The sequence below is a fragment of the Cyclopterus lumpus genome, chromosome 24 (assembly GCF_009769545.1).
Source record: "Cyclopterus lumpus isolate fCycLum1 chromosome 24, fCycLum1.pri, whole genome shotgun sequence".
Taxonomy (NCBI): domain Eukaryota; kingdom Metazoa; phylum Chordata; class Actinopteri; order Perciformes; family Cyclopteridae; genus Cyclopterus; species Cyclopterus lumpus.
In genome coordinates this window covers 13670319-13791885 of record NC_046989.1, presented here as the reverse complement: position 1 = coordinate 13791885, position 121567 = coordinate 13670319, and the positions used below count along the sequence as shown (strand labels likewise).

At 40.2% G+C, this 121567-nt stretch overlaps 2 protein-coding genes across 2 annotated transcripts; one reads left to right on the top strand and one right to left on the bottom strand.

Moving 5' to 3' along the window:
• Positions 1 to 1659: 1659 nt before the first annotated feature.
• On the bottom strand, positions 1660 to 6138 carry hsdl1 (hydroxysteroid dehydrogenase like 1). The gene is made up of 5 exons (XM_034528392.1): positions 5682 to 6138; positions 4582 to 5024; positions 3446 to 3529; positions 3151 to 3300; positions 1660 to 3042 (listed from the first exon to the last, which is right to left on the bottom strand). Exons 1-5 carry the CDS (start codon positions 5899 to 5901, stop codon positions 2977 to 2979), a joined length of 963 nt encoding a protein of 320 aa, XP_034384283.1. The 5' UTR covers positions 5902 to 6138; the 3' UTR covers positions 1660 to 2976.
• Positions 6139 to 6787: 649 nt separating this feature from the next.
• Positions 6788 to 73461, top strand: tbc1d32 (TBC1 domain family, member 32). Its single transcript, XM_034528045.1, is given in 36 exon segments — positions 6788 to 6886; positions 8183 to 8352; positions 8479 to 8643; positions 9103 to 9265; positions 9516 to 9587; positions 10090 to 10209; positions 10608 to 10686; positions 11649 to 11752; positions 11857 to 11918; positions 12109 to 12259; positions 12429 to 12488; positions 13841 to 13940; positions 15898 to 16035; positions 17846 to 17935; positions 19114 to 19256; positions 20043 to 20170; positions 20888 to 21089; positions 22905 to 22984; positions 23572 to 23710; positions 25799 to 25886; positions 26935 to 27053; positions 28421 to 28540; positions 28782 to 28870; positions 36515 to 36637; positions 38619 to 38727; positions 41671 to 41764; positions 41861 to 41986; positions 46315 to 46392; positions 54708 to 54777; positions 56365 to 56441; positions 56444 to 56479; positions 59778 to 59878; positions 59880 to 59936; positions 60799 to 60939; positions 66586 to 66774; positions 73033 to 73461. Coding segments are annotated over 35 exon segments (3888 nt in total). The 5' UTR covers positions 6788 to 6886; positions 8183 to 8197; the 3' UTR covers positions 73153 to 73461.
• The last annotated feature ends 48106 nt before the right edge of the window (positions 73462 to 121567 follow it).

Genomic DNA, 121567 nt, shown 5'->3' with positions numbered 1-121567 from the left:
TAGTTTTTCCTTTTTGACAACGTAACATCAGAGAGAATAGATTTGTAAAAAAAAAAGAAAAAGAAAGAAGAATCAACTTACCAGTTGAGCAAACCGACGGAGGAAAAAGGTGAATGAAGAGAGCGAGTTCTCGGGAGGACGACGGAGACAGAAAGTGTGGAAGAACCAGTTCTTTCATGTTTCCTCTGCACCTTATCTGGAAGGACACCATCCTAACCACAACAACAATCCTCCAGTCCTAACACTAAAACCTTGTTTTGTCCCCTTGCTTGTATGGCGGGCAATTCGGCTTCACACCTGAATAAATAAGTGGGGAAACAAATGCAGACGTTTCGATGTTTGAAGAGTATGAAAGTGTCGTGATTCAGTTTGTGGGCCCTTTACAGCCCCTGGATCTCGACCCTAACGTGGGGAAGAATGGCACTTTTTGTCCACTCAGCAGACTTTTCCATGGACTTGGAGAAGCAGCACTGAAGCTGTTCTGGCAGCAAAAATGAACAAGAGGCTTTCCACACAGTAAAAAAACGTCTTGCTGTGGGACGCTCCTGTAGCTCAGGGGGTTAAAACGTCCCCGCAAAACGGATTGCTATAAAAAAAACGTCTGTTTGATAACGCAAGGTCACTTTAAAAGCCGTTTAATATTGTAAGACATGATCTACCTCATCAGATGAAGTTTGCCATGTTGTCATGGAACTGTAGATGCTAACCCCCCTCCCCCCTGTGCATTCTCGTCCATGATGACCTCAAAGTTGACCTTGATCGTGGAAATGCTCATTACCACAAGGTCGGTTCTTTCTGTTCATTTAAACATGTTCTGCAAGTGTGCGTACGCTTAAGTCGTTCACCTCACTAAGACCCTTTTCCTTTCTGTCTGTATAAGTAAGCAATTATATGCTAATAACTGTTATCCCCAAATTGCGGAATACCATTTGCAAGGAATCTCAATCTTATAACGTTCTGTTTCTCGTAAACTTAGCTTTAAGTCTTTACATTTTAATTCGATTCAATTTATTTCTGTATCTCTACCACTAGTTAGAATATCATTTTATTGCCATTTTTGATGGTATTTTATACTTATTAGTTATTTTACACTGCTACTTTTTAGTTTACAGCAGGTGTTACTTTATTTGTTGATTCTAATAATCTTTATAGCACTTAAGGCGACATTGTTTGTATGAAAAAGAGCCATATAAAAGTTTATTATGTTGTCATATTTCCTTTATTTCATATGTTTTTCAGCATTTTCTGACCGAAAAACAAAATAAGCCTTCTCAAACGCCTCAGGAAAAAGATTCTAGTTTTGTTTTTAAACCCTCCCAAAATAGCTCCAGGTTTGCTGTGCACCACGAGGGTTTACGGGCACACTGCACCTCATGTGTGTTTGTGTGTGTGTGTGTGTGTGTGTGTGTGTGTGTGAGTGACCTGGCAGATCTGAAGGGTGGCAGGATAAACTCTGGCAGTCGACATGGTGTCTGTTCACGTCAATGATTTACACCACGCTGATGTTTTTTGAGGGAAAAACTAAGCGTTTGTGGCCTTGAGCATACAGGTCAACATGTCATATAGATGAAACACCTACCAGACAGATAACGCGACTAACCCTCAAAGACAAGACACATTGGCACACTTTGATTCAGTGAAACAAAAGACAGGGCTGTATGGGAATGGAGAAAAGAGTTTTATTGGTCTAATTAAGTGCAATGACACGTATCATATTTAATTCAACATTGTATACGTTGTATTGTATGTGTTAGCAACCACTCTACACGATATCTGAATCCGTTCACACATCTTTAATATACTTATTTTGAAACAATATCTACATCCAGTAAAATAGCTCAAATATAGTTTCTCAACAAAACATGACAGTCTCACTCTTCATGGCGTTTCAAATTCACTCCTCTGAGCAGTCACCTGTAAAGCTATCATTCCCACTCAACACACACACACTCATTCCCATTCAACACACACACACACACTCATTCCCACTTAACACACACTCATTCCCACTCAACACACACTCATTCCCACTCACCACCGCACACACACTCATTCCCACTCAATACACACACATTCCCACTCACCACTGCACACACACACACACACACACCAACACTTGCATGTGTCAAACACTACCGGCCAATCCTGGTTTGATCTAAACTCAGTCTTTGATCCGACCAGGAAGCCAAGTAAGATGAGGGCATATTCACTTTTGAGTTTAAAATGTGTCCTCTCACCTTTAGTTAACACGTTTCTTACATTTAGATTAGGTTATATTAATCAGAATAACACTTTGGTTAGTGTTGCGTAATGCAGCTTTTCTTTCTCACTAAAAGTACATTTTGTCAACTTATTCCACATTATGATATAAATCTGTTTCTTTAAATAAATAATGAGTATGATGTTCCCCTAAAACTAATGTATAGACTCCTAGAAAAAATAATCCCCCTCACTCTTCACTTATGACCCACTTGTGTTGTTTAAATACATAGAAAAATAAAATAGTTTCATATTTACCTCGCCTTTATGGTCCATGTTGGTTTGAAATATTTCGTTATCCAAAAAATAAAGTGTTGAAACTACATGGAGGCTGATGTTTAAGTCCAAGCACCAAACCAAATGAAGTCAGATTATGTTGATTATCTTGTTGTTTACAATCCAAACTCAATGTCAAACCCGGTTTCCAGCCTCATGTCTGGCCATGACTTAGACATGTAGAGGCAATTTAAGATGCCACAGATTGGTCAGACCATACAGTAATGCAGGATTAATATATAAATATTGATTCACTATTTAAGGCAAACTCCAAATACCAAATAAATAGAAGAAAATACCCTAACCACGACCTCCACAAAGCCTGAAAGTAGATCACATTTAACCCGAATGGCTAAAGAAACTAAAACTCTACATGACTCCAGTAACAAGACGTTTCAGTAACTGGGTTAAGTCTTTAGTGAGGGGAGGAGAGCTGAGCTCTTAACTGATGAGCACCCGTGAGCCGAGAACCCAAATCCACTCTGGAATAAGTGTCATCAGTCCATACTGGGAAGAAAGAAAAAAGAGAAACGGATCAGCATCCACAAATGTGTTCGATCCATGTCCTCACAAAGGCTACAAATGACAAACAATCGTGACTTATTTAGTGCCCACCTGCAGTGTGTGAGGCCAGTAGCCGGTGGTCCTATTACAGACCCCCAGGGTGGAGACGGCGTGGCGGGCATACACCTCTGGCTTTGGTACGAACCAGCCCGGCATTGATGACGCTGTTGATGAGAACGGTTGTTGCGCACTGGAGGTGATCTGGTCACACGTACACACATGAGGTTTATCACTCAGGGGTAAACCAATGATATAATAACAGACATATTTTGGTTGGCAGTGATCATTTATATGTGGGTTCAGTACACAGCCACACTGGCTAGTGGTCACATGACGCATCTTCTACCTGGAAAGGAGTCAGACTTTGGACAAAGATCCCGTTGCCGCTGTACTCGAGGTGAAGAGCCCTTGAGAAATGATCCATGTAGCCCTGAAATGGGAGGATGAGAACGGGAAAGAGGATCATTGTCAGGACAAAAAAATGTGTGATAATAATAATAATAAGTATAATTACTCCATGGGCAGAAGACGAATGAATAACAGCCAGGAGGGCAGTTTGCTTTGCTTGTGGGTATGTCAGCCACAGTACTGTTGAGTTGTAGTGGATTTTATATACACTTGCACATGTAGATAAGAGAGGTTGTGTTTTAAATTAATACATAAAGAAAGTTATGATAATTAATTTGAGGAATATTCTGAGGAATGTATTATGAAGCATAAGAGAGGATCACTGTTTTATTATTCCGTTTGTTAATGACAAATGTAATGATTAACTGTATGATGCATGAGAATTAATGGATGTTTTATTGTTTAGACAATAGTTAAAGGGATGCCGATTGAAACCTGAGATGTTGCTTTTATTCTGAAGGCAGGATAATAGGGTTTTATTCTGAAGGGGAACTTCCTGTCCTTGACCGGAAGTGTGAGCTTTGACCCCGCTAGCTTATCGATTTGAGGCATTCTTTGAAGTGGCCAATGGAACTAACCCTCAGGTGTGAACCTTATGTCTTATTCGCTGGTCAGCGTAGCATGCTGTGTCTCTGAAAGGTATTTGCATGAATACCTCCACTAACCAATGGGAGCTTAGCTCAGCGAATGGACTGCGAATAAAACTAATTGTAAGACGCGATTTTGGTCTCTTACGCGGTGACGCCAGACAGAAACTGTTGGCTACGTCAGGAGACTGTGGAAGCGAAGCCATGTGAGCGCGTCCGGGCCGGGACTGCATGTATGTACTTGATGACTCTTGTTTGTTATGATTAAATACTTTTGATTATATATCTCTGGCTTCGGAGCTTCTTCTTCCAAGCACTAGGTAGCTCGAGATTCTCTGAACTTTTACAGTACCCTCAAAGTTTAGCTGGACTTAACTTTAAGAAAAATAGTTTACTCTGCTTAGAAATAGCAGCATCAATAGGCATTTGGGGAAAAAGATCTCTACTGGATCTGCAAGAGGCAGATCTCCTCAGTGTTTGGTCTCACAGTGGAGGCAGTGAGGGTCACTCTTCCAGGCAGGGGTCTGGAGCAAGCGCCCGATGATATGTTGACCACAGCGCCTCTGCTGCGCTCCAGCATGCCCGGCAGCACCAACCGGGTCATCAGAGTGGCGACCGCGACGTTCCTATTCACCAAATCCAACAGGCTCTGCTCAGGCATTTCGATCAGGCTCTGAGGGGACGCCCCAGACTCCACACAGTTCACCAGGAAGCCAATATCTTTGCCCCTCATGGCTTCTTTGATGGGGTTGCTGGCTGCCTGGTCCAGAGAGAAGTCAGCTGGTATGACGACAGTTTCCACTCCGTAGCTTTGGGAGAGGGCTGCAGCGGTGTCTCTGACAGAGGCGAGGTCCTGAGAGACAAAGATAATGCTGACTCCATGCCTGGCCAGCTCCTCTACATAGGCTTTGGCTACCGGCTCTGCTGCACCTGACAGGACAGAGGACAATATGTATCAATGAAGGTCATGGAAAGAATAAGGATATAGAAAAGAGAACTACTGCACAGAATAACAGCACTAGGACCTCAAAACCTGAGATGAAGTTGACTTTGTTACCAAAACAATAAGCTGACTAATCGATTGCCAATACATTAAACAAAAACAATGTTGTATTCATCAGGGAAAACTGAAAAATACAGCTTCTCAAATGTAAAATAAATTTCCTGTTTTTCTCTACATCATAATTGTAAACTGAATATCTTAACAAAATTACTGAGTTATATATATAATTAACCAATCATTATTTGTGGACCTCGTTGACGGTCTTAGAAACATCAGTGTGATAGCCAGATCTCTTTGTAGGGTGTTTTATTTAGTTTAACAATCTGCCAATTATGGTCTTGCTTTATTGATGAATCATTTTATCTAGGAAGTGTCAGTAAACAGTAAAATGTAGTGTTTCAAAACTCAGGATGACATGTTTTGAGAGACAAATACACAAAAGATAATAATAAGAAAATCAGGTTTTTAGGTGAGGCTGAATATGTGGCCTCCTTTGCTTGATAAATGAATTAATATAAACAGCCAACACCTACGACACCATGCACTGTCGTTGCTCGTGCCGAGATCACTTGCTGCGTCCTTACCATAAACCACAGCCCAGTCTCCAAATCTTTGGGTGAGCTTCTTACTCGGGATAATTCTTGGCAGGAAATGCACCCTGACCAATTTGCAGCAGTCGCTCAGCAGGATTACTGCCCTCCTGGCCGCGTAGAAAGCACCGACCAAGGCCAGGGTTTCAATGTAAGGATTGCACGATCGAGAAATTTCTCCATACAGAAACTGAAAACTGTCTACGGCCGCCATCGTCGACTCTAGTGATGCTGATGCGAGCTTGCTGGCTTCAAAGCGTATTCCGTCGATTTAACGGTGTGATTTCTAAACGTGACGTTATCTGGTAACTCGGGCGTGTGAACAAAACGTGTCGCCGTTCCTACACAGCCAATGTCGGATAAAAGTAAGGGTAGCAGATCCGACCAAACGTTTCAGCACGCAGAGACGTCGCTTGTGCGGCACCGGATAGACGAAGCAAAACATTGAGTCACGTGACCGCGTGTTTCTCTGGTGCTGCATTCGAGACCTCGCGAAAAACCCCGACTCTGAAGGATTCACACCGGTCGTGGTTGGATTTTTTTTTTGCGACAGTTTCATGATAACAGACACTAATATTGAACATTTCCTTGAAAATACTTCATACGGTTTACACGGTTGCAGAATTTCTTTAAAAAGATTAAGTGAACCCTCCGAATTTTGACATTTCTGTGTTTTTATGTGGATAATTTACACCTATCTATTTCTGATATTATTAATATGATCATCGTTCTTCTGGGTAACCTTTTATTTTTATAACGCATTATTTTAAATTATTATTCTCATCACCTTAACAAATTGACTCTAGTAAATAGTGAGAAAGATTTGTGGGGAAGTATATCGTTTCTTATTATTATTTGATGTATGCCCCATCTTGTTGAAGTCCTGCTCCTCTGCGTTATATTTCTGTTCTTATATGTGCCTGTTTAATTATATATTTATTGTATGAATTGGATATGTATGTATTTTCTGCTAGATCTTGAATGTTCTATAATGTGTCAAAAGAAAAATTCTAATCATGTATATCTTACTCGTGAAACACATATTTCCGATGCTCCAAAAGGCAACGTACAGTTTATTTGGACATCCCACAATGCACCGCAGTTAACACAACTGGACGTTTCCATAGAGACCCAGAACCTGGTTGCAAGTGCTCCCACAATGCTACCTGGATAACACCTTTTACAAGTCCGACACAGAGGTGACTGGTTTAAAATATACCGCACGCGACGTCTTTCTGTTGGGACGGTTGTCCTGTGCAGCGGGGTAGTCTTTGGTTTCAGTTAGCACCGGGCTAGCTAGTGTTACAGTTAACGTCAAGCTAACCAGATAGAAACAATTCACTGCTTTAGGCTCTACATTAAAAACAGTAAAACATAAAATAGTCAGGTTGGGTGTAACACATGGACCAATAATTTTGTTCCTGTTTTATTTGAACATTTGAGAGGAAACGACTGTGTAAACCGTTAGTCTTGAGATGTGTTCCTGTCACTATGGTATAAGGTGAATTAGCTGATTATCACACCTGTTTGATGAGCTAAAGCGTCAACACGTCTGAGCGTTTCAGTCCCCTGCGCTGAGCAATACAACCGGTGGTGGAGGAGGTATTGAGGTCTTATACTTAAGTAAACAATGCCAATACGAGAGTGTAGAAATACTTTGTTACAAGAAGGTCCATGCACATGGAAATTAATGAATAACAATTAGGCATTAAATTAAAGGGGACACAAAAGATATAAACCGAAAGGTGCAGACTGGAGTTTAAGCTTTTTAATCCTTCCATTTTTATTTGGCATATTCTAATGGGCACGCTTTCACTACTAGCTTTATGTTATACCAAAAACAAAACCAATATGTTACACACAATAATAATCACACCTCAGTTTTATGTTTTTACTACATTATTTTGCATTCTTATTTGCAGAATAAACTACACGTTCATAATTCATTGTCAGACACATTCCATAAATTCGCCCGTTTGACAGATATACATCTATTATTTATATTTGTCCTTACCTTTGTTGTTTAAAAAAACAAACTATTGCTTGCGCTCTCCAATTTCAAACAACCTCTGGATACAAGTATGTCGTTAATAAACAGAGTGGGGGTTGGTTTGTAATAATCTGATACGTTTATTTCTCTATCATGACAACTTGCAGATGGTGAAGGATAAAAGATGATAGAGATAAATTGCATTCAAAGAGTTATTCATGATAAACATGTATGTTTATTTATATTTGACATATTTCATTTAAATTGATCAGATATGAAGATACTTGTACATCTTGCTGTAACTTGACTGGTTTTGCATCCCAGATCTTTTAAAAAAAATCTTTGGTTAAGCATGGAGTTTTATTTTCTACCTATAAAACAAATGAACCATTTACATTTATTTAAATTTTTTTCACAGTAGTTTGTTTATGGCTGCCCCTCAGTACCACACACTTGTACGTTTCTTATCCGAGATAACCAATCGCTCTATTCTGTCCCATGTTAGGCACCAGCAGTCGAGATGTCTCAGTTGTCAGCTGAAGATGAAGCTGAGTTGCAATCCCTGCTCAAGCAGCTTCTGAGAAGCATCAACGACAGGATCGCTGGCGCCCCGTCAACCGAATGTGCTGAAGAGATCCTCCTTCACCTGGAGGAGACTGACAAGAACTTCCACAAGTAAGGCCACCCGACTCGGATAGTATAACATTTACTTTAATGCTCTTGTTTAAACGTTGTTTCTGTTTAAATTGAATGGACAGTACATAGCCAGTAGGTCTGACTCCGTCATTGCTCTCCTTTCAGTTACGAGTTTGTCAAGTATCTCCGTCAGTATGTGGAGAGTTCATTGGGGACTGTGGTGGAGGAGGAGACCAAGAACTTGACCAGAGGAGATGGACAACATGCTGTAGGCTCAGGTCACGACACCCTGATCCATGCCGTCACACAGAGTACCAGGGACTCAGCTGAGTGAGTGTAGCTTTGTCTCCTCGGTGGTCTCCAGACGTTTAGGATTAATTTATTGTGGAGATGGTATTATTTGATTAGAAGCTGATGTTTTCCAGTGCCATTGACATGGTCTCAGCTATGGTCCGGGTGGAAAAAAAACCCAATCTTGTTGGTATCTACAATATGTCAGTATGTTTCTTGCTTTTTTCCCCAAATTGGAATACTGAAATGACGCTATGTTAAAATTACAAACTTGCAATATTAGGTATCACACTTTCAACTATAAATGGAACACAGTTGCCTATCTATGTTTGGAGGGCATAACAAAACATTTCCTGAAATCTGAATCATACATCATGAATCATAACTATTGCGTAGCAGGTAAAATAGAACCGCTTTTATGGAATGAGTTTAGTGAAACAATTATTCAGAAAATAAGTGCTACTAATCATACACTGATTTACACACACTTTATGCTAGGTACCAGCAGATGATGCAGACCTTGAAAACCACCATGATCATGGTGGTGGAGTCTTTAATCAACAAATTTGAGGAAGACCAGATGAGAAAGGAGGAGATGCACAGTCAGTCCAACAGCCAGTACACTGACAACTGCTCTGACAGCGACTCCTCCTTTAATCAGGTGAGCGATGCAGCATCTAGGCACCCTGGTGGCAATAAATAGTTGAATTTGATTAATTTATTGCCTTTTTCTATATTTCTGTTGATGACTTGCATACATTGTCAAGATGGTATCTCAATCTCTGGATAGCATTCGTCGCAATTGGTGTCCTCTGGGTGTTTGTTCCTTTCCATTGCAGACTGTCGACTGAGAGCATTTGGTTTACGATGGATCATAATACTTTGTGTTTCATCTCCATTGTCCTTTGAAGAGTTATGCGTTCATCAGACAAGAGCAGCTGCAAGCTTTGGCTGAAAAACTTGACTCCAGCAGGCCCAAAGAGGTAGAAGTCTCACTTATACTGTACATACACCATGATGTAGGCTTCTAAAAATGTCATTTCTAAATATATCACTCTTGGGTTGAACATGTTTATTTTCAGTAGACAGAGTAATAATCAGGCAGATTTTGCCATTTTGTTTCAGCCTTTTGCTTTTGGGAAGGCATCAGTAGTGAAGTATCCGTTTGCCAAAGTCATTCTCCATTCACAGATCAATGAGATATGTTGTGAAGTAATGAAATAGCGGTTATTTCTGTAAGTCGACTTGTAAGTAATATGACTAGGTAGCCAGCTAGCTCTGAAAGAAGACAACGTCACCATTCTTACCCCTGCCTGCCTACAAAGTTGGTTGATCGTGTCGCTGACCGTTGTAAATGGCCCTCAATGGGCAAACCAGCCCTGTCTGCTCAAAGGGCTCACGATTCACAAAGTCTGTAAATCACTGCTTTTTAATGTGAATACAAATAGCAGTGTAGTGCAGGTGAAGTGACGTAACTCTGTGTAGGTGCGTTGGGAGGCTCTTCAGGCTCTCTGCTGTGCCAATCCGTCTGATGTGCTGAGCTGTGAGAGCTGGAGCAGCCTGCGCAGAAATCTCTCTGCAGCTCTGACTGACCCCGACCTCAGCGTGAGTCCTGAGCTACCTAATCTACAAATTGACAATGAATAATTCACAAATTAATCAATATTAATCATGTCGTTTTTTCATGAACAATTTTAGGCTTTATGGATAACATAAATGATAACACAATGATAACAAACAAAGAGAAACAGAATGTTCATCGTCCCGCGTGCTATCTTGCCAAACCAGAGAAAACAAGATAACACCATTTTCCCTAATGATTGAGAGATAATTGCATATTTGCAGGCCACTCTCTCAGAAGAGGCCGTAAATCCTGTCTGTACTAATCTTGTTTAATTTCCTCTCATTGTATTTTCTTATAATTTAACATTCAGATGTGTGTGTGTGTGTGTGTGTGTGTGTGTGTGTGTGTATACTGATGACAGATGTTGTTTCTCCATCAGGATGATGTACTGCAGTTCTTTGCTAAAAGCTTCTCCTCCTCTCCGCTGAATCTGACACGAGAGATTTACACCAGCTTGGGTAGGCCATTATTCTGAATGGGCCGAGTGCACGAGCCACACCTTCATGTTTAAGATGACCAATAGAAAATCATTCACAATCATTGTCCAGTTAAAAATAAATTACATTTCTATATTTATGAAGAAAACATATTTCCTGACATACCTCTAGTGGTACTGAGCCGTGCAGATAGTTATTTTAGTTTTGCAGACAAAGATTTTGAAATATTAATTTTTACACTGAATTAATAATTCACAGGCCTCAATGTGGGCAGTTTTCATCATGACTATCTACTATTTTACTATTTTCCTGTGTACCGGTATTTTTGTCAACGTGTATAATGGGGACAACAATAAAACAAATTGGTCCAGTATTGAGGGATTGTATTTGACTTTTCACTTGATAGTTATTGTGTCAAACCAAGTCTTGCACGGAGAGTTCTCGTTCTGTAATCTTGCGTTGCATCCATATTGTTGAAATCGGCTACATTTTCAGCCATGGCATTGACAATCTTGTAGATAACACCGATTATCGCTTTATGTACTCCAACACAACACACTCTCTCCTCTCTCCAGCTCTCCACCGTCAACAAGTCACATGACACAAAAACAAACAGACTGGTTCAAGAGAAAGGGAAAGAAAAAAACATTTCATTTAGGTTTCTAGTATGTTGACGGTGAGGAGTTGCCCCGAGCGATGACGTTGCTGCTTGTTAGCGGCTGCAGACTCCAGCGCACTCGCTCAATATTGGACCAATCTCAAGAATATATGTAGCCATCAGTCACTTAGACAGAAACACATGGGAAAGGGATGCAGGTTGAAAAATACCAAAGTTATCCTTTAATGACTTTGTATTGTTAAATTAAGAAAATGTTCACTTTAAATTGATCATGTATATGCTGCATTATGTACATAAACACCACTATTATCTTAGCGCATAATACACAATATGTAATAAGTATATTTTGCCTTTTGATGTGCAGCTAAATGTGTGGAGTCAAGTTTTGTGTCTCAAAAGCTAAGCTTTCCAACTGGCTCAGCCACCATCGACATCAACAGACCTGAGATCAGTCGTCTCCTTAAACAGGTACCGCTTGTTTTGTCTTCCAGTATTTAAAGTGTATCAGCATACAAATACATTAAATCTTTCTCTCTCTCTCTCTCTCTCTCTGTCTGTCTGTCTTGCCTCAGATTCGATTGATGAATGACTTCCAAAAGGAGGTGACAACGTTTTGGATCCGCCATCCTGAGAAGTGAGTTTTTACCCCAATAATATTCAATTTTAATGAACATTTTTAACACCAGTGAGATATATGTTCAGTATGATGCAACGGCTCCCCACATGATTTAGCCACGTCCAAATGTACCTCACTTTCTTTTATTATGTCGAGAATTATGGCATACATTCAGTACATTTGTTGTTGTATTTCTACCCGACTTTAGATATATGGAGGAAGTTATAGAGAGCACCCTCTACCTGCTGTCCTTCCATCACGAACATGGTTCAGCCTCAGCTGGGACGGAGAAAGCCCTGGAACCCATTCATCTGCTGGCCTTACTGGATATTAAAGCAACCTGGTTTAAAAAGTGGATGGTGTGTATTGCAAATGAACAGGCGTTTTTGATCTGCGCACAGTGCATTTTTGTATATAGATTTGAGTTTTTTATGTGTTGCTCAAAAGTGTCTTCATCTCGTTCTTTCTTTGTTCATGTCTCATATATATTCTATTTCATCCTGATCTGTGTCCCTCCCCCTCTCTCAGCATGGATGCTACAGTAGGACTGTGGTTCTCAGACTGCTGGAGAGAAAACACAAGTCTCTGGTGAGTGATTCAGTCCTTCATCAATATCTCTCACTAACTCCTTTGTACTTCTGAAACGTTTAGCACTGTCGGGAAACAACCAACCGAACGAGAATTTAATTTCTTTCTTTCCTGAGGGCATTCAAACTCACTCCCTCATTTAGGCCCCAAAAATGATTGCACTGTAGTAGATTGCATTGAAGAAAGACAAAACTGCATGAATTAGTAAATGGAAGGAATCTGTAACAAATGCAAGCATACAAATTGACTTACTCTTTGAGGTGGATGATAAGCCATTTCCAGCTGGAAATGTTTTTCCTTTCTCTATTTTCCTCTTTATTTCTTGGGATTCAGAAAAAAAGCTGAACGTGCACTCCTAGTTGTGACCTTTACTGCAGCGTTATATTGGCTGTATTCAGAATAATGAGTAAGTAATGTTAAGTACTAGTATGTCATTTTTTCACGTTACAGCAGGAAAAGACGGAGTTTGATGACATCGTTAAGTAGCATTGGATCATGGGAGTTGTTTTCTTTACCACCAATGCACTCAGCTTCTCCCGGTTAGGATTCTTTATGATCGTTAAGGAGGTTTTTACCGGGAGCTGGTTTATCTGTAGAGATTTTCTTCTCGACAGATAATAAAAACAAACAGACAAGGTGATTCAAATTGGTAGAAAAAACGTAATAATAAAAGAATTAATAGAATGAAAAAGTTTCTCTAACGACATAGGAGCTGCCGCTAATGTTTGCTCAGATAACTTAAAAGGGGTAAAGGGGATATGACGCTATTGACAAGCGACCAAATTAAATTGACTGGTAACTTAAAATGTCTCTGGGTTTGAACATTTTGGGAGATATTTGGCATAATTTAAGTACACTCAACAAAACATAGGTCTTGCCAATTTGAGACATTATTATTATTATTATTATTATTATTATACTATTCATCCCCATGTATGTAGGCATGTGTGTGTGTATGTGACCGAGTCTTTGAGATAAGGGGTGTCACTTCAACATTTAAAAATTCATTGTTTAATCCTGAACCTCCCTCTCAACTCTAACTCTGACTTTAGAGAGGATTAACACGGAATCACCCCTGAATTTATTTTTCTCTAAAGTAAATGTCAATAACTCTTCCACTCACTGTAAGCCGATACTACTCTTGCATTGCAGTGCATTAAAATTCCCTTCAATGCTACAGGATTTAGATTAAACCAAAGCGCTCTCGTCTTAAAAGTCTTGATTAAGAGGATCGATAAAAGGAGGTTGCATTGACATTCTGTATGAATTCTACAGGTAAGCCTGTGGTTTGTTTGCCTGTTTGCAGAAACCACAATAACACGCATTGTTTTCTTCATTGTTTTCTTTTTCAGATGGTTGCAGCCCTTCAGCAGTGTATCCATTACAGTGAATCCTGTGAACGTTCCTCAAATGAGACAACTGATCCCCAGTCAGCAGAGCAGCAGAGCCCTGGTAAGTCAAACGGACCATAAAGTCATGATTTCTTCATCAGGTTTATGTACTTTCTCAGGCATATCTGAATACCAATTTCCACTCTCACTCTCTCTGTGGTAAACATCAGCACATTTGCAGTAATGCTGATTTAATGTGTCCTGCGAAACAAACCAAAAACAATGCGCCGAACCACTGCGAGAGCCTAATGAGAAAGTAATGCTTCATTTGAAGCCTGTGGGTGTTAAATATATTTGTACGTAGACTCGGCATTCATTATTTAATCCATTTCCTTCATGCACACATGCTGTCCCTGCCGTCATTAAAGTATAGGGATGCAGAAAAAAAACTGTCAAAACAATAAATGAGAATGAAAAAAAAGAGAAACAAAAGATAAAGCAGACAGAGAAAAAGTTGAGTATTAGATTGGATAGATTTATTTCAAACATATTGAATAATAACCAATAAAAGGAACAGTAAACATATAAAGCACATTCCAAATAAACAAAATAAATACATAGGCAGAAGTAAACCGTTATAAGAACCTACCCCTTTCTATAATTTATATACTGAAATTAATTTTGTATTACATATCCACATACATTATCATCTTAATAAATACAACAAAAACAAAAAAACAAGTTAATTACAGAGAAATGGAACGATAGAAGGTTGAAAAGTATACACCCAATGAAAGTCTCTATTCAAACCGTATTATTGTTTCCCTCCTGGCTGTTTCTATTAGCACAAAACAATATAGAAAGCATGTGAAGAGCAGACTTCTCATGTTATCATCTCACTAGTCTCCATGTTCTCCAGCCTTTGGAGCAAGCATGTGAACAATGAAGTGTTCAACTCAGTTGGCTACAGCTGTTGTCTCATTTCTATCTTCTGCTGCTTATCTCATAGCAGGTTGTGGACATTGATTAGACTGTTTATGCCTCCTCAGCTAACCATAGGTTCTAGACAATATCCAGTCTTCTTTGCGTTTTAGTTATTTATAACTCAAGTTACTTGCACCCTGTTGAGTATGTGCTGTCCATGCATATACAAGCGTTGTCTAGCAGATTTCCGCTGCCTGTTTCATGCTATTCCTCTGGTCAACAGCTGGTGGCCGTAACGCACAAAGAAGTTTTTGCAACACAAAAGGCAATGGAGAAGAATGAAGCTAGCGAACAGAGATGTGAGATGTGCTCCAAAGGGCACATTTTAAATGTAATTTGGTAATGATTTCAAATCATTGGATTTAAATAGATTATTTGATGTTGAATTTGGATTTGATAAAATGCTACGGAATAGTACATTTGGTGAAAAAGAGCATGATGTCATTGACAGTGCTATAGCTTGGCTGTAAAATGAGCCAAAAAAATGTCTAACTGCACATTGGGAACATTTCCTAAACGAGAGCGACGATAACGGGAAATGGGAATGCCTGCGTCGGTGTTTAATCTCCTGTAAGCCAGCTGGGTGCTCGAGACCAAACATATTGACCTTGTCTTGGATGAGTGCAGATACTCCGAGACGCTGTCAATAATACACTCCTCATAACAGGAATGTGTGCTTCTTTAGGGATGTTCTGCACCCAGAGGCACTGCAGTCTTTTTTTTTCTCCATTTGTCAATCTTATTTTATTACAGAAGCTTTCAATATGAAAGGTATTTTAACTGTCGGTCCGACACAGCATCACAACCAGGACAGTCTTCACTGTTTTATGAATAGTAGTTAGCAAATTAGAATATTACAAATATTATATTGAACTGAAACCACAAATTAGACGGACATCTTTTCAAATACAGTGAAATACAAGCTGATTCCACCACTTCACAAGCTCTCTTCTTTTTAATCTATGTTGTTCCACCACCAGTAAAAGTGTTGTACAGTGATTTAGCCATTGGATAGAAACATACATAATTTTACCTTTGGACCTTGTTTTTAATTTTTTTATTTGTAACTTCCTCATTTTCTCTCCATGATTCAGATTCAGTCCAGAGGAGTGTTTACACAGGACAAGAGCTTGAATATGCCTTCTTTGTCCACTCGCTGTGCATCCTGGGTAAACTCCTCATCTACACCAATGGCAGAAAGCTCTTTCCAATCAGAGTGAGGAAGCGCAAAGGTACAATACGAGGTTTTAAACATCTGTCACAAGCATGTGGGGTATACTATCTATTATCCGTCATAAACATTTCACACCATTTTTGACTGTAGTGAAATCAATAGTTTGACTTTTTGTGAATTATGCGTAATAACTGTCTGGCAGGTTATTAGATACATGTCCATTAAATATGAATCTACAATCTGCAGCGAGTTTGTTTAACACAAAAACTGGTAATGGGAACTGGGAAATAGCTAGTGTGCCTCTATCCAAAGGTTCCGCTCTGAAGATCACAAATTAATGTGCTAAATCTTTATTGTTTACTCTGTTTTTTTGTGATTAAACCAACTAAATATAATGCATTAGTTGTGGCTGTTGTTTGATCTATTTAACCTTATTTACAGTTTCTGTGCTAACTTGCTGCTGACTGTACATGTATGTTTATATTTACCATACGAGTGGTATTGATCTCCTCTTACAACTCAACGATTAAGCATAATTCCTTAAAAATGTCAAAATACGTAATTCACAAAATTAACATTTTTACATCAATTACTGCACCTTTAACTACCTTACATTCTTGAAGCGGTAACACTGTGTGAGTAATTGATATACAAATGTTAATTGTGTGGGTGAAGTAGTCCTTCAATGTCTAAACCTCGTAAAGAGCTGACTTTGTTTATTGTCCATTGTTTGCAGGGATTGACTCATGAGTGACGTGAAGTTAAAGGGAAAGATACGTGTTGATTGTCATGTAGAAATCATCACCTGTGTTCTAAGTAATCTTTTAACAAAGTTATCTCTCACAGTCTTTACAACAGATAATCTCATGGAGGAATGTATCTGTTTAGTTCAAACACAAAGCCACTCCCTCCTTTTCAGTCACTTTGTGCGCTCCACCCATCTTAATCACTGAAGTTATGTAATGGTGGGTGATTCCTCGGTAGGCCATTAAAACAGACTCAACATCTGCTGACTCGTATTCAAAGGAAGTCTGGAGGCAATCAAATCAACGTCAGAGTAGTTTATATTGATCATAAGGCCCACTATTTGTGTCATCATAGTTTCCATTGAAGTTGGATTTAGATTTTTTTATTGAAATGTCATCAGTACTGTCAGACAGTTTGAAGTCCACTATCCTACCTGTGGATATGAGTTTTCCTTAACAGGGTTTTCATTAAAATATGGGAAATGTGTCTTATGCTGCAAGAGGAATATTTAGTTAATGACTAAATTCATCTGTCCTGAGCAACATGTATTACACAATGTAAGTGTCACATTTACATTATAAATATAATTGACTTTTCTGATTAATCAATTGATCATTAAGGCTCTAAAATGTCCAGAAATAGTGAAAACTACTCACATTGTGTTCAAATTGTTTCTTTTCACAGCAAATTAAATGTATTAAAAATTAAAAAAATGCTCATCTATACATAAGAGAACCTGAAACCAGCAAAATGTTGGACACTTGATAAACAGTTTAGCGTTCATCAACATTTGGTTAATTGACTGATGGTTTTCGCTGTTATAAGTCAATGTATGTGTTATATGATATAATATATGAATCCCCTTTAGACATACTTGTGATAATACTATACTATATTTGACGTGTTATAATTACATTCAAGTAAATTACAACACACATGATGTGATTCATTTATTTTTATATCAGGTCATTTTTTTTAAAACACCAGTTACTCATCCCAGACACACAAGTTGGAGCCAACTGTGCAGCAAGATGATCCTCGTTGTCAAGGTCACCAAAACTAGACATGCCCTGTTTACTGGTGACGAGACTGATTTATGTATTGATCTTTTCCCGTTTCAGATCCCGTCAGCCTGACAGACCTGGTTGTCATCCTGATTAAAATCATGTACCAACAATCCAAACCTCCGCACAGTGACACATCACACACAGGTGGGGCCCCGCACACTCACACACTGATATGAACTAACAGTTTACGCTCCCTCCCTGTTTTCTGTGCAGACTTTGAGTCTGGAATCAGGGGACTGAAGGAACACAGTGACCCGTCCCTATGAGGCGTAACACCATTCCTCAGACCATATCTTTTATCTCTTAACCTTGTACTGAGTCATGCAGCACTGTGGTTGTCTCCTGGAAGACCTTGCTTTATTGCCCCATTCATTCTCTTGAATTACACTGCAGCACTTTCCCTGCCAGTGATCAATAGTGTCCCCTCCCTTGACTTTGTCAGATGAGGATCATCTCGTTCGGCCGCCGCAGAGAGTCATGCTGAGCGAATCATCGATTTATTTGAATATTTACCGGCACAACGTTGAAGATCACCTACACCAGTTGTGAGAGGATATTCTAAATAGTAACATCATGCTACTCAATTTAATTCATTTAAGTCTCTAGGAGGCAACATTGAAGTAAAATACATTCATGTCGCAAGAAGAATGAAACCTTGAACACGTCTTTATTATTGTTCCCAAAAGGTGACTTAAATTATTTCTTTCTGTTTGGTTTTAACTCATAGACTTATGAGTTATAAAGAATTATGAGTGTGTTAGTGGAGGGAGAACTATCGTATACTTAACTTAATACTTGTTCAAAAGTATCAAAAGTAAAATAACTCGTATGCAGAATAACTTTTTTCATATTGTGAAATGATCATGTATACTATACTATACTGTATATGTACTATGTATAATATTGTTTTATAGTTATCGGTGCCTTAACATGCAAGCAGCATTTTATTATTGGAGCTGGTTGGGATCGAGCCAACTTGAAGTACTTTACATCCTACAGAGTAGTTAACAGTCGAGCTGTGTTACAGTACTTGAGTAAATGTACATCGTTATTATCCATCATTGGAGTGTGAAGTATTGTCAGTAATTGCTTCAGAACCTGTGTCCAGTGTGGTCAGATTGATACAAACAAAATACACCAGTCCAAGTGAAAACACATGCACTCACAATGTATAAATGAAAAACTGACAAAACAACTGTCTAGACAACATGTGATTCCCAGGATATCAACAACGGGGGCACAAGCAGGACAAAGTGTTAAGGGAAAACAATTGCATGATATATAGACATGCAGGTACTTCATTTAAATATGTGTGTGTTCAGACTGCCTGTCGCCCAGCTGTTTGGTGATGGAGGTGCTGTGGATGCTGTGTGAGAGGACCGAGTGTGCTGCAGAGTGTCTCTACCAGGCCCCTGTAATAGAGACACTGCTGGCTCCTGTTATAGCTCTGCTTCATGGACAGCAGGTGAAACACACACACTATTTGTTTCAATAAAGATGTGAGGGGAATATACTACATATAGGTTTGCAGAGACATACCACAAACATATTCATAGATTCATTAAAAAACAAATGGACACATACAGAACATTTGATATTGAGAGTTTCTAGTGTCAATAAGCAGGTTTAACTACATCACAATAGCATTCCATGTTAAGAATAACAAAAAAGTCCATTCATAAATTGTAATGAGCATACAATGCTCCTTGACAAGCATGTCATGTTGCCGTGGACCCATTTTATATCATAAATATGTTGGACTGTAGCTCTCTAGTAATCACAATTCCATATCAGGGACTCTTACAACCTGCTACGATTAACATTCTGAGGAAGATAATCAATACTTTCTTTTAAATTTGTACCTTCCCTGTTAAGTGTTCAGTTTTATAGATGATTGGGCAACTTCAGTCATAATAAATTCTTTGGCCTTTTGCCCTTATTTCCTTCTAACCATTAACTTGATGTATTCCCTAAACAGTAACTCTTACTCAACATTAAATGCGTAATGTTTGTCCCAATCTCGACTATAAATAAGCGTCTTTGTGTGTTTTGAAAAGCGCTATATAAATTCAATGTATTATTATTATTATTATTATTATAAATGAAAGGTCTGGTACCAGAATGTTATCCTAACCTCAACCTTTACCCCAAATGTTGTCAAGCTTGATTCCAACTCAATTGCAGTATTACCTGTGATTCTACCTCCAAAGCCGTTGGATGAATGTATCTGTTTATTCTCTACGGTTTACAGGCCAAATTAAAATCTCCAGCAGCAGCACTGACTCTCATCGCTGACGTTCTGGCTCGCATCGCAAACACTGACAGAGGATTATCTCTCTTCTTATATGAGACAAATCTAGTTGTAGCCAACACTGAGAGGTGAGATGGTGTGATTGAGTTATGATTAAAAACACTGGGTCTTTTTGTATCTTTCATTTTAATGAATAAATTACATTTGTTCTGACTTGGCAAGAAGGCTTCAATACCGAGTTACGTTTGCATAACAAATCCTCTGCACAGTGAGTAGATTAGACCCGAGGATGCTGGTGTGTCAGTCACTGCAGTTATATCTTTGATCTACTCGAGTCCCATTAGAGCAAAAACAAAAAAGTGTGATTTATTAAAGATAATCAGGGTCAGTCAGTGGCCCCGCGTTAGTTTTTGTATTTAGTTATAATTGGCTGAGCCTGAGCAGCCTGTCCAACCCGAAGCAGCAGTTTGTTGTTGTGAATTAGCAATAATACATTCACCGAGGCGGATATCACTGAGTACAAACTGTTTTGACGAATGTGCTTTTGTCTGCCATTAATTCTTTTATGTACCTCCTCTGAGAAATGTGTTTATTTAGCATATAAAAGTTAAATGAAATTAGAGATCTAGTCCAGACAGGGAAAGCAAAAGCAATACAAATGTGTTGCTTGCTATATACAGAAATACTACTAGCAAAAAAAAAATATTTGACATGTCAAAAGTAACACAGAAAACATAGGAAGGGAAGGTACTTAAAACATGCCACTTATATTACACACACAAAATGCTTGTGCAGTTTCTCCCGTCAACATATTTCTCTCCGTCCGTTTCCCCTCTCCTCTGCAGAACCTTTCCTGCTCATGTCATTGTACAGTTCACTCTCAGGCTGCTGGAGAAGGAGCTGTCCTCCATACGTGAATCCGACGGATCCCAAACATCATGTGGAGCCTTTATCTTCGTCTGTAGGCAGATGTACAACACCTGTGAGGGTTTGCAGGTCCTCCGACCCTACGGCCTGCACAAGGCTGTGGCTGCTGCATGGAAAAAGGTACCTGCACTTAATTTCTCAAGATAACATTGTTCAAACTTTCAGATTCTAAATAGTCAGTGACTTAGATTTCCCCTCAGATTTTGTGTGGTTAAATAATAGCCTGATAAAAAGACCTAAGTGGTTTTGGGGAGACAGTATCGGATAAAAAAAGAAATAACACTGATTAAAATGTGGTCTTATGTCAAAACAATGAACGTAATAAACATATTAGAAAACAGTTAAACATTAAAAAAAATTATTTAGCATCATAATATTGGTGTTGCTGATTTTTCTGTGAATGCCAGAAATGAGACCCTTTGTTGGAGAGCGTGGCTTGACTAACGCCCCCCCACCCTAAACAGCACTGTAAAAGATGGTAGATAAAGATTGTATCTGAATAATTTATTTCTAGACTATCTAATGGGGTGTCCATGTCTAATGATCAGTTTCACTGGCTGGAATACGTGTCATGTTTCATTTGCCTGATGACTGCCGTGAAGAAAAATGCCTCCACTGCTTGCAAATGGAAGGAATTAACTAACCATTATAATCTGCTCCATTTCATTTTCAGAAAACAGTTTTTGTCATAACAATGCATCGAAAATCAGAATACCTTTAAGATAAGATAAGATAATCCTTTATTAGTCCCTCAGTGGGGAAATTACAGGATTACAGCAGCATTGCTCACAGTAATAAGTAAAAAACAAGTAGTATAATAACAGAAATAAGATAAAAGAGTTAAAACAAGAAGAATATTATATATACAGACGGAGTAGAAATAAAATAAAGTGTATAAAATAAATTAAAAAATTAAAAGTACTTAAACTTAAACGTATTAGTATTGCTTTTTAGTCTGTACTGGAAAAACAAGCCTCAAAATGCAAAACTCAAAACACACACAGTTGAATGTGCAACCACAACTAAAAATAACTCCTGCTACAATACAGCGACAGGGGAAACAGAGAAAAGACAAGTAGTGAAACTGCTTCTCCCAGGCAGGAGACATCATTAATGTCAGATAGGTATCCGTATTGACAGCATACAGTGCCACATCACATCTTACCGCTCTTTGTTCCCATACATTCATTTCAAAAATATACTTCTATGAGACAATGTGGCGTCAACATACAATCATTATAAACCATTTTCTCGCTCACTTCCTCCTAGCTTTACTCTGGTGTGTGTTCAACATTAATTATCAGTGTGCACACACTGCTCTGTCACAATATGATGTCTCAAATCAAAGTTGTTCCCATCTGTTTTCGTTGTGTTACATACTGTAATAACAACACTGTTGACCTCATTCCACCCACTTTAAAAAACAGGGAAAGATTTGATTGATTTGAATGACGTCTTTGCTCCTGATTTCCATTGTTGTCAGATGGTGCGAGAGGGTTTGTTAACTTTCTTCGTGTTAATACACAGAGTAAAAGAGATAAATTCACTCTGATAGTGTCCTCATTTAGTTTGTAAAAGATCAACAACTAACATACAATAATAGCGTTTTTGAAAATAAAGCTCTATTCCATTTAGATTTTAGAATAATCTTTTCAAGAATCAATTTTTTTTGTGATTAAATGATCAATTATATATATTACAATATCTATAGAAATACAATACAAAGGAGACAACGGCTGAATGTAGACCAACAGCTCTGCAATTTACAGAGTAAAGTGAGAGTCACAGAAAAGAAGCTGCGAGGTGAAACAATTTATGAAATCAAAATACACCTTAGTTCTAAAATGTCCTATGTGCACTCAGATCATTATCAATCTGTCGGTTTAAGTAAATGTAATCTATAGTTAAGAATATATTTTCTTTCTTCCTTTCTAGACCAGTTCCTTGTCAGAAAGGGTTCCAACTCCGGTACCTGGAGCCACCGCTGGAACATCCACCCGGGAGCTGCAGAACATGTGAGGCCTGCTTGAGTACTTTATTCAGATCCCAATAATTAAAGTAGTGATTAGTCATAAGGCAGCTATTACAGAGACTGATGATGGACATTTAAAGACACAGAATGATGCTTTTTCTAACCCGTTATCCAGGAGCTTAGAGACATAATTGCCACAACTTAAGTTGGTCTAATTGCTTTTGTATATAAACAGTTTTTGGAATACATCATTTAAAGCCTCCTACAGTGAGCTTTTTTCCTTGTCAAATATGACAGTGAGCTTATAAAAAGAGACAATATTTTTTGAATAGGTTTACATGCAAGAGAAGATACTTTAAGTGCAACAACATCAACGAAAATACCCTAACCAGGTATTTGTATGTGCATTGATAACATCTCTGTGACAAAGTATGTTTGTAATTGTAATCCCAGGCTGAACTATTGTTAAACACACAAAATCGTCACTAAATAATAATAATTTCTCTGCTAAGAAGCTTGTTCACCACCTGTACTTGAGGCACTGTCCCCCAAGTGTTCACCTGTGTAAGGAATTGCTTTGAAGTGACTCATGTAGCACGGCAGCTCACTCTCTCTCTGACTTTGGATCAGGCTCATCTGGGAGGAGACGTTGTTGGACAGCCTGCTGAGCTTTGCTGCGACTCCTAAAGGCCTGCTGCTGCTCCAGCAGACGGGAGCCATCGGCGAATGTGTCTCCTACATGTTCTCTCGCTTCACAAAAAAACTGCAGGTAATAACAAACACTGTACTTTAAAATGACACACAACTAATTGTGGATATTATCAATTTGGTCAACATAAGAAAAATAATAGTGCTCAAAATGTCTTCTTTTACTTCACAATTTGCATGTATTTATGCCCAGTGGGTTTACATCTGAAGCTTCTATTGAGTCATCAAATGTATTCCTCAAACAAAATCCTCAATTTGAATACAGAGTCTTTAATTGTCTTTAATTAATATATCTCGTCAGTGCCCGTCTTCCTTGCGGCAGGAGAGTAAACAATTATTTGACCGGCATTTTGGGACTGATAACATCTATCTTTTTTCAATACATTTGGAAAACTTGAACCTCTCCTCTGCTCCGCTCGGTGTATGTGTGACGGGCTATACAAAAAGAGCTGTGCCGCATTTGCATGTTGATTTATGAATTTGAATGTCACATTTTCAAACCATTCGGTAAAGCCCTGATACCCATTTTGCTGCTTTCCAATGCATGCATTTTCTTTTTTTCTCCAACCTTTATTCATAGACTGTTGGTTCATTATTTTACAGCAACGTCCTGCTCCATACAAACACACTTACACATCAGTCACGCCTGGAAGGTTCACAATCCAGCTGCTAATAGTCACTGAAAATCCAATGGAGCAGTGAGGGACTTAAATTACTTGCTCAAGGGCACCTCAACTGTGGCATTGAAGTAGCACCACTACTCTACTAATTTCCTTCTAAACCCAGTTTCTAATCTTGCAATCAAACAAGTGGTTGACTTTGCTGATGAGTTGATGTCAGGAATTCCAGATGTAACCATAATCATTTAGTTATAAAAGCACTGCTAATAGATGTCAAGGTAAATGTAAACTAGTCAGATAACTGTTGGATGTGCCACGCTCATATGAATCAAACAGTGTGACTTCGCAGCAGAAGTATTGCTCAGTATTGATGCTGATAGAGTTTGATGAAACTGTTTTAGCAACTTTATGGAAGAATTAATTTTGGCAGTGGTTTGGTTATTAATCCTTCTTGATCACATCGATGAGCAGTAACATTATGCTTTTCCATGTGGAGTCGCAGTAAGGAGTAAGCCAACCCTGAAGCCAGGATGCTGGATTACAAAACAATTCATTACACACACAGACTGTTGCATCGACTACATTTATCTTTATTGAATTCAAATGTGAAATGACCATTTGGCTTGGAGAAACACCCTTTGATGGCAATACATCACACTGTGTACTTCTTTTATTTGTTAACACACATGCATATAAGTTATAGCTAAAGAAATATGTTAATTGGAATATATAATAATATAGTATACAGTATGTAGTATTTCCCGGCTTTTATTTCCTATAATGCCCTGCAGAATATAATGCATCTTAAAACCTTTTTACGCCCCATGTGGGTAGAGCGTACATCTCCACACGGGGATGGACAGCCATTCATTCTGTAGGCCGATGCCATCGGTATCCTTATCTCCCTCTGCAGAAGATGTGGGAATGTGTTGCTCCTGCTGCTCCTCAAGGCCACAGTCATATTTCCTGAAGACTGTTCAGTATTCATCACGAGCCTGGAGATAGTTGCATGCTGCTTTCCCCTTGAATTTATTAATCTCTGGACTCTACATATGTCTTATGTACATAATATTGTCCATTATTTAAATTGTAGACTCTCACGCACCCACACACTGAGTCTTAGGGCAAAACCTTAACGGACCCCTGTCGGCTACATTTGCTGCCATTCTTTACGCACTCTTGTAAATGCTTCTCTCATCTGGCATTTCACTTTGATTATGTAATGTAATTATATTTTGGCTATTTTTAGTTGTGACATTGTGTTGTGATTAATGAAGGGCCTGCACACGCAAAAATCCATTTTCAATTAGATTTCTCCTCGGTGTGCTGAACTGCATTATGAAGTGCCTTTTCATGATTCTAGGCGTGTCATAGCAGAGTTTGTATCATAAATGACACATTTACAGGCCCTGGTTTTCTTTTTTTCTTTCTCTATCCTGTCCAAACTTCTCATTCATTCTTGACCTACTCAAGCAAAATATATAGTACATCTTTTTTGGGGTTATGACATTTCTGTGTTTTTTCTGCAGGTGAGCCGCTGTGAGAAGTTTGGATACGGGGTGATGGTGACACAGGTGGCAGCAACTGCTCCAGGGGTGGCAGCGTTGCACAAATCAGGTACTAAAACATTTACTTGTCAAAACACTTTCCAGCATTATGCCGGCACACGAAAAAGACTTTGGAAACAAGACCGCATGTATCACAGTTGGCATCGAGCAGCACAGGAAGCAACTTCTTTTTCAAATAAGTGGATGAAAAAAGATTTTATAAAGATCAAGACAGTCTGTCAAGAAATGTGAATTAGACTTTAATATCTTTTTTTTTTTTTTAAACACTTTTTCAAGTAGTGTATTGAATCATATCCAAATACGTTCCAGAGATTAGGTACATAAGTTAGGTTTTAAATAGGCTGATACACAGATAGTGGAATACATCCAATACAATTTGTAAGTGTAACATTTTATTGTAGATTTGGAATCAAATAATACTAATAATAGAACACAATAGAAAACACTTATAGTGATCATGGTTACAATGATTAACCGCTTATATGGATCAAAAAGCTTGGGATCGAATTATTCCTATGTCGATGCTCATGAAATAATTTGCTTACACATTGTAATTAAGTGGACCGCTTACTATGCTCAATTTGATGACAACATACAGATTAAAAACATTTTTGTTTGGTTTTGCTATACTCCCATGATACTTTGCCTTGCAGTCACCCGTCTGGCTACCTGAGGCTAGTGTTGCGTGCACATTGAAATTGTGAATTATTTTCCCTCAATGAAAAACGTAGTCTCCTTGAAGTTATGACAAACTGCCAAAAACAAGCCAAAGAGATGCATCAGTAAGCCTAGGTGTTCCTCAGCTGACCTTGTGTAGTCTAATAACAAGAAACTAGTGATGGAGACAGAAAATGAATGAGCTGAAGGTAAAGCAGAAACAGTCAATGAAATCCAGTAAACAGCAAAGCTTTCCGTTTCGTTATTTTATATCCATGTAATACATGTATAAATACCAATTAGATGATAATGTGAATTATAAATAAAGAAAATGAAAAACACATTTGGGTGATACTAATAATTATCAGCCTGTAGTGATCAATTTAACCCAGACAGACGTGATCATACAAATCCATATTGTTACCACTGGCTTGATGCAGGTTTTGTCCAGGCACTGGTCGTAGAGCTGTGGTCTGTTCTTGAGTGCGGCAGTGAAGATATCGGGGTGGTCCGTCCCATGCCCACACCCATGGACCCCATAGACAGGAGCTGCCTCAAGGTATCGTGTGTGTGTGTGCGTGTGCATGTGCGAGTGAGAGTGAGAGTCTCACTTTATACCAGTCTGTATGTTCTGAAACAGGATCAAGCTGAATTGATTGACTGTAAACCGTACGTGTCTCAGCTCAAGCTCAAACAGGACTGTAGGGGCAGTTCACTGTTTCTAAGTGTTTCAAATCATGATAAATATTCCTCTTTGCATATAGCTGCTCCTCGATTTGGTACAAGTTTGGGCTGAATTTTCAGGTTCAGTCTAGGACAGGATTAAACTTTCATTTTGGCCTTAAGTGTGTGTCTGTCTGCATGTGTGTGTGTGTGATGCTAGCCTCTGACAGGAGCCAAGTCGTCTCTCTCTCTCTTTCCCTCAGTGAAACTAGCCAGGTGAATAGGGACAGCCAGTGAAGTGTGAGCTGTGACCTGCCACTGGTGACTTTAAAGCCTGCCTTATCTTTGGGTCAGCTGCCAGGTTACGTGCATACGGTCAGACCTACAAGTCCATATCAGCCAGAACTGTTGCAAACAGAATTAGCGCAATGTGTGCGATGATATTAATGCCTAAACAAACTAAATATGAAGCACAGACCTATTGCAACTGCATTAGCTCTAATTAGCTCTAATGTCTGCAGAGTTGAATGGTGGCTTTGAGGGCATTTTCACTTTTTGTGAGTTTAGCATTGTGTTCAATGTTTTGGAAAACATCAAAAACACAAGCAGGCAGATGATAAGACCTTTTGAAGTCTGTAATGCACACTCAAAACATCAAACCGGCAGGAGCAAATGAAAGATTGGACCTCAGATAAACATACTATAATATATTTAACATTCATTACATTTGTCATCAATGCAATTATTGAAAGGGTTTGTTGTTGCTTTTTGAGTTTTCCCTTTTTTCCTTGATCCATTGATGAGAGCAGGAGGACTTGGTTTATTATTTGTTGTGTTCACATGCGGTCACATCTTTTCATCCCCATAACATCCTTTTATGTTCACTTTGTTAAAACATACACTGTAAACTCCTGGATGTCAACTGGCTAGTTGAGCCATCACATTTATCTTTTATCCTATTATCGTTCTAGTATTTGTATGTTTCTAGTAATTTAATTCAAGGTAAACTTTTAACAAACAATATTATACACACCCAATAGGCACAAATTATAACGAAAGTATAATAAAATAAAAATAAAATCTTGATAAAAATAGCAAATGATAGCTCGATCACTATTCAAAAACAGTTTCAAATTAATTGAAAAATGATCCCTGTTTTGATCAATTGTGAGTTCTGAGTTCTAATGTCCCTCCTTTTTTTTGGTGCTGTTTTCTCTAACCCTCTAATGGTCTTTCGGTCTATCTCACGTTCTGTCTCTCCAGTCCTTCCTGTCATTTGTCAACCTGCTCTCCTCTTCCCAATCGGTGTGGGAGCTCCTGGGCAGGCAGCCTCTAGCCAACAAGAGTGAATACACCCTGAGAGAGATGCCAACCTCAGTTCCTGTGAGTGTTTTTCACACAGTGCAGTCCGGACTTCCTGCAATCCCTCCTTCAGCCATTTGAGGGCATGTTTGCACTTTTTATTTAGCCTTCAAGCGCCACCCACACATTTGTTTTACCTCACAAAGGCCTCCTCCTAAATCCCCCAATACACTGAGGCTGATGTTCATTTTTCACCTTACACATCGTAAACATCCATAACTGCTGCATATTTATTTTCACACCCTCTAATTTTACTCCACAGGATCTGATCGACAGGCTGATTGCTGTGAATTCAGATGCAAAGATTCATTCCCTGTTCCACTATGAGCAGTCTCACACATTCGGCCTGAGGTGAGCTTAATATTTATTTTCCATATTACTTAACATCAGTGCACATGGTATCTGATTAGCACCTGGTGACTACACACACTCGCACACACACATCTACACACACCTACAGCCTCTGGCAAAAGCAGACTGATATGCGGTTCTTTATATTTTGATTACCCAGCTTTGAAAGGCTGATGTAAGGATTTCTCTAGATAAGAGAGAAATAATCTGGGCTGTGTGTGTATACGTGTGTATGTGTATGTATATGTGTGTGTGTGTGTGTACGTGTGTGTATACGTGTGTGTGTGTGTGTGTGTGTACGTGTGTGTATACGTGTGTGTGTGTGTATGTGTGTGTGCGCACGCGTGTGTGTTTGTTATTCTATTTGTGTGCACATGCACACAGAGACCAGACATGACAAGTGAGATGGGGGTTAAGGTGGTAAAGAAATTCCTCTTAAATGAAAAGCTACCTTTATTTTTGTTTCAAAGTTCTAATTTGGAGTCGGGTTCCAGTATGAGTTAAAGTTTATACTGTACTGTAAAATGATAATAATTGAAAAGGATCTGAATATGTATTTGTGGGAAACGTTGCATATTGTAGCATTAGGGGTTACAGTCTGCTTTAAACTAAGGTTTATTATATTTATTTGTGCTAGATGATGTGCATATGTGTCTTGGCTGTGTGTGCAGTGCTCTGGTGGCTGCTCTGCATTGCTTTCTGAATCACTATAGCTTTGACTTGTTTGGAGCCCCGCTGACTCTCACTCAGTCTGTGCCTGTCAGTCAGCCCACTCCTATTAACATCCAGAAGACGAGTGAAAGGAACAAGATGCTCGATTCATTTGACATCCAGACTGATGGATTCACTGACAAACTTACACTCTGTGCCTCTGCCTGGGTCGCTAAATGTAGCAATGGTTGGCCATGAACACAGCAAAGTTTATGTCTAAAGAGCCCACACAGCTTGATTTCAGTTGTATTCTTCATTGGCTCACATGGGAAATGGTGCAGTGATAAGAGAGTGTGAAATAAATGGACATTTCATTCAGCTCTTATGTCTTTTGCCAAGTTGTTGATTGATTGGGTTCACAGTCACTTCACCATTAACTGTGTTGTATGGTTGTGTATATACTGTTTCTATGGGACTACTGTTTTCCAATACACACACTCATGACTAATGTGAACTCAACAGTTCAATGCAAAAAAAACAGCTTCCTTTTTAACACAGCATCACCCACAGCTGCCTGTTTTCCTTCTATTTTCTGATTATCCACAGCCTGGAGGAATATGGCAAGACAGTATACTGCAGGGATGCTTTACTGATTCCAGGAGAGGGAAGTGCATCAGTAAAGCAGCTAGTTCACATTGGACTTATTAATAAAACATTTATAGAAAGAGATGTACTTAAAAAGCATATAGAGAGAAAAGGAGAGTGCAAAAATGGACTGTAAAAATAGATAGAAGTGGTTTTAAAGGTTGTATTGTACATATTATGATGCCAGCAAAGGCACATGGCAGGTATTGTAAATACACTTACAATGGGTAATTATTATCTCTAATGAACACAATATTAATTGTGTGCGTGTGTGTTTGCGAGTGTGTGTGCACCTATGTTTGTGTGGGCGGCACAAGGTTGTTGGTTCGATCCTCGGCTCATCCTGTCTGTCGAAGTGTCCTTGAGCATGACAGTCAACACCAAGTTGGTCCCTTACAGCAGACCACTGCTCTTAAATGCTTAGGATGGGTTAAATGCAGGGGTTAGATTCTATAAATGTGACGATTAAAGTTTAAGTGTGTGTGAAAAGGTAATTGAGAGACAAATTGTGAAGTGTTTTGGATAAAAGTGCTACATAGAACTCACTAAGTTACCATTTCCATTTAACAAAACAATCCACAGTTAACATGAAGTGAGCTGACTGGCAGTTCTGGGTTATGAAACTGTTCACAAATAAGAAAACAGTTTCTAACTGTTTCTGTCTGCCTTTTGGTGCTGAGCAGGTAGATTATAGTGGGGTTCAGAGCTGAAAAACAACATTCGGAGAGCAGTGAGAGTGAACGGAGCAGCTAAACAATGAGCTGAACAAAGCAATGGAAAGCCGAGGGGAGATTCGGGTCAAAGTTCTCTGTAGATTCATTACTACGCGTGACCTTTTTCACATATTCATATGATACATTATTGCGAAAGTATCAACATTGGTTATATCTGCTTTAATTTTAACTTCATATCATTAAATGCTGATGAATAAACAACAAGCAACCATCACAGATGAAGTTTGGAGAGAACTTTCCTTTATTCACAGCTAAACTCTAAAACTCAGCTTAGCTGCTTTATTAGCACTGTGCGTGCGGTTTGGTCAGATATTATTGAGTGGGAAACATCAGCAAACCCACCACTGTGAATGATTCAAGTATCCCGACTGGCGCACTGAAGTACGTGTAATCACCATCATCTAACTGAGAGTAGCCCACCTCAGACTATAGAAAACAGCAAAGGTTCAAATCTTTTAATAGAAATAACCAAAACGGTGTGGTTATGTATAGCTTCATCCTTTATGGTAGGAGGCTGATTGAGATAATATGTTTTCAGGGCCTTGAACAGACTCTCACCGAGTGGCAAATGTACAGTGAATACATCCTGACTCAGGTTGATGTCTCAACAGCAAGAGTTTGGGGGCGTATTATTTAGTCTGATGGTTGGAAAGACATTGTGTTGCAGTCATTGTTCCCACAGACTAGTATAACACAGCAGTTTTTCACACACTTCAGAAGCTAAACCGTCACAGGAAGCAGAGCGAGCTGTGGTCTATCCGTGCGTTGGATATTTGGAACGTGTCCTGACGCATGCATCCATTGCACGAGGAGGTCGCTCTGGTGCGGCTTTTCTCTTATAGTGGATGGTCATATTGCAGCAGTGTCATTTTTTGTTTGTTTTGTAAAGTTATACTTACTTGCCTTGTGGCTGAGTCTGTTGCAGTATTGCTTTGGCCAAGTTTGTATTTAGTGGAGAACAGCGCCCCCTGCAGTTTAAAGTTCATTAAAGCTCTACAGTAAACAACAGGATTCATCATTATACCAAACTGTGTTTCAAACAGCACATACACATTAAGTTGTCACTTAATGCCCTACTTCATTTATTTTCCAAGGCTTCCCTCTCTTACATTGCACCCTAAGTTAAGAAATGTAATCTTAGTGTTTAATTATGAATTGACTGGCTTTGCTACCTTATTATTTTCTCTGAATGTCTACATTTCCTCCTGAAAGTCAAGGCAAACTAATTACATGACCTCACTAGACGGGCGGGGGTGGGGGGGGACTCAGCCTCAATCATCAGCACAGGTGTCGACCTATCACGTATGTTGGATAATGAATAACAGATAACTGGTCCATGTTTATTCAATTCAATTCAGTTTATCTTGTATGGCACAGAATCACATCGGATCAGGAAAAACTTTTCACAGAGAAAAAGGGAAGAAACTCTCCCCGGATGGACAGAAGCAATAGATGTCATGTGTACAGATGAACAGCATTACAGAGTTACAACACATTCAATGAATATGACAGAAATTATGAATAATGAGTAGCAGGCATGGACCACGATCCAGATAACCACGATCCATGGAACAGAAGGAGGTGAAGAGGAGGGGTATCAGCAGAGCCATGGCAGGAGGCAGGGCCACAGAGGCAGGAGGTCAGGAGGTCAGGCCCATGAGGCATGAGGCACAACAAAGGAGGCAGGGCAATGAGGCAGGGGCCAGGCCAGGGCCAAGGGGCAGGGGCAAAGAGGCAGGGGGCAGAGGAGTGAAATATATCAGGCTTTGGAAACACAGACCACTTCTACAATTGGCTCTTGTAAGAGTTCACCTCAAAGCAGTTTGAAAGCAGCCTTGGACTTATATGCCAGCAATTTGTCACAACTTCTTTATAGGTTATGTATTTTCATTGCAACATATTCTTTGCAGGTTTAATCACCAGCACGACTGTCGGGCAAACGTGCCCTGAAGTGCAGCCCCTCTTAAAAAACAGAAGCCACCCCTCTTGATCTTCACAAGCTAATGAGAGCTATATCCCACACACCCTTTTTACTGAAAGCCATGGCAACCATCACTCTCGCATATTTATCCCCTGTCTGAATTGTTTGTAGGTGTGTGTGTGTGTGTGTGTGTGCGTGTGTGTGTGTGTGTGTGTGTGTCTGTCTGCGTGCATTTAAACCTGGTTTGATTTATTCTCCCCAGCAACATCAATACAGAAATTATTATGAATATGACATCACAATTTACCAGCAATGAGACACACACACATAACACAATCTTGTTAATACCACCTATGCATAAAGTTGGAGGATATAAGCTGTCAAAAGAGGACAAAGAGGATGTTTGTGTTGCAGAAAGGTCCAGATGTTCTCAGGTCAGGGTGAAACCGAAAAGAACAAAACAAATACGTCTCAGCCTGAAACATTTAGTTATACAACGAAAACAAAGTCTTGTCGCAGGTCAAAGAGTTAACAATGAAATTATTATTCGTCATAATTAAAAGAAAATAAATATTTCTTTGTCAAAAAAGAAGTCGGATGTGAAAGCACCCTAAAATGGACAACAGAGTGGAAGAGATTACTTTGATTTGTTTTAGGCTCTATAGTGACAGATTAATGAATATCCCCACAGTGTGCTAACGTTTCATGGTGTTGTTGAGAGGCGGGGGGTGCATGCAGTGTTGTGCACATACACAGCCTGTGTGTGTGTGTGTGGGGGGATGCTGTGTTGTGCACATACACAACCTGTGTGTGTGTGTGTGTGGGGAGGGGGGGGGGGGGGGGTGCATGCAGTGTTGTGCACATACACAACCTGTGTGTGTGTGTTTGTGTGTGTGTGTGTGTGGGGGGGGGGGGGGATGCAGTGTTGTGCACATACACAACCTGTGTGTGTGTGTGGGGAGGGGGGGGGGGTATGCAGTGTTGTGCACATACACAGCCTGTGTGTGTGTGTGTGGGGGGGCGGGGGGATGCAGTGTTGTGCACATACACAACCTGTGTGTGTGTGTGTGTGCGGGGGGATGCAGTGTTGTGCACATACACAACCTGTGTGTGTGTGTGTGTGTGGGGGGGGAGGGGTGCATGCAGTGTTGTGCACATACACAACCTGTGTGTGTGGGGGATGCAGTGTTGTGCACATACACAACCTGTGTGTGTGTGTGTGTGTGTGTGGGGGGGATGCAGTGTTGTGCACATACACAACCTGTGTGTGTGTGTGTGTGGGGGGGATGCAGTGTTGTGCACATACACAACCTGTGTGTGTGTGTGTGGGGGGGGGGGGGGGTATGCAGTGTTGTGCACATACACAGCCTGTGGAGTTTTCAGTCTGCTGCCTGATGATCAGCAGATTATGAAAGCAATTGTTTTCACTCCTAAAGAGTGGCGCAGTTACCAATTTAGTCTCTTTTTGAATCATATAAGCAGAACTTGCAGACTGATTTGACTAGTAATTGCCATTTTTCATAGACCAACAGAATATGATTGCTTCTTATGGACACATTTCCAGAGATATTCTTTGGATTACGGCACCGTTTGAATAATTTTAGGGTTAATTTCCGCAGAAGCTCCTGACTGTCAATGACATAAGCCTCCCCAATAGTTGAGCATATGCATTTCACTTCAGGTATGACAAATCAATCACGCGGCTTGATCTTCGTTCGTACTGGCCAGCAGATCACTCATTGGAGTAATCATCTGTCATTAACAGGTGTTTCAACACAAGATAAGTGGGTTGTCAGCATGAACGTCAACAACTCCCAAATAAGATGGATTGTAGTTTTTCAAAACCCTTCACAGTCCAGCCGTGTGTTTCCCTTGGCACAATTATAAAAGCACAAACTATCATAATGCCTTGTTGAGGGAACGTAATTGCCGTTAAGTCTTATGTCTGTGTCAGCTTCTAACGAGCCGCAACATGCCTTGATTGGACAAGAAAGAATGAAGGCCTTACCTGAACCCCGGGTAGCTCTTCCGGCTGCGTGGTTGGGGCCAGCCCGCTCTGATCCTCTTCTTGGTTGGTCAACCGCTCACTGACCCCGTAGTTTGTTCCTTTAGGTTAAAGCTTGGACGCAGACTGAAACTAAACCAAAACAGAGATGGTGGTCTTCCTTTATTGTTCGCCACTATCTCACCAAAAAATGTGGAGACAGTATTTTGTGGTTTTCTTAGTTAGTTAGTCTGACGGTAACATCAGTGTTGGGTTTTGGCATTTTTTTGTAGATTAAACAATTAAGAGAGAAAATAAATCTGCATATAAATTGATTATGACAAAGATAATTAGTTGAGTAAATATTCCTCCAGGCAACACAATTACTAATGCTGTTGTTTTCCAATAAATTGCTATTCAGAACAGCTTTTTATTTTCAAAGACATCGGATTGGAAAGTCAGTCTTCACCCCACTTGACTTGAAGAGAAGCCTATGAGTGAGACAGCAGACACACTGGAAACAGGCCTTGTTCCCCATTCCTTAGTTTAAAACAGAGATAGGTCAGACGGCCTGACAGCCTCTCAGCCTCTTGCTGTGCTGCTGTCAGAATCACTGAGTCAAGCTGTCAGTCAAACAGTCGTCCAGGCAACTGCCCAGCACATCAGGAAATGAAGCAGCTGCTTAAAAGCAGCGATGTGTTTCACAAGGACCAACACCAAACCGCATGCAGAGTTAACACCTATGTGTCAGGATAAGAACGAGCATATGCACATTAGCTGAAATCATAGTTCATGGAAAGCAGGATCAGAGATTTTTTTTAAACTGCCTTTTTATAGGTGTAAAAATAACTGTGTTCGGTTAATTTAATTGCTAATGGTTATTTTTCACAAAAAGATGAAGGAAAACAACTTTGACCGGATGGTCTGATTAATATCAAACACAAGTAGTTGAATCAGTCTATTAGGTGACTACTGGGCTGTACCTCCATACTTCATTCACAGATGTGAGAATGGTATTGATCTACTTCCCGGCAAGAAAGCGCATGAAGCATTTTTGCAGAATGTGATATTTAACACTGATATTTACAAGTTTTTCCAAATTAATCGATGGGGTAGAGCGCACAGTAGGTAGACAATATGACAATTGACTAGATTGTTTTGATTAATGCTGCACGCCAGTGACACACACATAATTCAGTCTAAATTAAGGTGAACTCTGCTGCTGCTGGAAAGAGGTGGTGGAATGGAAAATGATGTTTTGGGAAATGGGTTACCACCCTTGTTTCCATAGATAAAAGTTTTTATTCCACCAACAATTGTTGCTAATAAAAGCAACAAATGTCAGTAACGCTGACATTTAAAAGATGTTTTTCTCTTTACAGACGTTGCATCATTTAATACACCGAGCTACAACACACTGTAGTGTCTCAAAATGCTGCTTGAGCCTGGTGTCATTACCAACTGAAAATGAACCGTGAAGCGTTTTCCCCAAGGGGTTCGTATTTAACAAAGCTTACGATTGGCTACGGTGAGCTGGTGAATAATTGTGATGACTGATCCAGCACTTGCAGACATAAAACGCCGGGGGGGAAATAGACCAAGGTCCAAATGGCGTCTCTTTCTACATGGTTCTGCTGTACAGTAGTCCGACTGCATTACTGTGTGAACTCGCTGTGTTTCTGATGTTTTGTTTGTATGTGTTGTTACAGACTGCTCAGTGTTCTCTGCTGTAATCTGGACTCCTTCCTGCTGCTGGAGAGCCAGTACAACATCTGCTCTCTGCTGCTGAAGAGTCAGAGGGAGAATGTTACGGAGCTGGACTCAGATGATGGGTATGAACCAACAGACAGTTGGCGAGTTTTAATATGGTCAATTATTTCAACAATTCGGTCATAATGATGTCATTATTTATATCACTATTGGTTATGGATGTAAAGGAAGTCAGAAAGTAAGTGAGTGATACGTGCCTTATTGGTTTGGATCTTGTCATTAGTTGACAATGAAAAAAGATGGAATAGAATCTGCATTACAATTGTATTTAATGTAATATATACAGTATATGTATATATATATATATATATATATATATATATATATGTGTGTGTGTGTGTGTGTGTGTGTGTGTGTATATATATGTAATGTAACCAAGAAAGGCTTTCTTCTCACTTCAAGAAATAGTTCCTACATTTTGGGTAATAAGAGTAAGATGAAAAGCATGAATGTTAATGAAGCCTGAGCTGGTTAGCTTAAGCAAAGTGAAATGGCTATCCTGGTTGAAGGACTCCAACCAACACATTTAAAACTCACCAGTTAACATTGTTGTCGTAGGTCTTTGTAGACAAAATGGCATTTTCAGCTCTGTTCTTAACACACACACTGATAGAAGCTTGATTCTGATCTTCTCATCAAACTGGAAGAAGAAAATGAATATTTGAGTATTTCCCAAAACTACTCCTTTAATTTCTCTGTACTTGGACGTTGCCCTTTTAGCTTTTTCTAGAAAGTTCAGTTGACTGTAGAGAACGTAAGGAATTTATTTAAAACATTTCGACCTTTCAATAGTTTCCACATTGCGTGCATTTGACTTGCACACATTCATTCTCTCTCTTGTTCAGTAAAGGCTTTTTGCTCTGTGCATCATCCTGATATGATGGAGCACTTTCTGATGTAATCATTGCTCACGATGAGAAATTGTTTGTTTGTTTGCCTTGCCACAAATACAATTAAATAAATTGGAAAGACAGTGAAAAGGCCTTTCCTGAAAGTGGGTGTTCAAGAGCCCTTCTCGCTTGGTAATGGCTGGCAGTAGCTTTTGCTATTGATTACACATAACAATAGCCCTGAAATGCCAACTCACATAGCATATCTGAGTCCTTGCTCATTTTTTGGAGAATGATGACTTTATTTATTCTCCCATCTCCCTTCTGTGCCCTCTCTCCCTCTCCCATTATCATCCCAGACATCATCTCTTCCTCCTCTTCTCTCGTGTTCCATTTTCATTTTAAAACTTGATTTATTTACCCTTCTTTTTGTTGTCACTCATTTCCCCTAATGCTTCTTTTCTGCGTTGACATTTTTGCTATCAGTAACACACAGTATCACCAAAACTGCTAAGCAATCTGCACATTTATTTGACCCCTGCTGTTTGAGCTTTGAGTAATGTGACTTTTTTTTTATTCACAAAGAAATATATGCAAATTACATTTTGTGGCAAACAGGCCAACTGTGCAAGAAAATAGTCTCCTTTATTATTAAATTAAAGTCCAAATTGCTTCAGCTATAAGAACTATCCACCAAGGATGGCACACTTCGACCCTAAAGTGCCTTTATAATTGGGATATTCGACAATCTAAAATTCTAAGCATTGAAACCCTCCCTCCCTCTTTCTTTTCTTACTTGTCTTGCAGTAATGATACAGTCATCCAACTCGGCTTTCAACTCGGCACAAAGTCTTTTAGAAGACTTTTCAAAGAAAGTTATCTGTGCTTCAACACATTAGGGAAGTTTTGATGTGTCACTGAACTGGATGGTTTATCAATTAGCATGATGTGCGCACCAAAGATATTTAAATATACATGTAATTTAATGGACATGCAGTGTATTCTACATCAAGCCCACTGTCCTTTTTCTTTGAATGTCTTTCTCATTCTGTCATCTTGCCAACATGCCAGAGCACACACATCTCAGTGAATGAACACTTATAATACTTTAGGGCCTGAGGCCATTGACCGTCTTCTAGATTACTTCTCTTCCTTTTGTACCACCTCTTACAATTCGATTTTTGTTTAATCCCCTTTCTTAAAACCTTCTCAGGGAGTTAATCATAGACAACTTATCAGTGGAGAGGAATCACGTGCTGGTCCGCGTTAGTTTGGTTGGAGGACCGTCTGAGAGGAAGCTTCCGCCTCGAGCACTGCAAGAGGTCAGCTATGCTCTACTTTTCATCGTCACCTGGTTTTTGACTTTGTACATCTCTAGTTCCTCTCCTTGTGGATTGACTGTTTTGTAACGAGTCAAATCTCCATTTAATCATTGGGGTTGAAGTAAAAGGTTTGTGTCCACAAAACCGCTGGGCTGGGGTGAGAGAAAACATGGTTTGGCTTAAAATAGATACGCTTGTAACGTCTCGTGACCTACAGAACATAACATCTTGTTACTCAGAGACGTAGCTTCACATGACATAATGTGGTCAGTAAAAATCATCAATGGATTGAATGATTGAACCCCATGAGTAAAAGTCGTGTGTTTTTTTTTTATCCATCCACCACCCCTCCCTCCCAAAGTGGACTTTCTTACTCTTTATACTACGTCCGTCGCTCTGATCACCTAATAATGGCTCGGATGGGATTACATAGAAGTTAGTTGAAAGCATGGTGCGTCTCATACAGACACTAAACGGTGCCTTGTGCTTCGGTATCAAGATGCTGAGGGCCACTTGTCAAATTTAACACCCTGGTAGTTCGACCAGGCTGAAAGAAATTATATACAATCATCACGACAGGAGCATTTCTATGAGGCTGTGGTCAACGACAATTTTGGAGACATTTCACTATCCAAAGAATCTTGACAATAAAATCCTTCGCATTTCATGTGGATGTCCAATTAATGTTGATGGTAAGTGTCGTCAATTGCAGCAAAAAATTCCTCATTGAGTGCTGTATTGAGTTTTCCTGCTTGCGGAGCTGTGCTGCCGGCCACATCCTCCTGCACAGCTTGCAGCCTCGGCCTCTCTACGCTGCATTACTTCAGCCGTTTCCTGTGGCTCTAAGAATGCGGCTGAATATAATAATGTCCGCCAAAACACTGTGAAACGTATCCTCGTCCATAACATCTTCATATTCTGGGATGTTGGAAACAAAGCTAGTTTTCAATACAAGGGGAAGATACTGTAAGGAAGTTCTGTTTTTGAGCGTCCGCTCTAGCGAATCCCAGAGAAATACAAGGTGGCCTCCAACTATGTCTCTGTTACATCAACGTATGGTACAAGATGCAGGAAGAACAACAGATTTTGCATCTGTGAACTCAGATTTCTGGGTCAATATAGCATGCACTGAGGAATTTATTGCCTCAATCGACTAAATTTACCACCAAAACTGATTGGATAGCCCCATTAAAAAAAGATTGGTGAAATTATGTATTGTTCGGGAAGACACATTGACACTGATGGTTTCTTTGGACAGCTCCACAGGTTGATACAAGTCTGCACCTTTATTTACTCAACATGTATTGGGATGGATATAAATGATTTAGTTGTTGTTTATGCTGAACACTAAACAGGAAACTAATTAATGCAGTAAAGGAAAGGATATGAAGGATTTCAAAAGGTGAGGGTGTAAATTAGTTTAGTGTGTTTCACCAGTCTGTTTTAGTCATCTCCCCTGTCACCTGTTGGGAGTACAGGCACCAGAAAGCTGTTAAATTAGTACTGATTTTGTACTCCACTGTTGGTTAAAAATGAGAAGTACTGCCTACACAAAGACCGAATGAATGCCATGATGTCTTTCATCTTCAATAAATAATTAAAATATTCAACTATTTTATTTGTAAATAGTTAAACTGTTAGATGTGTTGTACTTCTGCAATGGACTATACTATGCAGTGATGGCTCCACAGACATGGTCATGTTTTTATTCCTTCGCCATCCGTCCATATGTTCCATGTTTATGAATGCAATATCTCAGGAACACCTGGAGGGAATTTCTTCACGGTCAAGGTTTTTGGCCATAATGAATATGCTATGAATTTCAGATAGGACAAAAATATCAAATGATGACAATTTGGACATCTATGGATGTAAAACTGCATCTTGACTGGTTGGTGGAGGGATCCAACTGTGAGGCAATAATGAATGTTTCTTATAAAAACTGTTACTAAAGGGCACATTCACCAGGGAACATTATGACCAAACATATTATAATCTCATTGCTCCCTGTGCAGGACTGTAGGCACCACTCTGCAGTTTACTTCCTAAAGTTATTCTACATGTAGGGTTTTATGAGGCTGATTCTGAGCTTCCAGTCTAAGTATCTTTGAATATGGTTGTATAGACTGTACTGTTATCCACCTGAATTCCATAGTTTATGGAAAAACAGCATTTGGACCATAATGTGAAAAGATACAAATATACATGAGATTTTTATTTAAATGAATTAATACCCATGTGGAAAGTATTTCTTTATATACTCTTTTTAGGAAAAAGGGAACAAGTGAAGTACCTCAAAAACTATTACCTACAACAGTAGCAGAGTTCCATAGCTGAATAAGGATCGTATGCAATCATCATCATCAACTTACCAACATAGAGGGCTGTGTGCATGTTCTCAAATACCAGCAGGGATCATCACGAGCGGCATAGACAGTCGGATGAACAGACCTGCTTTCTAAACCCTGTTAACATTTAGAGCACTCTATTTGGGCAAGCCTAGCTGAGCTATGACTCCATAGTTATAGTACTTTTAAACTAAGATATGACAAGCATAATTAATGCAAGACTAGCAGTGGGTTACACATACAAAATAAAGACAGAAAGGAGGAAACAATTGATGGCATACAAATAACTGGTGCCAGCTCTGTCCTAAACAATTACTCCTTAATTAATGAATCTCCATGTAACTGTCCTGCCCTGTTCATCGTTTGAAATGTTATTAAATTATAAACCAATACTAACAATTCAACATAATGACACATCAATAACCGAGCAAACTCATAAACAGCCAAAACATGTATCCACTTAGTGTGGTGCAGAAACAAATCAAAGACAACAATGCAAATATGATTACTCTTGTAGATTGTTTGTAATCATTGTATTAGGGTGTAATGAGGTGGCCAAAATGATCAATCAGATTTATTCATCTGCTTATTCCAGGGAGAAGAGCCTTACCCCTGGCCGATGTGTTCAAGCTATCCTCTACCTCACTGCTACACTTTGGACCCACCAAAGATCCACCATAACTCACAGGGTAAGAGGGACTTTGATGTAGCTGCCATGGTGAAGGTGTATTGTGATTTCTATATATATATATATATATATATATATGTTTTTTTCCCACATACAGACCCTGAGGTCAGTACCTTTCTGCCATTATCTAAAGACTTAAAGAATGAGGACAGCTGGATGGAGATCTGCCGGAGACAGTACTGCAAAGCCATGACCTCCAAACCCAACATCTTAACTGGAAAGGGTAGGCCACTGGTTCACCGCAGATTTGCCTTGTAGGCTGGACGTTCTACCTTCTAGTAGCACAATGATAACATAGCGTTCATCTTGATAATACAGGACTGTCTCAGAAAATTAGAATATTGTGATAAAGTTCTTTATTTTCTGTAATGCAATTAAAAAAACAAAAATGTCATGCATTCTGGATTCATTACAAATCAACTGAAATATTGCAAGCCTTTTATTCTTTTAATATTGCTGATTATGGCTTACAGCTTAAGAAAACTCAAATATCTATCTCTAAATATTAGAATATCATGAAAAAGTATACTAGTAGGGTATTCAACTAATCACTTGAATCGTCTAATTTACTCGAAACACCTGCAAGGGTTTCCTGAGCCTTGAAAAACACTCAGCTTGGTTCAGTAAACAAAATCACAAGTATGGGGAAGACTGCTGATCTGACTGCTGTCCAGAGGACCATCATTGACACCCTCCATCAGGAGGGTAAGACACAAAAATAAATTTCTCAAAGAGCAAGCTGTTCACAGAGTGCAGTGTCAAAGCACATCCACAAAAGGTCTGTTGGAAGGGGGAAATGTGGCAGGAAACGCTGCACAACCAAGAGAGATGACCGCAGTCTTAACAGCATTGTGAAGAAGAGTCGTTTCCAGAATTTGGGGGAGCTTCAAAGACAGTGGACTGAAGCTGGAGTCCAGGTATCAAAAGCCACTGTTCACAGACGTGTCCGGGAAATGGGCTACAATAGCCGTATTCCCATGGTCAAGCCACTTCTGAACTCAAGACAACGGAAGAAGCGTCTGACTTGGGCTATGGAAAAGAAGCACCGGACAGTTGCAGAGTGGTCCAAAGTCCTCTTTTCAGACGAAAGCAAGTGTTGTATTTCATTTGGAAGTCAAGGCACCAGAGTCTGGAGAAAGGCTGGAGAGGAGCAAAATCCAAGTTGCTTGAAATCCAGTGTGAAGTTCCCACAGTCAGTGATGGTTTGGGGAGCCATGTCAGCTGCTGGTGTTGGTCCACTGTGTTTCATCAAGTCCAGAGTAAATGCAGCTGTGTACCAAGAGATTTTAGAGCACTACATGCTTCCGTCTGCTGAAAAGCTCTATGGAGATGAGGATTTCATTTTCCAGCATGATCTGGCACCTGCCCACAGTGCCAGAACCACCAGTAACTGGTGTACTGACCATGGCATTACTGTCCTCGATTGGCCTGCCAATTCCCCTGACCTGAACCCCATAGAGAATTTGTGGGGTATTGTGAAGAGGAAGCTGAAAGACACCAGACCCAACAATGCAAATGAGCTAAAGGCCGCTATTGAAGCATCCTGGGCATCCATAACACCTCAGCAATGCCACAGGCTGATTGCCTCCATGCCACGCCGCATTGATGCAGTAATCCGTGCAAAAGGATTCCCAACCAAGTACTGAGTGCATTAATGGACATTTTCAAATGTTTGATTTTGTTTTGCTGTTATAAATCTTTTTTTTTTACTTGGTCTGAGGAAATATTCTAATATTTAGAGATAGGATATTTGAGTTTTCTTAAGCTGTAAGCCATAATCAGCAATATTAAAAGAATAAAAGGCTTGCAATATTTCAGTTGATTTGTAATGAATCCAGAATGCATGACATTTTTGTTTTTTTAATTGCATTACAGAAAATAAAGAACTTTATCACAATATTCTAATTTTCTGAGACAGTCCTGTATATCTCGGCCAAAATGTGCCGAATGTGTTCATGAGTAAATCATGAATGATAAGAACAAAAAAAGAACTCTATATTATACAGTAAAACTATAGTGCAGCGTGGATTCTGTATGGAACTACTTTATCTGCTGATGTCTTCCACTTTGCTACAGGTGCACCACACACACCTCCTCACCACGATAACACGGATCCTATGGCCATTAGCTCCTCATCACTGCCATTGACAGGCACTATGAAATGGCACCGGCGCCTACTTTTCTTATGTAGGAGTAATTGGCTGTGATTCAAAAAAGACTGAAATACATTCAAAATGACGGAGGGCTGACAATCTTGTCATTAATGCATGCACTGTACAGTGATTGCTTCCTTTCATCGGCACGCTGTTGAACTCAGCCCGTAAAAGCACCCGCTCTCTGCTCAACGGCGCTCATTTCAAAGCTTTTCACTGGAAGACCAGGATCAAGATTGACTATCTTTTAAGCTCCCCTCGGCTGTAGAAGTGTTATTTTTTTTGACACACCATTAACCATGCAAAACCTGGTATTACGTTTTTCTCTGAAACATTCAATGAAAGGAATTGTCACATTTAAATCTATTAAAATCTAAATTGACTAACTTCCTAGGCAATTTAGGGAACATTCCTTATGTCTAACTCTGCATATAAAGAAACTTTGATTTTCACTTGTGCTTTAAAAAGGCTTCTACACCGCTCTAAGACGAAAATGATGAAGTATACTATCTCTTCATCAAAACATTGATGATTAGAACAGTTTCCTTGTCCAAGATCGTGTCGGCATATTGATTGCTCAATTGATCTCCCTCAACAGCATGTCAATGAGATTCTGGGTTGCATTGTGATGATTATGTTTTCTTATCTGGCTTCACTGCCAGCTTTTTTTTTTTTTTACAGAAGCTTTCATTGTTGCACGTATAAGCAGCTGCATGAACATAAATCATTTTTATGTTGACGTATAAGTAATGGAGGAAAAATAGGGTATTTGAGAAGAGCTTAAGCTAATTTCTATTTCAACATCAAGCCCATTCTTTGATCACATATGAAAAATTGTTGCCTGTCATTGTATGATGAATGCTTTTTTAACACATTAGTATTTTATGAAATTGCTTCCCTTCCCTGGTGCCACTTGAGACGAGTCCTTTTCAAGTACAGAACCGGATAAGATTCAGCTTTGTTAAAGGGTTAAACTGGTGGCGAGCCGAAGCCAAATGCTGAGTAGGAGGTGGCTATCAATGGTCATTAGCAGCCGTTACACATCATGTAAAAAGTAAATCAAAATGCATTGAAATAGATTAAATGTGTTCAATACAGTACTTAAAATGGACCAGAAATGGGGCTGTTACTTTAACTATTAGCATTTTAGTACATAAACAGGCATGTTTAGGAGAACATGAATATTCATATCAAGTAAGGTGGACTGAATATTATAAACACCTATATATTTAAAATATAACTAAACACTGCAGCCTCCAAAGTGAGTTTTTGAGGATCTGAGGCACACTATTCCTTTCCAGTGTTCAGAAGTTGAAAGGTGCTCTCCGTAAGTCCCCCGTTTCCAGGCCCCTGGTTCCGCTGTAGGATCTATTGGTGGTGTTGGAGGCCTATGGAGGCGGTGGGGATGAAGTTTATTTCACTCAAAACAGTGTTGCTCTTGGCTTTAACCACAGCAAAGCGTGTGAGTGACTTACAGGCTTCATACATTCCCTTCCTGCTTGCAGTTTGCTCCAGGGCTCGCCAAGGTCTGTATGCGGTCCAACCCGGCCTTGGTGCCGAAGGTGGGGGAGTCAGTGTACAGAAGTTCCACGGTGGAGCTCTCAGCTTTTCACCCACCTCCTTTTTCTTCGTCAGAGGAGCAAATGCATTATGACCGGTGCGAGCACTGCATGTGTATGTGAGTAGATCGGCAGGTTTCAGGAAAGCAGATCCGCTGTTTGTGTCCTGGGCCACTCTTCACAAAGGCAAGCCATTGTCCCGCCAGAGGCTGTCCCACTGGATTGTAGAGGCCATATCTCTAGCCTATAGTTGTAGGGGTTTTCGATGATGATTTGTGAGGGGGCGGTGCTCTAGCACAGTTCGACCTGTCTGTCACTGACAGATGTGGTGTCATTGGAGCTTCCATAGTTGGTCACACCGAAGCGATTCCTGTAGTGAAACGCCTCACTCTGTTATCACAGAACCGGGGTTACGTTAAGTAACCTAGAGATATGAGTGGATGCACATTCACATAGTATATCGATGGTGTTATTGCACATGTGTTTCTGCAGCTGAACCATGATCTTCTGTGTTAGATATCTCTCTGTTTAGACCTAATCCTGCTTAATTTATGAACTATATAACTATGGGACTTTTTGGGCCTTTCTTTTATGCCAATGACTCAGTGTTTGCTACATTAAACATGCATACTGTATGGTTCACATGAAATATGTTTTTCCAGACCACATACTCTGTAACAGGGTTGATTACTGTCGTAGTTTATATAACATGATATTATCCACATTCTCTAAATAGTTGGAAGGATCGAATTTGTAAATTTAATTTTTTGTGAACTCAAGATTTATTGAGGCTGTACTAGCATACATTTTGTTTACGTATTTGTTTTCTTTCTCCTCAGTGCTGGCTGACCTTCTGGAGAAGGTTGCGACCCATCTATCCAACTCTTCCACAGAGTGCTTCTTCGCTCAGTGCAAAGGTCAGTGGAGAAGAGCAATACATTGATAATTCAGTCAAAGTAAAATTAATGAAGGGTACTCTGTGGAGCACTGAAGTAAGCCATGATCTTTGCACACGTGACATACAACTGTTTTCTCTTCTGTCGTTGCTGTTACTTACTTTCTGGTGTATGAACATTACATTTACCCATTTGGTAACACTTTCTGTGACGCCAACGTCTATAATGATTTATAAACACTTCTGCTTCAATCTATTTATAGCACTATATAATCATAGTTATACCGTAATACTTTACAACAACAATAATCTTTACAAAAACATTTTATAATCACTATGTGGTCAAGTATCATAATACTTAATATCTCATTGACATTCTTTTATGCTAGGATCATAGTGTATTATAATTAATATATTTGTAATAAATCATAATGCTTTTATAACGTATTATCATCACTGTTGTAATGGATTATACTGTGATTATACGCTGATTAAGTGTGCTTTGGGTTCTTTAACTGAAGTGATGCAATTCCTGAGGGATGGGCATGCAAACATTATAAGCTGGTTATAAGTCACAATAAGTGGTCAGTGTTGGCTTTTTGTAAAGTGAAAGAAATAATTATTCTACAATGTCAGTGAGTGACCAGCAATTATGAAATCTTATGATAGTGGACCTTACATCATTATAAAAGGCTTCATAATGTGTTATGACTAGTGTTATGAACCATTATGACTGGTGGAAGTCACTATAGGCAAAAAGCTTAACAGTGCCAGGCACCAGAAGGCGGTTGCACAAACTCTTTATAAATTCAGACTTAGTTTAAGCCTAATTCTAATATACTAATTGGAGTTTTATCCGTTTATTATAACGAATTAATTATCGAATTAGTTGTTTCAAGTGTAACTGTTGAGTCGGGTGGAAATATCTGATCTGATAAATTCTGATTTGACAAATATAACACAACATACCTCCAATTACAAAATGTTATGCCAATAACAGCTGACGGAATACCGTCAGTCAGGTGAGCATGATTGGATATTTCATTATGAATCTTGCTTAATCTGAAACAGATACGTTTTCAATGTGAACAGATAGACCTTCATTTGCAAAAGATATATCTTTTGTGACATTTAGTTCCTGTTTAGTTAGCACATTGTGCTTCATTGGAGAGCAATACAGATTTACACATTTTAAGTCCAGACTAGCAAAAATATTTCTTAAATTGTAATGGTTCAACCTGATTTATTAAATCACTCTTTTGAATCCAACTAGTTGTTTCTAAGTACTTGGGAAGGACTTAAAACACAAACACAGTGATGGATATTTATGAGTAGCTGGTACAATGTGGGGTTGGATGGCACTCATCTTCAGATGAAGGCTCTGAGTAGTGTTGAGGTCTCTTAGTTGACACACCTCTTCAATGCTGTGTGGAGGTCAGGGACATTCCCGGTGGGCTGGCATACGGGTGCAGAAGTTCTTCCTAAATTTCCGTGCAGAGTTTACCCCAGGTTATATAACGTGTTATGTTTCCCATATCAAACGCGTGAAGGATTTCGGTAGGTTGGCTTGTTTTGTAGCCGTTGGGCTAAACAACTTGATCAGACCGATGGCAGCTCGAAAGAAACGCCGCTAATTAGTGAATACCCAGAAACTCTTGCATACTGGAGTACTAATTGCATATCTCATTTTACATATTTTTACAAGCTACAGTTAAAACAGACTATGGTAACATCATGCCCTTCACCCACACAACTTGTTGTTGTTGTTAACTATAACAACAGAAAGTAGTGAGCTGCTTCTAATATTAACATATTACTTCTAACATGCAGCAACAACTGCCCTCCCAAATACACTTAGCAAGTGTTCCCTGAATAAATGGAATTAGTCCTTTATGTTGAAACAAGTTTAACATGATACCTGCTATATTGGTGTATATAATCACAGATTTAAAATATACAGTACTCTGTTTTAAATATACAGTACTGTATGTTTTAAACGTACAGTACTGTAGATTTGAATCAATCCATCACTGAAAATAATGAACATTACATTGGAATTGATTCAATGGTACTTTAGACCCCTGCTCAAATAATGTCTGTGCAATCATCTGGCACTGATTAGTAATATTACCATCATTATGACAATGTGACTGCTTTAAGCACTGGAGAGGATGAACCCGAGTGCAGACATCACACAGAGAGTCAAGTATTTTAATTCATTTAAAAAAGACAAAGAGGTTTACAGCAACACAAACTGCAGCAAGGAGCAGTAGGGGGGTGGGGGGTGGGGGGATAATAGAACAATAAAACAAGCAAATGATGTGGTCAGACCCTATATTATATTATATTATCTGCATAACCAATCGGTAGGAACTAGTGACAATGGACAACCCTGGCGGAGGCCAACACTCACTGGAAACGTGTTTGACTTTGTGCTCAGTATCTGGACAGAGCTCTCACATGCGGACGCAGAGACGCCGTATACGACTCTGGTATACACCTGTCAATCACAGTAAGCCTGCCCTGAAGCATACTCCGCTTTATGGTCTGTTTGGCTTTAAATGGGACCATAGTTTACTAAATGAACATCATGCTGTATTGAAGAAGACTTGTAACAAGCGATTTAGACCATACACTCATGTTTACAATGTTTACTGATGAGGTAATACATCAAGTGAGAAGCCTGAGCTCTCACTTTGGTGTTACAAGGACCAGATGGTTTGTAGCTACGGCCCAGGTACTCCAGTTTCCTGCAGTACTCCCCACCGGACTCCCCGGGGGGGCACGGTCCCAAGCATTATCCAAGTCCACAAAAAACATGTAGATTAGATGATCAAACTTCCATTGCCCCTCCCAACAGCCCGGCCAGGGTACAGAGCTGATCCACTGGTCCACTCCCATTGCTCCTCCTGGAACTGAGGTTCCACAATCGGTCAGCGCCGCTGTTCCAGCAACACAGATTGCACTTTCCCGGGTAGGCTGAGCGGTGTGATAACCCGGTATTTAGAAAAAGTGGGAGTGGTGAACAACTGGAATAACATTACCAGTATATCTAGAAAACTGCACCCTCTATTCTGTAGAAAATTGTATAGTTTTGATTTGGTGGCTGATGAGAGAATAAGATGGAAGCCTGACTGGGATTGATGATTATAGCTCAGCTGTCCTCATCCATCTCCTGATTTCCTTTGGCAATTAGACAAGTTATTACATCAGTCATTACCATTGTGTCCGACTCAGTACCAGCCTTGACAGATGTGACAGGTTTCCTTTCTAGCTTTTTAAACTCAGAAAATGGCCTGACTGCCGTATGTTAAAAGCCCAGGAGCTTACCGTCACTGGTCATCAATCTTGTAGAGACAGATTAATCTTGGTACTGCTCTCCGGTACTGCTGCTGCTTTTTTTACTTTCAGTAATAGTCTTCAGTGTTTTTAAAAACATTTTATTGTCTCGGAAATATATATTTCTATCCCGCTTGTAGGCTTTTATCAGCAATATTGAAGACATGTTACAGATTTGTATTAACATTACATAAACCAGTGTGTGTGTGTGTGTGTGTGTGCAGCGTGTGTCTATGTTTCTGAAATACAATCTAACTATATCTGAATACACAACAAGGATCTTTACCTGTCTGGTAAACGTGGTGCAATTTGGACACTCGACACGTTCAATATCAATTACATTTGAATAAGCAATTATGCAGCGCTGTGTGTAGCAGGAGGAGCAACGTTTCAGGGCTCTGCACTCCAGCATGACGTCCGCAACCGGGCAAACAGCGGCTCATTGACCGCAAGTTCACTTTGGCTGCTGGATGCCGGGTGGTAGCGTGCCAGCGTTACACGAATGCTGGATAACTTTACAGACGCCCTTCCCATCTCTCTCCTGGAGTCAGCGAGCATGAGCGCCGAGCCAACGACGCCACTCCGCCATTGCCAGACTCATTTATGGCGCTAAATAACTCCACGAAGCCCCGGCCCTGGCCAGCTTCAATCTGGCCGTCTTCGAATACTACATAACCAATTAGTAATGTTACTGCATACTGCCAACTAAATGAACGATTAAGTATGACTTTACCACCTGACTATTGACACTGAAGTATGCAGCACTAGCAAACTAAATTGATAATCGAACTAATAAACAAACGACAGCAGCAGCGAGGGCAAGTTTCAGGGGTACCCCGACTCCATCATGTCGTCCTCAGTGGACCTTTAAAATACGTCAATTTACTTTTGCTTCCAGATTGAAATACTATCGTTTCAACCCAACCTCTCTTTCCTTCCCTTGAGTTAACAAGGTTGTTGACTACGCCGCAAGCAGCACTTCCAAGGGCCAAGCATGCGTTCCAAACGGCAACACTAGGAGCCAAGCAGACGGCCCAATCAGCGAACGGAGACTACTAGTAATAAATGTTTTTGTTTTTATTATTTAGTTTTTATTCTAATAAGGAAGTAGCATTTTTTCATTAAATATATAACTTTCGCCCACAGTGTATTGGATGACTTTTAGGTCTCCTCTGAGGCCACATTGATGAAGAATCTTGAAGTTTGTTTTTGATGAATTATTTATCTAGCTTTACTCACACACTTCAAAGTGGTTGATATTTCCACATTATGACTTTTTTAAATTTGTATTAAACTTAATATTTAGAAATCAGTCATTTACAATTTAAATGTTGATACCATTGAACACTTACAGGGCTTCCTCCCACATTTTACACATTAGATTGATAGGGAAGTGTCTTATAAAATGTCTATTCTTATATTATATCTTACATCATAGAACTTGAGAAATCAGGTTGATACAAAAACTGAAGAAGCAAAATCTGTTATATCTTCAACCTGAAATGCAACAGATTTGTAGATGCAGGCAGCTAGTTTGGTGGAAGCAACAATTATTACAAAGCAATCAAATTATTGATAAAGAGCACTTCAACCGGCAGCAATGTACATCCTCTAAAAGAGTTTGTTAGTTATTATAAGTGTCTTACAACATCATGGAAAGGACCCTACAGAGAAATACAACTTTTTATTTAACTTTCACTTGATCCGATCAAGGATATTAGTTTAAGGTGACAGCTGCGCGCCCTCGGCAGGCAGCGCTTGAGGGGGACGGTCTCGATGGCAGGGAGTGGAGTACCGGTGATGCGTTGGGCAGTTTTTGCCACCCTCTGCAGTGCTTTCCGGTCTGTTGCCGGACCAAACTGTGATGCAGCTTGTAAGCGTGCTGTCACAAGTCTCATCTGAGCAGTTGGTTTTGGTCAGACAGGTTTCAACCGGCAGAAAATCCATCAGCCAGTACAGTTGCTGTGTAAAATCTGTGACATCCTGAAATCTGTTCGGCACCGTCTGCTCCAACATCAGACCAACAATCAGTTATGAAATTGTCATATTAGCTTACGGCTCTGCATCTCTCCATTGCTTTAAAATGAAGGTTATCTGGTGTACTTTCTATTTCATACACACACGCTGCGATCCCATTTTTTAATATTCCTCCCACCTAATAGCCTCTGAGGAGACCAGACAGCTGCCATGGCTCTCGTTGAATTCTGCAATCTGCCAGTCACATTTGTGTGGTGAAAGAGTGTAACAGTGTGTGTGTGTGTGTGTGTGTGTGTGTGTGTGTGTGTGTGTGTGTGTGTGTGTGTGTGTGTGTGTGTGTGTGTGTGTGTGTGTGTGTGTGTGTGTGTGTGTGTGTGTGTGTGTGTGTGTGTGTGTGTGTGTGTGTGTGTGTGTGTGTGTGTGTTAGGGGTAACGGGTGGTAGTGGGCTCCTCTTAGTGTTTGATCGACGTTGACTACGGCCTCAGCCACTCTGCCCTACTTGGGTGCTCCCATTGTGAGAGAGCGGACTCATTTGACAACTATTAACTTTGCCAGTTCACAGTTGTATCTCCTCACCCTCCATGGCCTCAATACTGAAGGCAACTGTCAAGCAGTCTCATTATTTTAGCTGCCTGTTGAAATTGGATGGCTTGAAACAGAGCGAGAGCACCTTTTTATGTGACTGTTACATCTTAATAGCTCAGAGACGGAGATCTACACTTTCTCAAATAAATCCTCATTCAAATAGATTTTTTTTACCACATTCTGCTTTTGTCTTACATCTATTTATTTTTTCTATTCAAGCCAACCACAGAGCAAGAAATACCTGAAAACCACAAGTCTGTTCAATTCAACTGTATTGCCAGTATATTTGCATACGAAGAATTATAATGTTCTCATTCCAAGATAGTGCGACTTGCAAAGAATTGAGAAATACTGAATAAAAAGAAGACCGGTGTACTTTGAACTAGTATTACAGTCTGGTGTTTGTATGGTACCGGTCATTTACATCCACGTCTTTATTTCCTTCATTGGATATATTCATTCAGGATTATCATTTCACAACAAACAGGGTATCAGACAGCAAAATGAAATAAATGAATGAGCGTAAGTATTCATTTGTGCATTCACTCAACAGGGCACGGGTGTAGATTTCGTCCCAGTGTGACTGGGCGGCGTGCACGTTGGTCCAGATTGTCGTCTCACAGGTCGGCGGTTGGCTTCACAGCTTATCTGCAGACATGAAATGGTGCGTCTGTGCACACTAAGATGCCTCACTTTCCTCTTTCCGCATCTCGGCACGCCGACAGTCTTAGCGTTGCATGGTGACGGTTGGGTAAACCGGGTATATTGTGATGCATGTTTTATAGCCTTGATCAGTGCCCCAAAAACCCCAAATAAACTCAAACAACGATGATTGTACAGAGTAGTCTGAATATGTTTTACGTCCTATTGTAGATACTTGAGATTAGCCTGATCGTGGATATACTTTGTGGATATACTTGTTCAGGAGATTTCCAACATATCCCACACTAGAAGATAATGTTTGCTGAGTAGTAATGGACCTGCAGGTACTGATCGCCTTTCACACTTCTCCACCATGTCGGATGGAAGTGAACCTCGACATCTCATCATCATAATTTTGGAAGCTTATTACTTTTAAGACTGCACACATGTTCCTCCTTGTACATGTTGTGTGTTCATCTAACATTTTTACAACTAATGTCAAGGATACAACTTTTGTTCTTTGTAACAAAAGTTTAGATGGTTGCGGTTATAGTTATCACAAACTCTTAAGTTGACTCCGGTGGCACATTGCTGGAAGGGAATGAGCAGAGAGGAGCAGGGAGGGAGGGAATAAATACAACAAAAACATTCATCTCCATTAGACAGTAATTGCCATCAGCAAGAGGTTTTTAGAGATGTTAATATGTGATGAGAGAAAATACAGCACTATTTGTTCTGCCACTGCTTCATGCCTCTGTCACAAGCAATTTTCTATCAATTAATACAAGATTTGATGGACTGTTATTCATCCACGTTGCTCAGCTCCGAATTTTTCAAGGGTAACAATTTGGACTTATCACTTCGATATGTAGATGACAGCGACCATATTATCATTTCCCTATTTCTGCACCATTAGTCTGTAAATTGGATTTGAAGTTTTCCCTGCCACTGTTGCTGTCTGGAAAATACTTTTTCTATTAATTATCAAAATATTCTCATCATCTTACCACAAACTGTCTGAAGCAGGGGATCCATTAACACAAATGTAATAACATTCCTTTTCCCCCAAAGACAGTGGAAACATCTTCCAAAACAAAATATCAGACCTCCCGCAGTTATTGCTTTTTTCATCGCTCTCGCCTCACAATTACAGCTGTAACTCCGAAACTAATATATTTTTATGATTTTGCACACTTAATGAGGCTAAGTGAGAACCCATGAGAGCAGCTGGTGAGACTGATAGCTCAACGATCTGTACAAAGCTGTGGCATTTGGATCTAAAGCTGCCCTGCTGCAGTATTTTCAACTGCTGTAGTAGATAAAGATAAAGTCCTGAGATAAAGAGCTTTCTCACAGGGGCCGACATTTCATGCTGTAGTTTCTTCCAAAAGTCCACCACACTCCTAAAATCATGAGTGATGACTTCACTGCTCTAAACCCTCAAAATGTTGCTGTGAAATCACCCAGCGGCTGACTGATACCGAAATTACCCCAGTCACCTTGATGCCATGCTGCCTCACAAACATCACAATTAAATGGCAAACAACCGCTGTAAAACTGCCAACTATGAAATTACCCAGACACAACATCACATCCGTGAGTGCCTTGTAAGTAGCAAGTCATGATACGTTCTCATGTTTTTCAATTCTCTGCGGTCGTAACGCCCCCCCCCCCCCGTTAGTGATGTCTAGGGAGTGTTGTTCCCCCAACAAACGTCAGCCATATCCCCTTCTCTGGGTATTGTCTTGCCTGGTAACAACCACATCTCCCTTTTTAATTGCCTTGTTTTACAGCAGATGAGAAGAGTGTTAAGAGTGCTGCACTATCATCTGTGGAGCAGCTGGGAATCAACACCTGTCTCAGGTATGTACAGCTAAGTGTTTTTTCTCTAGCTCATGAACCTGCATTTAATTAGACCGTTTTCTGACGCCAGCAACCTGGGAAGGAAGGAGAGTCCCGCTGTGTACAACAACTCCCTGAACGGTAAGCTTCATATCGGTAACTGCAGGTTCAGAAAATAACCCCAAACACTTATGCGAAAAGAAAAGAAAAAGGTACATTGACCCCAGTTTGATACTGGAAGAACTACAGTGTTACAACCAACCATCTGCTGCAGGTCTTGTTCAAACCTTTCCAGATATTCAGAGCCACAGCGATGCTCCCACATTAACCAATAGTCACAGTTCACTTCAATCATGAACTTACAGCAAGCAATTTCACTCTATAATCAGAGCTCACTTGAGAGCCTCTTCCCCAACATGGCATGTAAGATTCAGCCTACCGCCTCATTTTTCCATTTCTATATCCAACCCTGTCTTAACTAAACTGCATTCTCAATTACGCTGTATGGGGAATGTGTTTGATCCTGAATTACTGTCGCAGTTTTAAATATGTGGTGTTAATTCAATTACATACGTATATTAAGGCAACGTTGACTTTTGGCTTCACAGACGTCTTCCCTGGGTCCCGTGTTGACCACATATTCACCATGACCTTATTTCTACGCTGACTATGTGATTTAGAAATTTTAAATAGAAAATATGTTTCCCTCGGAACACATTGACAAAGCAGTTTTGTTCTATGGGAACGTACGTGTGTTGATGTTTTTTGTGCATTCACATTATGCATCTGGTAACAGAGGAAAAGGGGTTCCTTCTTTTTGTAGCTGAAAATCTACAACTAAAAATGAGAGAAACATTGGAAATATGCAGAAGAAATAACAATTAAAAAAAGGAATTCTCTAGACAGACAAGGGATTGAAATGGAGTGCATCAGCAAGCGATGTCAGCTGTTTCCCGATGCAGTGGTCCCTTGTGGCTCTGTGTGGGCCACAGCTCATAAAGGTGTGTCCCCCCCCCCCCCCCGAGGAACACAAAGCCACCTGTCCACACATGTCCATCCATAAGAGGTGTATGCTGCAACAAAGAAAGTAGGTCCTCTTGACTTGTGTTACCGTTCTCACACTGCTCCCTTTGTCCCGAAAGAACACCCTGCCTAAAGATAAAAGGTGTCTGAACATGTTCAGAAACACCATGCAATGTTTACATCTCACAGTGTGTGAGCGCTCCCACAAAGAGCACCGCGTCTTAAAGGATTAAAAGTAGTTTGACATGAATTTATAATTAATCCTAGAGGTAAAACTGACCACATTGAGATTGTGGAGGGAGCACTTTAGTGTACTTGCCTGAGGTCTCAGTATTTTGTTGTCTCTTTATTATTAAATATCCCCACTGTGGTGGTGTGTCTTTCATTTAAGTCCAAGAAGGGGGTTTCGTAAGAGTACACCGAACATTAGCTTTAACATCGGAACTTTTCATTTAAAGCATTGAAAATAAAATATGCAGAGATCATATTTGACTGTGGTAAAATACCAAATATTCACTAAAACTGTGGGCCACACAAATTTGATAGATAGTTGTGAGATACCCCTTCTGTTGTCTTTATCTACAGGTACGGCAGCTACCTCAAGCTACTGACAGAAGATGCTGTGAATGACCTGACTCTGCTCATGAAGCATATTAAGATCTTCTGTCCACACAGAGAGTCTACACTGCTTCAGAGCTCAGTATCCTTTATGGACTCCACATCTGGACTCATGAAGAGTAGGGTAGGCTCTGTGACCTGTAAGTTATTCACACGCTCTGTCATTTTGCACATTTTCTTGGGCTACACCGTTTGAACACATTAATATGCGATTTGACTCCTAAAATGTGGATTGGGGTCCCACCATAACCTTACAATTAATCAGATGACTTTCCATGACATATCCAAGTCCATATATTAAAAAATGTTTGGAAGTGCCTTCAACAAATAATATCTAAAGATGAACCATCTCAATAAATGAACACATTTACAGTGGTAAAGAAGAATAGTCAAGAAAGCAGTACGGCATAGTGGGAGTGACGCTTTGCACACACATACATGCTCACTTTACTAGAAAAAACCTGCTCTCACAAATGTTGACACATACTTACATTTTATTTTTATTTTATGTCCAATATTCTTTTACGGTAACACTTTTTATAATAACTACACGCTATTTAGCATTAGTTAAGTATGAGTAAACACCTGTGTGTGTGTGTGTGTCGTGGCAGGTTAGATTAGATTAATAACTTCACCAGTCTCACCTGTGAGAGGGACAGCGAGAAACTGATAGTGTCCGTCTCTGTGTGAGCAACACAATACAGATGATATGACTCAGTCCTTTTGTCCTCAATAGTAACCCATAGGCCTTCTCTCTCCTTCCGAAGGTTTCCTTTTGAACAACGTAAACACTGAGCAGAGATAGTCTTCACTAATCTAAAACGGATTGACAGCGGTGTGCGTCTTTGGCTCTAAACCAACAACCAGCTCCTTGGTTTTCCTGATGTTGAGCGGAAGGTTGTTCTCTGAGCTCCACCCGGCAAGACTGTTGATTTCCTGTGCGTATGGTCGCCTCACCGGGGTTTGTAATCCGGCCGATGACGATGCTGTCATCTGCAAACTTCACAACAGAGTTCTCTCCATGATGGGGATTTGCAGTCCGGGGTGTACAGCGTGCACAGGAGGGAGCTGAGCGCACAGCCCTGCGGGGGGCTAGAGTGCAGGCGGGTTTGGCTGTTATATAAGTGTGAGGTCGTCAGGCCCAAAGTTTTACCAATCAGTTTCACGGGGGAGATTGTGCCGAACGCTAAGCTGAAATCAACACCCAGCATTCTGATGTTGGTCAAGATGAGTGGAGTGAGGGCTGAGTGGAGAGGACCTCCTCTGTGGATCTGTTTGCTCTGTATGCAAACTGGTGGCAGTCAAGCTGGCTGGGAGGTTGCTTTTGATGTGCTGGAGAGCCAGTCTCTCAAAGCACTGGGGGTGAGTGCCACCGGGTTGTCCGTCGTTTTGACCGGACTCTGCAATATTTTCTAGTTTCAGGGAGGATGGTGGCTGTCTTGAGGCAGGTGGGAACACTCTCCTGTGACGGCGATATGTTGAAAATGTCAGTGAGGACTTCACTTAGCTGGTTGGAACATGTTCTTAGTACACGACCAGGGATGTATTCGGGCCCTGCGGCTTTACTCGCCTTCACTCTTTCCTCCCATTCAAAGGGTTCTTCCTCACGTCCGCTGTGGATACTGAGAGTGGCCCGTCCTCTGAAGGCTGGGCAGACTTTACAGCTGACTCTCTGTTGAGGAGATCAAAGCATGCATAAAAGGGGTGTTCGGCTCATCTGGCGTCGTGGCCTCACACATGATGGGGCGCTCCTGCTTTTCTGGACAGGCTGCCACACACCGTTAGTGTTGTTGGTGTTACGGTGTGTTTCCTTGTCACCTGCCTGAAAGCAGTTCTTTTGGCTTTAGACAATACTCTCAACTCTCCATTCATCCAGACTTTATCTAGGATGCTGGGTAGCACACAATACATTGATGCGATTGTATTTACTTTTGATACTTTTTGAGAAAGTCCACATGGTTTTTAAATTCACAGATCAGATTTTAGTAGCAGAGGTCTCTAATTTAAAGTAAGGAAATAAAAAAAAGATCGATTTTAGCGAGGAGGAGAAGTGGTTTCATTAAGTCAGCATTTAAGTAGTCTTTTTTCAGGCTCTGCTTTATTTATAATTCTTTATCATTCAAAATTATGTCTTGACAAAGTGAACTACAAATAGATAAGTGGGTCTGCCAATCAGTTTCAAAGAGCATGAAGAGGTATTCAACTGTGTGCTCGTTACTGTCGGCTGAGTTTTTTTTAAAGCATATCGTGCTGTTACACTAAATCCAGTGAATGTTTGAAGGGCACATTGCATATTCAATATTCCTGTGTGCATTCTGCCTCAACAAAAGTTAAAGGTTTACATTATTCTAAGGCAGCAAATCAGCAGAGAGATGCAGAAAACAGGATGTTTGCCAGATTGCGTTCTCACTCCCCGACTAATAGCGCCACAGTTCTCGTGCAACAGAACCTGCATATCGGGGCAGTTATTGGCTTCCCGCAGGATCTCATTTCATTCTTCTGATGTAGAAATGAAACTGAGCATGTGGAGTAAATGCATCAGAGCTCGAATGAACCACTCGAGAAAGCTTCAAAGTTAGATAACTAAGAGTCTGATTGCGGCCCTGGTGTTTCGAATCGTGTTACGTTGTATTCTCGCCCTTTCTGCCGTAATGTGGTGTTCACAATGCAGCGGTGCCACCTGTGAGACCATGTAGTAAATCATCAGTTCACTCCTCATACAACAAAATCATATAATCACACAGTCATCCAGAGAACTGGAGTCTTTGCAGTTGTGTCTGTAGGAGGCGTCGTTTTTTTTACTGTGAATAGATAACAGTCTGGTGCGTCAGGGTTAATGGATTGTCACAGCATTACTCACTCTGGTTGACAACTCTGCAGTGTGAGTTGACACTGAAGTGGTATTAGTGTAACTTTATTTAACAAATCATTAGCACTCATTTTCTTGTGACTCTGGTCTACAAATCCTTTAAAAATATACACAAAATCAATGAGTTTCAGCTTTGATAATATTTGTGTAAGTAATGACATGGTTTAATTAATACAACACTGTTGTTCCCGGAAATTATGTCAAGGGAAATTAGTCAGATTTTTTATTTCTATGCCACTCTGATGTTCTGTAGATCATTAATTACTAATAAAATGCAGAGGTTGTTACTTCAGTCTGATTTATTTGTGCATGCAAAGTGCTACTTTCCATTCATTATAGCTTTATCAATTCGGGTGTGTGCATACAGAAGGCTCTTTTTTTTTTTTTTTTGTTATCAGTGGACCACTTTCATGTTGCAACACTAATCTAAAGAGCTATGTTTGTTGCGCATTGCTGTGAGTCTGAGCATCTTTTCCATCAGTCCTTTGGGCTCTTTAACTTGGTCCTCCAGTCACTCAGCAGGGAACGGTTATCCCGGCCCACGACTGGCTGGCCTCCACAGTGTTCCTGATCATGGCTGGAGACGTGAACCGGTCTCTGGGTTTCCTACTCAAACCTGACCTCTCTGCTGACCTCTGCATTCATCTGGCCAGCGAGGATACATGCCTCTGTGAGTAGCACAATGTCCAAACACGACTACTGTATTCAAACTACAATAGTATTTGAGTATGCAGTAATTAACAATTTAGAAGCCTCATATGAAGGCAAGCCTAAATATCTGCATGTATCTGGAGGTGGTGTTGACAGAGATTCATGTGAATGTTGTTCTTTCATACGGGATTTTGGATTAACGTGTCCGTTTCAAACCTGCCTCCCAACTGTTAACAGCTTCGACGTCCATTTAATCCACCTCTTTCATGCAATGCACGTCAACAATCACAAGCACGCAAAACACAATTAAATAGAGATGATGATGAATTCTAAGAGCATTTTTCACAATTACTTTCAGTTTTAACTCTGTCTTCATTTTTCAGCAAGCCCAAAACCAAGCCAGATTTCAATCCTTGTAAATTGCAGAGGAGAAGTTGTTTCATTACACCGACATCTGTCACCTTGTCTTCTCCCATCAAAGTCGATACAGCTCTGTTGGACTCGTCTGTTACGTGCTCTCAGTGCTTATGATGCAGATGCAGCCGTGAATTTCTACAGAGCAGTTGGTCTCAAATTACTAGTTTGTCAATGTCACGGAAAACAGAAAATGCACAAATAATTAAGAGGCAGCAGCAACTTTGGGAGGGAATGTGAACACAAACACATTATAGTAAGAGCAGCGTGCTCTTACTATTTAATTTGCTCAAAATAAACAGTTTTGTATTTCCACACTGAGGACAACACAAGGAGCTTGTAATTGATGTGTCTGTTGTTTTTTGTTTGAATGTCCACCAGTAATGCAAGCAAAAGTGGACACATTTACAGATACATAAATCAAGTACAATGTTCTGAGATGAAAAAGCTTGTGGTTGTCTTCACAGGTCCATTTTCCTGTGGCAGTAGCTGAATCAGGAATCCCTCCTGTTTACTGGTGTACAGCTCACTATGTGGAGATGCTGCTGAAAGCGGAAGTTCCTCTGGTCCACTCTGTCTTCAGGATGTCGGGTTTCACCCCGTCACAGGTATGATCTGTAGAGGAGGAGACACACAGCTCACTAAAAGATCACTGCTGTGAACTTGTCTCTTGAGCTGAGAATTAGAATAAAACTGATCCTCATCAGAACGTTTTCTTCAAAATGATTAAAAAGTGTTTCAGAATTATAGAATGATATGACACTGCAGTTCAGGATACGCAGGTTACTCTTTTTGCATTGCTTTTGCCAGGGTTAAGGGATTATTAATACCTACCTTTTTAAAATGGTGAATACATACTTGGGGGAAATACACATACAAAAGGCAATACTGGAGTCTTATGGCATGTTTTAGTGAAATATATGCCCATTGAATTGTAATCATGTATTGCATTCAGCAATTAACTCTTCCATCACAAGTACAGATCATTGATCAGCATCCCATTAAATATGAATTCAGCTATGAGAGGGAATTAGAGGCGTCTGACATTAGGGAAGTCCATGGTGAGGTTATTAGCAGGGTTTACAACGATGTCTGCTTATGATATTGTAAACCCAGCCATCGCGTGTATATATATATATTATTCCTGTTAAAGCCCCATTCATTCTAATGGAAGGTTTTCACCTTGAATGTTCCCAGAATCGTTCAACCTTTTTATGTGGAAATCTCTTCAATAGCCTACACTGCCGATGTTAGCCGGAAGTTTAGTTCTTCATTCTTAATTTATGACTTTTTGCATCAAACCTAAGAACACAAGAGTCTTTTTCCTTAATATTGCTAATATGGAAGATTCTGATATTCAGGCAGAATCAACTGTAGTGATAATGTAAATTCACAAAAGCACTCACAGACAGTTTGAATCAGACTGAAGCTTAGTAGACACCATTTTGTATCTATTCAGCAGACAATCACTTTAAATAAAAAATGCTTTTACTTACTTTTCTGTCTTTTGTATTCTAATTTGCATTCCTGATCAAAGAGGGATCAGAAAATGGACTGGGTCATGACTTCTGAAGGATTTGAATTTTCTTTATTCAAAATATACTATGTAGGCATTTCTTCATAAACAACTCCCAAACTCAGAAGCTCATTTTGTTATATTTCATTTGTGATGTCAGTAAAAGAGCCAAAAAAAACCTTAAAGCCTTTATAACCACACTTTGCCTCCCCTTTTGAATACACTTTGACAAGACTTAAAAAAAAAAAAAAAAAATGCGGTTTTGACATTGAATCCTTTTTCCTCTTCTTTTTTTAAACGGCAGTTGAACAAGTTAGATCTTTGTTCTGCTGCACTTATTTCCTTTTGACACCGACTTTCTCTCCTCACAAACAACGAGATGGAAGAAAGGTTCTTCCACCTTGAACCCTCTTATCTTTGATCCTGCCTTTCTGTGTCGGTGGTTGACAGTTGAGGTTCACATGATGTACGGGAGCAGGGGCGCTTATAAGACTTGCTGCATTTGCATCAGAGATCTGAACTCGCCGTCTCCAGGGTGGAGTCAAACGTTAACATTCAGCTCACATCTTTGCTCTTCTCGGCGATATTGGGCAGAACTGGAAATATCTATTTCAAAGGTTTGAGCTTTAAAGCCTGACAAAGCAGCTGTGGCAAATGAAGCTTTATACACCTGACATTCATAGAGTAGAGGTTGTGTTTGAATGTGTGTGGACGGAGGCCTCAGTCGAAATCCATCTAGAATATGTCAGCGTTTGAAACCTACTGCCTTGAGATTAGGTGTGTAAGTGTTTGAGTGAAAGGAAGAGGCTTTTAAACCGTCGTTGTCTTCAGTGCCCTGTGGTAGGTAAAGGATAAATAGGCTGAGTCACGGGGGGAAGATTCATGTTGTTCATGTGTCCTGAATAAGAGGCCATGCCTCCCTTCAGGCGCAGTACATTAGTTCTAATCATGTACATATCCTCAACATAACATTAAGGTCATTACAGTTCAAAGATTGTTTTTATCTAGTAAACATGTAAGTCAAACTGTATGAGTTTAGGGCTGCAGCTAACTATTTAAGAAATATATTTAAATGTAGTTAATATGATCGAGCATCGATGTGTTGCGTCAGATTATGTAATGAAATGTAGATGAACAATAATATTGAATTATCTCTCATCTCTGCTGCAGAACATTCCAGTGTTTTACACACAGATATATCTCGGTAAGCCGGCCGATGTGACCTGCTCAGAATAATAATATATCTGAAAGCCTCTTTATGGCAGAAGGAAAATTAATACCTTACTAGAGTAAAGTATACAGTCCCGCTCACTGTGCACTCAGGAGCACTAACAACAGCACATGTTGCTGCTCTGAGAAAACAAGCTGCTCTTGGAAAAACCTTGAAGGGATCTATAGTCACAGAAAGTACTGTACTGTATCTGTTGTACTTGTTTTCCTGCCTGAGGGTTTAAAAACAAAGCGCAGCATGGATCCAGTCGTTCCCTGTTTTTATTACAACACACAAATTAGTTTGTCAGTATTTTCATTAGACTGGAGCTGAGGAGGGGGTGATAATAATCTAATATGTTTACGGAGCGTAAGTGGAGCTTGTTTTGTATGCTTGAGCAGACGTTGTGTCGTTAGGGAACACAGTGGCTAATTATTGGCAGAACAATTAGTTGAAATGCAGCGAGTGCACTGATTGTTGTCTGTTTGGATATTTGGGTGTGAAACTCTGTCTCTGGCTCAAAACTACTGATTGTAGTTTAATCAAATTAAGAACAGCAGAGTTCAGCCAAATAAAGAGAGTAGGTTCTACCGATCATGAAACCAACTGCTGCTTCCCTGTGAGGCACTGAGAGTACTTTCAGTGTGCTGACTTCATAAGCCTGTGTAATGGCCAGGCTCTGGGCTAATGCTAATGTACAGGAGACAGTGCAGTCTGTACATTACCTTTAGAATGGCTTATGAAGACAGAGTAGAAATCCTACTGACTACTTCTTGATCCCCCTGACCTTTTCCTGTAGGCTCAACCTTATTTTGGTTTAAAAACCTGCAAAAGTTACGAACGTTAAGCCACAAGCACCGCTCGCTAACGCCGCTCGCTAATGCTGCTCACACCACTCATTAATGTCACTAGCAGTTTTTTAGATGTTTGTCTTGTATGGAAATGGTGAAACAGACGTGCCATGGTAATTTCAAAATAAAGGCATATCTTAAAGGAGACGAGTATCAATGTTTTCACTTGACATCAATGATATTGTATCGTTGATCATTGCATTGATACATCGATCCAGATCAATGTGACGCCACATCCCAACTAATTGCGGATGACCAGAGTCTTCCACGAGGCCTAGCGGGTAAAATGTCCAAATACATGCAAGCTTGATAATAATAATACATTTGTAATAATACACAATGGCAGGTGTTTTCTTACATGTAGTAGTTTGATATGGTGAGAAACAAGGATGCGCTGCGTTTCTCACTCCAACTCTCGTGGACTCGTCCTGCAGCAGTATTTTTGGGGTAGGAAGGCCTGAAGTGAAGGGCTGGGATTTATTCATGTAGATACTTTGAAAACCTAGTTTACTCTTGGTTTCTCCAGTTAGAAATACGTCTAATGGAAAAATGCACCCCAAGTCAACCACATTCTCATCTGTAAAATGTCTTGACTTATAAAGACAATAGCTCTCACTTTGAACTTTGGCACAAAATGGAAATTCAGGTTACAGAGAGAGACTGCTGTGTGACTGATTTGATAAAACATGCACGTGTATACAGCATATCTACTGACTTAGTAGGGTTTGTCCAACTGATCATAAACCTGTGAGTGCATCAACACATTTTCTCTGACAATAGGAGGGGACCTCTTGTTGAGCCAATGCCTTCTTTTCACGGATCTCAATTTAGTCAGTTGGAGAAATATACATTAGCTCATAATCCCACCTCAATATTCAACACAGTTGTGAGTTATACCCCTTTACTTTCAACGCAAACATGTTCTCAGAAAGATTAATTTAGAAGAGCTGAGTCAGTAAGTGAAGTTAATATAGACTCTAGTCAGAACAGAGAGGGGTGTGATCATCCAACTGTGTGAGTTCAGATAATTAAACGTTCTTTAAGGAGGCCGGCAACTTCTGGTCCATAATCTCAACCATTTAAATGTGAAGAGTGTAGGGTATATTAACATGAACCCAATGTTATAGTATACTGTATTTTATCATGTTGCCCTGGGAACAACCCGTCTCAACAGCACCGTATAATGAAGGCATTAATGGGGTGTTTTTAGGTCCTCATGAGAACATTTAAAGATGCATTTTTTATTTGCATGCATTTTACATTTGGGCCAACATCTACCGACACATTGCGCCTCATGCATGACATTCACCTCAAATCGATTTGTTCTTATGTGGCGTCAAAAGTATTTTGGGGCGGCTATGACTCAGGAGGTAGAGCCAGAGAAAGGTCGTCCTTTAACCGCCAGGCCGGCAGATCCGTTGCCGGCTCCCTCTGTCAGCATGTCAAAGCATCCTCGAGCGAGACCCCGAACTCCAAGTGGCTCCCGATGGGCATATCATGGCAGCTCCCCCGCCATCGGTGTATGGGCCTGTGTGTGAATGGGTGAATGAGAGGCAAACTGTGAAGCGCTTTGTCTGGAAAAAGGAGGGTGCGCTATAAATGCACTCTATTTAAGAGAATGTGTGGCATTTACCAATCACCTGCACTTCCTTTGTAGTCGATAGCAGCGGTACCATTAATATTTTCTACCACTACAGACAGTGCTAAATCTTTTATGCTTTTGATGTATTTGTAGCTCTGTGGTGGGAAATTCTATTCGTTTTACTCTTTGTTTACATTTTTGTCAACCAAATCTGCCCCCATACAAGTTGAACAAGTAGCCTTGCATTACAATTTTAAGGTCGGCAATTTCGCTAATCATCAAATCTCATGAAGGCCCACCTCCTGAAACACAGATGTCAATCATCAGGCTGAAAGCGAACCGAGACGAACACGAGTCACAGTAAATACGAGGTGGTGTTGATGTACTTACAGTACGCTCCCTATGCATTATGTCGAGTCCATCTTCCGTTCGCCTCCTTTTTCCAACTGAGAAACTGGATTTTCTTTTGTAACTACATTATTGTACCGCATTTATTTTCCTTTTTCATATTGCCACTGGAGAAACTATATCCGGTTTAAAATGCAGCAGCAAGACTTTTATATAGAACCACATTGTCATCTTTGTTTTGGCTGAGAGTAAGTCTGACAGCTACTTGTGAAATACAGAATCCATTTAAATTCTGCTGAGCTTGTTTAGTGCCTCTATAAATCACCCTCCATCTTTTATTTGTAAATTTTCAGCCCTGTAGGCTGCTGGGAAAACTCTTATAACTCTGGTGGATATGTGAGCAAGAGGGTCAAAGTTCACAGTGCAACGTTATGACAATGTAGTATATCCCAATTGAATGCAACAGTACTTTGCAAGGGTGGCTTCAGTATTTACTAAAAGAAAGAAAGAAGTATGCAATTTGGAACGCAGCAATAGTTATTTGTAAAAATATACTTTATTTACCATTTTAATAGATAACGTATATTGAAGAGAAGTATGCTTAATGAGAGAAATATTAGATTTATCACAGGAGAAGAAGAATAGTCGTTATTGTCAGAAGTATTGCTATTCTGTTGACGGGTTTATTCTCATTACCCGTGAGATTCAACATTATAATCCTGTAAATAGCTTCTTTTCTTCCCACAGATGTGCCTTCACTGGTTGACTCAGTGTTTCTGGAACTACCTGGACTGGACAGAAATCTGCCACTACCTTTCCACCTGTGTGGTGATGGGTCCTGACTACCAGGTGTATATGTGCGTGTCCATATTCAAACATCTGCAGCCAGACATCCTTCAGCTGACCCAGTCCCAGGAGCTGCAGGTCTTCCTCAAGGTGAGATGAAGCATCAGTCCTCCACGATATTGTATACGGAGAACATCCTGTCAAACTCCATTGAAAACTCACCTGGAGGTGGCATTGTGCAGTAGTGCTGTGGAATCACAAATATTCTTTAAGATTATATTCGTTATTATAATAATAATCTTGGCTATTTGCTCAATCAATCAACAAAGCATTTGGTTAGTAAAATGTCAGAAGATAGAAGGAACAAAATGTCCGTTATAATCATGCTTTCAAATGTCTTGTTTTATTTGACCAACAGTCTGAACCTCAAGGATATTGAATTTACAAAGACTAGTATATTTTCTAAATACTTCCACACTTCTCCGATGCGTGGGTGTAATTATCTGATCAGCAATGCTTTGCTCGCTGGTGTCCTCCTTTCCCCTGATTAGCATAGTTTACTGATCGATCAATAAGTGAAGCTTTTGAGAGCTGGTTTTCTTTGTGCTGTAATGCTTTATTTTTATTGTAGGTTATCGTTGAATGCATTCCACACTTTTAAATAAAAGCAATCTATCATTTCTCACAATAACGTTATCGCAGTGTTAAAGAACGTACAAATGGGGGAGGCAGTTAAAAAGCAAAACTCACATTAGGAAGCAAAAGCACAAACCAAGAGAGCAATATAATGCTTCATTAAGGCTTTCGTTGGAATATGAGACATCCTATGCAGTTGCTGTGGTAGGACTTCACTGAATAGTTCAGCGCCCCTATTATATGCAGCAGTCATCCATGATTCACATCCACAATGAATACAAAATCTCCTTTCAGAATGAGTTCACAAAACCTCCCAGTATGTGTCTTGCTGGAAATATAATGTTAAAAGAAGCCTCAAAAGTGAACACGTTTCATTGGAATACGTTCTGCTCTGTGAATTGGATGAACGCCCAATTGAAGAGCGGCCCCATAGATTTCACAACAGGTCCAAGATGTCTACCGTCTCCCAATATGCGAGGCAACAGTAAAGCCCATCATTGTGAAGGAGGCGTGGCTTTGACATGAAGCGCTCATCGTCATTACTCATTAAGCGTTTCAGGCCGTCTCGTCTCTGGCTGATCGCTCTGGTGTTAACATCGCCACGAGCCACTGCTGACAGTTTTTGTGAATAAAAGATCAGTAGGCTTTATCTGAGGAAGCTCTTCTAATGAGCTGTAGCATCAGATACGACGAAGAGACAGTTTTGAGTGTGTGTGTGTGTGTGTGTGTGTGTGTGTGTGAGAGCGTGTGTGTGTGAGCGTGTGTGTGTGTGTTTGAGAGAGAGAGACACACTTACACAATCCTCGTCCTGAGCTGAACCGTTGAATGTTTTAGACATACAGGTTTGCGTCCGATGGCCTTATTGTTCCTCCTCCCCCGATGTCTCTGTGGGAACAATGTGAAGGAATTATTTTACTCCGACAGATGTGGTATTAATGGATTTTTTAAATATGCACACACACACAGACTTGCACCCCTCTTCACTTATCCCGTCTCTATAGGGGGTATATCAATATTTCATCTAAATTAAAATTTCAGAAGCCAAATGACTTGTTATACTGGTTCTGAGTCTGGCTGGAGCTTAACTGCAGTGGAGCTGAAGTAGTGAAAGGAAAAGTAGACAAAGAGGCAAAAGGTAATATGTCTGTGACTGACTCAGAGGCTACATGAGAACGCAAACAAAAAGATACCTTTTTAGTTTTGTTTTAATGCATTCAGAGTTGAGGATATGTTTCTTATGTTTGATGTTTAATGCAATGTTCTTTTTTTAAATGTTGGTCAAATCATTTCTGATGCATGGGAACAAATATTGTTTTCTATAAAAATTTAACAGAGAAGAAAAAAAAAAGGCAATTTCCCTTGTAAATGTCTCCCCTGCTGTGGTAGGAAAATACGAGGGGAAGTTGTTTTGTTCTGCAAGGCCGGAAAAGTAAACACGGGCAAACTCAGTTGGTCTCGAGGATCGGCAGCTTTTATTTCTGATGAAACTGCAACTTCCACAGTAAATTCATTTTACTCACCGCTAAACTAACACACAACTTGTTTGCTCACACACACATTCGCCGCTGCTGTCAATCTGTCTTGCTTCACTACTCACGCACACACACACACGCACACACACACACACACACACACACACACACACACACAGACTGGATATACTGTCACGTCAGCCACCGTGGTTCTCCTACAAGCTTTTTCAGGAAGTGCAGGTGATTGGTAAATCTTACATATTGCACCTTTTTAAAGTAGAATGTCGTTAAAGAAACAAACTACTTTGTGATTGACCATTTGTGTGCCAGTGTAGTGAAAAATAAAAAGTATATCAATTCCATGCTTAATGCTAAACACAGACAGGAGCGTCACACTCGTTAGAGGCAAGACACTGTCTGTGAATTAGGGGGTTGCCATTTGACATTCTTATTATTGTATTTGCAGTGAAATATCTACAGCCTTATTTCCACAGGACTAGTATTACCTGGGGACGTTTAGTAATTTGTAACAACTGTGAAAGTCTTCTGTGATCTGTAATCTGCCATGTATGAAATTTCGCCAAGCAAAAATTATTCATATTCGGGGGTTAATGACATGAAATCTAGGTTTAAAAATAGACTTTGTGTGTCCCACGCAAATGTGCCACAAGAAAAACACGAGGGGCAATTTCTAAATCACGAGGTCCCATGGTAGAACCCGTGCAAATAGGACTTCTGGCATCACTTGGTACCATTTGTCCTAATTAAGCACATACAAAATCCGAATCACTCCATCTACGTCGTTAATTTCCCCGTGTTAGTTTTTATAGGTCACAACGTTTGCGTGAGAAATGGCGTTCGCCTCTTTCAGGGCTCGTTTTGTGTGACGGTTCTAAATGAGACCCCCGACACCTCGGATGGCACTGATATAAGAGAAAGTGCCTTTTAGACAGTTGTATGTATGTATCCGGACACACTTTACATCTTGAGTTTATTTTTGGCTAAACCCGACCTAACCTTAAAATCCTCCTTCTCCTCATGTGCAGGTTCAGACAAGACTGAAATAACGATTGACAAATTAACTGCCATTCCCGCAATGCTTTGCAAGTCAATATTGTTAAGCTTTATTTTCAAACTAACTTCTGTAATCTGTAAAAATCCAGTAATCCATAACATTAAATGTCTAATCAAAAGAAATGTTTGAACTGAGTTGACCTGCTATTAAGAAGCTCAAGTATGGTCTTTTAATTAACCAATAAAACTTTAAGATACATTCCTATTAAATCCAGACTCGTTGAATATTAATACCACTCATTTGTCATGCGAGGACAGGCTTGGGAAAAACATCAATGTTGGTAATTAATGCATTAATTGTTGTAGCTAATGATCTTAAAAGTGTGAATGGTTCATATATCTTGAAGATTACGAGGAACATTAAGCAGCTTGTGACACATGAACATATTCAACTGAACATCACGGTATATATTGTGATAAAAGAACATCATGCAGGCCCTAATTCCTCCACGCTCACGTCCTTGCATCTTCCTTTTTTTCACGCTCCTCAATTCTCCCAGAGAAAAAGCCGACCAAGAATACACTCCCAAGTGATTTCCACTGGTTATCTCTGCTCTCCTTCACGGGCTTAAATGTGTCAGCAGCCGTTTCCTGGTGCGACAAATGAGCAGAAAGAGCAACTTTAGTTTGGATGTTTCTTCAGGATTAATCTCACTTTGCAAAATCTTGGCTCAAATAAAGAGTGGGAGACATTTTATACTTACTGTAGTTTAGTGCCGTTACATTCTGACAAGAACAATAATGCTGGTCCATTAATCATCCCGATGGACGGCATTTTCACACAAACAAAATATGGATTTAATAGACTTGAGTTATGTAGCTGGAACTGCTAAGAATATACCTACACTTTATTAACATCAGTATATCAAATAAGTCTAATTCGTGATACCATATTGTGAGAAGGAGATTTCTTATAGAGTGTGCTTTAAGTGGTACATTGCTGAGTCCTTCATCAGACTGAAAACTCATTTCTTCCTGACATAACTTACTCCCCTCTGAACAATCACCCCTCTGCAGTCACTATATCTGCCCCTATTAAATAATAAAAACCCATCCCTTCATTTGCTCTTAATCTGTTTCTTACTTTTGCACTTCACTCCTTTTTCCCCCAGAAATATTGGATGATCTAAGTCAGTGATAATAAGACAACTTCAAGGGTAGTAGATGAGAGGGTGATGAAAGGGGTTGAGCCTTCCTTCTGTTGACAGACAGATAACGTGGCTTAGTCCCTCCCCTTCTGGTGTCCCCCCATGGGACCTTATCTTGGAAGAAGTCGTCACTGGTGAGATACAAATAATGTGTCGATCCTGTTTGTCAATTAAAACAAAATGCTGCACTTTAATCAAGTCTCAGTTTGTCGTAGTAACATTCAGTTTTGTGTGAAACCACTCGGTGAACTACATCCCACGTGTTGCACAATACACATCACTAACTTAGCTTTGCTCCAAGCAAAAAGGTAACAATACCGTATGAACATCATAGATAGTCATCGTAGCTTCAGCGAGAGAGACATAACTTAAGCAACCTTTTGGGTTGGAGTCTTTCTAATAATGTGTTTTAACAGTCTTAAGTTCAACAGTTTTACAACAAACTGCAAGTTCTTTTTCAGAAAAAGGGTCCGACGTTGGTCCACTGGAAAGGGAGGTATTTTGCTTCACTATAGCCATCTAGCAGAACTCTGGGGATTATAGAAAAGAGCAAAGTTCTCTCCCATCCTGTTATTAATCTTGTGTCACAGATTAGTTTTAAACCCCTTTAGTGTTTCCCAGCCTCACTAAGGTTGGGAAACACTAAACACGTTAGGTTTTGCAAGATGGGTAATGTTTACAATTCTGTGTGGGAACAATTGTACTCTCAGTATTGACTGTTGTCCCTGTGTCACCTCCTCTTCAGTGTTTTTCCCCAGCAAAAATGTAACTTTAATTAGATTCTCCAAAAACACATAGTACATCATAGTTTTTATGGATACTGCCTGGGTGCAGCGTTTCTCCGGCTGCTGATTGATGACGATCACTCGCACCATAATGCACAGCTGTCACAGTTATTTGCTCTGTTGCAGTGTTTACGTTGCCCACGAGGTCCGTTGCTGTCATGACGGATGCTGAACTGTAGCTCAGGGAGCATATATGGCAAATGAAAAAACTTGACTGAACAAATGAGCCAAATAAAAAGTGTGTCTCAGTTAAGATATCATGTTATGTGTGTATACCTGCATGGTAGCGATGCTAGTACTTATCAAGATGCTGCTTTGCTGGTCTGACACATCAAATCTCATAACATGAAGTAAAGATGTTGTTTATTGTTGCGGTGCAACATTTGAATCCCAGAGATTTGTATTTGATTCGCTGTGACTTTGAAATGAATTGAATGTAAAGCATTTTAATAATGATTATATGGGATTATTGACACTTTCCCTCTTAACAAAGTGACAGATAATAAAGAAAGCCACTTTATGCCTCAATACCTCTGTCTGCATACCTCTACCTTCATTTCTTAAAAACTTACTAAAAGATAGTCAAAATCTCCTCAATATTAGAAATAATTTAAAAAAAGCTAAGTAATTGACAACAATCTGTTCTCTAAAAAATCTTTGGATAGTTCTTATAGACTATATTGTGTACTTCAAAGCAATGGCTCCCAAGCTGTGTATCAGGATCCTCAAAAGGGGACCCAAGATAAAACTGAAGGGTCGCAAAATAATGAAAGGGAAAACAGATACTAAACTTTAAAGTATTTGCATTTTTCTTTCTAAACGAGGCCTAAAAGAAATCCTACATATGAAACATATAAATCATTCTTTGGGTGAACTTATGTCCATATAAATGTCAAGGCCATTAGTCATTGCTCTACTTAAAGGACGACTCCAGCAAAAAGAATAGCCACAATGAAAGCAGCAGAGGCCGAGATGCAGTATATCCTGCTTTAATCCCGAGGAACATTTTGCATAGTGCAACCTTTTGGATCTTTTTGTAAATTCCCATGCCACTCAAACTCCATAAATTGAGTTTGTGATGCAAACTTTATGTTAAAAATGTGTCGTCTCCAAACTCAAGTCAAGATAAATAGTTTTTTCTTGAACTCCTTCAGAGCAACAGGTGACATTATAACTACATTACAACTGTTTTCTAAGGCTATAACGAGTTGTCCAACTTTTAACTGGCTCTTATGTGCATAAACAAATTGGTGAAATGATAACTCCAACTCCAACAATTGTTTTTCCCTGCAGGAGGATCCAATCCAGGGTTTCAAAGTCGGCGACTATCTGGCGTTCATGGAGGAGCTGGAGCGCAGCTACAGACATATCGTGCTCACTGACATGAAAAGCATCAGTAACCCTGTCGAGTGAGAACATGGTCAATGTTTTTGACTTTATTTATTGGCTATTTGACTTTGACTGTACCTTCAATTCATTACAGTTTGGCTCAGATTAAGTAAGCGCCTTCTATCTTCTGGTATAATGCAGCAATGTTCTTCACCACATTTGTTTAAGCCAGAAGATGTTCAGCTTGTTTTGATGGAAACCCAAATTTGAATATGTTCCATGAAGTTAAAGGATAAGCATGGTGATAGTCTGTACTTTGTACAACTTTGTACTTTTCAAGTAGTCAACAAATCAATTAAAAGGTGAAAACCAACAATGAATTCATCCAGATAATTACTGATCCAGATAATTACTGAACCTTTTATATATATATATATATATATATATAATTATATATATATATATATATATATATATTTTAAAAAAAACCTTATAATCCCTACCTTTTTTTAAAGATGTATGTCCTTGATGGGACCCCCATGCTTATCCTTTAATGGAGCTGCAGATGGAAGAAGTATTATCCAACTATCATCATTCTGTTGTACCTGTTCACATTTATGAACAGCTGTTGTTTGAAAGATCTGAAGAATCTGTATTCATTTTCTCCTACATTGTAAATAAATGGTATCAGACTTTTTTTTAATGGGCTTTACACAATGTTATTGATAGTATTAAATAATAAATGATGTGTTATTCTCCAGACAAATGAATAGCCTTTTGACTGATCTGTTGCCATGGTTTGCTAAAGTATCAGGTCCCCTATAGGCCGTCTCGTGGCTATGACACACATCATTAATGCCAGGACACGCAACAAGCTCTTGTGTTTGTATACTTATGCAGGTCTTTGTATAATAGATTCATGAGGAAGGTGATATCATTGTGATAAACCCTCATTAGTAACCACAGCCTTTTCTCCTGCTCTCCCTGCACAGCCGTCCTGTCGTCCCTCTTCAGACACACTGAGACCTGAATGATAAATGAGTACATCACATCCATCCATCTCTCTCCCACAACAACAGTGTTTACCAGGGAAATGTGTAGGGCAAAACACAACAGGGCTGTTTATCATGTTAAAAAGAAAACAGCATTTCAGCGCTGAGGGGGTTTAACGTTTAGGTCACAGTAAGTTGGACCTCAAATTTAATTCAAAAGCTGCATTCATTATGTTTGGCCATTTTGCAGCAGAACATCATGACAAGCTGAGCATCTCATACATGGCAGCCATGTAAAGTTGTTTAACACGCCTACAGCATGAAAGGTGGTGTGTTCCTGGTGAATGTCCACTTCAATATTCAGTATCAACATCTGGGGTGTTTGCTGCCAAATGTTCCACCATTTTCACCATCTGCTTTCTATTCTATTTGGTCGGCTCATCAGAGGCTTGTTGCCAGAGAAAAGGCTGATGAGAGCTCAAATGAGAGACTGAACCAAAACAGTTGCGGACAAAAGAAAAATCTAAACAAGAAGCTGAAAGACACTAAAACACTCCATAGACATGAGGGGATCCGACCTTTTCATTAGTGCAGCTTTAAGTCCGTCAAACAAGTAGACTAGAAAATAGACTTCGGTTATGCTTGGATATCGTGAGTGAATAATTAACTCTTAGACCGCCTGTGTAGAAAACTGGATGCATTACAATAGTGTCTCTGAACCGTCAGTTCAGCAAAAATAGACGTCTTAAAAACGTGGCTGTTGCACGACAACAGAGGAGGCGGGCTTTAATGCAATCTTTAAAAACAAACTTTGAGAGGGTTTTTCTTAATAAATGTAATGTGGCAGGACATGAGTTTAAGTAAACTCAGAGGCTGAAAGTTTGCTCCTGAGCCATTTCTATAGTAACATTAATATTTGTCTCATAAGGAACGAGCATATTAGATAAACATGCAGATGTGAGGCTGCTAATAGATGTGAAAACCAATAAAAGAGTTTCAAATTTGATTCATGGGCAAACTGGGAGCCAGCCATAATGGTTTTACTACATTTAAACCTTTACTTAGACAGGCAAAGGAACAAAAAACCCTCGGGCAAAGTGGTTTGTTTACTGTGGCCCGTCAATTTAAAAGAAATAAAGGAAAGACTGCGTTTCCATTTATGCAGGGTTTTTTTGGACAAATGTTTTTAATGTTTTTTTTCACTTTACACACAAACACTAGACAAGGCACATCAAAAAGTATATATATATATATATATATATATATATATATATATATATGGTATTTCAAAAAGAGATATCAGTGGCATGATTGTTGTTTGGCATTACTGACTTTCTCAGCAGAAACTAAATAAATAAAAGATAACAGAGGGTGACAGATATGTACATGCACAGATAGATACATATTAGACCCCACAAATAGAATGCTCCCACATTCCCTGATGTGACAAACGATAAACTATAGGGTTACAACTAAATCTTCCCCCTCCAAAAACTCCATAAATGAGCTCCAAATCTTTGTAAATGTGTCATATTTCCCTTTAACTACATACGTTTCTCTAGGGCGAGGCACTGTAGCAGTCCCTCTATCCAATTCCATTTGCTCGGCCTGTGAGCAGATTTCCAAGCCATTGCAATTTTATGTTTAGCTTCAAGTAGACAAAATATTACCATCTTTTCTTTGCTATTGTTAAGTGTACAGTTTTCTGGGAAACACCCACAGAGACAAAGACATGTATGCATTTTACTTGTATAAGTTACAGATATAATATAAACCAATACAGTATGTCTGCTCCTCTGCCTTGATTGCTGACAGCGTCAACGTTACGAGTTCAGTTTGACTTGATCACTAGTTTATTGTTTAGTAGAGCGAGTATTGTTTCACCGGTCAGTCTGCTTTTAAATTTAATGTTGAGCCGTTACTAAATGTCACTGTTTGCTTTAGTTTCCCAAGTTTGAGGGGTGATACAGGCCGAGTCACTCAGCGATGCCGTGCTGCGTCCATGCGGATGCTGCTTCTGTTGAGCTCAGCGCGGTGCAGAGAGCTGGAGACTGAGCTGTCATCTGTCACAGCTGCAGAACATCTAGAAGGTTCTTTTTGTCTTCGGGACACTGTGATGGAACTCGACTTTGCTGAGAGAAATAAATGTTCATAAGGAAGACACGGCCCGCTACGCTTCGTTCACGTAACTGTAACAACGTGTTGTGGAGTGAGGGGACGTCTGACCCCATTTTGTCTTTTCTCACACAGCCTGGCAGCGCGCCAGCTGACGTGGGCTCGGGGGGACAGTTACCCTTCTAAGAAAAATAAAGACAAAGAAATCTTCCTTTGTTTAGGAAAGTTATTTGAAGCAGGGACTACTGGGGCATTTTAAATTGTAGGATTACCAAATAGAAATAGTATAACAATCTCAATTAAATCTTAGTTATATACTTTATTCACCCCCAATTTATTTGATTTCATAAGTGAATTTGATACTGGATCCGATATTGAAATATCTTGCTTTGTTTGTGATCAGACAATGTGAACTCTAAATGAACTGGCCCTAAAGGGCAGCAATGCATTATTGTTCTACTTTGGTAAGATCAAAGAAAGCAAACAAGTATGAACATGCCCTTAATAATTCAACTGTAAACGGCATCTATTGATGTTTGGTGAGAGAACTTCAGAGCTGAACTGAATAAGACTCTTCATTGACTGTTGATGAACTACTCAGTTCTGTTTCCTGAGTGTCCTCAGAGAGTCGAGTCCTTTGGGACAGGAGGAGCTCAATGTTGGACTTTGATATTTCCATAAAACTGGTTCACTTGCAGAAATGGACTAGATGAAATCCAAGAGATCAAGACGACATAATTGTAGTTTAGATGAGTGGGCATGTTTGTGGTTTTGGGGGTTTTGCGACAGGAAGTGTTCAAGCATATCATTTAGTTTAAGGCATTTGTTAAAGGGCACTACAAGTCATGTAGCTACTTTTTTTATACCATTTACAACACAAAAAATCCTTCATTCAGAAGCAGCATGTTTGCATATAAAACAATTGAGATGTCAGCCACAACTGTTACGGTCTGAATGTACCTTTGGTCTTTTTTATACTGCACTGAACATAATGATTAAATGAAGGAAGCCAACTAATGTCTGGACTGGTTGGAAAATATCTTCAGAAATGAAGAAATTATACTGCTTGCATTACTAAATGGTCTGCTAAAAAGTACAACATATAGTTGGACGTGTCGTGCCGTTGAAAGACTACGGAAGGCCCTAATGTCCCTCTTCACTGATCCGTTTCACTTGTTCCACTATCGCTCACTGTTGAGTTTGACCCTCACATGTATCGCCAAGAACCAACAGTCTCCTTCATTTTGGCATAATGGGCTGTTTATTTCAATTAGTTTTGAAAAACTCATTATTGTAGCAGGAGCTGACTTGACCTCAGAAGGGGGATACAGTTTAGAGATGATGATTATAATGGCAACCTTTATAGTATAATGATCTGTTGTGCTGTTGATCTTGATTATGGACTTTTCAACCTGACAGCAAGCAAATTGAGGCAGATAATTTGTGGTAATTAGGCTGATTAGGCAGCGGCGAGGACACACCTCTGCTTAGAGTCCGACGATGTCTGTAAGCCTTTTTCTTTCATCAACTGTGTGCTGTTATCTGTATTGGCTTTTATCTCACAGATGTTCATTCTGGACTCATTTATACGTGTCACTGATTCCTATTCCTAAATATTTTCATCCTTTTTCCCCCTGATTTTAATCTTTAGCTCTTACATTTGCTGCTGAAGGTTGGCTGCCTTCTCCCTTATCAGGTTCTTATCTACATTTTTCATCTTCCGTTCCCGATTTGTTTCTTTTGGCTACTGTAGCGGCCTTTGTGATGCTTTTGTTTGCAGATTGTCTGCAGCAACCTGATTTCAGCGGCCAGAGATGTCATATTTTGATCATTGTATTGGAACAGCTCTGTGCTACAGGGAATTTTGTATTTGCATTTCCATTTGCTATGGTAAATATTTTCCACAATGGGGAGTATTGTTCATTTGTGTGCATGTGAATCGGATGACTTTGGGGATTTGGAGATCAATGAATGAGACTGTTATACAAGGCGTATTTATAAGTATGTAGAGAAGCCATTTAATAAAGACGCAAACGGAACTTTGCATTTCATTTCACTTTTATTTACACTTTTTAGTGATGAGGCAAACTTAGAACTATTTATTGATCCCAAAACTGCAGCGTGTGAGGATAGAAACCCTCCACCTCTCGGGGCTCTGCTGGGTCTTTCTTTAATTTAAAGTTTGGCCCAGTCTTGTTTGGAATGCAGGGTACAAGCTTTCCCTGAGTCCCGCTGCCTAAACCATGCTGCTATCAAGTCTGCTGCCTGTCAGACCGTTCGTGCCGAGACGCCGAGAATTATAAGTCCCATTCACACTCCTTGTCGCATAGACAGAAAGTCCTGCACAGACTGAAGTACAACTTCTCCCTCATTGCATCCATTTCTCGGATTTGTGGAGAAAAATCAGGAGTTGGCTATAATCCCCAAAAACCATTAATAACCAGGGTCTACCGGTACATGAATTTGCCTCATTGCAACAAACAAGGGACCAGATCATATTGGAAATGCCGTGTGGTTTGGATAAAGCTTAAGTTTCCGTATATTCAAGGGAGTTTGTCACAAAAATTGACTTTGACAAAGCCTTGAAAGGAATTGGTATAATATGGAAATAACTTCCAAAACCGATGGGCAGCAATTTCATTTCATACCAATTAGGTTGCATTGATTTAGTTTTCAGTCATAATCTCAATACAACCAGAAGCCAGGCCTCATTAGACTGGACAGTGTCCCAATATTATATACCAGGGCATTAACACATTTATATTTCTGTGATTTAGACTATTATTATTGCATTATTGTGTATGTTGCATTCTACTGTTGTCGGTGTTTGCTTTTCATTTTAACTCTTTTATATACACTTTGGTAGTTTATTATACAGCAATACATCATATTATATAACAGTGGTTCTCAGCCAGAGGGTGCTTTGAGAGTCAAAGTGTGGATGCCCGTTAGTTTCTGATGGGGGATTCCCTGTGCCACAGTGCCCAGAGCGCATTGGACAACAAACGGGTGCTAGCTGTTCACACTAAACTAAACTGTAATCACAAACAAAGTATTATTTATTTACAATTATTTATCAGAGCATTCACAATAATCACTCAAAACCAGCAGATGAAGGCGCATTGAAAGTTCTGTTTATGCCCCGAATGCAGAGCTCAGTCTCTCTCGCTCGTATGCAAAATGAATCAGTAATACGATCAGAAGATCCATGGAAGATTCAAAACGAGATGAAGAGCAGATGCAGCTTCCGATCGCCAAGCTATTGCTGAAGAGACACCACTGGGTCAAAAGCCAACACTGAGCAATGCTCAACTGGCTAAGAAGTTCAAGGGCATCTTCTCAAGGGAAAACACATAGCTACAGTTGAGGAAGGTGAGGGGGATGGACACGAAGTGAAGAGTGGGAACACGTAAAAGCTGCTTGGGGTTCATGGCCATGGGGAGAGGGGCCAAAAAGCACAAGGGGTGGATAACAACAGAAGCCCTCTACACAATCCAACGGAGGAAAGAGTTCAAAGGGGAAGTAAACAACTTAATAAGTAGAGCTGAAGCTGAGCTGAAGCTTTGGTCTAAGATAGACGGAACATCAGGAGTGACAAGAGCAAAGGTGGAGAGGCTAGCCAAGGAGTTATACATTGGGGCGAGTCAAAGGGACACCAAGGAGTTATATACTATTCTATAGGATATTGTCTGGGACATATCCGGATAGTAATAATTAAATTACGTACCGGCCAACTGCTTTCTGAAGACGTCCTACACAGGTCACCACCGACAGAACAGACACATATTCCAAAAGCCAGAATACTCAACAAACCAAAAAGGAAGGCTGCAATCAAGCAACTGAAAACTCGCAAGGCTGCTGGCCAGAACAATATTTCACCTGAAACCCTCAAAGTAGACACAAACTCATCATAAGACATGCTCTACGACTTCTTTGAGCAAATTTACGAATAGGAGAAGCCCCGTTGTGAAACTGCACAGTAAAACTGTACCCAGTAAAGTTCCAAACCAGGTCATCCTCCACCGTCTTCAGGAGAGCAAGTAGGACTCAGGGAGGATGGCTCATGCACAGACCACATGGCAGCAACACTCTACTAAATGGTACCTGTCCCTGTAAATCAACTTAATCGACTTTGACGGTTTAGACAGGACAACACTATGGGGCCTGATGGACCTCAATGAAATCCTCACCAAGATCATAAATGTAATTAAAAACTTATAAGACAGATCCTCATGTAAAGTCATACATGTAGGACACCTCTCACACAGAATTAATGTCAAGACGGGCGTCTACCCCCTTCCACCCCACCCTGTTCCTCCAGGAGATCGACTGGATTGTGATGGAAAGAACTGAAGTGAAAAGAAATAGGATTCAGTGGACAAAGTGGACGCAGCTGGAATACCTTATTTTTGCAGATGACAAAGTTCCCCCTTCACACACAAAAATGTGCAAGTAGGAGAGGATGGACATCTCACAAGCTACGTACATTTGGTTTTACACCAAATACAGCAAAGACACGGCTGGTGAAGATCCGCTGCAAAATCAGGAACCCTATCCTCATGCCCAGCTTATCCCCAGAGGAGGTAAAAGCATTCACATACCGAGGCAGTGTTGTGGACACCACCGGAGGGACATGTACAGATGTAGAAAGCAGGGTCAATAAGGCCAGTGTGGTGTTTAATATGCTCAGGAAGATCTGGAGCTCAAAACACATTTGATCCTAAGACAAAAATACCCATCTTCAACTCCAACATGAAGCAGATGGTTCTGTATGCATCAGAGACTTGAGAAACGACAAAGCAAACAACAAACAGGCTGCAAAAATCAATTAACAAACGACTGCCTCAGGAGAATACTAAACATCTGGTGGAGAGGCAACGTAAGATATGTGGACCTGTGGAAAAGAACAAGCCAGGATCCCATCGCCTTTGAATTCAAAGGAGACCTACCAGAAACATCACCCAACAAGAGCTGAAATGGAATCCCCGAGGAACAAAGATGGTGGAAGACATGTTTAATAAATGGAGACTATTAAAGGAACTCATTAATACGTCGTGAGAATAGTATACCTTTAAAAATGCCACAGTATAGTATGCCATGATTATATAAAATATAAAATACTATAATATGTCTAGTATTTCTGTTAAATTATTATTATACTATAGTATGCCATAAGTGTGCCATAGGAAAGTATGCCATTAAAAATGTCAAAGAAAGAATTAAAATACCAAATTGGTTTTGCCCAAAACGTTGCTAGATGACAGACAGAAACAGTGTAAACAGGTTATTATCTAAGAGCATTGTTCAGTTATTTTATTCAACATGTTCCATGGAGAACTCTATGGAGGTTGTACTTGAATAGTTGTAACCCAACAGAAGACAATCCATAAATGTGGACAAATATTTCCCAATCCACAGACATTTTGAAAATATGCATAATTTACTGTCTACATATATTTAATATTACATACAGATTTCATATGTTTGTACACACAGTTGTGGATCAGTACCTGTCGCGTTTGGCCCAATTCGTACCGCAGAACATCTGCAGGCACAAATGCCCCACAGCCCACAAACCAATAGAAAATTATCCAGAAATGTGCAAAAGTCATGTCACCTGTACAAATGGATCCACACAAATATATAGATAAACCTACACCATAATAATGTGAAATTAAAATAAATGATTACCGAGAAAAGTATGCATATTTGCCCGGTAAATTTGGAGATATTTACACAGCACAAATACATGTTTGTGGATAGGTAAATATTTGTGGATTATGATGCACATTTGTTGATTGTGTTTCTGTGAAGACAACATAGAACAGATCACCAACTACTATATCTTCACTTTTTAGTGGCCTATCAACCTACTGTCACAGGTATTATAACTAATCTCTGTTAATCCTCTTCACAGTTAGGATGCCATTTAAAGGGCCAACGACCAGCGATACTTAGTCAGGGAGCTTTGAGGCTCACTGCTTCATTACTGGCTTAACAAAAATGTATTTTTAAAAGCTTTCAAATTGATTGGATTAAATCTTACATGACGGTTGATTTGAACCTCTCTTATACAGTGTACAGATTTACTTAAAAAGTGCGAAGCAGTTCACGTCAGTCAGCGTCTGCTAACATGCTCACAATGCCAGACGGCTGAGGTTTAACCGGTATAAAGATGTTAGCCTTACATTTAAACTAACCACAAAGTACAGCTTGAAACAACCTCATGGTGGTGCTAGACAAAAAAAAAAGTGGAGAACCACAAAAGTCAATTTCCTGGCAATCCATCCCATAGTTGTTTAGAAATTTCAGTCTGGACCAAAGTGGTCAACTAATCTTGACATTCCTTTAACTTGGCGGCTATCGTGGCTAAAATTGGACTTCCCTCAACAAAATAAAGTTGCACCAAAATGTTGGACCAAAAATCACAAAAGAATACAATTTATTCATTATGTCACATGAGAAAAACATTCAAGTGTTGTGAACACAATTTCCTGCAGCAGGGTTTTGATAAGTTGTCAGTTCTGGGGACAACGTTGCCTCCATCAGTGACATCCTCCTGGTGGCCTCCCGGCCTGCATGTCTCAGCCCAGTGGAGGAGGGAAATGAAAAGATGAAGAGGTATGACGACACGCAGCGGCTCCACACACACTGTGATATGGGGAATGTGCAATTCTGATCTGCTGTCACATATGAAAGCCATTTCAATTCTCCAACATTCCCCTTTTGCATGTCCAGTGGTGAAAAAAAAGAGGAAAAGATTCGAAAGACAAAGAGACACAGCTTTGGACCCAAAAACTGTTTAGAGTTTTGTGATTATTTATACACTCAAGAGACGTTTTGTTAATAAAAAAAAAAGAAACAGCTGATTTCAGATGAGTGTCTGTTGATGTTGTTCAGAGATACTGAGCAAAACATGCATTACATATATGTTATTACATATATATTTAGAACTAGGTGATGTTACTTATTCTCAAAACACTGTTAGCTACATCTATTGGCAATAGTTCTGATTAACACTATCCAATCTATTGCTCTATGTGAGTGTGGAAGTGTGAGGTGGGAAGGTCATCCATGCTTGAAGCTTTCTCTCGTGTAATTCAGTGCACATTCCTATAAAGCATATATCTCAGATGTGTTTGGCTTCTCAAATTTTTTTTCACAAGTGGAAGGAGCTCATTTTTGCCCGTTGTGGCCGTTTGAAAACTAAAAAACAAAAAAACACCCATTATAACTTCACACCACCTCAAGTGTTATTAGAGTGTGTTCTGCTCCATGGCCTCAAGGGGCAGTAAAGAGCTCATCAAGTCTTGGTGCCTCGCTGTGAATTTGGAAATCTGGAAAATACTTTAATTGGCCTAAATAGTTTAGCACACATTCTCTTGCTCGCTCTAAATGGACACAAGGCAGGGAGGAAAATTCAAATAGATATGGTACAATTTTGTATTACAGATTTTCCACACATGCAAATTAATACATTATTTAGATATGATTAATAAAGCCTTTATCTTGGAGGCCTTGTGCTCTAGTTTGCACTTCTGACTGGCCTGTATTCTTCAAAAAAGCATTGCTGTATTGATCATCAATGCTATCAACCCTCATGTTGTGTGAGACCGTTGAATGTTACGACATTAAGTCAGCGGATGTGATCGTGCAGAGATTGAACCTATAACCTCTGACCGGGGGGGACATCCTCTCTTCAGCACAGAGTCGTATTGGGTCAGATCAGTCTCATTATTAATGATGTCTTTCATATATAAATCCTTCTGAGACTGTTCTGACCCCAATGGGTCATTATGCTGCTCTCGTCTCCCTGACCTCTCCGATCTATACAGTGTGTGTGTGTGCGTGTGTGTGTGTCTGTGTGTGTGTTACTACAGAAAAGCCCTGCAGAAGAGGACATGTCTGCTCACATGTCACCTGGTCGTCCATTCTGCCGTCAGAAAGGTCAGTGAGAAGTGAAGCATTATTAGCCGCGCAGCGACTTCCCTCTAGGACTGATGTGAATATACTCAGGGACAATGACAGAGGACCGGTGGGGAGGTGATGGATGAAGGAAGATGAGAATATAATGACCCTGGTTTGACATTGGAGCCGTTCCCTCTGTGTCTCTGGCTCGTGTAGGTGCACAGTCTACCCTGGCTGCATTGATTTCATTTTGTCAACGAGAGGTTACGAAATACAACTAAATAATTACTTGTCCCTGGAGCGCACTACTGTTGCTTAAAGAAATCATTGACTCAATTCCATTTAGCATGCTCAGGTTTCAGGGCCCTGGTATTGTGCATCGTGACTTACTGGGACACTTGAATAGAAAGTAGACATTCCTCCTTTTAATTAGTAACATGTCCGCTTTTCCTCTTGTGCCAAGTCAAAACACAGAAAGGATCTAATCGTTGTAGTAAAACAAAATACACAATTTAACGCTCGACTAATCAACAATTTTCAGATATCACACACTTCTTATTTTTTTTACAATGACTCTGCAGTTGTTTATTGTCTTTTCAGTTCTTTTTTTATTTAGCTTTTTATGACCTGCAACTATACTGTTTTGGTTCACTCTCATCGACCTGGTTTCAAGAGGGAAAAGGCAGACAGTCGGCAGGTAGTCGGTGAACATAGCCAGAGAGTTCCCTCAGGGGTTAGTAGAGACCGAAACAGAGTCAAATATATTGCAATATTGGACTTGCATCTACAAGGTGAACAACAACTACACATCTCCAGATGAACGCTAATGTTGCATGCCAATGATCTGTTTACGGCTTGTTACGCCAACCTATCGATACTGCTTTAAGAAATAATAAGAATAGCAGATGAAAAAAGGGGAACTGAGATGACCAAAACCAAATAAAAAATCTTTTAAAAAAATTGAAAGAAAAGCCTTTTGGTAATCTAGATCATTGAAACAACCGTGAGATCCTTGATGCCTTATTAGATTAGATACAATTACTAACTCATGAATATTGTTCAAAAGGACAATAATTAAATGCAGATCAACAGACCAGTGTAAGCAAATGTCCGTCATAATAATGCAGAATGATCCGGACAATGTCTTACCTTGTGTGGTATTAATGTGGTCTTAGCCAGCTAACAGCAGCACATTTCATGTTGAGCTTCACAATAAAACCCCTCACATCTCAGCACTGATTAGACTGACATTTATCTACACTGCTATTTGAACACTCTGCTAATGGAGGGATATTCCACTTAATTAATCAATCGCTGTAGCAAAACATGAGCTGATGGGAAGGCTGACCTTTAGGGATTAAGATAAGGAAAAGGTTCTGAACACTGTTTAAAGTTCACAACTGGAAAATGTTCTCGAACAGATGGCACTTTGAACTCACATGGACCCTCTCCTTTCAAAACTAGAAATACAACGTTCCTAGTATCCAGCTTCAGAGTGTGTGATATCTTTATCTTTTCCAACACACTACTTCTCAAAGCCTTTACAAAACCTGTTTACGGCATTTGAAACTCAGACTATATGAGCATACTAAGCAGTCGAAGAAAGTTCAGTTTTGCTGCCAAGAAACAAAGCAAAAGTCAACAATGTTGAAAGTATTGTTACCCCCCCCCCTCCCCCCCCCCTCCCCCCCCCCCCCCCCCCCCCCCCCCCCCCCCCCCCCCCCCCCCCCCCCCCCACACCCACACACCATCTTTGAAGATTGATATGGTTTACCAGTAACCCTCTCAACAACACGATGAAGTATACATATTATCTTGAAATTGCCTCCCAATGAAACACCATATATATACTTGCACATAATTGTCACTGGAAAAGGTTTAATAATTTTCCCCTTGGAGTTTATTAAAGTATCTATCTATCTAATTCAACCATAAGAACTTGTGTGAAGAAAAGGGGGATTTGTTGCAGAGCGAGCGAAGCCCAATGTGAGCATGCTGACCATCAGCTGACACCGTCTGAGTTTGATAGGGTGAAAACTAGTTAACTATTTCATCCACTAGTTTGAAAGGGTTAGTGTGGCAGTGGGCTGTGGTTAGGCTCAGCTGCATGAGTGGGTGGAGCGGGGGTGTGGTTCATGGAACAGTGCCGGAATGATGTCCATTCAGCCTCCGCTGGGGCTGAGGGTTAATCAGCCTCAAATGGGGTTAATCTGTCTGTGTCTCTCCCCAATAAAGAGCAGTAGGGACTGAGAGGCTGAGAGGAGAGGGGCCGTCATTCAGCTGTCGTACTGAGACTGTATGTGAATAAAAGGATTTTGGAACAACATCAAGCCGTGTTGCTGCCTCTGTTACGTCCGAGACTCACCGGGTAACGGGGAAACCTGATACAGTTAGGTTAGGTCAAATCTGAGTTTAATTGAAGATTAGAGAATAACTGCACCCTTTTAGATAATGTAGTGGTGGAGAAGGAAAAAAAAAGGTCTGCAAGCTGTGCAGCGCTAATGAGGTGGAACATTATAGTGCCACTTTTATAGAGGCTACTGCAGCGATGTTTTCCCTCTTTTTAAAATCTCATCAACCTCATGTCTTGCTGTAGAAGGCAGCGAAAAGGCTCTAAAAAGCTAAACCCACTGTACTCTACCTGCTTTGCGCTAAATAGCAGAGACACCAAGGTAGCGGCCAGCTGGGGAACATCGTTGAACACGTAAGAGGCAGATATTTCCCTCAGTAATTAGTGGAGTGAAGCAACTGTTCATCATAGCAACTTAAAAGCTGATGATATCAATGCTGTGTTCACAGTTTGTTTCCGCTGTGGCCAAAAACATCTGTTGTTGCAGACTACTAACTAATATAAGATAATTTTCCTCTTTCATCCCCATGATGTTCTGTTGTTATGCTTTTCACACCTTACAGCTTTTCTTGGAACAAGAAGTTGTACATGTAAACAGTCAACACTCCCTCCTGCACTGGGGTACTGCGCTGATTTAGTATTTACCTTTCAGAAAGTTTATATAAATCATAATACATTTCCCATAACTTACTTCATAGGATCTTTCATCCCTGCAAGGTTAAGACCCATGTCTTTTTAACTCACAAAAAGTTTTTCTGTTATGAACAAGTAAGTGTCTGCTTATTTCTCTTCAACTTTGGAAAGCTCCCTCCAGACATTAAACAACTGTTTCACTGGCAGAGTGGTACTTCTCATGTCAAGTAAGCTGAGTGTAGAATTGAAGGAGAGACCCCTTAAAGATAATGAACAGCTTTGAAACTTCTGAATTTTAAATATATTTGTTCCTATCTGAACGTTTAAAGCTCCTCGCTGTTCGACCAGTCTTCAGTCTGAGCTTTTTGGCTGCTCTCAAGTCCGGTTATAATCTCTGAACTCAAATCCCAACCTCCCTTAGTGAACTACTTCTGGATGTGCCAATCCACAACGCCCAACTCGTTCAGCGCTCACCGAGACTCTCCGACCCCGGCTGCCAGCTCAGTGTATCTAAGCTCCTTCCTTCCGTCTGCCACATCGGCTCCCCACGGCACACAGAGTTCTGTACCAGTCCAGAGAGCACCGGCCCAACAAGTCAGGTCCTGAGACTCGGTGTCTCTGCCAGAACTTCCGCCATGACTGCTCACGCTCCTCAGTGCCTCAAGTCGATACCCTTTCTGCTTTGTTTTTGTTGCATCTGTCTGCTTATTAGTATCCCTCATCTTTTTTTAAACCACTCTGTATTGCATCATTAGTAAAGAACATGAAATGTAAATAAAGTTTCATCATTAGGAAAACTGTCTTCACCACTTGTTAATGATGCAACGACAAGAAAACTGCGAATAGACATCCATCATCCATCATCATAGTCATGGAGGAGCTGTGTGCTAACCTTGCTGCACGTGTTTTAACCACCTTGTTGGCCGCTCTGAGAAAACTCACTCACCAGATGCATGTTCAGACTGAATTATGCTGCTTTTAAAAAGCTACAAAACAGAGCCCGATTACTGCCTCGAAGAAACTAACATGAAGAAATGCGAGTATATGAAGAAGGTGTGTTGATTGCATGTATTTATTTTTAGCTCTGAATGACGCAACCCTAATTGTTAATTTGGATAAATGAACTTGAACTGATTTTAAAAAGACATTTTGATGAGATCTCACACAAGAAGACATGATTAGGGCTTTTTTGGGGGGGGGGGGGGGGGGGCAAAACACACACACACACACACAAATATGTAGGCTACAGTTTACACACAGTGTAGACACATTCCCACAGCACCGAATGACTTTGATGCACTTCCTTTCCATTTCCAAAGCCATTAGTGCACACACACACACACACACACACACACACACACACACACACACACACACACACACACACACACACACTTCCATGGGTTAAGCAGGCAGGCGAGTGGGAGCCAGCATGAGGGAAATGTCAGGACAATGTCAGGGTGTTAGCTTGGCATGGCACGGCCCGGCTCGTCTCCGAATGTCACCACTCTGGAGACCACACACACACACACACACACACACACACACACACACACACACACACACACAGACAGCGAGCGAGCGAGAGAGAGAGAGATCTGGGACAAAGTGGAAAGAGAAGAGAGGGATCTTTGTTGCCCTCTGCAACGGTCCCATCAGGGGAAAAGGGAAGACAATGAAACACTCCCTCTTTAAGGTCATATCTGAATGTCACTGATTGATTATTTAAAATAACTCTAAAACGCAGGTTCTCTGATGGGTATGAAAGCACAATTAAGGCCTGAGTGACCTTCAGGGTTTGAATGTTACTGAATGTGATGCTGAATGAAGTGTATCGAGCTGGACAATTACTTGACATTATTTTTACACAAATGATAGATAGATGTATTATAACTAAAATGAAAGAGAGATGGGAGAACTAAAGTTAGAGTCACTAAATGTGTTGTTTTGGAATGGTTAGGTTTATGATGTATTGGATGGCATAAGGAAACATCTGCAGACGTACACGGGCTGAACAATCACACTTCCAGTCAGTATGATTTACAACCAGTCGCTGGAAACATTAGTCAAAGATGGAAAACACATCTTGTGCATCCGCCCATCAATCTCTAAAGTGTTTCTTTAAAACATTGGGAAGAAAGAACATAAAGTGTTGAAGAGTTGCTCAGGTGGACTTGCTGTTGCTGTGTTGCTGTGTTGCTGTGTTGCTGTTGCTGTTGCTGTGTTTGCTTCTCTTCCTGTGAGATGATGGTCGTTTTTTTCGATCGTCAGGCAGCTGAATCATTCATGAAAACAAAGAAAAAGTCACAGTGACTTATGACCTATCCGGGTGAAGTAAACAATAAATACTGTGCTTTTCTCAAACAAACGTACGCACACAGACACAAACACCGACACCTAGTTGGCCTTGTGCAAAGCAGAAAAAGATGCTGTGAAAGATAAATGAGGAGGCTCTCATGAGGAGTGCTGCTGCCCTGTTTGAAAGACATTCAAAAGGGCAAAACTAAAAGGGCTGATCTTCATTGATCACAATGACCCCCCAGAGACACACAATAACTCTCCAACACGCAGAGACACACTAGTGTGGGCAGCAGCTGTACACACACACACACACACACACACACACACACACACTGGTGACAAAAGATGATAACTGCATTCAAAGTCACACACAATCCGGCAAATGAAGATAACCTCTCAATCTACACGCTCACACACGTTTGTACATCTATACTTGTGTATACAGTGTGGTCTTACACACATACACACACACACACACACACCTCCTCTCCTGAGGCCAGCAGCTGTATACAATGACATCCTTATGCATTCTTTAATGCAAAAACAATTCAGACAGCCACTCACTCAAAGGGAAATATCCGGTATGTCAGAGGTGACACACACACACACGCACGCACACACACACACACACACACACACACACACACACAGCGAGCATTGAAAAGAATGGCCATTGATGCAATTCCTCCATGGAGATTGGTCAGATAATGGAACGAGGCTATTAAGCTAGATGATAGCTAGGCGGTCCAAAAACAAATTAAAGCATTAAAGCCTCTGGATAATTTCTATATTAATGCAGCCATGATGAGTTTCTATATTAATAGAAGACGCACCATGATCCACTCCAGGGATTGTTGAAGTTCAAATAAACCTGACAGACATTGAGATTTTAAGGGCCGTTAGTTTGTAAAACATGAAAATGGTGTTTCAACACATTGTGGGGAGTGTGATTTCATTTTATTTATTATATATAATATATAAACATTTTTTAAAATAATGATCGCCATCCTCTAGGACAGAGCTTACGCCTGTAAGGATCGGGTTGTGCTCAATCAGAGATCCGAGACACATCCAAAATCAAATGATTTTCAAAGGCAGTGGGAGAAGCTTGACGTCAAATAGTGGGAAGGTGCAATACCTTTTAAATATATGGGGATAGTGGTGCACTGTTATTTCAGATAGTCTCATCCTTCATAGTGTTGCAATCTATTGCAGTTTGAATGTTTCAGTATGGTGTCAGATGGAGACCATCCTCCTTTGACGTCAGAAAGGTGCAACGGTAGCTATGTGAGCATCCAACAAGCAGTTCAGAGGGAGAATGCTGATGTCTTAAAGGTTCATTTATTAGGTCTCTCTCTTTCCATGGTGCTGAATCATTCAGACCCCAAGCTGCCGTCAAAAAGTAAAACAAAATGACATCCTAGTGTCTTTTTCTCAACACTTTTCCATGACCACGATAGAAAATGTCAAGCGGTTCAGGATAGAGGTGAAGGAGAATTCATAAGAATTTGGAAAAAGACAAGCGCGATAATCCGACTGCTCTTTACCTAAGCTACATATTTATGACCTACTGGCTGTTATTTATGAGGTCTTTTGTTGTGAAACTACAATGTTTTCCGAAGGTAGACCACAAAATATGACAGGAGAGATACCGCAGGTCCTTCCTTCCTGGTGCTGTCACACTTTACAATCAACACTGCTCCCAGTAGAGTCTCACATACCAAAATTGACAATTCACTGTTTATTTATTATAAAAATAGCTTGTTTTTTTAACTGATGCTTCTTGTTATTGCATTATCCACTTTGCTGCTGTAACTCTGCAAATATTAACGCTGTGGGACAAATAAAGAATAGGTGAAAATTATTACTAACAAGGTTGGAATTTAAATAAAAAAAGGAATTTAGGTTTCCAGTCAAATAAGTTTATCTGATTTACTCTTCTCCTCGCCTACAAAGCCTTGATTGGTGATGCACCATCATATCTTAAGGAGCTTGTAATACCATATTGCCCCACTAGAGAGCTGCACTCACTAAATGCGGGGCTACTCGTAGTCCTAAAAATTAGGATTTTTTCCCTGCGAAAGGTTATTTTTGGGGACTTTTTCCTGATCCGATGTGAGGTCCTGGGACAGGGATGTCGTATGTGTACAGATTGTAAAGCCCTCTGAGGCAAATTTGTAATTTGTGATATTGGGCTATACAAAATAAACTGAATTGAATTGAATTGAGCCAGAGCCTTCAGTTATCAAGCTCCTCTTTTATGGAACCAGCTTCCACTTTCAGTCCGGGAGGCAGACACTGTCACCTCATTTAAAAGTAGACTTAAGACTTTCCTGTTTAATAGTGCTTTAATTAGGGCTGAATCAGGTTTGCCCTTGTCGAGCCCCTAGATACTGTATGCTGCTATAGGCTTATAGGTTGCTAGGGGACGTTTTAGGATACCCTGAGCTCCTCTCTCCTCTACTCTCTCTACTTATGGACGGATTTTCACATCTCCTCATTGCACCTTGTTGCCGGCCAACTAACTGCTGCACTGGAGAGGCACAATATGTTCCAGTCAGGGTTTCGCAAACAGCACTCAATTGAAACCGCTCTCCTGAGGGTTTCAAATGATTTATTAATGTCATCTGACTCTGGTGACTGTTTTAGTGCTCCTTGACCTCAGTTCAACGTTTGTCACCGTAGACCATAACATCATGATTGAGAGGCTACGTGACTGGGGTGGCATATCAGGCACAACGTTGGAGTGGTTTTCATCATACCTCGCAAACAGAAGTTTTACTGTCTCTGTGGGAGAATGTATGTCAGACATCTCTCCACTGTCCTGTGGGGTACCGCAGGGCTCGGTCCTGGGGCCTCTATTATTTTCTTGATACTTATTACCCCTGGGACAGATCATTAAAACCTAGAATGTTGCTTATCATCTATATGCAGATGATATCCAACTCCATGTCTCCTTAAACCCAGTGAGGCATTCAGGTTATCCAGCCTCCTTGATTGTGTCAATGCTATTAAGGACTGGACAGCAGTAAATTGTTTACAACTGAATGATAATAAGACGGAGGTTCTAGTTATTGCACCTGATGATGCTCTCCCTATGATCAAGCAGAGCATTGGTCCACTCTCCTCTGCTGTCCACCTAAACCTACGTAATCTCGGGGAAATCCTTGTCGTTTGACCACTATGTCAAGCAGCGGTCTAGATCTTGTTTCTTCCACCTAAGAAACATCAGCAAATTGAGATCTATTTTATCTACAGCTGAATTAGAGATGATGGAACATGCTTTTATCTCTTCTCGTATTGATTACTGTAATGCACTTTTCTCCTCTCTCAGTAAATATGCGATTAACCGGTTGGAGGTAATCCAAAATGCTGCTGCCAGAATACTAACAAAGGACACATAGACGGTCTCACATCACCCCGATACTCAGGTCTCTTCACTGGATCCCTGAAGAGCATAGGATCCACTTTAAAATCCTCACCCTCACATACAGAACACTGCACAGACTCCTTCATATGAGGCTGAACTACTTCGCCCATATTCAACAGCCCGCAATCTCAGATCCAACCTGCAAAATCTTCTGTCTGTCACACGTACTCGCCTTAAAACTCGTGGTGACAGTAGCACCAAAGCCGTGGAATGCTCTGCCTGCATCCCTAAGGTTTACTGATTCATTAGTGTCATTTAAACACCAACTCAACACATAACTGTTCACTCTGGCATTTTGTTAATTACATTTTATATGGCCTGCTTTTATCTTTTTTTCTTTTTCTTATTGTTTTCTTATGTTTTTTACAGCACCATCTTTTACTGTGCATTTTACTCTGCTCTTTTAACTGTTGAAATGTTTTTGGCCCCTGTTATTAATTGTCAATTTGTTTTGATTGATTGTCAAGGGCTGACCTCATTAGTCCGTCCTCTTCCGCGATGCCTCCTGCCATGCACCCCCCCCCCCCCCCCCCCCCCCCATCCTCTTTTCCTTCTGTGTCATGGATTGTGGAAATCTGGATCGTGGTCCATGCCTGCTACTCATTATTCATAATTTCTGACATATTCATTGAATGTGTTGTAACTCTGTAACACTGTTCATTCTGTACACATGACATCTGTTGCTTCTGTCCATCCGGGGAGAGGGATCCTCCTCTGTTGCTCTCCAAGTAATATTTATAAATGTTGAATATGTATGTTGTTTAAGATAATTTGTTTATCAACAGTTTCCTATATTTACTTTTCATTTGTTTTGTTGCTCTTCTGATGGTCAAAATAAATTAATAATAATAATGAAAGTAAAACGAAGTGGTTGTCACTCTCCACTCACATTTATCCACACGAATCTCATCAATTTATGACTATATAAAAATCATGCAAGATAGGCTTATCGTTTGTTTCGATGACTGGACCAATGGTGCGTCGCTTTAAATGCAAGCAATTGTTGTATGGCATTATCTCCTTTCCTTACAAGGTCCTGTGTATCCTAGGCTAACGGAGATAGGAAAGGAAGCATTGAAACATCTTTTCTTAACTAATTCTACCAGCTCTCATCACGGCTGCTATACGTCCGGGTCAATGCACTCAGTTAGGAACATTTCGGGCCTCAGCGATCGCCTCTCTCTGTGTCTCTCTCCAAGGTGCTGAAAAGGGCAACTTCACTTTTGGAGTTATATACCGTAGAGCACAACTGCAGGTCACTGAAAGGTCAACTCCCCAAATGCATGCAGACTGAAAAGAAGGACAAAAAAAATACACAGTAAATTGAAGTGAAAAGTATTACCAAATATTGTCCCAAATTATCTATACATGTATTTTCAAAATGTAATGTTTAATAAAAGATACATCTCTCTATACGGTATTTAGAGTAGTGAATAACCCGCTCCCTTTTTTTGTGTCTGCAAGAAATGTATTTACAAGCTGGACAGGATACACACAGCATACTCATATATAATGCATTGAGGATTATTATCAGGCTGCTCAGTATCTGGGCAGCGGATGTGATGCTATAATGCAAATGATATCTTAATACAGGTTGTAAATGAGGCCTTAGTCAGTGAACATATGATAAATTATTCTGCTTGTGTCTGCAAATTGATATTGCGCATGTCGTGGCCATGTATTTTTAGTCGGTAAACAAGGGAGTCAATTCCTTAAACCCAGGACTGCAACACATTCCTTGCATTTAATGCCAACATCATTACCGCCAGAACCTCTAGACCTGCTTATACAGAATATGTTAACTAGGCAAATTAGAAGTTTAACTTTATATATACACCACTAACCTCAGAATCATGTAAGTAAATATAAACTATGTTTCTAGTCGTGTTTGGAGTGGTGGTTTAAATCAGAGTCAATGTTCTTTTTTATTGGAGTTTACATCATTTATCTACCTGACTACTGGTCTCTCCTTCTACTGTATTTGGGTATTAATAATAAAAAGGTCCTGTTCCAATAGACTAGTATGGTATATATGATGGTTATTATTTAGATAAGAAGACTACACACACTACTCTCTCCATCTCATTACCAGCCCTGGAAAGTTCGTCGCTATTGATTCAGTCAACTAGACAAAGGAGGAAGGAATGAGGAGGGGTCTCTCCCTCTGTGTAAGTATATTTTAAGACATTTATTAGTAAGTGTAGTTTTTTGGTTCATAGCCTGAAAGATCTTATGTAAAGCTGCTACTAAGTTACCAGGATACTCGACTCATTCTCTGCAGGCATTACATGCTGGGTTGCTGTGATAATATTTGCAGGATGATGCGTCTCCAACATCCTCTCCACAGTATATGTGCTCACTCAAAGTGCTCGTCTCAGCTAACATGTTCATTCTCAGCAACAGGCATAACAATGTGGATGTTGAGGGTGGAAAGGATTCTTTGAAGTGTCTGAAACAGCGATATTAGCAAGAACAAGTTAGCAACACATGGTTTGAATTCGAGCAGGAAGGCCTTTATACACCAAATCAGTGCGGTACAGTAATAACTCTGTGTCAGAGCCTGTTATAAGATATCCTGCCAACATTCATTTCAGTAAAGTACACTTACATCATATCAGATTATTATTTTTTATTTTTTGTCATTTAAATTTATTTAACCAGGAAAAGCCTCATTAATATTAAAAATCTCCTTTACAAGAGTGTCCTGGCCAAGACAGCAAAAGCACATTCAGCAAAGTTTCAGACATACAACATAAAACAGTGATAGACAATAAAAAAAACTAAGACTCAAGTCATCACATCCCAGCTCACACCTCACACCTCAGTCAGAAAAACATCTACAACCAGATGAACCTTCCTCCAACTCTTTCAATCTCTTTTGAAACCACCTAAAGAGACAACTCCACAGTTATTACCTTAAAAAGGTAATCCAACATGCTTATTCTTTTCAACAAAAACTGGTGATTCAATTTGAATAATGCAGAAGAGATGCCCCATTCCTGGCATGTCTCCCTGCTAACCTTGTTGTACACTGTGTTGTTTCCATGCATTTGCATGTTGTCTTATTAGTTTTGTTGTAGTCTACTAAAAATGTATTTATGGATAACGGTGGCATTATTCTAGAAGTTTCCATATATATATGTTTGTCATTAAATCTCATAAAAAGACCAAAATACTGGACCACCAATGTATAATGTGTATTAATCTGCATCATGAAATGGTCCTCAACAAACCTATTTGTGTTATGTTTGTAAAAAAAACTACAATGCCCAGCTGTTTTAGGAACGTATTTAGTATTTTTTTTAAACAAAGATATTCATGTATTATATTACTGTACTTACAAAATCGTGAACATATTAGAGATCAAATAATAAAATTCTCACTGAGGTAACAATGACTTAACAGCATGTAAAATAGCATTGAAAATGCCTCCGTATGAACTAGAGATGAGATATCTCCATATCAGTCTTGAATGTGCAGTATGTATGTATATCAGTCTTGAATATGCAGTATGTATGTATATCAGTCTTGAATATGCAGTATGTATGTATATCAGTCTTGAATGTGCAGTAAGTATGTATATCAGTCTTGAATGTGCAGTATGTATGTATATCAGTCTTGAATATGCAGTATGTATGTATATCAGTCTTGAATGTGCAGTATGTATGTATATCAGTCTTGAATGTGCAGTATGTATGTATATCAGTCTTGAATGTGCAGTATGTATGTATATCAGTCTTGAATGTGCAGTATGTATGTATATCAGTCTTGAATGTGCAGTATGTATGTATATCAGTCTTGAATGTGCAGTATGTATGTATATCAGTCTTGAATATGCAGTATGTATGTATGGTGTAGTCCTTCCAGTTTTGAAACTAAGACCGTTTGAATATTCAACAGCAGCTCCAAAGTTGAAAACCCCTCATTTTGCACTCCAAGATATGGACACAACTAGTAATTTGGCAGCATTAATTAGACACTGAGGGTAACTGTGTGTGTGATTGCATGTGCATGTTTGTTTGTGAGAAGACGGAAAGAAAAAGAGGAGAGCAGCTGCAGAGGCTGAAAGTTAAGTATGAGTCACAGATTAGTCTTGCTTTAATTAATGATATTGGCCCGGGGCTGTCACATTCAGACATCACATGGCCAGAGAAGAAGTAAAACACTGAAAATGAGCCAAAGTATGAGGGGCATGAAGAAAAATCTGAGATAAAATACCTTTATCTAACACCATCTCCTTTTTAAATCTAATATAAGTATTTTTAAATAATGTCTGACGATACAGAATAGAGACAAACGTATCTTTATATGATCAATGATAATAATAATAACAATAATAATAATAATTCTCTCACACAAATAACTGACTTGTAGGCTTCTTGCATTTTCTGACACTGAGGTCTGCTCTATTCTAGAGTTGGAAAACGTTTGAGAACCGAAGCATCTAAATATGTTTTCCATCCTCTTTTCTCCCCTTCTCATCCTCAGTCTACTGTGTCTCTGAATGTAATTGAAGTCAGGCTTTAAGAGGGGTTTATTCCTCCACCCACATCGAATCGACCGCAACACAATATCCTCCTCCTCCTTCCTCTTGTGTAAGGAGGGAAGACAGGTTGCAAATGAATCACTCAGCATGTCAAGAACTACACACACATACTCTCTCTCTCTCTCTCTCTCTCTCTCTCTCTCTCTCTCTCTATCTCTCTCTCTCTCTCTCTCTCTATATATATATATATATATATATATATATATATATATATATATATATATATATATACACACAATATATATATACACAGTGTATCTGATTCAAAGTGCCCATTCTTCAGTTTTTTGCCAAATTGGCATGCGGCACAATATCAGTAATTACTGCTGGGGAGTCGGAATAGATGGAAAAATGTCAGCAAGAGGGGAAGAGGGGAAGAGAGGCTTCGAGGCGCCAATCACTCTCGACTAAAGAGAAGTTGGTCTGTTGAGACGGAGAACAGACGGAGGGAGACGAGCGATGTACCATGCACCTGTACTTGTGTCACACGTGAATGGTTTTAGTTTATAGTCCCATGTTATAATGTGCAGTAAATGTCAAATACTGTGCATTCATGTCAACATCCCATTTGATTGATTCCTTTTGTCAGTGAGCCATTTTGGGGTTAAAGTAAATATATTGAGGGGGTGGAGGAAGTTATTGGCAGTGATGACATATCCAATTTATTTTTATATTCCATGTTCTCTATGAGCCAACATGACTTTTAAACAGACCTTTCCCTGGTTATGTCCAACTCCAACAACACGGTGTGTCCTATCCAACATTATGCCGAATCATGGGTGAATCAAGAGATCATCACAATGGCATTGCCCTATAACCTTGAAATTCCACTTCTGGGTCCAGTAAAAGAGGAAAATCAAATCAAAGAAAACAAATGAGGGCAATGTACAAAAGAGGACAAATGTACGAGCTGATCTAACCTTTGACTGCTTCCAAAGTAATCTAAATTCTTAAAATCAATTCTAAAATGAACATTGAGCCATGAGATATTTTACATGGATGAAAAGAGACTTACGGCGAATAAAATGAAATTAGATCGTAAATGGCTTCATCCATTTCAGAAAAAAACAAAAGACCCGATCATTGATATCTCAGAGCTGGTAGAATCAAGACTGGACGAGAGTCAAGAAAGTTTATAGAATACCAGTAGCCAACTTAATGTTATAGGTTGGCAATATGTTCACGGATTTTGGTAGTAACCACAGACGGCAATCATTATTTTTACTCATTTACTTGCTACATTTAAACGGCGGTGAAACACCAGAATACTTTCTGACAGCTTACATGTGCCACAGTAAAACTAACACGAATGGTAATCAAGAAAAAGAGGTTATTTTCTGATTCAAGATCAATTTCATGTACATTCATGTTGCCATATTATTGGATACACCTGGCTTACACTAAACTGTCTAACAGCCATGCCAATAAACCCCGCCTCTGTAAAGGGTTCATGTTAAGCAAAGTAAAGCTGATATTGGCAGTCTTGGTCAAACTCTAAGATTCCCCATCTAAAAGTGTGTATCTATAATTTCCAAGCACATTCTTTTGTCCTCTCTGTTAACCCTTTCCACCGTGTCCACTTGTTTTCTCTCTCACACAACATACTCTTTCCCCACACAGTATGACATGTATGAATATTAATGCTGAGAAATGCTCCATGATATTCAGTTGACTGACAGTGCCTGTCACATAGGCTACACGGTGCATCTATTTATTCCCGCTGTTCTCGCATTTATTTCCTGATGGCTCTTCCGTTACATTTCTTTCATTTTCGTTAGAGGGTGCAGAGTCTTCACAGCCATTTGTTTTACGCAGAGATGCAGACGCACTCCCACAGAGTTTTATGACGGCGCTCAGCGGAGCACCTCCATTACAGACATTCATCCAAGGAACAGTAATGCACCAACAACAAAAAAGTTTAAAAAAAGAAGAGGGCACAGACCATCAGATGACCAGTACACACACACACACATATATATCTATATATATATATATATATATATATATATATATATATATATATATATATATATATAGATATATATATATATATACACATACACACACAGGCCTGTCACTTAGATAAATATAATCAACTTATGTTTACTGAACTCGAGGAAATATTTTGTGATAAACTACTGTAATAAACCTTTTTACCACACTTCCTGAGACCCCTGATTCAGTTAGGGATTTCTTACATTTCCCAGAATGCTCTTGTCACCTCCAGAGAAGGGTTATATGGACTTCTGGTAAACACAGGAGCCTGTTGATGATCACGACCTCCCCCATTGTGTCTACAGACGCGCTTACAGTACGCACAGCAGTGCTTTTCAGCGAAAGTCAATCTTCTTTGATTGTACTGGTCTTTTGATTACTGCGTGTGTAAGTCACCGAATCCAACCGCATTACCTTAAATGTTGCTGCTTTCAATTGCTGCCCACCATGTAAACAAAAATAAATAAATAAATAACAGTCTCTCGTCAATATTTTTAATATATATAATTGATTCCCGATGCATATCGATGTTTCCCAATTTTCTTTATATGTCTACTATATCAAGAATGAATACAAATTGTCAGATTAAACTGAACTCCCATTTAGTGCCTTCAAAAATCAGGCTACAACAGTCTAATTTAAAAAGCTGTATCTTTTCAATACCAGTATCTGTGTGACCCCCTCAATACATTACATTACAAAAACAAAACATACATCTTTCTGCAGTGCATTACAAGAGCAATGTTATCTGCAAAAATAACAGCTTTAAGACAAGGCAATGAATATCTTGGTAGCGGTCTTGGTAGCGGTCTTGGTAGGGAGCTTGGTAGGGAGCTTGGTAGGGAGCTTGGTAGGGAGCTTGGTAGAAAGCTTACAGCGACCGCAAAAAACTAGTGGACTGCCGAGTTCCATCTCTGCTCTGCACATAACATAAGTGTGAGCTCCGCCCTCATGTTTAGGACATGCAATGAGACAAAATGAAACTAAACTCATCTTTGCTTTGATGCTGAGTTATTTGCGTCCGTATTGCAATGCATCTTAAAATTGATAAATTCTAAATTCCATCTGTCTCCATCCATCAGTCCACCCATTTCAATATCCATGAATGATTGACTGCAGATGGATAGATGAATATACCTTTACGGATACATCCATGATCTAGATGGAAAGACGAATAGATCCACGGACAGTAACCAGCTTTAATATGCAGATAGATTTATATTCAATTAGTTCACGAAAACTCCAGGTGTTTATTTGAAGCAGAGATTTATATGTTTCTTATATAAAAACAGGCTTAGTCTTTTTTCATCAAAACCAAAATGTGTAGTTCCCCGCTCTCTCCTACATGATGGTTTGGGAGATATTTGGTCATAAAACCACAGGATTGGACACTGGATTTGGAATTGTAACCCTAAAGATGGTTATTATAATTCATCCTGACGGGAACATGAATGTCAGAACCAAATTTAATGGAAATCCATACAATAACTAGAGACATTTAATTTAAGGCCACACACATAAACCTAATGGTGGCGCGAGAGGGAAAAGTCAGGAGATACCCTAAGAAATAAGGATTCATCCTCTGGAGACAGTGAATACAAAATGCCATCCATATTTGTCCTTTGTATGTCCAATTCTGAGTAATTACTCAATTATGAGTAATAAATATATATTTTTTAAACTGTTGAAATGTTACAACAAAACGGTATATGTACTGTGTGTGAGTATTAACAGGGCCATTCGTGCTCAACACATATTTGACGGCGATGTGATCCGGTTTCTTCTTACAATGTGCTTCAACACACACAGAAGCTGACCTTGAACAATCAATGCTGAGGGCAGAATTATTTACTCTTCACGGATCCACTTTATTCCCCATATCTCTCTGTTCCATCTCTCTTTCAGGCATGGCGGTTTTGTTTGGGATTATTTCTTATGGAAGCTTATTGATTGAAAACTGTTGAGTGAGCACAAAAACAAACTCACGTCGCTGTACATCTGATAGTAGGATTGAAGAGTGTGCACCGAAAAGCACACGCACAACATCCTGATTTGTTTCTGTTGCAGTCGTAACTTTGCATGCAAGAGATACTTACTGCTATAATTGGAAAAGTGCAAATGTGAGGATCAGTGCTTTGAATCATTAAAAAGCAGAAAGGACCCCAACTTGCCACTGCGAAGTTGCAACTTTCGTCGACTTTACAGGCGCTTTAAAACAAACTCTGCTGGATTTGGTCAACTTGTCGGGTTCATTTGTGTTGGCAATCTGTCAAAAAAAGAAAAGAAAATGTGGACTAATCACAAAGGTATTGGCTTTTAGATGAGATGTGATTCTTTTATGATTTCAAAAACTATACTACTATTAAATTGATCTGAGATACAAAGTAATCTAATAATAAGCAGTGTATGTAATATTTTTAATAACATGGTAAGCATGTATGCAGCGGTTTTCCCTGATCAATAAGGCAGTCAAATATAGTACACACTGTAATGTGTCTCTCTGTACTTTTGACAGTTCATTAAGTCCAATTAAAAAGTACCCACAGTAATCCTCACTTTATCGCAGGCCAAGACGTCTGTATTTTTACCACATAATAATTGGTCATTTCTTCGTGAGCTTTTTGAGACACCACAGAAAATAAACTAATAAGAAGCAGACTAGCTGTCAGTCACTGCAACTTGTTTTTCCTCTCGTGGGTCCATATAGCGCTGCTGAACCCCAAAAAAAAAAAGAAACAATTCAAATATTTGCCCTCTGTCCGAACCAAATGAACTGAACTAACCGTGTCTTTGGATTTAACCCCTATGGATGGATTCACAGTCCCTTGAGACGATCAATACCTTGATCACAGGTCAGACCGATTGTCTCATTACATTTGGTGAAAACCACTCAGTCACCGGTCAGTGTTAAGAGCTAAATGAAAATAGCTGCCGTTGATAGATGATTTGGTTTCAACAGCATCCGCCATCATCAATCATGGTGGACTGGTGTGCTCTTGTAGGGCTCATTACTCGCTATAAGACACACACACACACACACACACACACACACACACACACACACACACACACACACACATGAGAAATGGTTGAAAGCTTCAGAAATGCTCAGCACTCTGGAGAACAGAGGGCGGGCTGTCTCAAGACTTAATGGTATGAAACACTTCATTCTGAAAGATTGAATAAGTGGGAGTGATACTTTTTATGTGGTGTGTGTGTGTGTGTGTGTGTGTTCATTGCATGCGCCCCGCCCACACACACTACGCTCCACCACCACACATACACACACACACACACCTCCAACATTTCTTTGCCGTTGCTCACCCAAGAGGATGAGATTCTGACAAGCCAGAGTGCAGAGCTAAAACAAGCGTCAAGCATCTCCAGCCGGCAGTAACAGCCAGAGAGCATCGCCGTTGTCGAGTGTGTTCGTGTGTGTTTGTATGACCATGCAAAGATGTGTGTGTGGGTGTGTGTGTGTGTGTGTGTGTGTGACGCAGGCTGTCTGTGGCTCGCACGGCCCAGTGGCTCGTTGTTTAGTTGTTTTTTCTCTGCCACTCTCGTGACATGACAGTTTGTAACAAGCAGAAGACCGGCGGGATGAAGCTACACTGACAGCGTGACCTGCACATCAACTATCCTCTCACCAGTACACCTCATACTTACAAGAAACACAGAAAGGTGGGCTGGTTCATTAATGGGATTTTTCCATTGTGCGTGATTCAAAAGACATGCAGTCTTATTGGCAATCTTTTCACAAATTCACTTGATAGACAAAGGATGTTAAGCATCCGAGAGTCTGGATCACAAAAGTATTAACATGATTCATATTCTTTAGGTGTCCTGAAGTCAAAATGGCTCCATGGTTCACCCGATATAGATTAATGAACACTGTCTAATAATTCAACCCTGTCTCCCACAAATTAAATTAATATGCAAATATTCTGCAGTACATATTTACATTATGTATCAACGATCAGTACTGCGAAGTTCAGTAAAAAGGCCTCTGGATGGGTGTGTCAAGAGTGTGTCTGTTGTGCTTGAATGAGAAGTGAATATCCAATGCAAATTACCTTGTTGCAATCATAATAACTAAAAGTTAATTTAGCAGTTGTCAAAAAAAGTCAAAACCAATTAACAACCGGAATATATATATATTGACATCGCATATTGGTTCAATGATTTCCCAAATTAATTTGTCGTTGGCTGCCAGACGTGCTTTTATGTATGTTGGTATGGGAGACTGCACTCAGCAGCTCACCCCTCCTTGGACGGACACGCTTCTAGTGAGACACACACACACACACACAGAGACACACACACACACACACACACACACACACACACACACACGGTTCAGTAAAGTGCTCGCAATGATGTTTTAAGTGGCCAACTAGTGTAAAATAACATGATGCTGCGGTTGTTTTGGTTTTCATCCAAACCTAGCCTTGTTGCATATTACTGTAATGTGCAAGTTAGCCTCATGAGCCACAGTTCTAATAATTATTTCCTTAAAATCATAATCTTTCATATTTCAGGTGCTGTTTGACTTGTTGACATCTGGTGGTCAAGATGAGGCAACCCACTGAGGAAGGTAAACACATAGAGAGGCTGTCAAAAGTGGAACGATTCTGTGATAAATAAATTCATCAACACTGTGGTCCGACGGTCATGCTGAACTTGTGATCAAAAATACTTTTTCCACAGATGAGAAATGCTCTCATGCATCATGTCCAGTATGTGCATGTATTGTTTCCTGTGAATTCAAAGTGGGAGGTTACGCAATCTGAATCCTGGGTTGGAAAGGCAGACTCACTGAAACGTTTGACTATATGGCGCCTATGTTTTGAATAGTTATTGAGCTGTTATGTCTACAAACGTTTAGTTTGTACGGCACATCTTCTGTAAATGCTCATCGTTTTTGCTAATTGTGCAGAGGATTTATATGTTGCATCCTTTTTCAGACAACATTTACATTTTTTCAAATTTAAACTGCATTTTGTTAACCTTGACCAAGTGTGCTTTTAATTCTGAATGGCAGTCATACTCTACCTTATGCATACTTTCGTCATGGCTTTGATACAAGAGATTCCTCTGTGCTGCCCCCTGCCTGACACTCCAGCTGTGAAACCAGAAAATACAAATGCCAAATGCAAATGAATGGCTGATAAACTGCAAGTGTCCTACAACATTATAAAGGACACGATATGGAAATATCTATGAGCAGGGTAATGATGTAAGATTCTGCAATCTTATCTTCAAGAAACACTACAACTCTAGGGTGCTTAGTGTTATTATTTAGTTGTTATCCCTCTTTTATTTGCTGCTTTCAAGCATCCTCTGAGCACTGTTTTTTTCAAATATAATTTAGTAAACTTAAATGAAAATGTTCAAGCTTAAAATAATCTTCCTAAGGCTAAAAACACAAGTATAAAGGTCCCCTTTTACCGAGTGGTTGATTCCACTGGGATGAGCTTTTGAAGCCATTTCTTTCTTCTCCCAGAGGAAACTGAGTCTCACATCATGTCCTCCACCTGTGTTCCAGATATTGTTTCTTAATGAGGTATCCAGTTCAGTTGGTGTCAGTGTTTCATTAACTCCTTGCAGACTGGCTTCTTTTCAGATGTTTAGAATTTGCTCCTATTCCTGACCCCTCATCTCTTCAAAACTATCTTCTTTTTTTTTTTACGAGACAACATAATATCTGAGAAATTCCGATCTGGTTTTAGAGCCCCTCAGAGCACAGAGGCTGCTCTCCTCTGAGAGACTCATGACATTCCTTCTTAGCAGCTGATGCTCAGGAACGTTCCATTTTACATCTCACTGCAGCCTTGAATATTGTACACCAAATCATTGTATTGCAGCGCTTAAAGGGCCGCGGTGGGAGGACGTTATGCTCACCTTGAAAGTACATTCACAGTTTGGCTGCATTTACACATTTTTAACAAGAGCTGTGTGTTCTTGCTATCTGTGTAATTATTAAATGATTACGTGTCCAGACATTTTTTATTTTAAAACAATAATGGACACTGGACAGATACTACCATATTCATGCTCACAATAAGTGTATAGACACACAAATCATGTCCAATCATTTTATGCAGATCAAATGAAACGCTTAACGGCCGACCTACTTGCCTGCCTACAGCCTGTGAAAGAAAGAAGAAAGAACACTTTCATTGATCCCCGTGGGGAAATTCTTCTCTGCATTTGACCCATCCTTAGTTATTAAGGAGCAGTGGGCTGCAACTGGGGGTTCAGTGTCTTGCTCAAGGACACTTCGGCGTGCTGGGGATCGAACCGGGTACCTTATGGTGACGGGACAACCACGCTCCCCCATGAGCTAAAGCCGACCCCACAGCCATGTTCGTTGTTTCGTCATTCGCATCCATTGGCGTCTGTGCATTGACTTTGCATGGGATCTACTCGCAACGCTTTTGGTGTAAACGCAGCATTAGACCTGTGTCTTTTGGGCTGAATCGATTTGGCCCCAGCGCAGCTGAGACATGCAGACTGGCGGAGATATTATTATATTATATTGGAGATAATATTATTATAATAATCTTTTTTTTCTGTGGCTCAAGGTGGGGCCAGGCCCCGTGGCCCTCTATTGGCCAGCCACCACTGGTGCCAACCTCTAATTGTGTCCCTGCATTGTGAACTGCAACCAAACTAGTCGTGTACAGTTGAACTGTAGTTCTTGACCTTTTTGGCTTGTGGACGATTAAAATGTTTACCATATTGATTTTTTCCATCCCAGATTGTTTTTTCTGACAGATTGTTGAGAACCAATAGAGCTCTCATTCTTTTTGATTATATATGCTGTTTGGTTGGGAAAGGAAAATGTGAATGGAATTGTGTAGAATGACATACAATGTGTTTTGACAGTCTTTTGGGGTAGATCTTCCTCGTGTGACAAGTAGCTATAAATCAGATACACATTTCCAAGTAAATGTGGGTAGAAGTCTCTGTATTGTGACTCCTTTCTTGGTTTCATTCGAGCTCTAGAGCTACACATCATACGCCCTAGCTGGCTTCAAATCTGATCTCTGCAGAAATGACAGACATCCTGAGGAGCATTAACAAATGATCCCACTGATCAGTGGAGGCTGACATCCCGACTGAGAGGGTGTTTTAGAATACGTTTCCCTTTAAAAGGTTTTCCGATGGGGTTTATAATGTCCTAATCTGTGCTCCATCTTTCCCTCCCCCTTATCTTGTAAAATGAAATATAAATCCAGGAAGAGCCATGTCCTATGAATACTGATTCTCCTAATGGCAGGTGAGTATAGTCACACGTCTGCATGCAAATGGGAGCAAAGAGCATATCCATGCACACTCACACATTCTCATCACACACCATTTTCAGCTGTTGCTAGGAGCAACAAGTGCACTCATATAGGTAGGTGTGATTATGAAGCATTTATCACAGGCCACTGTCATCAGTGACGCTAGTAAAAGGGCACCTGATGAACTCTTTATTGAAATGGAAATTGGCACCGATAATGGTTTCCAATAGATTTCCCATCACGTCTCGGTAAGGACCGCACTGATCTGCTGCAGTCTGTCAGACTAGACCGTTCATCTGCGCTCTGGAGCTCCCACCCACTCACCCACTTCATGCTTCATCCGAGTGGCAGACTGAAAACTCTCAGAGCACACTGACTGAATGAGGAACTGAGTGGGTTTTTAAAGGACAGGATCTTTTCAGCATTCAAAGGGGAACACATCTTAAAGCTGCATTAACGCTGGCGTGTAAGGGGCCACTGAGACTCAACATGCTAATTGGCACTTCTGTTTGGATTGTAGATTTTGGGTTCACTGATCAACAAACCCAAGACAATGCCGGACTCACACAACCAAATTGGAAATCACAGTAGGGATGCAATGCAGGGATTCATTAACGATCAATTATTACAACAAATATTGACAACATGGAAAATTGCTATATTTATGATGTGAGCACACAATTCCCACAGACAACAGGTTGGAGAGTTGGTTGTATATATATATATATTTTTGGTTGTATATATATATATATTTTTTTCTAGTCTTCTTTAACTTAAATCTTCTTTAATAAACATTGTAAACCTCAAAGATTCCAAACCAGCCCACAGAATATGAACGATGTTCACCACGACTAGACCTGACTGGAGATCTGAGCTTTTTCTAGTTTTCTTTTATCAAGTGATCATGATGGATTTTTGTTTCAATTTCTGAAGAAAGAAAGCAAAAAAATATTGAACAATGATTATTAGGCTTATTGGGCCTAAATGAGCATAACTTTTCTTTTTGTTTGAAAGTCTGGTCCCCACAGTTTATTCTGGCCCTTGGACAAATGTAGTTGACGACCCCTGCCACAGAGCAATGATCTTGTAAACTCTAAAACTCTAAAAGTCATTATAACGTCTCCGGGGACAGCCGCTGCAACTATCCCTGCCCTGTCTTGTATATTTTAAACCAACATACAGCTCCACATCATTCCAAACACCCTGTTTTTCACACCAGCTGGGCTAAGTTTTGTAAATGCTGCTGTGTCCCTGTCGAGCAGGCTGCTCCTCTGAAGACCAAAGGCTCAGAGCGTTTTTTCAAAACTCTCCATCAACAACTCTGTGAGGCAGAAGTGCCTTGATCTATGGTGAAGAAAGTTCTCTCTTCAATCCATTGAGTCAGTATCCCTCCGGTCGTCTTCCTAGCCCTGGGCGATGGTAGGAGGACGAGGCTTGAAAAACATCAGATGGCAGCCCTGTGGAATTAATCAATGTGAGAGAGCGAGAGAGAGAGGCTGTGGCAGGGAGAGGAAGAAAGAGAGGGACGAAGACATCAGACGAAATAGTGTCAGAGATATGAGGGGGGGGAGGGGGGGGGGGGCATTGGTGTCTGGGACTGTGGCAGATCATGTTTGTTTTAATGAGGAATGTGATGGGACATTGTTCAGTCCCTGTCAATAGATGTATACTGCGTTGTGGATTAATATGAGCGTGTCTTTGAAAAGCTTTTAACTCAAATGCATCCCAATAACACATTTACAGTGATATTAGAGGATTATTGGAAATGTCTCCAGTTAATGTTCCAGTGTCATATTTATCTTAATAATACGGTCAGAAATTCAAAGAAATGTCTGTTACATGAGAAGCAATTTTTGTTATCGTTTGTGGCTCAAATCAGTCCCTGAAATACTTTAGCACTTATCATCTGTTTATTTGTATTTAATAAATCAAAATACCAATTTAGTTTTGCAATGATTTATAGACAACATTGTATGTCGTTCAGACCAAAAAAAAGAAAGAAAAATCTGAAAAAAACATAAGGAGCCCTACACCACAATAATATGAAAAAACAGTGTGATCAGAGAGATATGTTAGAATAAGATATGAATATGGACTATTAGTTTGATTATCTCTTCCCTCCCAAAAAAAGGAAACAAAAGATCAGGATGCTTTTGCAGAAAAAGGCCACATGGGCTTTTGAGTCAACACCCAACGCTCAGGCCTGGTGATAGACGGCTGTCACATTGTTATGTTTTTACGTCTGGGAAATGTTCTGTGTTTATGGTTCTTTGCTTTTGTTTCCATCTCAGCTCATGTCCTGCAGGTTTCTGTTCCTCGCTGATAGCTGAGGATCAACACCTGGTGTGGCTCAGTAAACCATGGACAAAAAGTCACATCTGCTCTTGAGGAGAGGAATTCGATTAGAAATGCAGAGCATCCGTTTTCAGATCATACAATATGCAATATGATGCAGCGATAATCTACGGTGAACCCCGAGCGACCAGATACCGGATAAATCCAGTCAAAACAAAAACAGTCCGGAGTATCATGGAGCATATCGTAGACCCATTTCCAACTTATTTCCACGACAATGTGTTTTTTTCAAACAATGAAATTGCACAGAATATGATAAAATATGTAAAGTCTTCATGCCTGACACTAATTCACATTCCCAACACCCACCATCTATCGGATTGGCCAATTATTGTGTTGATACTGTGAGGTCTGATCCTGACATAACACAGCACCTAGTTTCCTGTGTAATAACATTTGCTTGTAGCAGGCAAGTTGTTGGTGGAAAATGTAAACAACACAAACAACTTCTACATGATTCTAAATTAAGTCTTATGAGGTGGAGGGAACAAATGCATACTTAAAAGATGAAGCGAGAGGTGAGAGCCGGACAAGCCTGGGTAGTACACACAGGGTGGAACGACTGTGGGGGAGTATGGGAGCTTTATGGGACATAAAGGCTGCAGAGGGTGTTGATTTACTTCTGCACTTTGGGAAGAGTATTGCACGCATTAAAAAAGATACAGATACACTTACCATGTGCAGGAAAGAAAATACAGAATAAAAAAAACATACATTTGCTGTTGTTATTGGTTGCTGAATCTGTAGCATGTTGAATGACCTTACACACACACACACACACACACACTCATGGCCCCTGTAAAGTTAGAGTCTTCTGGCACACTGTATATGTCCAACAATGGGTCAGCGATTGCAAAAGACAAAGTCAGAGAAATGAGTAGCCACCATTGAGCTCATAGCGTGAAGGGAAAAGAGTAGAAGAGTAGAAGAGTACTTGCTTCTATTCATTTTACTTCCTGTTGGGATATATTGCACTTTTCTCCCAGGAAGAGAGAGAGCATGAAAAGATGAAGCATTATTGCGTGCACTCTCTCTCTCTCTCTCTCTCCTTCTCTCCTTCTCTCTCTCTGCCAGGGTTTTATTATGTGATATGTCATTTGACAGCCTATCAGTATACCGCCATGTACTGTCACTGTATTGTACACACCAATAAACTATATTTTCTTTTGGTTCAATGATTAGACAAACAAACAAAGTCCCATGCAGACACAGACATGAGATAAAAACTAGTCCAGAAAGAATGTTTTAATTTCATATGGGAAAGAAAGATACAAGGTGATTCATAAAGTACTGCTGTGTTACAACAAGAGAACACCATTATTGTACTGAACATATCACATTTATCACAGGCTGCTGATATTTGTTGTGGACGTTACTTGTAACAGATATGGGAAATGACATGGGACCACTTCAGTATTGTTAAACCTGGATCCTATTGTTCCATGTTTTTTTGTTTTGTTTAGAAGTGACAAATGGCGACAACAAATTTGAAATTGTTCCGCCATTGGACCGGCAGCCACTAAACCGGCTGCAATGTAATTCCTTGAGCAACTCCTCAATGTCTATGTACGTGCACTAAGAAAGTGCTTGTTTTGGTCGCCGACAGACTCAGATTATTATTACAAGTATCTGTAAACATTGCAGAAAGAGAAATAACTTTGTTCTTGATCCAATCTATTTGTAACTGTGCGTCTTGCTCAGAGTCTCGTTCTGAAATCTCGCGTCACATCCACATTGTAAATATTTCGCCATGACATTGAACGTCTTTTAACTAAACCACGCTTTCCTGTACCCCAACACAGAGAGACAGCCTGGCACTCCTCTCTTTTACTGTCATTCACGTTTTTCCACTGTTGTCTTCTGGCAACAAGTCACGTGACACATTAATCAATCAAGCGCAAGGTAAAGAAAAGGGTTTTATTTCTGACTTACAATAACAATCCCAGCCTGTCAGTGGCAAAAACAAACACTTTCAGTGGACGTAAATCGATGGTGAGGAGTTGCCCCGAGCAATTACATTACAGCCCATTTAGTGGCTCCGGGCTGCAGCGTTTTCTCTCACTGGACCAATTTCAAAAAAGGTTGTCCCCGCTAGACACAAAAACATGGGAAAATAGGGTCCAGGTTGAACAATACCATAGTTACCCTTTTAAGGCTTGCCATCGGCTGTGATTGTGGAAAAACTAAAATAATAATTTGTCTGGGAGCCAACAATGACACCATGGTACCAGAGGCCCAGGACCAGAGGCCCAGACCCTGCTGTAGTCAAATTTTAAAAGTGTAAAGCACTCTTGTGCTACACTACCACTTCCTTCCACAGGGACCGCCAAAATCCACCCACACATAACATTTTCAAACTAGAATCCAATGGGATTTCTAATCGAAAAGAAAGAATTTATGCATTTATTAAGTTACAATAAACATTAGCTAGTGGAGCAAATGTTCATTAAAAGTGGCCGCTCTAAAAACCCAGTAAAACCCAGTAATGCCAGTTTTAAATAATATAAATGACGTCTCATCCATTTTAAAGTCCATGAAGGCAGCCTGCTGGCATCCAACATTTAAAGGACAACATTTAAAAATGATCTTTCCCTGATGTGTCTGTAAGAGACCACACTTTGTCTGGTTTCCAGGAGGTCGTTTCAGTAAATCCCCGCAGTTTACCGTGCTGGTGTTGACCTTTCACATGCTTTCAGACTGATGGCTCCTTGGATACTTCTGAGACAACAAATGCCACCGTTTTTATTAATGGGGAAAACAACTAGATCACCCCACAAAGAGAAGCCTGTTAATTGATAGAAAATACTGCTCATTTAAGAGGTGGGCGAGAGGGCCAAGGGAACCTTGTTGTGTACACAGCCAGTGGTGTCTAATATGTGCTCTCATCACTTTAATTTAGTGTTTTACATTTTGCTTGGCGAATGAAGTCCCTCATCACCAATTAATGACAGCAAACATGGGCTTACATTTTAACTGTCTCTGTATATGTGTGTCTGTATGTGTGTATGTGTGTGTGTGTGTGTGTGTGAGTTTGCTTTTCGAGAATCTGACAAATTATTGTGCAACTCTGCAAATCTCTAAGCTAATTAGTGGTGGGATTTCGATTGGAAATGCTGACCGCAGCAAGCAAATCCTTGTTTATGAGAGAGACCTACTTACTTACTGAAAATGCTGAGCAATACTATCTGCATCCCTACACAGCATGTTGCCTCCAGCTTTGATCCTGATTATACAGCACACCAGCTTGAACGCTCTGATAAAACTGAATCGTGTGCCTCAGCTCAGGGGTGAAACCAAATCAAATCTATCTTATTTTTCTTTTGCCACGTCCAACTCTTTGATTCAGATTGAAATATCTCAACAACTATTGGATGATTTGCCGTTCAATTTGCTCCAGAGATTTGGCTGTACAAAATCTTGTGAGCTTTCATCTCTTGTCACCAGTAGGTCCATAGTTTTACGTTTCCAACACAACATTACAGAATATTTAGAGAAATGTGTTCAGGATAACCATGAAGAGATGTTGGCCTTGTGTTAAAACAACTGGATTGTCGTACATATAACTCCAGGTTTCTTTTGGCTCAAAGCCGCATGATGCAGATGTAAGCTGTAGCAAGGTAGAAATGTACACACCAAATGGAGTATCTATGCTCCTGGGGTCCTATGTTCCCCAGCTTATTATCCCCTAAATATGATATATTAATAGACCGTTCAAAGTTTCAGAGCTGGATTAAATGTTGGTATCACCCACCTGCAGCTGATGTTATATACTCTGGAAACTTACACATTCAAACTTTTCTTTTCCAACATTGATATCTCCAGAGTGTCGGAACAGATTTGTACCATTCAAACTGCTTTTCTAACAGCGATCTCCTTTCATTCCCTAACTAATCTCTTACTGTGTTAGTTTATATTAATAACAAAAGACTCTAACATCAGCAAGGAGGACTTTGTGAACTTTTTTGTCATAACAGAGGTAATTCTCGACCGGTCGACTGTATCTCAGCAAAGGCCTGCAAATTCAGTGTCACGAATTCCCCGTCTTATTAGTTGTTTTCATTATGTTTTCCGGTTTAATTAACTCTCTTGTCATTTCAGACCCGGTCTTTCACACCTGATCGTCCTTCATTCCCTTCACCTGGTTCTCACGCCCATCTTACCTGCAGCCCATTCCCTCGTTAGTCACTCACTACTTAGGTCCCCTCACTTGTCCTCTGCCAGATTGTCTTGTGTTTTCGTGCCAAGCTCTCCAGCATTACTTTAGTCGCTATTCCTGATCTGCCTGTTCTGACCCTGCCTGCCCCGACCTTTGACTGCCTGCCTGCCCCCACCACAGATTGTAACTCACTAGGTTTTACAGTAAATATATTCATGGGTTTGAATGATACTATAACTTCACTTTATAGTCAAATTTAAACAGCATGTCGTTGGAACAAAGATAAAAGAACAATTGTTGTGTTAACATCCAACAAGCTCCCCCGAGGCTTTAACAGCTTGTGGATGACCTGAATGTGATGGAGAATGTGAAGCTTAAGGGGAAAAATACAAGTGCTGATCTACACAGCAAATAAAAACAAAAGCCCAATAAGCAGTACATTGGTCCAGATGGATAGGAAATGGCAACTCAGTCACTGACTAATAAATGCCCACTGATTCTTGCCATCCCTTTGTTAGAAAAGTAAAATCTGCTAGTTTGTTTTTTATAAAGCACATGTGCCAAGCTTCCACATATATATGTTTACATAGTAGCTTCCCATCTCCTGGACTGAACCTGAGGAATGCGTCTCAATTCTAAATGGGAGTGACGCTGTGCCTCCTCTGTTGCTCTCCTGAAGGTTTCTTCCCTTTTTTCCCTGTGGTTATTTTTGGGGAGTTTTTCCTGATTCGATGTGAGGTCCTGGGACAGGGATGTCGTATGTGTACAGATTGTAAAGTCCTCTGAGGCAAATTTGTGATATTGGGCTATACAAAATAAACTGAATTGAATTTAATATATACAACATGTGTATTATGTTACGTGATTGTTTTTTTTTTGCATCAAAACTATTCATACGGGCTGCGGATTTGTGACGGTTGCAAAATGTTTAAATAGATTTGTGCAGGCAGAAGACCAACTAGTGAGATCCATTGACCCAGAGCAGCGGGGCAGACTCAGGTGTTTGTTGCAGTGCCTCGGCTACTGCAAGCTATTCAACCGAGTTTCCTTTTACCAAACTGTTTAGGCCTTTTCACAAAATGTATGCCTCCAGATGTTGTTAAGAAGGTATTTGGATAATACATCCAAAATATATCATAATACATTTTTAAAAAACAGTTTTATACTGTAAAAAGAGTTAATATGTAATAATGTGTGCTGGTTCACACACACTTTCTATTATCAACCAGACATTTATCACTAGAATAGAATGGGAATGATTTGTTGTTGACCTCAATATATTTGGGCATATAATCGCCCATTTCTAACTGAACCCTGAGGCGAAGGAAGAATGAAGCAAATTCTATTGACATTCTCGCTGTGTCCTTGACTTTTGCGAAGATTCACACTGTCGACTTTTCAGTCTCCACAATGAAGACCTTATCAGAAAGGACCTGAGACCTGCACCTGCCAATCACTGTCTCTGGGAAAGTGCTTATGTGTGCCTCTCAGTTTCCTGCAGGCGGATGACAATGTATTTAGTGCTGCTAAAGAAAAGGCCTTTTGTCAGTTGTGTCCATGAGTGTGAGAAGGAGGGTTATACACCGTTTGAAGGAAGATTATGAGCAAACTTTTTACATTAATATATCTTTTTCTGTGAAGATGACATAATTTATGCAACCGATTGAAAAAATAAATAAAAATGTTTTAGGTAAATCTATCACACAATAAGAATGTTTTCATCATGACATTTTACATCGTACTTTAAATGTTTTACTCTAAAGATATTTTACTGCTTCACGCCATGTACTGCGCTAGAGTTTTGGACAGGACTATTATTTTAGTGCACTTTTTGGATCAAACATTTCACTTCTACCATAATGATATAAGCATATATTCATTTCAACATCACTATGGCTACCATGTAGGGGAAGAGACAGAGGCCGTTTTTTGACACCTGGCATCAGTGACAACCTGTGATCGAATCTATCTTTCGCTCTCTATCTGTAAATAAACACATCATTTCCATTTGACAAGACCAAATGTGCTGTGGTTTTTAACCGGCGGGGGGCAGCAGGAGTAATTAATATCCTACATATTTGTAAACCTAAAAATATAAGGTTATGGTCTACCGGCGTACAGACCGTACTGGGCTGTCGACACCACCACCATTGCCTGTCAAAGACACAGAGCTTCAGAGAGCCGGGGATGAGAGCAGGCGGGCAGGTGTCAGATCTGTAGAGCATCGGAATAAACAGACACCAGGCCGATATATTCACATCCAAAACACAAAATTCACTCACAGTGGTTTATGTGACATGATGAGAAGTACTTTCAAAATACTAATGTTTAAAAATAAACAGGAAAAATACACAGAGCTACTTATACGGCCATAGGGAAAAGTCGATTATTCCTTGGCATGCAAATCCAATCGCCCAAGATCTTTGGTGCATTTGTATTATATTTCTATGGGCTTTTCTCAAATGTCAGACCAGCAAATGCGTATGTACTTCCATCTATGCACAGAACATTAACAGTTGAGTAGGCAGTCCTTTTTAAAAGAATGTGTCCATACGCAGCTCATGTGGGTGTTCAATGCAGTTTGATCTCAGTGCACTTAGAGCCGTCCGCTTCTGATCGGATCACAACAAAACAGAACGGGGGGGCAGACTGAAGAAATTGTGTGCGTCTGTGTGTTTCTGTGTTTGTGTCCGAGGCATCAGAACTCACAGGATGATGGAGCACAGCTTTATTTTCTAATTGAATAGAGATTCAATCCTCAAAGTCAGCGAGCTGAAGTGTAAAGCAATTAGCCGATTGATGGTGACCGGTCTGGGAGGTGCGGAAACGAGGTGCGTATGTGTGTGCGTGTGTTCTTTCACCCCTGAGCAGAAACATCAATCACCATCAATCATCTAATTGCTTTCTCAGTACACACACACACACACACACATACACACACACACTCACACACACACACTAAGTGCACAGGGATCCCTGGTGTGTGTGAGTGTGAAATTCCCCTGCCAGCAAATAATTCAGAATATAGTCATGGAGTTGCAGTGTGAAATCCCAGTAGTGTGTGGTGGATTACTGCTACTCAACTCTCACTGCCCCTTTGAGAGACAAGCAGAGAGGCTGTCAGTCAACCTGACTACTGCAGCTCCACCACGTAATTGTGAAACACACTCTGCCTTTCTGTGGCGCACACACACACACACACACACACACACACACACACACATACTTTGGAGAAGACATATTCAGGAGCATAATAGAAATCACATCAAAGGGACGACATTGAGGAACACAAGCAGAGATTGGCGTGGAGAAGCTGATTATCACAGACATTAGTTACATAGGACAACCGTCCTCAGAAGGAATTACATTGGATGGAGACAGGCTCTGTGTTTAGTTTGGTTACATTTGCTTTACAAGACAAGAAAATAAACAACATTGTCTTTCATCGAGACAGCTCCTCTTGATTTTTGTAGGTGTATCATAAGAATACTCAATAACTGAGACACATCATTGCAGGGCTGCTAAAGAGAGCAGGAATCATATCAGGACAAAACAATGTAAATATGGATGTCTGGGCAGAAATGTGCTGGTTGATCAATTATACAAAAAAACATAAACTTTAATACAAGCCTCCTTGTTTGCTTTTGAATAAAATACTATGGTAGAATGTGTTGAGTTGTAGTGGATTACACTTGCACATGTAGATAAGAGAGGTTATGTTTTAAATTAATACATAAAGAAAGTTATGATAATTAATTTGAGGAATATTCTGAGGAATGTATTAAAGCATAAGAGAGGATCACTGTTTTATTATTCTGTTTGTTAATGACAAATGTAATGATTAATTGTATGATGCATGAGAATGAATGGATGTTTTATTGTTTAGACAATAGTTAAAGGGATGCCGATTGAAACCTGAGATGTTGCTTTTATTCTGAAAGCAGGATAATAGGGTTTTATTCTGAAGGGGAACTTCCTGTCCTTGACCGGAAGTGTGAGCTTTGACCCCGCTAGCTTATCGATTTGAGGCATTCTTTGAAGTGGCCAATGGAACTAACCTTCAGGTGTGAACCTTATGTCTTATTCGCTGGTCAGCGTAGCATGCTGTGTCTCTGAAAGGTATTTGCATGAATACCTCCACTAACCGATGGGAGCTTAGCTCAGCGAATGGACTGCGAATAAAACTAATTGTAAGACGTGAATTTGGTCTCTTACGCGGTGACGCCAGACAGAAACTGCTGGCTACGTCAGGAGACTGTGGAAGCGAAGCCATGTGAGCGCGTCCGGGCCTGGACCATGTATGTATACAGATGACTCTTGTTTGTTATGATTAAATAATGATTATTATATATTAGCCTCCGCCAGGGCTGCCCTTTATCACCGGTCCTGTTCGTGACCTTCATGGACAGGATATCTAGGCGCAGCCAGGGGGCGGAGAGGATCCGGTTCGGGAGTCTCGGGATCGCCTCTCTGCTGTTTGCGGATGATGTGGTCCTGTTTGCCTCCTCGGACCGTGACCTCCAGCATTCACTGGGGCGTTTTGCAGCCGAGTGCGAAGCGGCAGGGATGAGAGTTAGCACCTCCAAATCTGAGGCCATGGTGCTCTGCCGGAAACCGGCGGATTGCTCCCTCCAGGTGGGGGCAAACTGCCTACCCCAAGCGAAGGAGTTCAAGTATCTCGGGGTCTTGTTCACGAGTGAGGGTAAGGTGGAGCGGGAGATCGATAGGCGGATCGGTGCGGCTGCAGCAGTAAAACAGGCGCTGTACCGGTCCGTCTTAGTGAAGAGGGAGCTAAGCCGGAAAAAAGCTCTCCATTTACTGGTCGGTCTACGTTCCAACCCTCACCTATGGTCACGAACTCTGATCGAGATCTCGGATACAAGCGGCCGAAATGAGCTTCCTCCGTAGGGTGGCCGGGCTCAGCCTTAGAGATAGGGTAAGGAGCTCGCACATCAGGGGGGAGCTTGGAGTCGAGTCGCTGCTCCTTCGTGTCGAAAGGAGTCAGCTGAGGTGGTTCGGGCATCTAGTCAGGATGCCTCCTGGACGCCTCCCATTGCAGGTTTTCCGGGCACGTCCAACTGGTAGGAGGCCCCGGGGAAGACCGAGGACACGCTGGAGGGATTATATCTCCCGGCTGGCCTTGGAACGCCTCGGGATCCCCCAGAATGAGCTGGAAAGTGTTGCGGGTGAGAGGGAAGCCTGGGTCGGCCTGCTGAACCTGCTGCCACCGCGACCCGACCCCGGATAAGCGGGTGATAATGGATGGATGGATGGATATTATATATCTCTGGCTTCAGAGCTTCTTCTTCCAAGCACCAGGTAGCTCGAGATTCTCTGAACTTTTACAAATGAAGAGAAACCTGCAGGACTCTTATAGAAATTACTGTGCAAACCTTTACATCGTTACGAGGATCCATGAGGTCCTTGTCACATGAATTCCATCATCTGCATGTTTTATGTATAGTAGTTTTTATGAGGAAGCAGGGAATCTTAATCATGTTTTCTAGAGAAATACATTTTAGCTCTAGTCCAAACACTATGTCCTGATAGATATTTGCATTTGAATACAAACTTTAATAACTGTGCAAAGATTCCAGTGATGGGTGAGTCCTCTTGTCATTTTCCCTCATGATTAACGCTCACGTTTGTCAGTACAGTTCTGCTCTCTGGCTGAATCCTGCTGAACACTTTACGTTCAGGTGTCAACACAGTTGATAGACCTGCAACAAGCTCACGTATGTCTTTGACACGTGGCATTTACGTACTGCAAAAAGCCAACTCCAGTGTTTTGTCCAGTGGAGAGGTTCAAAAGCAGATAACAAGCGGAAAGTAATCCGGAATTCTTTTTTTTTTCATTATTGATTCAAGGGAACAAGCTTTTAGCTGAGAACAATAAAGATTTTTTTTGTCTGTTTCATTGTGATGTCAAGACGGCTTGGATATCTCATCAGCATCTTATTGGACTAAGTATTGATCAACGTGTTGACTGACACTGAACCCATTATTACATTGACCCCTTCAGATAGAACGATTGACATGTCTGTCTTCACGTGTGGACATTTCCCTTAACTTGCTGAACTGTACATCCTGGCTGCGAGCTCCCTTACGCAACGACCTGACCAGCAGACACACGCATTAAATGTTTGCTTCATAGAATGATTCATTACGAGATATTGCTTTTGGCCGTCTCCACCTTACACACACACACCGAGCTTGTCACATATACAGTAGTTACCCGATAGATGCTCATTAAATTCACTTGTCACTGCAGATGTTTGAACGCCTCTACAAAGAGTATTATCCTGCTTGAATAAAGTGCACGGATGAATGGCTGAAGCCTCAAACTCCGGCTTGGATCTTCTAATGAAACCTCCTGGGTAGAATCCTTGCAGTATCTTCTTTTTTCTTCTTCTTCCTTTTAATTTATTTAGAAATAAAAGTTTGGTTGGGCTAAAAGCCAGTCACCTTCTGGAAATAGTGTATAACTATTCAAAATACAACAGTATGGAGGAGAAGGAGCGACAGAGGCAAAGACAACCACATAAACAAGCGGGTATGGAAACGATGGGTCTTGCTTCTCTCAAACAATATACAAGGCAGCTTTCTGAGTGCCCCTGCATGAGAATCTATCAATTATGAATGTATGGTGAGGGTGAGGCACATCCACACAATGAAGCTAAACAGGGAACGGTTGGATCGGATGCTCAGGGCAGCTGACATTAGCATGTCTCATTCATATTGTTAATGCTGAGCTTATTTAGCTTGAAGCTAAAAGAAAGACGCCGGGGCTCAAAGGCCAACTTTCTGCCGGGTGGGAACGCTGAGGCGGCTCAGCCAAAATAGAAGAGCAGGAGAAGAGAGACGGAGGCAACGGCGAGCGGGGTGGAGGCTGGGACAGGAAAGTTGAAATCAAAGAACGACGGGGGGTGAGATGGAAGACGGAGTGGATGTGCGTGCAGTGGCAATGGAGTGTGAGAAAAAAAGTGGAAGGCAGCAGAAAAACAGCTCTAACTTTACCATCTATGTATTAGCCAGTTGTCCTCATTAATTAAGGTCAAGCTCTTTAATGATTGTGTGAAAGTGCTTTACTCAAATCCCATGTGTCCCCGGCTGCAAAATGAGGTGGAAGAGTTTTTTCACGCATGCAATTATAGGAGGAGTGAGGCTTCTTGATCCATGAGTTATCTGAATAGCCAGAGTCGTGTGTGCATCTACCCATGAGTCAACGAGAGCGGAGATTAGACTGATACAGTCGGACATTAGGTTTAAGGCAACAACTTTTTTTAATTTGCAGTTTTATGCAGCCTGGGTCTTATTTCCAAGTGGTAAACTGTGTATTATTTGATCTCACGTAGGCTGTAAATGTTAGCAAGTCTGTCTAACTAGCTAACTAACTTCAGTGGGAACCTAGTATTACCTCCAAAGAGGAGCATATTATTACCTAGCAACGACGACTGCCGAGATGCTGCAGTTTCAGGCTGAGGTTGGCAGCTCTGTCCTGCTCCACACTGCAGCAATATTTAACTGTATTGAATATGGACAGATATTAACGTGAAACTATAACGCTCTGTAGTAAGGAAGCCTTATGTCACTCAATGTCGTGGCTCATAAGTGAAGTGTGTGTGTGTGTGTGAACAACACTCTGAGTGACAGCCGTCTCGTGTGAACGGGTCCAACAAGGGGTTAATTGTGCGTTAGATCGGTGCCACTGCACATTCAAGGTACGATTGTTTAAAACATTACGACACATTTCGGTGTTAATAAATCTAATTGTCATTTTGGTGTTAATCTCTGCTGCATCGGTACAGTGCTAGAGAAGAAGGGAAAAGCTGGGTTCAAATATTGATTCAAAACACCAGTTCAGTGAAAATATATACATACAGCATCGTATTGCCAGGCTCCAAAAAACCCTGCAAGGCCAACCATAATGTGAAAGCTGCAAATGTGTATTGTCCATCTTTGCCTGTTTAGCATGGAACATTGGGATAAACAGACGTGTTTTACTCAGTGTTTGCCGCCGCCCTTGGGGGTTATTTATGGCCCCCTACATACATCCTTCGCTTCACAGCCAAACACCCTGGCTGCTCTATGCTTTGTTGCTTCGAGCTCAAAACTCCATTGTAAACACAGCAGGGAAATTCTATCTTGTTCAAATTTGGTGGCAGGGAAGAATATGAGGATTTGGAGAGTGGGAGAGGAGAAAGGAGGGGGGGGGGGAGCGAAAAGGTTGGAGGGAAGTGTTGGTACAAGAAAAGGAGATGATTTTAAAGTATGAATGATCCATTTTTCTTTTTCCTGTGTCTTTTTTAGGTTTATTTGTTTATGACGTTTTTTAAAGCTGAAAAGCTCAGTTTTATGCGTGGTTTTAACTGAGTTAAGTAGCATTGTTACTGCAGTACAATAGCCTAGCTCTCAATGTTTAAGTCCAT

What these genes read in the sequence shown, in the direction of transcription:
- hsdl1 (XM_034528392.1), bottom strand. Translation starts at nt 5,901, where the DNA reads ATGGCGGCCGTAGACAGTTTTCAGTTTCTGTATGGAGAAATTTCTCGA. An exon ending in TGACCCTCACTGCCTCCACT is followed by an intron (nt 3,530 to 4,581) that starts GTGAGACCAAAC and finishes CTCCCATTTCAG; the next exon opens with GGCTACATGGATCATTTCTC. An exon ending in ACTGGCCTCACACACTGCAG is followed by an intron (nt 3,043 to 3,150) that starts GTGGGCACTAAA and finishes CTTTCTTCCCAG; the next exon opens with TATGGACTGATGACACTTAT.